The sequence below is a fragment of the Plectrocnemia conspersa genome, unplaced genomic scaffold (assembly GCF_051122295.1).
Source record: "Plectrocnemia conspersa isolate PC_06_02 unplaced genomic scaffold, ASM5112229v1 ptg000001l, whole genome shotgun sequence".
NCBI lineage: Eukaryota > Metazoa > Arthropoda > Insecta > Trichoptera > Polycentropodidae > Plectrocnemia > Plectrocnemia conspersa.
Window position 1 is genome coordinate 25675001 of NW_028277165.1, and position 120622 is coordinate 25795622.

The 120622-nt window shown below is 31.6% G+C and overlaps 12 protein-coding genes and 1 long non-coding RNA gene across 19 annotated transcripts in view; 7 read left to right on the plus strand and 6 right to left on the minus strand.

Moving 5' to 3' along the window:
- The window catches only part of Mkp3 (Mitogen-activated protein kinase phosphatase 3), a 42751-nt gene extending 31370 nt beyond the window's left edge, over nt 1-11381 (minus strand). For both annotated transcript variants that reach the window (XM_088188871.1, XM_088188879.1), the window contains exon 1: nt 10600-11381. In XM_088188871.1, coding sequence (XP_088044997.1) covers nt 10600-10987 — 388 coding nt within the window. In that variant the 5' untranslated portion in view covers nt 10988-11381. The remainder of the gene's footprint in view (nt 1-10599) is intronic.
- Nucleotides 1031-4280, plus strand: LOC148239409 (uncharacterized). Its single transcript, XR_015810271.1, has 2 exons — nt 1031-2379; nt 2420-4280. It is a non-coding gene; the product is annotated as an uncharacterized LOC148239409 (long non-coding RNA).
- Nucleotides 11382-32997: 21616 nt separating the features above from the next.
- 140up (RPII140-upstream gene protein) lies at nt 32998-35835 on the plus strand. The gene is made up of 6 exons (XM_088187591.1): nt 32998-33106; nt 33248-33424; nt 33488-33653; nt 33726-33814; nt 34267-34509; nt 35630-35835. The coding sequence occupies exons 2-6, from the start codon at nt 33258-33260 to the stop codon at nt 35748-35750; spliced, it is 786 nt and encodes a 261-aa protein (XP_088043717.1). The 5' UTR covers nt 32998-33106; nt 33248-33257; the 3' UTR covers nt 35751-35835.
- A 732-nt stretch (nt 35836-36567) lies between these two features.
- twf (twinfilin actin binding protein) lies at nt 36568-38777 on the minus strand. Its single transcript, XM_088187577.1, has 9 exons — nt 38691-38777; nt 38525-38602; nt 38330-38441; nt 38110-38272; nt 37914-38047; nt 37752-37855; nt 37536-37679; nt 37344-37462; nt 36568-36899 (listed from the first exon to the last, which is right to left on the minus strand). The coding sequence occupies exons 1-9, from the start codon at nt 38713-38715 to the stop codon at nt 36756-36758; spliced, it is 1023 nt and encodes a 340-aa protein (XP_088043703.1). The 5' UTR covers nt 38716-38777; the 3' UTR covers nt 36568-36755.
- A 1843-nt stretch (nt 38778-40620) lies between these two features.
- Nucleotides 40621-42180, plus strand: LOC148239412 (pre-mRNA-splicing factor ISY1 homolog). Its single transcript, XM_088186645.1, has 7 exons — nt 40621-40786; nt 40870-40892; nt 40971-41137; nt 41201-41404; nt 41468-41617; nt 41754-41863; nt 41942-42180. The coding sequence occupies exons 1-7, from the start codon at nt 40784-40786 to the stop codon at nt 42101-42103; spliced, it is 819 nt and encodes a 272-aa protein (XP_088042771.1). The 5' UTR covers nt 40621-40783; the 3' UTR covers nt 42104-42180.
- aux (cyclin-G-associated kinase) lies at nt 42173-60456 on the minus strand. 3 transcript variants are annotated; one of them, XM_088186629.1, is made up of 19 exons: nt 60238-60456; nt 55442-55846; nt 54567-54664; nt 54269-54494; nt 52980-53135; nt 50382-50634; nt 50200-50317; nt 46585-46803; nt 46348-46511; nt 46199-46282; nt 46023-46128; nt 45800-45957; nt 45526-45728; nt 44704-45062; nt 44316-44457; nt 44002-44161; nt 43744-43939; nt 43491-43652; nt 42173-43427 (listed from the first exon to the last, which is right to left on the minus strand). In XM_088186629.1, the coding sequence occupies exons 1-19, from the start codon at nt 60371-60373 to the stop codon at nt 43317-43319; spliced, it is 3456 nt and encodes a 1151-aa protein (XP_088042755.1). In that variant the 5' UTR covers nt 60374-60456; the 3' UTR covers nt 42173-43316. The 3 variants fall into 3 exon arrangements, with proteins under 3 accessions (XP_088042755.1, XP_088042737.1, XP_088042744.1); XM_088186611.1 differs by having other exon boundaries at nt 44002-44221; nt 44304-44457; XM_088186618.1 differs by having other exon boundaries at nt 44002-44221; nt 60238-60455.
- A 6802-nt stretch (nt 60457-67258) lies between these two features.
- On the plus strand, nt 67259-69824 carry LOC148239414 (saccharopine dehydrogenase-like oxidoreductase). 4 transcript variants are annotated; one of them, XM_088187270.1, is made up of 7 exons: nt 67259-67349; nt 67950-68133; nt 68189-68376; nt 68450-68579; nt 68655-69241; nt 69315-69409; nt 69485-69824. In XM_088187270.1, exons 2-7 carry the CDS (start codon nt 67962-67964, stop codon nt 69576-69578), a joined length of 1266 nt encoding a protein of 421 aa, XP_088043396.1. In that variant the 5' UTR covers nt 67259-67349; nt 67950-67961; the 3' UTR covers nt 69579-69824. The 4 variants fall into 4 exon arrangements, with proteins under 4 accessions (XP_088043396.1, XP_088043413.1, XP_088043405.1 ...); XM_088187287.1 differs by having other exon boundaries at nt 67326-67795; XM_088187279.1 differs by having other exon boundaries at nt 67326-67391.
- On the minus strand, nt 69814-70442 carry Chrac-14 (DNA polymerase epsilon subunit 3 Chrac-14). The gene is made up of 2 exons (XM_088187308.1): nt 70306-70442; nt 69814-70224 (listed from the first exon to the last, which is right to left on the minus strand). The coding sequence occupies exon 2, from the start codon at nt 70215-70217 to the stop codon at nt 69846-69848; it is 372 nt and encodes a 123-aa protein (XP_088043434.1). The 5' UTR covers nt 70218-70224; nt 70306-70442; the 3' UTR covers nt 69814-69845.
- Nucleotides 70443-72379: 1937 nt separating this feature from the next.
- LOC148239416 (cyclin-dependent kinase 2-like) lies at nt 72380-77740 on the plus strand. The gene is made up of 6 exons (XM_088181311.1): nt 72380-72537; nt 72603-72798; nt 72867-73139; nt 76530-76733; nt 76804-76999; nt 77119-77740. The coding sequence occupies exons 1-5, from the start codon at nt 72422-72424 to the stop codon at nt 76948-76950; spliced, it is 936 nt and encodes a 311-aa protein (XP_088037437.1). The 5' UTR covers nt 72380-72421; the 3' UTR covers nt 76951-76999; nt 77119-77740.
- A 52-nt stretch (nt 77741-77792) lies between these two features.
- On the minus strand, nt 77793-81736 carry Smu1 (Smu1 spliceosomal factor). The gene is made up of 9 exons (XM_088181189.1): nt 81623-81736; nt 81485-81551; nt 81159-81417; nt 80578-81092; nt 80387-80514; nt 80219-80320; nt 79969-80152; nt 78042-78194; nt 77793-77979 (listed from the first exon to the last, which is right to left on the minus strand). Exons 1-9 carry the CDS (start codon nt 81646-81648, stop codon nt 77881-77883), a joined length of 1533 nt encoding a protein of 510 aa, XP_088037315.1. The 5' UTR covers nt 81649-81736; the 3' UTR covers nt 77793-77880.
- A 1815-nt stretch (nt 81737-83551) lies between these two features.
- Nucleotides 83552-84796, plus strand: LOC148239418 (ATP synthase mitochondrial F1 complex assembly factor 1). The gene is made up of 6 exons (XM_088183506.1): nt 83552-83590; nt 83659-83746; nt 83813-83958; nt 84014-84335; nt 84405-84503; nt 84565-84796. The coding sequence occupies exons 2-6, from the start codon at nt 83672-83674 to the stop codon at nt 84730-84732; spliced, it is 810 nt and encodes a 269-aa protein (XP_088039632.1). The 5' UTR covers nt 83552-83590; nt 83659-83671; the 3' UTR covers nt 84733-84796.
- A 2578-nt stretch (nt 84797-87374) lies between these two features.
- On the plus strand, nt 87375-96202 carry Myo95E (Myosin 95E). The gene is made up of 23 exons (XM_088183518.1): nt 87375-87513; nt 87787-87915; nt 87985-88100; nt 88172-88242; nt 88322-88497; nt 88574-88637; nt 88714-88727; nt 88807-88891; nt 88964-89097; nt 89164-89311; nt 89379-89548; nt 89610-89843; nt 89915-90185; nt 90248-90437; nt 90508-90754; nt 90827-90976; nt 91069-91116; nt 91225-91311; nt 92693-92830; nt 92899-93005; nt 93068-93356; nt 94644-94771; nt 94871-96202. The coding sequence occupies exons 2-23, from the start codon at nt 87808-87810 to the stop codon at nt 94992-94994; spliced, it is 3099 nt and encodes a 1032-aa protein (XP_088039644.1). The 5' UTR covers nt 87375-87513; nt 87787-87807; the 3' UTR covers nt 94995-96202.
- A 2829-nt stretch (nt 96203-99031) lies between these two features.
- On the minus strand, nt 99032-101498 carry LOC148239420 (uncharacterized). Its single transcript, XM_088187693.1, has 7 exons — nt 101344-101498; nt 101214-101271; nt 101073-101144; nt 100866-100996; nt 99832-100135; nt 99634-99728; nt 99032-99576 (listed from the first exon to the last, which is right to left on the minus strand). The coding sequence occupies exons 1-7, from the start codon at nt 101485-101487 to the stop codon at nt 99487-99489; spliced, it is 894 nt and encodes a 297-aa protein (XP_088043819.1). The 5' UTR covers nt 101488-101498; the 3' UTR covers nt 99032-99486.
- Nucleotides 101499-120622: the final 19124 nt, after the last annotated feature.

Here is a 120622-nt window from a genome sequence, read left to right on the forward strand (position 1 = left end):
ACTCTTGAGAATAAATAAAATGTTATTTTAATGTTGGGAGTCCTAAAAAATTAAGTGAAGTTGAGAGTTAAAAATAAAATGTTGTAGGTGAATATTTAAAAAAAAAATACAACATAAACTCTGAAAACCAGACAGCATTGATAACCATTTTTAAAGCAAAAGTTTGAAAGAAAAATATATCCGTATATTTTTATCCAGTGAACGAAGAAAAGTCTAAATCTTACTCAACCGTTTGAATTGGGCAAGGCATAAAGGAGACCTTAAGAAAAGTTACGACCTTTCAAGGGTCTGCATAATGATTAAAAAAAGTCACTAATGTCCTATTAAAGCCACAACGTTCAAGTGCGAATGAATACCGTCATATTCTTAAGGTCGAGACATTTAATCGCCGCCCTGAATTAAAACAGCAATTCTTTTCTCCCGGTTGAGGAATCCTTGCTATAATTGCGTGAGACCGACGCTTGTTTCAACTTTTTTTCCTTCTCGTGACTCACAATAAACGTTCAGTCGTATAGTTCTGGATACTCCGTATACGCACGCGTTACATTTCCGACCTTCTACCAAGATCGAGAGGGAAAAGAGCGTTTCGAGCTTCTGCTGTCTATTAAAATTCTCGCCTCGACGCGGCTCAAAAAAGGAGCTCGCGAAATTCGCTCGTTCGATTCTCGGTAATCTGGATATCTGCATCCGCCGACGCTAACGAACCGTATCCTGTCAGAAGCCACAGACTACATACCCACCACCGCAAAGAGACACACACACCCACCGACCGACGGCGGTTGCTGCAATTGTGCATTTTGCACGCACAATCTAATCGGTGAGTTACTGGCAGTGCTCGCTATCTCCCGAGCAGCGTTCGCGCCAAAGACCGATAAGGTCAGCAACCGGTAAATGCCTGTGGCGAGACTTTTTTGGAAGATAGGCAATCATAAAGCCTTGACCTAACTTTTTGAACCAGGAATGTTCTAGTTCATGCATCAAAAACCAAGATCAAATCAATTCTCCAATTTGGCATCTTTAAATTTTCAGCTTTTTTTTATTTCTTCATATTCCATATCGTCTGGTGATAAGGGACGTCATTTTAGCGTTTTTCCAGGAGAAGGCAAAAGTTGGCCAGTCAGTGGTTATTTTTTAATATTTTTTCTGGTTTAGAGGTGTGACTTTGCAGACAGACTTTGTGACTTTGCTTTTCTCCGAGCGCTGATGGAGAAGCTGGCTGAGAAATGATGTCCTCGGAATGGGCCTCTTAGGTTTCTGGTAGCAAATGTGCCTCTGTTCCTCTCTGGCCGATCGTCCCTTGGAGACCGACCTTATGTATCGTTGGTTGGAAAACTCTCCGACGAATCAAAACAATGCAGAGATCATTCAACCAATTGTTGCACTCGTTTATACGACCAACGAAATTGCCTCTAGAGTGAAATTTGCTTGATGCGTATTTTCGAAGGTCAAATCATGCAACGGGTTGAATGTTAACGATGCTTTTTGTCGCCCGATGGCGTATTGTTTACGCAACTGTTATGCACCCAAATTAAATATTTTTCTCGAGGATAATTACGATTTATTGTTTACTTGTTGATCTATTTTTCATCTGGACAATTCGATGTCTATTGTAGTGGCTCGTTTAGTTACGCTTTTGTTTATATTATACTATTGTCACGTTCATTCCTGTAATTATCGTGGTTATGGTAATATAATGCACGAGTTTAAAAAGAAGAACCCCTACAATTTCGATTGCATGCCAGATGACATGCATTTTCCTGGTCTATAAAATTGTTTCGTCGCCGTTGTAGTGAAAACGCTCGGTTATCTAGCGTTCATATAAAGACTTTATAAGTGAGAATTGAATGAAGTACGTCTAAACCGAATTTTGACAAATAGGAGAGCGCAATAAACAATTATTCTTACTCAGAAGTCAAAAATCCACGTCAAAAGCAATAAAATCTTGCCGTCGCAGTGGCATTCTTCATGATCTATGGTCAGAATTTAAGCTGTGCGCAATAATTACCGAACCGTAACTAACGTAACAAAAGTACAAGCAATATAATGTTTATCTCATTATATTATAATGAATGCGAGTGGACTGTGGCAGTACAGGGACTTTTGAATAAGCTGTGGAAAAGCACATGCGATCTATTCATTCTGTAACTTGTTTACCAAATACTAATTTGAGAAAAAACTGAACCATCTATAGCAGCGTACGCCACAGTTTAAAACTTTTATCGAAAAAACACGCACACTAAACTAATACAATCGTATTTTAGGAGTTGACAATGAGCTACTGTGACATTATACATTATTTTTCTATTTATTTTGTGCGAAATGGGCTGAAGTATTTACATTTATAACCGGATGTGATCCAGACGAAAAACCTTGAAACGAGCATTGCCGCTTTACGAAGTATTTTAAGACGTTATACCAGGAAAATGCATTCATTGAATTATCATGCAAGTTAACTTTTAAAAATATATTTGAGAATGAATCATTTGGATCAAAATGTGGCGATAATGAGGAATAAACGGAATTGAGTAAAAGACCTATTAAAAGATTGCTGCCATTCCAAACAACCTATTTTGCGAACAAACATTTTCGAAAATGGTGTCAATAAAAACCAAAAATAGAAATCGCATTCAATTAGAGGCACCTCTTCGAATTGTATCATCAGCTATAGATTCTATATCTATAGCTAGCGCAATATAACTAAGATATATATGTAAAGGCTTATCAAGCGTCAGATTAGATTTTATTTAAATTGTAATTCTAAGTGATTAATTAAAACATGTATGCTATCTAGTGATCTAATACTGATTTAAACGTAGCCCACGAAAGTATTATAGAATTATAAAAAAAATATCAATATAATCGCGTTGGACTGTTTGTTTCAGGGGTATTTTTAATCAGCGGGTAGCATGCTTTTAAGGGAGCTTATCGAATAATCACGATACTAATCCAATCTAACATAATCTTTTTGAACCCTCGGGCCAAAAATATATGATATTTTGCTCTGGGACTGCGAGCCGTAGCTTGTCTGGATCATAAAATATTAGTCAAAAACAAGCACGAGCTCGTGTTTACTCAACCCGACATAGACTCTCAAGAGCGCAAGGAAAAGGTCAATTACGTCCGCTCTGTCCGTCTGAGTGATCCAATCTGCATCCTCGAGATTATTACACACACGTCGAATAAAAACCATGGAACTGTATCCGCAGAAAGTCAAGACGGTCCGAATGCGGACCGCCCGGCCCACGTACGATTCTCGGTCTACAATTACGAACAGAAGAACCCGTTCATGAGCCCGTAGACTTCCTGCACTTGGGTGTTCCATCGCGGAATGACTTCCTTCGAACCAAAGCCGGATTTGGATACCGACGCAAAATAACCACGTGTTCGACGAATGTGTACAGAAACGAGGGAATGAGAATTTGTGCGGCGCTTTGAACGATTACATCGAATCGAGCAGTGGGAATGGCATTGGTACTTTGTTATAAAATATGATATCCGTTGTCAATAATTGAGAATGAAACGCATGCATAGACATTAGTCGAATTAGATAGACAATACATACGTCAGTCGAGAGCGGTTGTTATTATTACTTCAACTCATATAAAGCAGCTTATTGTTCATTGTAAAAAGATAAGATTACATTATCAGTATGTATGTATTCAGTAATAAATCGTCATAAGGAATATGTAGGTAAAAAATAACACCTTGAACTTCACAAGTGTGGGTCAATGCTGAGCTATGGGGAGACAATTTCGCTGAAGGGTGACATATTTACAGCTTTGTGGCCGTAAATTTTCCGAAGACATATTGCATTGAGATACCCATTAAACCAGGAGTTATGATATTATCTTTAGATTCTACGATAGTTATGGATCACAGCATGAAGATGTGATAACTAATTATGAACAGTTGATATCAAAATCTAAACTCAAATTAAATACTTCTGAAGAATTTATGACTAAAAACCTGTGATTTTACAAATGATTTTTATTTTAATACATACAAGATATTCACTATGAACTAAAATAGTTCATTATTAGAGAATTTTCAATACCTAATATATACGATCTAATTCGATTTTAATTAATCATTACGATATTCATTTGTGAGATTAGGATCTCACGTCCTAGGAAGTACTACCTAGAAAAGCACCCATTTTCTACGTAGTACTTCCACAATAAACATTATTATTCAAAGGCACAGATTGTAGTTTTTTGACACGGCTCCATTTGTGTTAAAATTTGTTTATAAGTTATTGTTGACTTTATTGCTTTTTCAACGTTTGAAAAATATTAGATATGAAAGAAAATATTCAACGAATATAAATTAGTAGCAGTATATTTAGTTATTGGATCTGAAAATTCAGATCGAATACCTAAGAAGCAAAGAAATAACGAAAAATCAACAAAAGCACCAGCTGAATTATGTAAATTTAATGTTTTTAAAGATTTTATTATCACTAATTTGACAAAACAAATAAAAAAATACATTCAGTTTCTTGTGGTTATTTCTAAAAGAATCTATCCCGAAAATATTTTGTAAAATATGTCATTTCAGTAAAATCATATCAGAATACATTTTCACCAGTAGATATATATTTTTAACAGTGAAAATACAAATTATCTGGCAGGTGCTAGTTAAAATATATGTTTTCTACATTTCTATATGTAGCAATACATATATTTACATAAAGTTATATTTCCACAGTAGTCCAAATACATTTTCACCATTAGATATATATTTATACTAGCAATAATATAATTAAACTTATAGGCGCTAATATGCTGCTTTAAAATGTATATAAAACTCAATTTGACGGTTGCGAAATGACCATTTGCTGTTCAAACCCAAACCTAGCCTAATAAAAATTATAAAACTAATTATAGTTTTAGAACTTTCATTAGGTCAAGTTCAAAATACAAACTAAGCCAACTCATATCTCAGGGGAAAATAAGCGAAAGAATTAGTACAAACAGACATCGCATCTCACATATTGCCCCACAGTTTGTCTGCATTTCGATATTACACTATGTTTCAAAAATATGATAGCTATCCTTACCAATATTACTATGGACTTCTAATACGAGAAAGCTGATAAAAGTATTTTCAAACTGAATTTTGGTCAATAGGAGAGCGCAAAAACAATTATCACTTCTCAGAAGGCAAAAGTTTACGTAAAAAACAATAAAATCTTTAGATAGGCGGACATATTTTATTTATTTTAAATATTCCGTTGTAACATAATAGGCGTTAGCCCAATACGTTATAACGGGCGTATTGAGACACTAAATTGAAATCAAAATATGCAAATGTTTCAGTAACATTTATTTTATTAATAATAACCTATTATTACTGCCTACGATCAATATATGTCACTGTGTACAACCTGGTTCAATTTTGTGTATTAATTGTAAGATTTGAAAAATCGAAGAAAACCTAATCTGTGATGATTGATCAAAATTATATTTATATAATAATTACTAATATTCCAGACACGATAGAAATTTAAAATACTAGCTTTTAGAAATCTTTATCATAATTTCTAATTTAGTAAAACAAAGTTATGAGTTGACCTTGGGTGAAGCCGGGTGACACAACTAGTAAATGAGTATATTTTTACCTATTGTATACGATTAAAAATAGGTAGATTTGGCGAAAATTTAAAACAAGCATTTATTTTTCATGGCACCATAAAGTTTCCCGGAAGCGAACATTTATCATTCATTAATAATATTCATCAATAGCATTCAATAGAAAAAATGATTTATGAACCACAATTGTAATTTTTTGCGATAAGCTAATGAAAACGGGGAAGTACAACTCAATTGCGATTCATACAATTTATTACTGAAAATCTTGTTCTCCCGTCAAAACCGTCAAGACACGACTATTGAGAATGCTCTTAATCAGGGATAAAATATCCTCCTATTTCAGGCTGAATTTCTTTATGCTTATTATGATTTTGAGACAGTATTTAATAAAAATGTATATTTTACAACGCCTGAATGGAAGTCAAGAAAAAATATATATTTATTATAAAAAATACGTGACTTTTATTTTATTTTACAACAAAACCAATTTTACGGAACGGAGCGAATAAATTGAGTGCCTGGAATATGTAAATACAATATATTTATTTCTCTCAATCTATATGTAAAATTTAATTAGATAAATGAAAATTTTTTACGCACAATTGCATTACCTGCTTGCAGCTACACCTTCTTTCAGTCAGCTGCGACACACCTAAGTTGACTAATGGAGTACTTGTTATCGACGTCGTGTATTTTCTCGGGTACTGTGTGTCGAGTTATTACGAATGTTAACTCATTGCGTACGGTGTGCACAAATTTGTGCGTTTCAGAAACCTTCCGTTGCGTCGGTGTGCACAAATTTGTGCGTTTCGTCATTTTAACTTCATACGAAAAAAACCCACGTAAACTGCGTATTTACTGTAACGAATTTATTTAGGGATTCACCTACAGATGTTACTAATATCATATTATCTAAAAATAGTTCAAAAAAGTAGAAATTCTAAATTCCAGAGGCTCAAAACTCGGGTAAAATAAATGCGTTTCAAGATGTATGTTTACATATATATATACAATTTTTTTCTATGGAATTATCTCACATATTATTTATTAGAAATAGTGAAATCACTCAATACCAAATTGCGAATCACGTATCAATAATATATAAATATATTTAAATAATTTTTAACACTTAACGGTCGATTTACGCGGCGATATTCACAAGACACCCAACCGTCCAATTTCGAACAAATGTAACGTTTCCGTTAGGCTAAGCGCACGCTGTTATAAAAATGTTAACGAAAAACCCCACCTTATCGGTTTGATTCAGGTAAAAATGGTAATTTTTTTAGAGACATGTTTCTTGAAATTCTTATCTACAAAATTACAAAAAACCCAAAATATTCAAAGGTAACCGCATAAAAAAAAGAAATGTTGAGCTAGACCTAATATCTAATGTTATCAACCTAATATCATGTTATCAACCCGAAGCATTATAACAAAATAATCAGTGATTCTCAACTTTTAATTGTGTTAATTTATTTTACAACTTTTTGCATTATTATATTTTGTTTGGCTTACAATATATTTTTGTAATGCTTATTAATTTCGTACTCCTTCATTTATTGATACTATTTTCTAAGAAATAAATTACAGTAAATCAAATTCATATTTTTATAATATAAAATATAATGTTTTTTATTTATCATTATTTTCTGTTATATATATGTATGTAGAGGTATCGTGGGCATTTAAATGCAGATTCATCAATCCCAAATGTGATATTTTATAATATTTAGACCTGAAATGATCCCGATCTGTTCAAATTAAATAAACTGTTCTCAACATGTTTTCAATTACCAACACATTGAATACCGGGCATTATTCCTAAAAATGGAGCGTGCGGCGGGGATTATTTGCAAAAATTAGGACTTTAATTTGTGTAACTATCCAAGCACATTGGTGGTTCGAATCTTTATTGGATGCTAAGTATACAGTAAGTGCGCGTTTTTCATTATTTTAACAAATTGCGTACCGTGTGGTAAAAATACAAAAAGTGGTAAATATAATATTAAAGCAATAAAATGTTTAGAATCACTGATAATTTTTAATTATATTAAATATACTATATAAAAAAATAATACATAAATTATAACACAAATATAAAATAATAATACATAAACAATAAAAGATTACAGCCATAGAAAAACGTTACGTTTGTTCGAAATTGGACAGTTGGGTGTCGTGCAAATATCGCTGCGTAACTTGACCGTCAAGTGTTAAAAAATTTGAATTGATTGTATAGGTAACAAAATTAGATATTTTCGGTTTTTATTATATACAACAGTATTTTATCATCATTTTATTATTATCTTTATTGTTTTTATTCAAAAATATATATATTTGGTTATTCTAAACTAAGAATTATATTTTATTTTATTGGTACGCGATCCACAGTTTGACGTTTACTGATTTTATCATTGCGAATACAAAAAAACGATCATCATAAATCTGTTTTTAAAATTTGACGTTAAAACGTTGACTAATTAAAGAGTTACGATGTTTTAAAAAAAAAAAATTTGTATCCTAATTTTCGCAAATAATCCCCGCCGCACGGCTCGATTTTTAGGAATAATGCCCAGTATTCAATGTGTTAAGGCATGAATAATATATAATTTCAGGAAGCAGGATATGTCAGAACATATAAACATGCCTCACTTTGTTAATATGCTGATGACATGAGCATTACCTGGAAGCGGAACAAAATCTGTATGTAAGTAAATGATACGAACTTCCAATTTTCGAGAACAAATATGAATTCCTACAAATAAAATATAAATTAAATAAGTATTCGAATCCATAACAAAATACCAGCGGCTCAATTGGAATTCAGATGAATCAGCATGAAACAGAAGAGTCGATAAATTATGAAAAAAATAACCAGCTACCATAAATCTCACAACTCATAGGTCTGCCAATCGTAATGTATTGTAGGGTCATATACGGAACGCATGTCTCTATAATTTACAGAACGTCAAAAGACGAATTATACTAAAATTTTCTTCGGATGATATTGATTCGGCTCATGAATCAGACCAGTCAAACTTCTGGATACTATTAAACAAGTCATGACAGGTAAAAAGCTTAAGATAATACGAGTTTCGTTTCTGAGAGGATTTTGGTTCTGAGAAACCCGCCTTTCCGTCAGGCACTAGGGATCTTGAGTTGCTGACGAGTGGACAATGAACTTTTTCAGGACGAGGATCTACGTCCTCGGGCCTGACGCCAAAATTTTATTGGGTTTCATAGCAGGCCATTCACCGCCGCGATCCATCCAAGCCTTTTTCCTTAACCTGCCGCTTTTCTGTATCATAAGATTGTTAGAAAATAGCTTTTCCTTTAGACCTGGGTTTGTTTTACCAGACATTTTTTTTTCTTATTGAATCCACAGCGATATAATTTATCTATTATTTTTACCTATTATTTATATAGCATTTATTTAGGGTATAACCTGTACCCGTTCCAAATGTTGAGACCACTGCCTGAAAAAATGGCTCATATTTTTTAAGTCAGAATTTGAATATGGTTGTGGTTAGAAGTTATAATAAAAGCTCGGAATTCATGTTGGACTGGTCAGAAACATTTAATTGATTGGTCAGTATTTTGACAGAATAACCAGTATTTATATTATATGTTCTGTATTTCAACCTCAAGGTTGGTTTTCTGTTGACAGATGGTCAGCATAATATTACATGGTTTTTATCAATGTGTTTGGTTGGGATCGCAAGCGTCCTCTTCGTCGCCGCTCTGTCGTTATTCCCGCTTCGTTCGTTGCTCTCAATATCTTCCTACGTACAATTAAAGTGTCCTACGTACTAAAGAGTCCTACGTACAATTAAATAGATTCGCTGTAAGTTATTCATGGGGTGTGTCCAATGTTCTCACGCTCGCTTGCACCTAATCTGTCCCAACAGTTTTGATGTGAGCGAGATATTTTATAAGATATATATTTCTAAAATAAATAATTTACTGACCGTTTATATTTATCAATGTGTATCGTGTGCTTTAAAGCTAATGGTAGTGGCGTAAACCCAAATTTGCTAATTAGGAATAGTGGTGAGAAATGGAATAACGCAAATTTGACCATTCCAAATAAACTGATTTTTATCTGAAGTTTTTGTCAACTGTTTCTCTATAAATAGTTAGCCTAATAATCTAGACTAAAATAATAATTTTAAGAAACTGAAAATTTTCTACATTATGTACTTTAAATTATAAAAATGAATTACACTAAAAAAGTATATATCCTTATTAACAAATAAAGAACTTGTTATATTAAAAAAATAAAGGTTAATGGTTTTAAATTTCTATAATGGATGGAAGCTCGAAATTAGTGATATTTCGGATTGAACATCACAGATTAGGTTTTCCTAGATGTTTCTTATCATCACAAGTGAACATGGTGATGATTAACTAAATCAAACTAAAGTAATGCATATATGATACAAAATATATTTAATGATGAATTCAGCTTATGCGCTTTTGAGAATATCATAACAAATTGGCTATTTCTATAATTGTTAACAATTAGGTTACTTTTCGGTTTATATGTTTATTTTCATATTTTTATCAATAGTATTACTTTCATTTGTCAATCTATGTAAATAATAGTTTAAATCATTAATTTAATTTTTTTTTATATTCATTATATCCATATTAATAAGTTTCGAGGCCTGACACAAAAGAGGGCAGCACTAGACGCATAATTTTTGTGAGGTTATGTGAGCTGTCATAACCGTCTCTCAAATATAATTGTACAAAAAGTGGTTAACGCTGAACATGAACAGTTCATGACAGTATATTAACCCACTACGGGGTAAACAGCTATGCATGTATAACAATTTATCACTATATTCATCCCTAAGATTAGGAAAATCCAAGAAACCGGTTTTTCAGACATGATAGAAACGTCTTGTTACTACTTCTGTGACACTATCATAGTACTGTCAGGCCGATTAAAAAATATAAGTTCTCGGAAGCGAGGAATCGCCGTCAAAAGCAATAATAGTACCTGAGAGACAGACGACGGTGGCGCCATCTTGTCGCAGGCGGCGCAGCAGCACCTGGTGCAGGTGATGATCGGGTGGAGGCTGATGAGGCCGCTGCGACTGCTGCTGATCGCAGCACACGACGAAAAGGTCGGCGGCGGCGATGCGCTCGCGCAGCCCGTGACAGTGCGCCGCCACGGTGGCCGCGAGCGACAGCTTCCCAGCGGCTAGGCGCCTCAGCATGAGCGCGGGTACGCTGAGGTGGGCGGCGCCTCTTACGTGTCCCGCGGAGAAGGCCCGGGCGCTGCGGCAGTCCAGCACGACCGTGTCTGCTGAACGACGTAGCCGCGACACCACCCACTCCCCCGATACCGGCTCGCACCGCTCTGCATCACCCGCGTCCGCCGGCATCTCGCCGACGACTGCCGAAGTGGCGAGCGAACGCGACTACCCCCACCCACCGCCGCCGGTCGACGAGTTTCACCGAGCGGATCGGCGCGCGACGACGTCATTTCATTGATGAAAAACGCCGACCAGGGGTACGAAAATGCGGCACGCGGACCAAATTATTTATCAACATAATGAATCCATTTTTATCAATTAATCGCTAGTCAAAACATCTAATAATACTCCTTGTTATACAATTCTCCGTCATTTCAGCTTTTAACCAGAGATGAACAAAAATTGCCTAGTCTTTCATTAAAGTACATGCATTTTTCTTGCCAAATTCAAGAGGGGGAGGCAAATTACCTCACCCGTCCCCTCCCCCCTACATAATGTCCTGGCTCCCTGTGACTTATTTTTGTTTCCTTTTTGTTTGGGACTGTAAAAGAGGTAAAAGAAAAATCGCTGGAGGGATTAAAAGACATCATGTGATAATGATTATAATATCAAAGTTGTACTGTAACAACTACTTCGAATCGTTATAAATCGAAGCAATTGAATCGTACAATGTGTAATGCTCAAAATCATTTGAGCATACCGTCTGAAATTCCGAGAACTACAAGTAGCGCAAGTAACGCTTTTGTAAGGGGTATTTATTGTTGGCTTGTCACGTTTTTAAATAATTAAGTAATGCGTCGCAGAAACAGACAAAACAGGTCAGAAAACTGATTCTTCCTGAGCAGGCAACGTAACCAACAAAAAATAATCGGTGATTGTTCAAGGTAAGTGAAGAAAAGCCAAACGAAAGAATCATTGATCTCCTCCTATTTCTCCGATAATGTAGATTGTTAGTGTTACCACATACTTACTTCTTCTTCCGCATATTTTCCCCTGAATGATGAGTTGGGTTAGATTGTATTTTGGTCCTGTCATAATATAGCCAAGATAATGAATTTTTCTTGTATTGATGCTCCACAGCACTTTTCGTTTTTCTCCATACGTCTGAAGACTTCTAAAATATTGATGCAGATTTATGTTAAACCGCAAAGGCGATAAGTTGCATCTTTATTGTATACCGCGTCTAATTTGAATATCCTCACTGAATTTATTTTTAACTTTAACATTAACTGCTTAAGTTGAATGTTGATTGCAGTACTGGTGTTTAATAATGCAGATGCAAAGAATATCAACAATTCCTTTATCCTTTCGTTTTTATAAAATTTGAACTTTGTCAAAAGCTTTCTCATAATCTACAAAGCATATATCTACAGTGTACAGAAATTAGATAAATACCTAAATTTTGATTTTTTTTATATCAACAATAAAATAACACCGATTAAAAATGATTTTGATGAAGCTATTTACATAACTTTAAGAAATATTACAAGAAAAGACATTGAAAACCATGCAAAGATAAATGCAAGAAATAAATAATTTAAATAACTGTTGTATGTATTTTTATACTATAAATTTAATAAATTTTACAGAGAAATTACATTGATAATTTAATGTATATTGTAGACGCGCGTTTCGCATGTTGTATGCGTTCGCGAACACTGTCTTGCGGCGTTCGGAAATATTTGACGTTTGACAGTGAGTCGGCTCCGACCGTATTACGAAACGTCGATTACGTTCACAAAATGTGCCGATATCACGTGACAAATGATTGGAACACAAGTGCACACATTTTTAGATTCATATTTCAGTATTAACTAGTACATGTTTTCTACAATAATATTCAACTATGTATTAAGACTCTAAATATTTTTGTCAAAGTAAACAAAAATAATCTTTAATTCAAAAAACTGCAAAAATATAATGAAGATCTTGAATAATAAAAACATAAATTAATTATTTAATATAGTGGGAAATAAATGTTCAGGAGCTCTGGTATTGAAGCCAGGAAAATCAAGGAAATAAACAATGAAAAAAATGGTTTAAGCTACTTCAGCATTTTAAGAATTATAATATTTTATTAGCATATTTAAACCGAGTTATTAAGTATATTTTTTGTATACTAGAGACTACCTCTTCTGTTGAAAGGATGTTTTCGATATAGACATACGACATTTAAATACGATTAATAAGTGGATACATAACATTTGCAGACATATTTATTTTATTAGTTTAAAGACTAGACAAGAAAAAAATATTAAAATAGTTACACTACTAATAACTTTAACAACAGTTTGTATTCTGTTTATCCAAGTAGAAAAATAAATAATAACAAAGTGTAGGACAATATTACTTTGATTACCAATTTAAATGACGAGTTTGGGCGAAATTGTTAAAGCGATACCCGAGATAATCCCAGGCAAATATTTTAGGCTTAGAGACCATAAAATAATTGTTAGTACAGATTCAATAAGTACATAGGCTCAATCTAAATCACATATTATAATTTTAATATTGCGTTCAATAGCGTTAACAAGTCGCATAAATAAAATACACGCATGGTTAAGTCGAAGAGCTCCAATGGATTGTGTATTTGCCATCGCGTGTCGCAAATTTGTACACGACGCAAATATACTGAGAAAAAATATAGTTGAATATATTAAATTGATTTGTGTTACGTGTCTGATTGCATTTTAACTTGAAAGTAAACAAATTAACGCCTTCTTAGCTATATTAATACTTTAAAAATATGTATTACAAAATAAAATATTGTTCGCAGGGGTTCGAACGACAATGGCATTCGATACAAGGTCAAAAGTATTATCACTGGGGGTGTATCTTAAAATGGTTAACTAAATATGAATGTCTTTCGAATTTTTGTGGTAATTGTGCAATACCAAGTGTCCCGCACGATTTTTATATCCATTGTTGAAACCAAACACTTTGGTATATGGCAGATCTCTCTTTCATTATTTAGAATCAAAGTGGTCGTTTGCATGCTCTCTCAATTTATCCCCCATGTAAATAAAACCAACAACGCTACTAAGCTACTGTTCCAACAAAACTTTCCGAAGGTTTTGTTGGACAGTCAAGGTACAACAACATATTTATACATAATGTGCGTGATTCAAAAACTCATCTGTATGCTGTTGATTGTAATTTTTTAAATGCAATCGATCTTTCATTAAAGAAAGATTTAGATTCTTTATAGAGATGGGCTTTCGTCATTCGTCTGCTCTTTAGTATCAGCAAGTGCCATATTGTTTTATTTTCTCGATCTCATTCGCCAGTAGATTAAATCTACGATCCCGGAGGAAACGTTTTGGCTAGAGATACTTCCACTAAAAATCTTGGAATCACTTTTGAGAGCAAATGGAGGCTCTCTTTACACGTAAATATCTGCGAAAAACCAAGATGCTTAGCTTTGTTGACGTTCACAGAATCGAAATATATAATTTGGAATCCTCGAATACTAAATATTCCCTATTAATCTAAAAAGTTCAAAAAATGTTTGTAAAATACTTATATGTAAGGGTTTTTGGTTATTGTCCGTTCTTGTATCCCAGTGTCTTTTTCTTAGGAGCTTTGTAATACTGAGTTCTCGCATAAAATTGTATGTGGAAAACAGTGGCGTAGCTATGGGGGGGGGGGGCGGAGGGAGCGGTTCGCCCCGGGCGGCACTTGCTTGGGGGCGGCATATTCGCGATGGGATCGTCTAGTGTGGTTCTTAACTTATGCACTAAAACATATATAAATCCACGAATAACAAGAGCTTAATAATAACCAATTTATTATTTCAAGAAATGCTGATTTTATGACCCTCCAAAAAATGTATGGGTGGGGGGCGGCACATACCCTAGCTACCCCACTGGTGGCAAAGCATTTCTTTAAACTACTCCAGAATGCTGTTGACAGCAGGGACACCATTTTAGCTTTTTCCAGGGGGGAGGCAAAAGATTTTCAGTCAGTGGTCGTTCTTTTAATATTTCGATTTCATTAAGATTCACAGTTTGATTAAATGACGTGCATTTTTCTGGCCAAATTCAAGGGGAAACAAATGCACCTACCTACTTCCTCCCCAAATGACGTCTCTGTTGAAAATCACGTCATCGACAACAACATTATTACGACTTAAAATAAGTGAGAATCTAATGAAGCATATTAAGACTTTTTATAACAATATTACGACTTACAATAAGTGAGATCATCTCTCCCATCTCTCCCCCCCCCCCCTTTCTAATTGACGTCTCTGGTTGACAATCAACGCGTCCTATTCTGATGCCCGTTAGAGCCAAAAGGTCCCCACTAGCCGATTCACCTATGGCTGTCACCATCCGGCTGATTCCTTCGCTGGCATTGCACATTGATCCATTTAACAGCAGCTACGAGGAGCAGGTCTGATTCGTACAAATAAATTTTAATATTTCATGTTTTTTCCTTCTTACCATGTGTTGTCTTTTTAGGTCGGAATAGCGTAGTCTGTAAGGTCTCGGACTAGTAATCCAAAAGCAAAGGGCTCGAGCCACTGCAGCAGATTCGATTTTTTATTGATAAAAATGTCCAATTATTAAAAACCGACCCCAGCTGCAAAATGATATCTATTTATAAATTATATTACACATTATAATTATAATTAATTATATAGATGTCACTGATTCCCGAACTTTCAGTGTAATGGTTAATACTCACTTGTAGGTATTCATTATATCTGATTGACTTTCCAAGTTAATACATATTTATGCACCTGTCAGGTTATAACAGAAATTTAAAAAAATGTATTATTTTGTTTATTGTTATTTTCACCATGGTTACGCATTGGTATAACTTGTTAATTAACGATTGTTTTAATTTGGCTTCTTTAATTTCAAGTAAAATCTTTAATTTGTGAGGAATAAACTTCAAAATTATTGGTGAAAATGACATACTGAATCATACTGAAATTATATAACTGTCGCAAGGAAAAGGTTTGGTCCGATTGTTTGTATTACGGAAAAAGAACTTGCCTTATTTTTTAACGATAAAAATTTACATTTGTAAATTGATGGGCCGGGTTAAATGAGCTAAAAATAAAGTGTGTAGTACTTTTACTAAATTATATATTCTCCAAATTTTTCTATAATTATTCTTAACATGCCAATCAATTTTTTGATATCTGAATCGAAAGAAAAATATTTTTGCAAGCAATATATTCTTTAATGTCGTATTTTATATAATATTTTTTTCACCTACAAACTGTTGCAGGGATCAAAATAGATGATAGTCGTTTGGAGCAATGTCTGAAGAATACGGTGGGCGAGAAAGGACCAAAAAATCCAATGATTTTATCTATTCTCTTCTTGGATACACGAGGGCGAGCACTGTCTTGAGGTAAAATTACCCTTCTTTAATTTATGAGGGAAGGTCCTTTTTATGGTCAGAGAAGCTTTTAAACGAATTAGCTGAGCATACTATGTGTCTGTCGTAATTTTTTGCCTATAATCCAATAACTCATAATGAATTATGCACTTCATATCCACCAAATGAATAACATTGTCTTATTGGGGTGAAATACTGTTCCCGGGGAATTGGGGGTTGATTGCCATCCAAACACTGCCTTTTACATCGCGTGCTAAAGTAAATGATCCACTCCTCATATTCAGAAACAATTCAACTTAAAAATAAATCTGACTTTATGGTTTTGTAACCCTAAGGGGTGTGACATCGTAGCCAGTGAGACGCAGATGAAAACTAGTTAGAATTTTATTAGATTATATTACATTTTGCGACATGATGAGCAGTTGTGGAGAAGCTGGCGGAGGGATGATGTCGATGGAAGATCCTCAGAGGTCTTGTAGTTTCCTGCAACGAGAGTGTCTAGAGGCAGTTCCTCTTGCTGCGATGATCGTGTTCGGGAGACTCAGGTCGTATCTTCGCATCTGTCGGTGGGTACGTGTCTGCCAGATGAGGTGAATCTGCTAGTCTCTTCGAGTGTCTGCCGGAGTCTATGAGTGACCGATTGTGACTGCCTTTTCCTCATCAGGGTCCAGGCTGCAAAGGTTGCTGACCAATCACAATCATGCAGCGATTCTCCAGCCAATAGATGTACTCGTTACTTAGAACAGCGAAATAGCTATATACTTTTAGAAAGCATCATTTGCTTGATGGGCATTGTCCAAGGTCGTATACTGCAACAGGAATCTTGTGGATCCGATGATTTATTATAACCGTGACCGTTTCGCAACAAAGAAATATTCTTTCAATGACGGAGAATATTTACAGTAAGAACACTTGCGTGTTATTCAGCGAGGGCTTGTGTGGTCCCAATCCTTTACGCTATTGTCTTGCTTCCTTTTTGATCACAATAAATTAACGCAAGTTTTAAGAATAAGACCCCATAGAGATAATAGGGTAATTATCTTTAATTTATAAAAAATATACATTTTTGTAAATGTAAGAAAAAAATAGACACTGAAATTAAAGCCCCCCGCATGTAAATATATGTTTATTATATGTAAAAAGCAAACGTAATATTATAATTATAATATTTTGCGAATTCTATGGGTGGGATTATCATATTTGCCCTAGGCGCTCCGACCTGATGTTTCCGTTTTATTCTTAGATTTTTCCAAAGTTCACATCTCTAGTCACGGCCTACGACAGTCCGTAGTATATTCTTTACCCTATTAAGTAAATTAATATAATTTTGGCATTCTCCCCGAACGCCCGAAAGACTTGTCAGCCGGCCGAGCCGAAAAGGTTAAGGTCGCAATGTTGCGGTCTCTTTTGCCAGGGAGCGCCCTTTGTGAAGCCCCGTCCCGGTCCGCCCCTGTTCGTAGCGTGGCTTTTATTTTATACATTTATTCCCGTTTACTACCGAGCGTGGGCGGCATCGACGGGGCGCATGACGTCACCTTAAATAAACTCTGGGCCGGCTCCGGGAGATCGCAGGGCCCCCGGGCCGATCGATACGGAAAACCTTAGGGACGGGTAGATCGATGGCGGCCCGCGCGAAGGGCGCTCCTCCAAAATGGCGAAACACTTTCACTCCCTTCCATATATATATTACGCACAACTCTTCAGATATTCCCTTAATTTTGAAGGTCATAGGGTCAGGCGCGGTCCTATATCTTCCGTTTTCTTGTGAATGGAGGGACATATTCGAAGTTTTCCTTGTGTTATCATTGTGATTTTATCATACAATTACGAGAAAATAAGTTACAACCGCAAGCAAATTATATTTATAATGTGCATTTATAAAATAAACAAAGCATATATGTCATTTTCCTTCTCTTCGTTCGTTCACCGAACTCTTATTCTCAGTTAGAGATTCTTCTTCTCACTGCTGAGGATACAACTCTTTTCAACTTTAATTTTTCTGTCAGATCTGCCGCGATCTAGCAATACTCTACTTCAGAAGAACATCATATTTTTAATGAATTTTCACATTACTTTCTGCTCCCATCTACAACAAGTCTTTCAAGATTGTCTGGACATTATTTTACAATGTGGCTAAAAAATTAATCGTTGAGATATTATCCAATGTATACAAACACATTGCCTCTTTCTAGTTTTTTTCGTAAGTTCTGTTAAGCTTGATATCAATTAGTGTTTCTTTTTGAGAATTTCTCGAGACAAATTCAAAATGATAATTTCGCATTTCTCGAAAAATTTGAAAATTTTCTAAAAAATATATAAATGTTACAGAAAATTTTATTACAACCCGAACAATACAAGTTTTATGACCGACACTAGGAATTTCGATTAAAAAACATTTCTCTCTGTCTTCCTCTAACACTTACCGGTCAATACAAAATTAAGAATGCAAGGATCAATGACAATGATTCCATGTAAATGATACATAAACCATGAAATGTTAGTAATTTTATGCAAAATTTGAGAAAAAATGGCATGTTATGAAAAAAGACCGTTAATAATAATACATTAAATATTTTATTCCGAATTTTGACAATATCTCATATAAGAATTTGAAATAAAATAATAAAGTTATAATTATGTACTCATATGTTTTAATAAATGTTATGCAAATCTTCGCATACATTACATGCCGCCAAAACCATGCGATTTAACACCGTTAGATTTTTAGAGGGGCTACGCGCAAAAGTAAAAGCTCGCAGCTGTGCATCAACGGATTGTTGACACCACCCCCTAGCAACTTAGCAAAGAGTGACCAAAATATTATTTATTAGTTCAATAATAATCTGAGATACTCTTATTCCATACAGAACGTTCCATATACCATCGAAATCTTTGCGATAATTGATGAAGCATATGAACCCAACTTCTATATTAGGGATTTGCCAATCAAAAGGTGTTTTAGCCTTTTATTTAATATACAAAGAAAATTTTTACTCTCGTGTGAGGTATAAACACACTAGGAATGGAATAAATATATTTTCCATCAAATTCTTGTGTCATTCTTCTGTTTTGAAAGCCATGATGCAGATTTTTAAAGTTGTTCTCAATCAATCATTGTTTCAATTAAATAAAGACCCCAGAATCTATAACATGAACACTGTGATGTTTTATAACACCCGCCTCATTCTTTATACCGGTCTCTTTCTGATTATCACTTTTTTAATCCGTTAAATTAAATATAGATAAATTAGAAGAAACGAAATCGGCAATAGATACAAACCACCAGGTATTTAAAAGCTTACTGAAAAACTGAAAAGAGGTACAGGATCCTCTTAACAGCATTGTATGCCCTGAGCAAAGCAATGTACAAAGCCCTACCCACGCAGTAAAATATGAATAAAAATGTAAAAATAAATACAAAATCAGCCCCTAATGGAGGTAAACTTCGTTTCCAACTCAATCATATATGCTTAAGACATTTAATATATTTTTAAAGAGAATTTAAAATTGTTGTTATCTTTGCGTAATATAAGTGCAATAATCAAGGAAAAGCTTTAAATTCAACAAGTAATGAGATTAAACTAGAAACTGAAAGAAAGGCGCTCAAGTTTAATTAACACAGTATATAACTAAGCGGTGTCAAGGCGATTGTCTTATCTAATTCTCTATATAATACACTTGACACTTAAAATACATATACTGAAAAATTATATAATATGATATCGCTGTTAAAAAGAAATATCTTTTTAGTTTGCCCTTCGTAAAAAAATCTTTATGCAAATTTGCAACCGTTTTTTCTTCTTTATCTCACTCGTGAATGAAACTCTTTTAAAACACGCAAATTCTAATGCTGTATGTATGTAAATCGGCTTTCGTACATACACGGGTTTTGGTAGACAGACATGAGGCAAGGCACAAGGGGTGTTGCATTCGTACAGTATCGATTTTCACCAAGGGACTATGTGGCTTGGAGTGAATGAATTTTTTTGCTTCATTCAAAATAAACTTTATGAATCGGTCTGTCTGCACTGTGAACTGAAAAACTTATTTAGGTGTGTGCTCCTTACTGAATGAAGTCGAACATTGAGCAGGCCTACGAAACTTAAATGCATCTACAATAAATAATATCATAGATTAAATACAAATCGATTATAAACTAAAAAATGTTGTATGTATATTTTAGCAAATTTTTGAGTAAAGAATATCATATAGACAAGCAGTTAAATTTATTATAACGAATAGTTTTCTATCGTGTCTGGAAGATCGAAATGTGTGACTTATATACAGCCTTGGACATAATAATGGGGCACCCCAATAAATGTATTATATCTTTAAAAATCGTGGAAATATAAATAAAAACCGACTAAGTTGATTAAAGTGTTTATTTTAAGCTTATTTTTAATATTTAGTAGGCCCACCCTTAGCGATAATTACAGCTGCAACCATTTTTGGCAAACTGTCAACTAATGACTTATTATAAGTGGACAGAGAAAATTTTCTCTGTCCACCCGTAACAAATAATGTGTTTACTAAGTTCCAATATATTCAATCCATAATATGCAATAAAATTATATTCGCTCTTTTAACTTTACTTAATTCGCGTTTTTTGGCAATTTTTAAATGTATATTTAATATTCTAAATAAATTATTAAATAAAAAAATTATAACGACAAATAAAGGTCGAGATCACACAACTGAACACAACGATCAAATTTTTTTTAAAACTTAAGTGAGCAATAAAAAACGACAATTTTTTTTGTATATTTTTCAGAATTACGGTTAAAACTACCTAAAATATTTCGGTCAGACTATGCAGTAGTAAAGAGCTACACACCATTTTAAGGAATACTCCATTATTATGGCCATGGCTGTATAATATACCTCCGATCGTTAATCATGGATTATGTTTTTCTATATTTTCCTAATCTTACGGAAGAATTTCGTGATGAATAATTAAAATTAAATGAAGCTATGTTTTGCATAGTGATATTTATTGATTGTAAACTGTAATACAGCAGAACCTCGGATTTCGAGAAATTTGGTTTACAAGCAATTTTTTAAATCAATTTTGACTTGATGAACCAGCAATGTCTTACAATATAGGCAGTACGTATTGCGTCACTTTTCTCCCAACGACGACAGTCGCTGATTCCTCTTGCAGTGAAGATATAGAAAATAATATTCCACTCTTGTTGGTTATCGATAGCTGGCCATATACGCGCGGATATGTCCGTCGCGGGTGCCTGGCGGACAAATCCGATCGTGTATGGTGAGAAAAGACACGATTTGTCTGTCCGCCGTTAGCTAAAACGAACGGATCGGATATGGACACGCAGGCCCGAGAACCCGCAGCCGATGGTTTCTAGTATTTTTTGTTAAAATTTGTCCCTTAAGTGATTTTATAATCCGGGCCATTTTCACATGCCTTTATTAATTTGCGCTAAAGTTGCCGCTATCGGTCTAAAATAAAATAAGATTTTGATGATAAGATTTTATTACATTATGACAAGTTTTTGCTTTTTTAAAAGAAGCATCAGACAACCGTTTTAAATGAAAGCGTACAACAGAGTTCAGACAGCTTGCGTGTGTGGCGAAGCTCTGACAGATCTGTCCTGGTGTCCGACGGGCGACGGACATATCTGTGCGTGTGTGCTTAGCTAATGATCCTTCTTGATCATTAAGAGCAAGTTCTTCCTCACAACATCACTCCATTACTCCAGCCCATGGATCAGCAACGAAAAAACATTAAAAAGCTTTACACCAAATCACTATTTCAGCGATGTTTCGAAGTGAACGAAGAAACAAATCTTACCCTTAGAGACTTCTGGAAAGATAATTTCTACGTCGTAAGCTGCCTCAAGATTATCGATAAAGCGTGGGTGAGGTTACCAAGAGAACCCTCAATTCTGCTTGGATAAATATGTGCCATAATTGCGTGGACGAGTTTGCTAATGAATGGGACCAATCAATTATCGATGAAAATGTGTCCTTGAGGAAGAACATGAGACTGAAGGTGAATAAGGACGATAATCAAGAGTTGGTGAAGAAACATTGCCAGGATCTAACCACCGAAGAACTAATATATCTCACTTCAAATGGGAATAAAGATATCTGTAAAATGTGGGAAACAATGTAAAATTTTGTGGAAAAGTACACCCGAGTAAGGCTTTAGCAGTGCGAGGCATGAATCAGCAAAGGCAAGTGTCATTGGATAGGTTCCTAGTCAAATTTCCACGAAAAGAAAAATATTTCATTGAGATATCAGTGATCAACAGCAGTGATTTCGATATGAATAATTAATTAATTAAATTATTTTATAATGAATTTAAATTATTAAAAAGATATGTGTATATTGTCATTTTTATCTGAATAATTTTCGGTTTTGAACTTCGTTTTCCATTATTAATTTATTGGGTAAATTTGATTTATATACGAGTGCTTTGAAATATAAGCACTTTTCCGAAACCGAGGTTCCACAGTTATTAATAAAACAGATGTCACTGATTTACACACTTTGATTTCACTACTTATTTAATGGTTAGTGATTATGTTTAGCCCGTTGTAACACATTCGGCTAACGCCTGTCATGTTGCAACGGAAGATTACAATAAATAAATGTTAGAGATTTTTTTTTATGTGATTAAAACAATACTAAATACAGTATTAACTTAGATGGCAAAATATAAATGAGTTTGCGAATCTAAACAATTACTCAGGATATGAATATGCTTTGCAATGAAAAATAGGCTCAGCCCAGTTATTGACTCAATATTTTCTCGCAGCATCATTCACGTGTATTGTTTTAAGAACATACTGGAATGACATTTACTTTGTTAATTTGTCTTGATATTAACTAATATCATTAGAATAAAATAAAAAGTCTTAAGAAAACACTTACTAAAGCATTATAATTAAAAACATTAGAAAAATAATTTTATTAAAAATATCATAACCTAAATAATTACAAAAACTATATACATACGTCTTAAGACCACTGACCTAGCTCATAGTATTCAATCTCTATAAATAAATCAATGATGTAAAATAAGTAAATCCACATCGTATTTTTTTATAAACTTTCTTATTACTTTGTGGTTAAAATTGGATTAGTTTAGTCATGTTTTAACTTTTTTTAATGTGTTTATTTTAATAATATAAATAATTTTAAAATAATGCTATTTATATATACAGTAGACCCCCCAATAACACGGTAAACTGGGGATGTACTATTTGGGTGCGTGTAGTTGGGGTCTAGAAAAAACTCATACATTTTTTGCAATACGTACATACGAATCAGGCTCTTGTAGTGAGATATCCTCTCTTTGGCTCGCTCACCCATAAAGTAACAGCCATCCAAATAGCACGTCCCCAATTCACCGTGTTATTGGGGGGTCTACTGTGCTATACAATATAAATGCAACTGGTTTATATTCATTCTCGTGTTTACAATTTGTTATTAACTACAATTTGCTTAAAAAGATAAGAATATAAAATATTGTAAAACGTTAGTGGTTATAATATTAGGAAAAAAAAATAAAAAAACCTTTCTACAATTGAAAGATTTTCTTTCTTAATTCACTTTTAATGTTAATAAATAGTATTGTTTTTTTAATATCATATATATTTTTATAAGCCCATTAATAATTCCCTTTCATTAAAGATAAAACCATTAAACCAGACTTACATTCGTATAAATCGATTTAGTATGTACCTTTGCGGCTAGGAATGAATGGACGTTTTCACCCCATTCAAAATAGTTTAGCGTGAATCCGTATATAAACCTATTATTGGCGATAGCCATCAACTTTTTCCTACATACAAAAATATACGCCTACTCAAAAGGTGCTTTTTATAGTTATTCGATTGCGCAAATGTTTTTCAAAACTTAAAATATTTAAACCTATATAATATTTATATGTTATATAATAAAAACTTATGGTTATTTTAGGAACTGAGCGTGGTCGAAGCTTTGTTTTGAGTTTTTCTTTGATAATTCCATGTCACACACACGCTCGCGTGTCTGTATACCATTTCGAATGTGGTGTGGGTATATTACATAAGATATATAGGTAAAAAGGACAAGCAATAAATACTTGTATATATTAAATAAATGGAAATTACGAAGATAAAATGGCAATCGACCTCTGCATACATTAACAAAGAGAGATAACGTGGAAAAGGTCGTAACGCTAAAATTGGAAGTCTAAAATAGAACTATCAATTAACATAAATATTTTGCTTAAATACTATTTTCCTTGATTGAATTTTCAGGCTGAAAGATCTATTATTACGTGGCCCCTTTTACAAAATTATCCGATATTTCATTTATAATTTTGCGTGTAATATCAACACAAAATATAGTTTCAATAACAATTATTATGGCCATCAGATTATATTATTTTAATAATATACATATATTAAAAGAGGAGTAAAACATGACCGTAAAGTTATAAAAATGTATTTGTTTTGGCCAAAATATTGACATGTAAGTTTGTATTTATAACGTATATTAATTAAATCATTTTATGAGTGTATTTGTGTTTGTGTTATATAAACGGCATTTAGGTTTCGGATTAATTTCTAATACATAGGTTAATATAATTATAATAACGACGACAATGTTTCATAACAATGATTATGTAATTTAATTTATATTCATATTTTACAATAATTCGACTAGTCTGTCGTAATAATTTTGACAGCTGTAAATATAAAACGACATAATAAGATATTATTATCTGTTAGCGTGTCACGTGCCACATTTTAAATACACATTTCTGGGTATCTGTTATAACGGTCTAAAAAAAGAAATAATCGGCCATGATTGCGTAATAAATGTTTTCGGTTTTGGCCGGAATCGAAATCATTTGTATAAAATTTTAGTGTATATTTTATTATTCACTCTCGCATAAATATTACATAGTATATAATTAGAGCTTATTTTTACATTTCAATTCGTATTTAGGTAAAATCTAATACTGAAAACCCAGTATTTGGGAGCAAAATAAATAATAATAATTAAATTATATTTACATAAGTTATTTAAAATACCCTAAATTATATAGCATATATATAAATATAGTGATTATTATTTATTTAATATAAAAAATGAACGTATAAATCTTATAAATGTTACATGTCAAAGAGTAAAGGCGAAACTTAGTATTAAAAATCCAGAGAGCTCTCATTTTTTATTTTAATATTTTGATATATTATTGCGTCGTTTTTATTCTGATTCATAGTGATAAATGCTTATGGTAAAAGTGCAGACAGCTTTATAAATGTATAAAAATGTATTGATTCATACTATTCACGCTATTATTTTTAATTAAATAAAATTATATAAGCAATAAACAAATATTATGCTCAATTATGGAAAAATATTTTATTTACTTTAATGCACACTTCAAAAACTTATATCTTAAAGGCGATTGACAAATGACTTGCATATATTATACGTTCAGACAACAGTTCAATATCCCACTATATGTAAATAACCGTTATGTTTCTCCCAAAATAAGTACAGCACGTTGTCTGCAAATAATATAATAATAATCACTTAGGTTTTACTTATTAACTTTTTGCAAAAGATATTTAGTGAATATATTAATTGAAATCAAATTTTGTAATGTGTGCGTTCTCTTAATATGAATATACATATGTACATACATAGGAACTCCGGGGGGGGGGGGTAAAAATATTAGAAATATTAGATGTGCTTATAATATCATTTATAACGATTAGCAAATTTATAAGGTGCTATTTGTGTCTGGAAAAGTGTATTTAGTTATTAGTTCTATATTTTATGTGACTTTTAATACCGCTACTTGAGCGTGAGATTAAACTTGTTAAAGGCGTTATAAAACTAATTGATATGAACATTTGCGACTTGCTAAAAACAAGTGTTAGTTTTGCCGGCGTTAATTCAGCGCACGCGACAATCATATATTTGAACGGATTAGGACAACTTGCAAATGGACCTAAACAAAGAAAATGCACTATCCATCCAAAAGCCGGAAAAGTCGAAGAGATGTGTACCCGAATTACGAGTTCAGGTACCTGTATAATTCCTTGACCAGTAACAGAGTTGTCAACTCTTATAAGATAAATAATTTAGGCAGCCAGCTATTTGTATTCATACAAGTAGATAATCCAAATTGACCAATAAAACTTTATTATCAGTCCTCTAAAATGGTCAATGTGTTTGTATAGTATTGTCGACGTTTATCTAAATAATATTTACATATCGTATATGAACGTTTTAAATGTATGCGGATAGTCGTTTAGATTTTTTTTAAATTTAATTTATTGATTAATTTACTTTTAAGAAAAGACTGAAGACAAGTGGGCGAGTGTATTGATGTAAAATCTGCTCTCTCGGCTTTCTATGAGGCGCTATATTGTGCGTTCGATCAGTGCTTCACTCAAAAGCACCTTTGCTGCTTGGCGTGACATATCACAGATGGATTTCTGGTGAGTAAATTTTATTGCTAAAAATAAATCACGCCTTCCATAAGTTATGAAAGTTGCTCAAAACAAATAATGAATAGTTTCAGTAGAATTTGCTTCGATTTCTGCAGCCAGGACATCATCTATCTTTGCTGGTCTCCAATATCAAAGACTATTCTTATATTGTAATTTCCTGTCGGATTTTTTTAAACCATCTTTGACATTTATCGATATCTAGCGAATCCCCTACCATTTCTCAAATGCTTTTAGCGGCCGTAGTTTCCGATATTTTTTAGGAAATTCATATAAAATGCCATTGTAAATTTTGGGACCCATTTTTTTAAAAATCGGTATTTAAAATCTAGATGTGCACCAACATATATATGATAAAATACGTAATTAGGTATCAACGGCCAAAGCACGACTGACAATTAATGTTAAATTTTTAAATTATCAACGTCCCCAATTTGAGTTGTTCACGCGCATCGCACTTTCGTCATCTTGCTGCAAAATAGCCAGTACATGTATATTTTCATTGATATCACAAACGTGGGTAGTAAACAGACGCGCGTGTCTGCGTGGCATAAATCCAGCACCAGTAACGATTTCCTTTCGCGGCGTGCGTTCACACGCAAACGGTCCGGAGCCTCAAAACGGGGCTCAAAACTGAGGAAAGTGGGTGTCGCCTCAAAGAACGGGCGCTCGGGGATGGGAAACGGAAAAACGCTCAGCGTTGGACGTGCCGCTCAACTTGTCGCGCTGCTCAAATTTAAATTATTGCGCTATCATGGCCACATTTCTATCTTAGGGACTGAAAAGATCAAGGCGTCTTATTAATATTTAAAAAAAAATATAAATTTAAATATTCAATTTAAAAAAAAAACAACAAGTTATACTTAAAATAATGTGTTTCATGACAATGTGCGCTAATTATAAAATATTGATAAATAGGTGCGTAGTATTAGGTTTTCTTAGATTTTACTGATCTCACGGAGGAATATCCTGTTTAATTAATAAAATAAAAATGAACATATATTGATTGTAAGCGGTATTAATACTTTTTGGTGCGCACTGTACGCCGTCTCTGCGGATGCGTATTATCAATTAGAGTATCCATGGTTATTAGAATTTATACTGACCGTAAAATGGACGTAGCGCACGGTAAATTTCGCAAACTGACCCACGATTTTCGAAATAAATTTGCACAATTTGCAAGCATTGTTCTGGCGTAAGTATATTCATGGTGAAATGGCAAACCAAACTGAGCACAACAAACTATCAGCTGTCAAATTGGTTGTCGCTGGAAAAAGTGTTGGCAATTCAAAAAAAACAATCCCTTATATTACTAAGTTGAAATCATATTATTTTACTAGCACATGCCTGATATATTATATTTTCACTGGCAAAAATATATATCTACCTGTGAAAATGTATTTCAATATAATTTCACTGAAATGACACATGTTTAAAAATATTTTCGGGATAGATTCAAAATTGTTTTTTATATTTTCTTTGAGGGATAACCCGAGAATTTCTGGTTTAGAATCAGGGACGTCATTTCAACTTTTTCCAGAGGTGGAGGCAAAATTTTGGTAGTCAATGGTATTTTTTTAATGATTCGATCTCATTCAAATTCATAGCATTTTATTAAATGACATGCAATTTTCTGGCCAAATTTGAGGGGGGGGGGCAAGTGCTCTACTTGCCCCCTCAAATGACGTCCCTGCATACGTGTTTTTATAGACGATTAAATGCAAACACTTCTACTTATCGTAAGTCCTAGAATGTTTTATATTAGGTAACTGTTTATTTGCGAGGTTATTCTCAATATAAATATAATTGAGTATGCTCTCTTCGATTTTGTTGTTTTCCCAGGTTTTTGCATTTCTATTTATAATTTGGAGGATTCTGGTGGGATGATTCGAAATCCAGGAACACGTGACTCGGTGGGCAGAGGCGGCAGAGGAGGGCGAAAGCTCTCGCTCGAGGGTTGAGAGCTGGTGAGCAATATAGCCGGCCGCCCACGCCGGCCTTTGTGCACGAAGGTATTCGGGCTCGCCTTTGCCGCTTCGCTCGAGCCCGCCGACCGACGGATGAGCGCCACTGACGACGGTTAGCCCCAAGGTCGCCCTCCCCGTCCCTACCCGCAGCCATTCAACCTTCAGGTGTCTTCAATTGCCGTTTCGCGCGCGAGGACTAATAGTGAATAAAAAATAGACTATTACTCAAAAAAAGGAAAATAAATTCAAATAACAATTTTAGGAAAATTGGGAAAACAAATTAGAAATTATTTTCTATGAATCTTCCCTAAATGCATTTATTTTATAACCATAATATTTTAATTTAAAGATCAGTCTATTTGATTGATTCATCTGGGGTTTCTTTTTATAATAGGACGATTCCAAATTTTTTATCGATTCCGATTCCTACAATGTAAAAATAATAAATATAAAATAATTATTTTTACTAAATTAAATCTCAGTATAGCGAAACTCGCGGAAACGAAGAAAAAATGTTGTTTTACTGAAAATTCGTTATATTGAATGTAATGTAATTTTTATTTTATTTTTAATTACCATATTAATACAGCATCAAAATAACCTCTTACAAGATTGACAGATCGTTTTTTGCCCATTTTCGTAATAATCGTTCCCCTTCAACCGAAGAGGGTGGTACCGATGGATATTTTCTCAGTAAATATGCTAAGATGGAAAATTCATTTTTATTGGAATTTCACCAGAAAAATGGGATTTTCATACTTTTATATTTTTTAGAGCAAAAATACTCCCTTTTCAATAATTCTTTATTGTCTCTTTTTTAAATCGATGAGATATTTATCAAAACTATATTGTGGGGAGCTAATACGAAAGTACCAATAAATCCAAATAATCGTTTTCGGAATCGTAAGTAAAAAATTCTCATCTTCCGATGTTAATTCAGATATTTCTGACTTCGATTAATCGTCCCATCACTAGTAGAACTTTTCACTAAGAATGTCCAACCAACTAAGATCAAGGCTGACTGATGCCACTCAAGAATAGGTTCAACGATTAGTTTCAAATCCTAGTAGAATAAATTCACTAGTAGAAAAATAGAAGCCAGGTATGCGTTAGCAGGGACGTCATTTAGTGTGGGCAATTTCCCCCGTTGAATTTTGTCAGAAAAAGTAATTTAATGAAATATTACGAATCTTAATGAAATCGAAACATTAAAAAAACGATTACTGACTCGACAACTTTTATATCGCTGGTCTTAAAAGGCAATTACCTAACTACACTTCTGGGTGAATATTTTTCAGGATCTGCCTTTGTTTTTTGCCGCTCAAGAGTTCTTTAAGATTTCAGAAATTAATTTAGCGAAATTCTTTATATCGACTAAATTTTGTCTTATGCCGTCATTGAATTTCACTAGAATTTTGATTTATTGTAAGGGCTTTAATGTTATTGCTATACGGGTGTAACTGGGTTCAAAGTTGAAAATGTCTGGTGTGCGTTTGTGACGTAGCGATCATCGGTGGGCGTACGCCCACGCATCCCGGGGGCTCCCCAGCTACCCCGCGCGCCTTTCCCATTCTGCCAATTTTAGTTACGTCAGGCTTTCACTATAAATTCGACCGATTTTCCGAAATAAATGGATATGTAATAAACCACGCGAGGATTTAGACGTAACGCCTCTCCGCATAAAAATAATTAAAGTTAAATTTGCCCGTATTAATATTTCACTTTAAGGTCTCGTGTTGCAAAATTCTATGTTTTCATTACGCCCACGGAGGTAGCATACTTGCCTCTATTTATATCCTTTGATCCTTCGTCCCACTCACGTATGAATACACACAAACGCGAACTAAAAATATATATATACAAATTTAATGATCGTCTATGAAATTCATGTTAAAAATACATTTATAGACTCTCAATCGTTACGTAACGTAAGAGCCTTAAAATATATTTCAGCTAAGCAACAAATCCGGCGTAGAAGACAACGGGAAAACACTATACCTAATTCGTTTTCTAAGAAAACTTAAATGGTGCTGAAAGCCTTCCACAATTAATGAGAAAGAGATTTGAGTGGAACAATTAAAACTACTTTAAAGTTATAATGAAACAACCGAAACCAAATGAAATCGAATGATATAAAACTTTCTGCTACTACATAGATATTTAAACGCAATATGTCGCCAAGAAATACCAAGATTTATTCAGTGGGTAATTCGCGAGCACTGGCGAAAAGGAATCGCACCCAATTCGCTCGGACGCCATTATCAAATATATTTTTTTCTTAATTCAAATATTTTTTTATAATAAAACTAGTTAATTAAAATTTGGAAAATCTATCGAAAATGTTCGGGAGCCATAGACTTAGTGTAAATTCGCAATCATAGAGTAAAGAAAGGCTTTATTCTATTTTTACAATAGACTGCAATTTTGCTCTGCGCGGCCAAAAATATATACCTCTACGCTTAATAAAATATATGGAAAATATTACCAAAATCTTTGCCACCAATTAACGCCCGACAACTTTTATTAGCGCATTTTATAAATATAATAATAATTTTACGTTCTGCGTTGTCAATTAATTCTCGATTTACTTAAAGAAGCGTCAGCTTATTAGTAAAACCTCTCATTTTTACTCCGCATTTCGTAAATGGCTGCTTCTTTTTTTTTCATTAAAATAGTTTTGAGTTTCACTTAAATCAGTGATTGATAACATTATTTTATATTATTAATACAAAATAATACTAATAAATAATTTAGTTATTTAGAGTTCCGCCACTGGTTAACTGCCATCATTAACTAAAATTTGTTAAAATATGTTAATGGGAGGTACACTTCATTAGATTTCTAGTTATCCCATAATTATTTAAAATTATCAGCACAAAATATTAACAACATACAGCGACGAAAATTGAATATACCAGTCTTTGGTATTAAGCCATTTATCTGTTCATCATATTTTTTTGTAGTTTTAATTCCCTTTTATTTTATTAGGATATAATAAATTATTTATTATACGATTATTATTTAAATATTCTAGTAGTGCTGCTTTAATGGCGTTATTATTCGCGTGCGACTTTGATCCTCGCACAAAGGGCTTATCGATCTTCAAAAGTGCAACAAAACGCTTAATTTTTAAAAATAAATTATTCCGTCTTTTCTAAATGTTCAACAACAAACAGAGTTATTCTTGCGTTCATACTCTATGGACGCCAGCGGTATAAGAATGAGCGAGAAACTTGAACTCGAGTTGCTCCTAGCGTCTTGGCCAAAACTGCCGATAGAAAAATCGGGCCCCGGTGTTAATTGTAACTACACCCCTTCCTCTCGCATTAAAGCAAATCAAATTAGAGGTTTTTAAAAAATACACTATTTTTAAGATTACACGTACTTCTAATGATTTTTATTATTACCCTCAAACGTCTCCCAAATTCTCGGCTATCTTTTTCTTTGATGAGGCACATTTTCACCTCTTTGGGTATGTTAATAAGCAAAATTGTCGCATATGGTGCGAGGAAATCTTCAAGTGATTCACGAAAGAGCATCACATGTCCAAAAAGTGACTGTTTGGTGTGCATTATTGTCAGGCGGCGCTACTTTTTTTTAAAACGATGAAGGTCGGTCTGTAACAGTCAACAGTGAACGCCATAAGCGCATAATAACCAATTATTTTTTACACATAATCGAAGATATTGACGTGGAAGACATGTGGTTCTAACAAGATGGCGCAAATTGCCACACATCGGTGCAACGTTGGATGTTTTGCATTAAAAGTTCCCAGGTCATATTATTTCACGTTTTGGCGACTTCAACTGGCCGCCAAATCATGCGATTTAACGGCGTTGGAATTTTTGTAAGGTTACGATAAGGGTCGTGTCTACGCCGACAAACCCGAAAAATTAACATCCGCCAAAATGTACGAATAAGTCATAGAAAGGATCGGCTGCTTCAAAAGATCCAGACACAGACATTTAATTGATATTATTTTTTTATAATTACTGAAATACGTCAAATATGCGATTAATAAAAAATCTGAAGATATCCTTAAATTTGTGTGTGTTTTTTTTAAATCTAGTTTGGAAACTGAAGTTGGATCACTCTTTACTTTGTAAAAGTCTATGGTAGCTCTATAGTGCCTTAATCGATATCAAACGTCAGATTAATAAAAATAATCTGAAGATGTTCATAAATTCGTGTTTTTTTAAAAAAAGTTTAAAAACTGAAGTTGGATCACCTTTTATTATTACATGCAAATTTTAATCATAATACTTAATTATATAAATAAATTTTAACTTTATTTTGCGATTGTAACAACCCGCAGAAACGTGTTACTTTTTTGTTAACAGAACTTCACTTGCTTAAATAGAACATCACTATATAAAATAACCTATTTCTACTGACGTTTAGCTGGAGTTTTCAATTGCTTTTTATTTTACATATTAATGCATTAAAGGTATTTTTATGTGTTCTTGGATATATATATATATATATTATATTAACTTTAGTGAATTAATCAATTTATTTTATGCAATGTATGTAAATACATATCTTTCAGTTTATTTGTTTCTTATTTAATTTTAATATTTGATAATAGGAAATACAAGATGATGCGCGTTTTGAATCGGCTCGGCCCAATATCGATTAGTAGCCTTTTGCCTTTAAAACGGTTGAACGATCCAGATAAAATAGACGATATGTTGATAAAGGACTTCAATAAATACGATCAAACCCTCACCGGCGAAGAAAGAGTAAAAAGAATGTTTAAGATTAAGTAATTACACTTGAAAAAAAATGTTTTATGTGCGTTTGCTATATGATTAACTTTTTATTTTAGCGAATTGGACGAATACTCTGATGAGTTCAATTTCGTATGTCAATCTACAGTCATGGCCAGTATCATTGGAGTAGTTTACGGAGGATGCGTTAGCGGTTGGAACGCTCAGAAGAATTTTGTAGAAAGGAATCAAGCGTCTACGTTCTACAATGTACGAGAAGGGCAAGTAAGAAATAAAACTTATTTTTGGCGAATATAAAATAGTTGTTACGTTAGTTAATGCGTTTTTATTAATTAGAGACACCTTCAAGATAAAGTTATAATGGAGTTTATGAAGGGAGGTTATCGTATCGGCTGGAGAATGGCTTTATTTACTGGATGTTATACGTAAGTGAATTTTAATTTTGTAGAGTAAGTTATAATTCATATATAATTTAAGAACATAGGGTAAGAAAATGTTTAATGACAAACGTATTATTGAGATATTTCACCAGGTTTGATGAATATTGTCACTGATGGTTAAATTATTTAAGAAAAAAAAAATTTTCAATCGGAAACTCGACATGCATTAGGTGCTAAAAGCACATAAAACTTCTATGACGTTAAAATCAAGAAATTCACAAAATACATCCAATACAAATCCGAAGTACATAATATAGCAAAATATTATTAAATCTGCTCTGTATAAGATGGAAAACCTAAAAAGATAGACACATAAGTTCAAATACATACATTCCCAGTATTTTTCACCAAAGTTTCTCTATTACATATTATTCTGAATTTAATTATTATGAAGTATTTGTATGTCCCAATGAATCTAATATGTATTTTAATTTAAGGTTAATCTCTAAAGTTATACAAGTTTACCGCGGAGAACCGAGTCTAGTTGAATACATCGTCAGCGGTACAGTTGTGGGAACGTTATATAAAATTAATATGGGTTTGAAAGGCGCATTTGCTGGTGGCATAGTTGGAACCGTTTTGGGATTTGTATGCGGAGGCGTTTCCTTGATGATTCTTAAAGTCACTGATATCTCAATGGGCGATATACATCTATGGCAACATCAATACAGACAAAAGAGGTAAATATATAATAAACGTAAGCTTCTTAACCATATTTTCAAACGCTCGTTCATATTTATAAATGTATCAATATCTTGGGGTAAGTTGCCTCTAATGTTAACTGTCTTATTTTTTTAAATATGAGCCGATGATACATTCTAGTGGATGCAAACAAAAAGTCACTCTTAATTAAAAATTAAGTACGGTTATAACTGAAAATTTTAATTCACACTTTCTCTTACATAAAATATTTGATATTGTTGTTAGTGTTGAATTTTATGATATTAACTATTAATTGTAGTTAACCCTTTCATTGCGTTTGACGTCACCAGACGTCATGGCGAATAAGCCCCAGGCTCGGATGCCAGACCTAGCAGTCGTACTTTTGAATCTTATATTAGTTGTTTCATATATGTTAAGGCTTAAAATTGCTTAAACGAAATATTCAAATATTTAACTAACGACATCTCTTGTTTGCTAAAAAACATTTGTGGATATATTAAAATTTAATATTTTTCGAGGAATTATGAGTGTTTCGTATTTTCGCCATTGCGGCGCTGCTATCGATTTATCATAGAATTGTATGGAGCATGAACGTGTTTTACAATTTACACCGAATGTTCGACACATATTTTAACCTTTATGGATTAAAAAACAACTTGATATATACATTGACATGTTCATTATCTTTTATGAAGTAACAGGATAAGTTTATTTTTTATTTAGTTAATTTACAGGATGATTAGTAGTTTTCGCTTTACACGAGGCATTTAAAAAAATAAAAAAAATAAACCCAATATTATATATATACTCATTTACAAAACATTGAATATTTACAAAGTTTTTCACTTAAAATAAATAATTTAATCCACTCACTCTCGTCACAATCGAGAGGCAAAGTATCTCACCGCCCGCGCCTGGTATATATGAATATATTTTTAAATTGTAATATATTTTATACTTTTGGCAATCATGACGCATTAGGTTAACCCATCAGGTCATGATGGTCATAATTTTAATAAATAAATAAAATATGTAAATGTAAACAGGTAACTTTTGGGTTATAATTCGTTGATGTCGATTCTTTCCAGAGTAATTATTTGTCTGTATGTATCGTTAAAAACATTTAAAATGTTTCAGATTGGCTGCTATCAACAAAGGCGGTAAAAATACAGAACACTTGGAAAATCCGATGCAAATAGCGCATGATGCAAACTTGAAAATAGAAGGGAGGGTAGATGAAATTTTTACTGAAAAGTAATTTGACAGTAATAATTTAGAATTTTTAGTTTTTAAATTTATGTATTTATACAGTTATGTAAAATAAAAAAATGATCATATAAAAATGTTGACTATGATTTATTATTATATAAAATTACACGATTGTTCACAACGTTCAATGAGGAAGGAAGCACTATTTATTTTTATAATTTACCGAGAGTAAAAAAATAAACATTGACAAAAAACTATTATTGTCGAAACATTTGTCAAAAAATTAAACAGATTTTGAGCAATTTGATAATCTTATTACACCTAAGTATGCATTACATCTTATAAATAAGTTATCGTGTTTATGAGTGCCTTTACCTAAATTCTAAAATCAAATTAAAAGCCTCAAATATGCTTTAAAAATATATAAAGTCAGAGCATAATTTTAATACGAATAATTCTGTAAACTTAATAATTAATAAATAATTAGGCCAATATACAAACACACATTGAAATTTAGATATGATATTCATTCTTAATTACAATTTGATAGATTTTTAAACAAATACATAAAATATTATATGTATGATTATTTATAATGTATATATGTATGTAATGTATGTAAATAAATACAATTTGTGGCAAAACTCTTAAAAACACTTTCCCTGATATCTCCTTGAGATCGTTTTGTAAACACATATAATTAACTAAACATATTCAATAAGGTTATTTTTCATATATTATTATTGCACTGTAAAATCAAACACATTAGGCAAGATTATGACAATTTTGTAGATTTTTAAAATTTATACAAATTGACGTATACATACATATGGTGATTCATACTGTTATTAACTGTTATATTATAGTTTTTCTTTCATATTTTAATCATAATTTGGATTATTATATTCCATTAACAAAATCAATATATACATAAATTAAATTTTAAGGAAACATACGACAATAAAATGTCATCGACGGACAATAATAATCCATAATGGATTTGCACTGTGATACCGTTAAAAAATGTAAATATATAAAACGTGCATTTAATATTTTATTGCGGCTTGGTGATTCGTTTGGCTCCTCGGTTCGGAGGTCCCTTTGGTTTGGCGAATGCGGGCCGGTGAAGATTTCTCTTTGGGTGAATCTCTTCGTGCAGAAACTCATCAGTCAGTTCTTTTCCGTCATCTATTTCAATCTAAAAAAAAGAATAAGATTTATTTTATAAATATATTTTAGCTGCACATTCTGAGACAATCAATAAAAACTATTTAAAAAATTAAGAAACGAATAACGTTTCTTGTGATTTCTACAATTGAACGATTCATATACAGTACACCCCCCAATAACACGGTAAATTGGTGACGTGCTATTTGAGTGCCTGTTACTATATGTGTGAGCGAGCCAAATGTAGTATATCTCACCACATACACTTGATTCGTACGTATCTATTGCAAAAAAATTATGAGTATTTTCTAGTCCCCAACTACACGAACACAAATATCTCATTCTCAATTTACCGTGTTATTGGGGGGTCTACTGTATGGTATTTTTTTTATTCTTAATTCATTTTAGGCAAAATTATTACAATATGATATTCAAAATGCAGTGAATTTAATATACGATAATTATTTATAATTACCTTCTTAACGACTTGTATACCTATTTGTTGGATACTTTCTAAAAATGGACCTTTACAACTAGAATACACCATCTTCTCCTTAATTGAGCAATCGTAGCCAGGAATCGAGTAAATGAACACTAAAAAATAACATTTATATAACAAAAATCAACACTGAGATATTGAGATGTTTTGAGCTTTCTATTATAATACCTATAGTCTCCAGATGGTCTCCTTCGTGCGTATGCTTGAACGTGAACAAATGATATCTTGCAGCATCGACCGGTATCTGAGAAGGTAACTCCTTGGTAGTTATGTTATCGGATTTGGAGAGATGAATCTTTTCTTCTTGAAAATCTAAAGATAAATAAAACTTTATATGAAATTTATACCTAAAATCAATTAATATGTTATTGATTAAAATAATACCTATTCTAAACTGAAGGTAATTGAAACGATTGTGTATCATTTCGACCAAAGCATCGTGAGCCGCTTTAGTCATAGGAAATGATACGCCGCCTAAAGTCTGCTGTCTAAAACATAAATATAAATGAATATTTGATACGGAACATTATATTACATGATTTATACCTAGAATCTGGACTATAAACGTCAGTACTATCGTGAATAGTCAAAGCTCGGAGAGCTTCTTCTCTATCGGTCAACGGAGCTGGTGTACGTTCACCTTTCTGATGACGTATATAACCCGACAATGATGCATCTTCCTAAAAAACAAAAATAATCATTTAAAACATTCATAAGACACAACATACAATTTATTTATTACTTTTGTAGAGCAAAACAGTTCGTCTTTCAAGTGAGTAGTGCCAAATTCTTGTTTCAACGTAGCTTTTGTAGAAGCGTATAGCATTTTTTGTCTGACCGGAGCAGTATCAGGTGACCAAGTGATAAACAACCAATCGTATCCGAGCGAGTTCTTTGTGTCTAGCCTGAAAAATGCACATAGTTTGCCATCATGAACGATGATAATTGAATTAGATCCATACCTGAATAGAATATAGCATGGTTGGTCTTCGACGACTAAATTTGGCACAACTTTGTCAAAGTCCTTATCCCATGCACCGATCGCGTTACATTCTCTGTCGAGGGTCAGCTCCTCTGATGTGTAAAAATAGCATTTCATTCAATCGTCTCGCTCCAATAATAGAGGTCAATGTGATAAAATGATAAATAGAACGAACCGTTATTGATAATTATCTTGAGTGCTCTTATGTTGCTGTCATGACATTTTCCGAACGACTTTTTCAGCAAATTGTTAGCTGAAAATGATATCAATCAAATAAACACCGTTTCTAGTGAGAGATAAAGTGCATTGCGCATAATACGATAACTGAATTAGCGAAATACCTCGAATTCCGGTTTGGTGAGACATCGCCCAAGTCTACGTTTCAATGGCGGAAACATATGATTTTTATCGTTTGGCCGTAACACAACAAATTTTGTCTTTCAGCTAGATAATATTTAAAACAAATATAATAAAAATTATATTATTTATATTGCTATGCTTGTGTACAATGATGGAAAAATAATACATTGTATATATTAAAACAAAATCATACAACATAAATATGAAACGATACAATTGAACCTGCTTTTTATAGCTGACATTAAATACATAAATGTGCAATGCCAGCGTATTAAGAAACTAAACGAAGCTTATGAATTGTAAACGCCCCTAGGCCATGGGTAACGTTAACATTAAACGGCTCTCTCTCCCAGGAAAAGTTGAAGCAAATTTCAAAAAAATATTGCTATATAAGCGTTTTTAACCTTGATTATTAATTGCAGCTATGTTTAACTTTACTAAAATTACATTACAAATACATAAACTCTATAATATCAAATGAGAGCTCGTCTGAAATATGAATTTCTTAGTATATTTATAATCTTAATGTTATTAAATATTTACAAGGTTCTTTAGGTCTAGGATAAACAAAACCATATTTTCTGTAAAATTCAAATCGATATTATATTTGAAAAAGCAATACGCTAATATATTTAGTACATGCGTGCCGCGCGAGCCTGGCTCGCGGCGGTCGGTTCACAGAAATTTTCATAATAGAAATGCGCTGGAATACAAGAACAGACAATAAACAAATATCCTAGTATAAAGGTATCTCAATAATATTTTCTGAACTTTTTCCATTAAGTGGGAATATATAGTCACGTAGAAATTTAAGAATGCTGCAAAGTAAACTGTCATAGAGAATATTAATAACTGGCGGAAGTATAACATGCAATATGATAAACTACGAACATTGCTGAAAATATTTGATAACATTTAGTCTTATTAAAATGAAAAAATATTTTAAGTTATATCATGCATTCCTTTCAAAAAATATCGTTAGCTATGTGTTTTACTTTAATTTAATTATTCAAGAGTCTTTATTTACAATTTTAATTATTTATTTATTTTTTTACTTTTAATACATATAAATATACAATATTTATCCCTTGCAATTCTCATATATGCTACCATTTTTTTCAAATATTAAAAATTTAATGATGTATGAAATGTAATTTGTCGGTTCCCATAAATGATCATCCATAGCTGGGTGGCAAAAATAAAAGCAATAAAGGGTCGCGAGCGCACATAATTGTGCTGCATTCATTCGATTAAGTTATGACTAAGTATTGCATACTTCTAGTTATACAAAGACATCTATGATACCTTCTATAAATTATGTCACAGATATAGGGGGGGGGGGGTAAGCGAAATTTCAACGGGGTAAAACAAACAGGTCTCACTCAATGAAATATCGTAGAATAAAGAAGGGGGTGAAAAATTTACGATAAACCTTTGACATAATTTATGAAAGTCGCCTTAAATAAAATATTTTATTCTCTAATGGCATAACTATGCAGAAATATTTTAAAAGTCGTAAAACAGAGGGCTGAGAGTAGTTTAAAATAAAAAACACAAGTTTAAGAAGCATGACAGAGAAATTATGGTAAATTTTGTTGGCAAAATTTAGTAGCTATATATGATTTTTCATAAATATAATTTAAAAACTATGAATTTGCATTGGTATACTAGAAAAAAAAGAGTACGAATTAGTGTATTATTATAAAAAATCAATAATAAACTAAAATTCAATTAAAAAATTAGATAATAATGATATTGAGTTGAAATGTAATATAAATTCGTTTGCTTAATAATAATAATAATGATTAATTCTCACCTTTGTAAAAATTGTACTCAATAAGGTATTGCGATTATATTGTAAACATTAATTTCAATAAAATTAGTGGGAAATGTCAAGAAACTATTTTTATCATGGCAACATTTTCGTAGGTTATGCGTCGTGACAGTTTAACTAACGCTCGTACTGTCAACGTTGGCTTTTTAAAGTAGTTTTATCAATAAATACCACAATAAATAATTAAAACCTATTACAGGTTAATTGCTTATTGTATAGTTAATATTATAAACTACAAAAATGGTGAGTTAACTCAATTTCACAATATTTATTTCAAAAGTTATGTTTATAACCATAAAATCATTAATAAATGTTTATTTTTTCAGGCGCGAAACGCAGAAAAGGCAATGTGAGTTCATTTTTATTTGTAAATTTTGTTTAAGCTCTCTCTGAATTACTTATTTTATAATAAATTTTGCATTTAAAGGACGACACTAGCGAGATGGCGCGCCGCTCAAGTCCAAGAAGCTGGTGGTGTAAATAAAGAAAGACGGCCTTACTTAGCTTCAGAATGCAACGATTTATCTCAAGCAGAGAAGTGGAGACTGCAGATCATTGGCGAAATAGCGAAAAAAGTTGCGCAAATACAAAACGGTACTATTGGATTCAAAATATTATTATATGAATATATGTAACATTTTATTTTTAATTTTTTAGCTGGTCTTGGTGAATTCCGTATAAGAGATCTCAACGATGAGATTAATAAATTGTTAAGAGAGAAACGACATTGGGAAGATCAAATCATAGAGTTAGGAGGTCCGAATTATAAAAGGACCGGACCTCGGATGTTGGATCACGAGGGGAGAGAAGTTCCAGGAAATAGGGGATATAGATACTTCGGAGCTGCGAAAGATTTACCTGGTGGGTGTTATATTAATTGTTTAATTTTAAATGAGTTTTATTTTTTTATCAATTACTTTTTAGGTGTACGAGAATTGTTTGATCAGGCTCCACCACTACCGCCTAAAAAATCACGTACGGAATTGATGAGAGATATAGATGCTGATTATTATGGATACAGAGATGATGATGATGGATTGTTATTGCCACTGGAGAAAAAAGCTGAAAAAGAAGGTATTTTTATATATTTTAATATAACACGGAAATTTAAATTTGACAGTCAATTTCGATATAGTAAAACCAAACTTGGTTTGGGAAAACAGAACTTAAATTTTATGTATGTATGTGTACTTTTTTTTTGTGATTAAAGCAAGAACAAAAGCGATCGATGAATGGAAACAGAAGAAAGAGAAGGGTATTACCGATCCGGACGTCCAAGATCCTGAAGTCGATACCATATACAGTGGTTATGGAACAATTGTAAATATTTTTTTGATTTATATATGAGACACAATGTTAACTTGAAATCTAATCTAACACTTACATAATCTTAAACAGCGCATCGACGATAACGAAGACGACGAGGAGATGAACACTTCAAAATATACTTCGCACGTTCCAGTTCCGACTCAAAAAGATATCGAAGAGGCTTTGCTCAAAAAACGAAAGCAAGAACTCCTCGAAAAGTATGGATGCATGGAGATGAAGATAGAAACGTAATACTATACATTAAATAGGATAATTATATAATTAATAATTTTGTATCATTGTAAATAATAAAAAACAATATCTTTTTTATATTATCGTTATTTATTGCCAGGCAACCTTAACACAGGCCTTTCAACAATCATTTACATTTTTTTTAAATTACATATTATCGAGCTTCGCTGAAGCTCTTTAAATATCACTCGCCCATTATCTATATAAGTATAGATTTTTTTGTGTGTATATTTTTAGTGTATAATACAAGGAATGTTTTAGCTCATAATTTCCAAAATCAAACTACAGTATAATCTCAACAATTGTAGCAGAGTGATTCAATAATACATTTGATATTTGAAATTATCAATAATCTCTCAAGTGCACAATTTTTTTATTAAATATATATAATTTTATTTATATAACCATGGAATACTATAACTCGGCGATACCGAGAGACGCAACATAGCTAATTCAATTTATATTCAACCGTCGAATATCACATTCGACTTTCATAGCCGTTTTATACTAAGCGTTTGTGAGATTCGTATAATAAATTTTAGATAACATACGGAGTGAGCCGAGAAAGACGTAAACATTTTTTAAAATATATTTTATGCCGGTTGATAAAATATATATATTTTATAATATAACAAAATTCAGTCTTTCTTGGCCCATTCCGTACCACCTTCAAAAGTATGTGAATATCTTCATCGATTGAGTCACACTTGCGTCAAAAAAGTTGTACTGGCCAAACTGTATTTAATACATTAAAATAAATCAAGGCATTCACATACGAATATATGTATATATATAATTTACAATTGTATATTCTATAATACTTTTAAAAGTTCATTATTGATATAGTAATTGATTCAAAAATTGTGTAAAACATTAATTAAAAAAAAGTTGTAGGCTCGATGTAAGGATTATAAATAAACAAAGTAGGAACTATTATATCAACATTGGAAGAACTTAATAAACAGAAACTATTCTAAAGAGCAAAAAGCAATATAAAAAAATTACTGATTAATTAATTTATATATAAATATATATTTTAAGCGCTCGTTTTCATATATTTCTCTTATTTGTCAATATTTAATTTGTTTCGAGCTAATTAATGAGTCATGTTATGAGGAAGTAAAACGTTAAAGTATACAAATTAAACTATCGAGTATTAACGAATCGAATCCGACGGCACAAATGAATTATGTTTAAATTTGCCTAATGCCAGTTATGATTGAAACAAGTTTTGCTGCTTCTCGTCTCCTTCGAAGTCCGTCCAGGCATTGTTCAGCTCCATGAATATCATCTTAGCCAAGTTTTCGTTTTCGGTGCCGACTTGCTGTATATAAAAAACAGATAATTTGTAAATATCGTATGATTTAATTATTGCCGTTTTACTAACCTTGTCTGGATGAATGGCTAGACAAGCTCGTCTGTATGCCTTTTTTACGTCCGTCGGATCAACTAATGCTCCCATATCGCACCGTGTCCATCTACAGTTCTCCCAAACGATCGTATGAAGAGAGCATAGGAGCGCCCTTATGTTAGATTTTTTACCATCAGTCTATAATATAAAATATATGTGCTATAGTACCATTTTAAAATAAGTCGATGAACCAATATTTTTTGTTATTCTCGACTTGTCACAAGCATACCCAATCGTGTATGAGAAGCCTTTCTGGATCCATTTCTTTAACTAGTTCTCCTTTCCTCATCTGATTGATGGTGCGCGGACCCTGATCCTTACGAGCCGCAAATTCATATCCCTGACTACCCAACAGATCACCAAAAACATCACCAGGCTTCTTAATTTTCTCCGCGGGTGGTTTGGGAGGTTCGAAATGCGATCGACTAATCATCAAATCCAATTAGAATAAATATACACAGTTTAATTATTGTGTGTAAACAATAACCTGTAGTCTGGTTGATGAGACGGACTAGGAGTGGCCAGGGGACGATGCACCGGGCTCGATATTCTAGAGCCTGTGGCGGAATTTTCGCCGCTGTTCCACCCGGAAGTTTGTCCAATTGGCTGTTGATTGGGAGGCGGAGGTTGACTAGTGGAATTCGAACCTAAATTACACAAGTCTATAAATGGATCGCGCTTAACAGGTATTTCGGTTTTCGGTTTGCCTGTAAAGTTATAAATAATAATAAAAAATAAACAAAATGAACAAAATAAATACAGCACAAAAGTTTGGAGACGGATTGTTACAAAATTTAGTACCGTTCGTGGCTTTGTTGTTGTTCTTCATAACGTTCGGAGTCAGCAACGAGTTGTCTTCTATTTTTGGTGTTGCGAGACCGAACGGATCGAAGGCGTCGGTGGAGGTTGTTCCACTGCTTATGAAATCTCCAAAGGAGTTGTCCTAGAAAAATATTATTATGATTATGATTCGAGGAAAATCACTAAATCAATATTGTATTTAAAAAAAATATTTTTCACTTTTACTGAAAACTCTGTCAATATGAAATTTTCATAGGACTTCTCGATTCATGAGCAGGGATGTCACTTGGGGGAGGGGGGGCAAGTGAGGGCATTTGTGAATGGAGGAATGGTGGCAGATGGCAATTTTTAGAATGAGGTTAAAAGCACAAAAAACGTATGTAATTACAGTAGCTGTAGTTGCAGTGTTGCTACTAGCGCCGCTCAGAAAATCTCCAAAGGTGTCATCTTCCGGAAACAGCAAATTTACGTTTTGGTTCGTCGTTGTCGGTTCAGGACCGAAATGTTTGCTAGGCGGTGGCGGGAAATTGGCAAACAAGCTGAATGCATCATTTGAACTATTTCCGTCGCTATCGCCCGAGCCTTCGGCAGCTTGAACATTCAATATTTCAGCGCTCTCTTTGCCGCTGCTTTCTAAATTTACGCCCTTCATATGCTCAGCCAATTCTGGTGGCGGAGGCCTGCGCGGAGGTTGCGGAGAAGGCGGCGCTGGCCTCGCAGGTCGCGGTCTGCTCCTCACCACTGTAACTATAATTTAAACTATTAATATATTGTTTATTTTCTACACTCTTCGATTAACTTTTTAAGCGGTATCGCCGTACATGTACGCTAATTGATCTTTCACTGTTTTGATACAGCCCAGATAGTAATATATTTACATATATAACTGAAGAAATAATAAATAAAAAATATTATATTTGTATACTATTTTTTTAATTTGATTTAATATAAATGATTTTTATAGAAAATAATAGCAATAAGTTAAAGAGTACGAAATAAATGAATATAACAAAAAATATTTTGTATTAATTTTATAAAAAATATTGAGAGCTTCTGAGTTGATTTAAAAAAATCCAGTAAATTATTAAAACACACCAATACAAAAAATTAGTTAAAAATCAATAAAATAATAATAAATAAAATTAGACATTAACAAACGTGTATAAATTAACTCACTACTCAAAGGGTTAAAATAAAAACACACACATACCATAATTATCAACGGTCTCGTCTCGCTCTAATGCAGTCGTGAAAATCACTTGACTAGATCTGTTGTGGAACGTGTCGTCTTGAGTCCACGGCTCTGCTTCTAACGGAGCTCTCGCCTCCGATGATCCGACTATGATTCCGACGCTAACGTTAATGCCACTAGGATAATGATAGTTGCCTTCGCTTATATCGTCTAGCTCTGATCTAAAATAATAATTTTACAAGTCATATTTCGATAAAATTATTTTGAAATATTAGTAGTGAGATCAGCTTACTTATTAAATCGCAACACCAGTTGATCTTGTGGAACATAACCAGTGTTGAATTGTAGCTGTAGCATTTTTATTCCAGTCGGCCGACCGAGTTGATGCCTCGCATGATATACTACTATTAAAACATCACCACTCACTGTTGTGTTCAGTTGTAGTGTGCACTAAAATAAATGTATTATTAATATTTATATTAATGTGTTTAAAAAAAAATTATAAGACAGTATACCTTTCCTTCCGTAATGTTGAATAAATGCAATTTTTCATAATCCTGCATCGTGGATAATACACAACGATCATTATTATATACTTCTATATACGGCCGACATCCATCCCTGAATATAAATAAATAAATTTATAATGAACATATTTTACAAATCGACTTAATACGTAGACAAACAATACCTGACTTTCGTGAAAAGTGGAACAGGCTGTATCATAATGGACATAACTGTAACGGGTTTATAATGCGGTAGAATAGGTTCAGATCTAAAAAAGTATGACTATAATATATGTAGAATATAACATATAACAACAAAAGTAATAATTAATACCTTATAATATTAGTTAAATAATATAGATAGCGCAGTTGACTAGGATGCATGTTAGGAGAACATCGGCGTATAGCGAAAATTTGAAGACCGTCTTCTGGCACTGTGATTAAGCGACAGTATAGCATCAAAGCCGTCACTAATATGCAAGACATAGATTTTCCATCCTAGAGTGTGATGAAAGGCATTAGTTTGTAATGGTCGTTGTATTGTAATTGATCGATGTATCGAAATATTTACCGGACATGTGACTACACAAACGTTCTTCTCGTCTTTTTCCAGATGTTTGTAAACATTGCATAGAACTGTAAATAGGGGCCGTAGTGGCGGCGCTCGGTATGGGATTGGAATAAAAACATCCAATACTTTAGCCGGCGATGGAAACATAACTGATGAATGTTTTCCGGACGCGTTCAATATCAGACAACGACCTAACGGATGACGACTCTCAAGAAAAGCCTGAAAAAGTTATGATATTGAGTGATTAATATTTATTTTATTAATTTATCACGTGGTATTTTAAGAGGAGTTGGAGTCATTGTATTTTAAAATAAGTCAGAGTCGTAAAAAATCGACTGACTCAGACTCCTTTTCATAATTTTCTTTAACACGTTGCGTGCGGTTAAAAGTGTTTATTTTCCGCGCTTAAAATAATCAAATCTGATTGGAGTTTCCATAAATGCTGACTTATTAGAAGCAATTATTTTTTTAAGATCTAATTCAGTTTAAATCACGAATGGAATAGATTAAATTTAGATTAGAATTATTTAATATTTTTAATTTCCATTTCTATCACCTCATATCAGCCAATCATTTGTATCACCTCATAATGCAATCTCAATGGAATGTTTTTCTCTGAATCCCAATTGTTGTACACATAGAATGTTTTTAGAAATAATGAAATCCTCTAATTGTTTGATTACTACTTCTTCCATTACCTTTTCTATACAAGGCAACATTTTAATTGGTATCATTTCCACAACCATTTTACTATTTTTTATTTTAGACATAGGTATAATAGTAGCAATCTTAAAATTATCAGGTATTTCTGCTTTGGAGAGTGCTTTCTTTAATTATATTTACATCCAACTCATTAGAACTGGCTCCTGTTTTTAATTTACCAATTATGTTGTAATTTTTTTCTAAAGATACTGATTTATATTCTCCAAATTTAACATTAAATGTTTCATTCTTGTATTTTACTAATTTATTAAACTGAGGTATTGAATTCACAATCTATGTATGTATTTTTTTTTCTGTGTTTATATATATTTTTATCAATCTCCATATTTATTATGTCGTTTCTCCGAGTAGGATTAAATATTTTTTTTATTTTTTTCATATCTTATTTATATCCATCAAAATTTCATGCCATTTTTTAGCTATTCTTAATGCTTTGACTGCTATTTTTCTACATTATAGCTATGTTTTCCATTTTTCATTTAAGACTTTATATTCTTCTCGTTTTCTTTTTATTACTTGAAATATTTTATATGATTCATCTCTTCTCTTTAAAGCATTATTACCATCAGCATTAAATAACGGTGATGGGTTGAATCGATATTCTGTTTTAAAATTATATTGACATTTTATTTTACTATCCATAATATTCTTATAAATATTGTTCCATATCATATTAACACATTGAATACTGGGCATTATTCCTAAAAATGGAGCCGTGCGGCGGGGATTATTTGCGAAAATTAGGATACAAACTTATTTTTTTTAAAACATCGTAACTCTTTAATTAGTCAACGTTTTAACGTCAAATTTTAAAAACAGATTTATGATGATCGTTTTTTTGTATTCGCAATGATAAAATCAGTAAACGTCAAACTGTGGATCGCGTACCAATAAAATAAAATATAATTTTTAGTTTAGAATAACCAAATATATATATTTTTGAATAAAAACAATAAAGATAATAATAAAATGATGATAAAATACTGTTGTATATAATAAAAACCGAAAATATCTAATTTTGTGACCTATACAATCAATTCAAAATTTTTAACACTTAACGGTCAAGTTACGCAGCGATATTTGCACGACACCCAACTGTCCAATTTCGAACAAACGTAACGTTTGCCTATGGCTAAATGTAATCTTTTATTGTTTATGTATTATTATTTTATATTTCTGTTATAATTTATGTATTATTATTTTATATAGTATATTTAATATAATTAAAAATTATCAGTGATTCTAAACATTTTATTACTTTAATATTATATATTTACCACTTTTTGTATTTTTACCACACGGTACGCAATGTGTTAAAATAATGAAAAACGCGCACTTACTGTATACTTCGCATCCAATAAAGACTCGAACCACCAATGTGCTTGGATAGTTACACAAATTAAAGTCCTAATTTTTGCAAATAATCCCCGCCGCACGCTCCATTTTTAGGAATAATGCCCGGTATTCAATATGTTGGTAATTGAAAACATGTTGAGAACAGTTTATTTACTTTGACCAGATCGGGATCATTTCAGGTCTAAATATTATAAAATATCACATTTGGGATTGATGAATCTGCATTTAAATGCCCACATACATATATATAACAGAAAATAATGATAAATAAAAAACATTATATTTTATATTATAAAAATATGAATTTGATTTACTGTAATTTATTTCTTAGAAAATAGTATCAATAAATGAAGGAGTACGAAATAAATAAGCATTACAAAAATATATTGTAAACCTAACAAAATATAATAATGCAAAAAGTTGTAAAATAAATTAACGCAATTAAAAGTTGAGAATCACTGATTATTTTGTTATAATGCTTCGGGTTGATAATATGTACTTAGATATTAGGTCTAGCTCAACATTTCTTTTTTTTATGCGGTTACCTTTGAATATTTTGGGTTTTTTGTAATTTTGTTGATAAGAATTTCAAGAAACATATCTCTAAAAAAATTACCATCTTTACCTGAATCAAACCGATAAGGTGGGGTTTTTCGTTAACATTACGGAAACGTTACATTTGTTCGAAATTGGACGGTTGGGTGTCTTGCGAATATCGCCGCGTAAATCGACCGTTAAGTGTTAAAAATGAATTAAATATATTTATATATTATTGATATGTGATTTGCAATTTGGTATTGAGTGATTTCACTATTTCTAATAAATAATATGTGAGATAATTCCATAGAAAAAAATTGTATATATAATATATATGTAAACATACATCTTGAAACGAATTTATTTTACCCCGAGTTTTGAGCCTCTAGAATTTAGAATTTCTACTTTTTTGAACTATTTTTAGTTAATATGATATTAGTAACATCTGTAGGTAAATCCCTAAATAAATACGTTACAGTAAATACGCAGTTTACGTGGTTTTTTTTCATATGAAGTTAAAATGACGAAACGCACAAATTTGTGCACACCAACGCAACGGAAGGTTTCTGAAACGCACAAATTTGTGCACACCGTACGCAATGAGTTAACATCCATGATATTTGTATTTCTGTTCTTTATTTGGTAAAATATGTTTTTTAATTATACCATTATTTTTTTACCTTACTTAGATTATGTTTTTCTATATAAATAAATATAATTAAATGATCAGTAATTCTTGGGGTTGTTTTCACTTTACTATTAGTTTAAATACATTTGTCTTTTTTTTTCTATTTTTGAAGTATAAAAATCCATAATTTTATCAGAACTCCATTCTGAAACATTATTTATGAATTCCAAGAATGGATTTGGATCACTAGTGATAGTTATAGATTTGTCACATATGATTTTATTTAAATTTAGAAAGTTATTACGGATATGATACCAGAAGTACCGAGATAAACTGAATAATGTCAATATTACGAAGAAGTAAAAAACTACCTTCACGTCGTCTATATGATTAGTCTTATAGGCACTCTCAATGCCTTCAGACGGATACGGCATAACAGCAATCCTGCTCGTGATGTAATTAATGTCCAAATCGTTGCGAGCAATCGTTCTAAAAATAAGTTCAGTATTAATTTATCTTTAAAAATTCTCAAATAATAAATAAAAAGACTGACTGTTGAACGGTTTGCATGACTTTCGAAGAGGTATCTTTGAGATTTTTAAGAAAGCTTCCGGCGCCTCCTTTTATGGACGAAAACAATCCGGCCGATGACTGCGGAGGTAGCTGCTGTTGACTAGGCGGCGGGGGCCTCGACGGGGGTCCTTCGTTGTTCATCAGAGGTGTGTGCACCGGCGGAGGACGGGTGGGCTCTTGGGGTTTGACGACGTTGACAGTAGACCTATTATCTCGAGGCTGATTAATCGGACCTGGTTTAAATCAAAAGCAAATGCTTAATCACGAATCGTTCGATTAGAATAAACCTTATATTTTGTGATGCATACATAAATTCGTGTCCATAAAAAGCGTACATATTAAACAAATGGAAATTTAAAAAAAAGTATATATATATATAAATAACATTAAAAGAACGACACTTTACAACGCCCGTAATGAGATAAGATAAGATATACTCATTTCACGCTTACAACAAAAGTGATATGTTTATAGATAAAGAAAAACACTTACTATAGTATAAACGTCCGAATTGTCGTGTTATTCAATCATTATACTCATCGTAGGATTGTAATATATAAAAATAAAATATTTAATTTCTTATCGTATATAATTTATTTAAAGAAATATATTAATTTGTATTTACATTTCACTAAATATATAAATATAATTCACAAACTCTCGATGAAAATGCAAAACTATTAGAGTTACTGATGCAGTTATTATACTTTAAGAAACAATAAGACGTTCTCTCTTTTTATATCTCAGTATTACACCATGCTTTTCAAACAATAAATTCCAATAAAATATTATATAAAAATCGTATTTTTAAAGAGAAGATGCCTCATTTAGTCAATAACTGAATCAGTCACCCTATTATATTATTCAACAAATAACAGTGTCACAAGTACATTATTATAATCATTAAAAATAATAAGCGGTGAGAAGTTGAAGGACGACATTTAAAATTAAATAATACTTTTTCTATAAGAACAATGTTACAAATGCGTTACAAATTTACAGTTACAATTAATGGTAACTTTCAATACAACATTTAGAACATTATTAAAATACTGGAAATATATTAAGACACTTTTAAAAGCATTTTTATAGTCATATATAAATACATAATGTATCGTTAATAGCACTTTGATTAAAATAAACAATAAATAACATTTCGATAAAAAAATGGAATACATGAGTCATTGGAATGCATCACTTTTCGATATATTATAAATTTAATAAAGAATAAATAATTATACTAAAGTATATTGCACATAAGCTATACTGCGATTCGAGCCCGTATTACCGCCCACGCTTGCAATACGATATCACGCAGATATTTTTTTTAAATATGTTTTATAATAACAATATATAGTTCTGGACTAGTTAGATAGATTAATTTAAGCACCTCGAAACGTTTATTGTCTTATATTGTTTGAAAAGGCATAAGTACATACATGATATATTATAATTTAGATTAGATATATATACTTATTTATACGAAAAGAACACAGGACAGCCGAAAATTCTCAAGAAACCACCTGTCGAATAATGCAAGAAAAAAATAATGAAAAATAAAAACTTTTCATTAAAACTAAAAATAAAGGAATTGGTCCAAAAGTAGATTAGTATAATATAAATGAGAAATTTACTATTCCGATAAGGCACATAAAAATACATAGATAATGATATCTATAAACAGAACGACACATTTTTAAAAGAGTAGTAATCAAATTTGTACTTTAATACACAGTGGAATACGAAAATGTGAACGTAGAAAAACTATTTGGGTGCTATTTAAATTCAATATATTTTTTGTACAACAATAAGTGATTTCTTATTATTATATATACGTAAGAATTTAAACACTTTCAACAAGATTTCATATATGATAATATATTTATAATAGAATATCGATCCATAAATTCAATTGATCTATCGACAAATTTTCATTGTGACATAAGCACCAAACGAATTGTTTAAATTAATAAATAATAATAAAAAAAACATATAATCTGGCATCCACCTAGATTAAAAATTTGTATAAATGTGTATTGATAAAAAAAATCAATATACGTTTAATTGATCAAATACATTAAAAATAATATAACATAAAAATCAAATAATAACAATATAATATTTAATGAAAAAATTCAGTCAAATAAATATTTAACTACCTTCAATTTAAAAACCGTCAACATTTCACAATCCTCTCAGTGTATCAAAAAAATACATAGTGGCACTATAACATTTTTGTCATCGATAACAAAACATGTAATGTTTCTTCAAAAAACACACATGCGTGAATACTTTCATATGTAATATTAAATAAAATAAAAGCTGAGTGTAAAAATATTTGAATAACCTTGACCATGTAAAGCTCGAAAATAAATATAATAAAAATAAAATATATAATATTAACGTGTATGTATATTATTGTAATAATGGATATTGAGAAAAATATATATAGATAATGTATAAATATAATAATAAAGATATGTGGCATGTATTTTAATATCGAACGCTTGGAAAAAGATTAAAAAATTGTTTCTAGTTCACGAAATGGTAGTGTAATATTTACTTGATTTTTTATTACCTGGCGAGCTTGTGGCCACAGATTGTTCAACTTTTTTACGCTCAAATTTCAACGGTTGCTTCAAATTGACGTTGTTCGATTCGGCAATGGCGGCCAGCCGCTCCAGCAACCCGCTGATGGTAAACCTTAGCTCGGGATTCACGGTGAGACACCCGCCTAGAATTAAAAAAAATTACAGTTTTAAAAAAAAGACTACCAACATATTTACTTTACACCTAACCAAATTTCACATAATAATAAAACTACAGATGTGCCAATATAAAAAAAAATAGGGAAGACTAGACAAAAAGTTTTTTATACTATTAAAATCAGTCTTCAAAATATGCATTTAGTTTAGTGATATTTTCATTCTAGTAAACCAAACAAATTAATGGTTGGAATTATAGCTTTCACTTATGGTATACCGACGATTTATTTAGTACTGAAATATTAAGCATGACTCATTGAATATACTAGTCAGATAAGTAATTTAATCTTTTTTTAATATAATATGAGTAATTTCCTTGTATTACTTTACATGGTAATTTCTGCCTTTTTAGTATTAAAATATTTACTTTATTTATTGTTAGATATGATTTGTGGACTATATGCCACTTGTTTTGAAAAGTAAATAGCAAAAGTGACACATTTATAAATAGTAGGATATTGAAGATCGAAATAACAACTGAAAATCTGGAAGCTATATGGCAATAAACAAAGTGTACACGCAATCTCGGGTGATATATCAAAAACACAGCAAAATATGTTTTATCTAGTTAATTGTAATGAACTGATTATTCTGTTCTTATAAAAAAGTGTTATTAAATCATTTTTTAGATTAATAGAGCAGAGATAATTTCTGTATGACTTTGCCTTATACATTCATAAATATAAATCAGAAGTAATACAAAACAAGAAAATGCTGAAAAGTTCAGAGTTCTGAACCAAAAAGTTTGAGATTTAAAGGTTTTTCATACTGAGTTTCACCTTTACTCATAGATGGAATTTTGAATATGATTATATTTTATAATACGTAAATATTATTAACTTTATTTTTTATGCAATTCTTTTATATTTTTAAATTTGATTATAGTTAAAAAAATCCATGACTGATATTGAAAGCTTTAGTTGCAATATATGAAAAAATGAATTGTGATATCTACTACACTAGGTTTTAATAATGCGAGCACATTCGCATTGCTCGAAATGACTAGAAGATGCAAAACCAACATGTTACGCTTATGAAGAGCAATTTGAAAATACCTAAATATCTGAATGTTTATATTAGTCAACATGTTTCAATTACTTACGAATAATTTCATGAAAACACTTATATTGCTGATCGTTTTGGTTCAGATTGTAATTGCCGTTGAGTATCGCCAACTTCGCCGAGTCCTCAAACGGGTGCTGCATGTAGCACAGTGTGTACAGAATGCAACCCAACGCCCAAATGTCTACAGAATGATCGATCTGGTGGTTGTTCCAAGTGTCCAGCATTTCGGGCGCTCTGTACATCGGAGTAGTGAACATCGCAAGCTGAAAAGAACAGTTTATTTATTAAGATTACTTAGCCAATCAATCAATCAAGATAAAGATGATGTTTCTCACGTTTTCTTCTAACATATTTCTTTGGTTGGCACTCCACGAAGGATCGGGTGAGTAAACTTCAGTCGTAGCCGATCCAAAATCACACAATTTTATTGTACCTACAAAAATCAGTTTAAGTTAAATAATAGTTTTAATAAATAAAATCACTTTATATTTGAATAAAATTCTTATCGCTTTATTTAAAAAAAAACCTTTCATTGATCTTAACTTTATGTGTCATAGTTTCTCTTAACATTATGTAAATTTAGTACGCAGTTTATTATTTTAAAGAAATATCAGATTATAAATATGGTCCTTATCTAAAAACCGCGTATGTTTTTTTTTATCAATAATTAACGGAAACATAAAATTGCTGCTAAATTTTAACTATACAAACACTTTAACATATACAGTGGAACCTCGAATTATGAGTGACTTGACATTGAGCAAAAAAATGTATTGCGTAACTTAAAAAAACTTTTTCATTTATGTATTTACAATTTCAATTGCCATTATTCCATTTCAATTTTCCCCCATTGAAATGAATTAATGGCATTTCAATTAATTTAAATGGTAAAAATTGATTTGAGTTACGAGTTGTTATGGAATGAATTAAACTTGTAGTGAAGGCACCATCGTATTTATGAATAATTAAAATCGTGGCTATATAATAAAATATTGTATAAAAACTTAATACTGTTAATAATACATAAAAAAAAATACAATTTTATTACAATGATAGTTTGAAATTGTTTTAAATTTTTATGGAACTGATCAGAAATCTCCTGAATGGTCACACAAATCTGTTACTTTAAGAGTTAAAAATCATCCCAAATATGCTTCATTGATATTTTGATATTTTACAATTCTAATGAGTATGTATTAAACTATACTACCTTCACTAGTAATGAGGAAGTTTTCCAGTTTGAGATCCCTATGAGCAATAGGTGGCACTTGAGCATGCATGTGCTGCACTGCCTTACAAGCCTGGTAGAACACCCTCAGAATGGTCGATATCGGAAAAGCGGTCCCCCTGTTAACCAGGGCCTCCATCAACGAACCCCCGCTGCACAGGTCCGTCAACAGTAAATACTCGGCCATGCCATGCGACGTCTTCGAGTTTTCGATGAACGACGCGGCTATGTATTTGATGATATTCGGATGGCCCGACAGCTTCTTTAACAAGCTGATCTCTTGGATTATGTTCTTATTGGCCTCCTTGTCGGCGGCCATCAGACGCTTCAGGGCATACTCGGTACCCGTCGCTGTGTCTTGAGCAACGAAAACGAAGGCAAAACCACCTGAAAACACAATACATGTTGATTTTAATAAATATTATCATCGGGCAAAACGGTGTTGTCGAAAGAGTTAATACAATAATCAAAGGCGACACAATAGCAGACGTTGAAAAGCCATTATTCAATGAATGGAGATACTCTAGTTAGTGTGACGTTATATATACCAAAAGTAATTTTGATCAGATTGTGAAAAATGTTAATAGAAAAGGTATTAACAATTTTGATGAATAACAACTCTTCGAACTTCGGTTCTCGTATATAAAATATGGTGACCGGATTATTGCGCAAACGAAAATTCCACACAGCGAAAATTCGTTTGATTGTGAAATATATTTTACATTTAATTCCAATTGCTTTATATTCCTCACTATTTTTAAATAAAATTTTGTGTAAAATTAGAAAATATAAGTGTATTATATTAATGTAAATTACTAATATAATTGTAAAATATTTTTAAAACATATTTTTTAATAAAATCATATTGTTATATGTGATATCAACAGACATTTTTTTATGTATATTAACGTATTTTTAAATATACATATGTCTATTGATCATCTATAATCGGAATTTTCGCTGTGCGCAAAATTTAATTTGCGCAATAACCACCAAATAATAAAATATATATTATATCTCGTACAGTAGACCCCCTAATAACACGGTAAATTGGGGATGTGCTATTTGGGTGCCCATTAATTTATATGTGAGCGAGCCAAAGGGAGAATATGTCACCACACGCGCCTGATTCGTACGTATGTATTGCAAAAATTGTATAAGTATTTTCTAGTTCCCCAAATAGCACGTCCCCAATTTACCGTGTTATTGGGGGTCTACTGTATATAAATGTGCCACTTAAAATAAAGTTCTGCATAATAAATGGTGTAGCTTACTAACTAAAATATGGCTAGTGGGATATTATTTTGTGATTGTATTTAACACAGCATTAACTCATAAGGTTTTTAATTTTATAAGTAAAAAATATTTCTTATATCAATGATTATAATTCAAATTATTTAATTTAATTCATACTAATGCATTCATAAATAATGAAACAAAAAATTAAAAGAAAAAATTATGGTCACTTTTTAATTAAAAAGAATGATAATAAAAAATTATCAAAAGTTTTGATTCGTATTGATTATTTTATCAATGTTTTTTAGTCTGAGAGTCGCGTAAAATCAAAATTGAAACCCAATTTAATTTTATTTAAAAAAAATATTTACAGATAAATTTAATAATTAAACTTTAGTTGTCGGCAAATTAGAATAGAGCTAATGTGGGTTAAGTTGAATTTGGCCAGAAAAATGCGTGTCATGTAATGAAATACTATGAATCTCAATAAAATCAAAATATTAAAAAAACAACCAGATTTTTGCCCCACCCTAGAAAAAGCTGAAAGGACGTCCCTGATTCTAAGCCGAAAATTCTCGGGTTATTCCTCAAAGAAAATCTAAAAAAAGTCTCGAATCTATCCCGAAAATATTTTTTAAAATATGTAATTTCAGTGAAATGATATTCACCGGTAGATATATATTTTTACTAGTGAAAATATAATTTATCTGGCAAGTGCTAGTAAAATGACATGATTTCAACTTTTCCATATGTAGTATTATATACATTTAAATACCTATCATTATTTATTTACATGCGATGTACAAATATTACAGTGCATGTGTATTTTTCAGTTCAAGTTATATTTTCACTAGTGAAGTCCAAATACATTTTCTACTAGCTAAAATATAATTTAACTAATAGGCGCTAGTGAAATTATATGCTGCTCTAAAGTGTCTATGAGACTATTTGACAGTTGCGAAACGTTCATTTTCTGTTCAAAACCAAACCTAACTAATTATAGTTTTAGAACTTTCATTAGTTTAACTTCAAAATACAAACTAAGCCTACTCATCTCTCATGGGAAATACTCTAAAGAAGAAATATAGCATATTACTCCATAGTATATTGGCACTTTGATATTACACTATGTTTTAAAAATATGATAACTATCCTTACTGATATTACTACGGACTTCAGATATGAGAGTATTGGTTAAAGTGTATTTAAACCGAATTTTGGTCAATAGGAAGGCGCAAAAATAATTATCACTTCTCAGAAGGCAAAAATTCACGTCAAAAGCAATAAAAGCGCTGACACGATTTTATTGCTTTTGATATTTCGCGTTTTCCTATTGGTCAAAATTCGGTTTAGGTAAGCTTCAATCGATTATCTCTCATTGTAAGTCGTAATTTTGCTATAAAGTCTTTATAAATGCTAAATAACAGCATTTCCACTGCAATAGCACGATCTAATTGCTTTTGACATAGATTTGTTCCTCCCTGAATTTGGCCAGAAAAATGCATGTAATTTAATGAAATACTATGAATCTCAATGAAATCGAAATATTAAAAAAACGACTACCGAATGGCTAACTTTTGCCCTCTCCTGGTCCCTGTGCATAGGTCAATAAAGTATATTCTACTCGTCCCGTGGATTACCGTCAACGAACATGACGGGTATTTACTACCTCTTCAGTCAGTTAAGTGTAAAGATATTCAATGCAGTTAACATATCTCTATGTGAATTATATGCTATGGCCTTATCCTTGTAATCAATGATAATAGTCAGCTGTTTTGCTTATTTCGACTGTGAATTAAGATGCTCAAGGAGAAACAAATTTAAGCTTAGTGTCATAGATACGAATACGAAAAGTATATTTGGGTCAAATGCAAAATCAGTATTATCCAAAAGCAAAAATAAATTGTATTAAGAATAAATATTTTTAAACACTAAAGAAAAATTAAATGAACACATTATGGACCATTCCCTTTCTACTAGAGCTACTCAAGCTTATAAAAATATTGTGCGAACGTAATAAAGATTTAAATTTTTTTCTAGAGATGGCAATATATACTTTTTAGCTATATTAGCTAAATAAATTCACCTGTTGTAAAAACATAGAAATATGTATATATATTTAAAATTGTGCGAAAATATCGAATGTAGTGTGTTAAATTATAAAAGCATTAAATTAATATTTAAAATAAATTATAATTATTTTGGTATTTCCGTAAAATAATGTTATTATGTAAATCCAAAGTTATTATGGCAAAAAAATGTATACTAAATATGAAAATGTGTTATTTAATTTATTATTATAGTATTATAATGATATAAGTGATTTTGCGAATGTCAAATATCTCAAAATGTTTTATTATCTCATTGGGAAATTTATAAAAAAATCTACATAATTTCTTCGATTATCACTAGGAGACTTAAATTTAACTTGAGTTAAAATGTTTATCTATCTATGATATATATTTATACAGATGGCTTAATTTTTTAAGCAAACTGGCTAAAAAAATTAAATTTGTAACTCGAAAGAAATGTATATTTGAAAATTATCTAAGATGATTTTTATTTCAAGCAATTTTTATCACATCTCAAAAATTCAACATTATAAAAATATGTGGATGAAATTCATACTCGTTATTAGTATCCAAAGCTCATTAATTTTGAACATTCGAAAAATTGAGAAAAGGCTGCATAATTATTTTACATTGGGCTTTTATTATAAGAATATTCTCAATCCCATTAACAAATAAATAAAATCGAGAAATAATTTTTATATAAGAGGAAAATAAATATATGGCAATTTGCAAATTCTTTGTTTATTGAAGTACCACAATTTTAAAATTTTCATTATTCAATTTTATTCTTACCAATTCTGTCACATCTGGAATCAATATTTAATAGTATAAAACATAGCTTATATTAGTTTAAGCTATTGATTTTTAATAATAAAGAAGATTTTATAATTATTTTTGCATAATGCAGCGAATTTCAATATGTTACATAGAAACATTAGACTTTTTCATATTAATATTCTCAATTTAATTAGGAAATAAACAATGATTCATTGGTAATTTAAAAAAAATATGTATACAATTTATTTTGGCCTGTAGCCAAATATGTTCATTGATAATTTAAAAAAAATCATTAGCAATTTTGGCATTAATAACAAATAAAAATCGATTTATTTGCAATAAAAATATAAATTACTGGCCTATGGCCAAGTTTGGTCATAAACATATTTGAAAAATAGAGCACTGAAATGCCATTGTATAGTAGTTCTGATATCCTCCAACATATAAACAAAGAAACACAATCTTAAATCAAGTTTTCCAGTCGATCAAATGCACTAGTTTAACAAGTTTGATCAACCTAATCTAAAAGTGATATTGTATTGTAACATTCGAAAGCTGTTATAAAAATCGCTCTCTATTTGCGAAACGACGATCGTACGAACGATAATAAAAAAAAGTGAACATCAGAGGCAGTCAAGGGCGGAGAGAGGGGCGGGGGGTGAGGCTCGGGGAAAGGGGGAAGGGGGGGTCAACCTTCGGCGATGACTTTCTTGACGCGGAGCTTCAGCCCCCCGATGTCGAGCATTTGTCCGACGAGCTCGTTGTCTCCGCCGCCGTTATTAGTGGCGGCGGAGCTGAAGTAGCCCATTGCCGACCGGAACACGCTCATGCCGCCCCGCCAGCGGCCGTCGAGGCCCTCCGTCGACTGTCACCGGCCTGTGTTGCCAGCGCGCGGCTCCACATATGCCGCGACTGAGGCAACATTGTAGGGCGCACGTCATCGCCGAATTATTGACAATTGAGTTTTGCGCAATCGTTGTCTATGTCGCGCGAGGAAATGGTTTAAATCGAGAAAACGATCGATTACTAACTTCCAATTTCATTTAAAATTTAATAATCTTTAATTTATTTAATTGTAAAATAAACAAAATAATTTAGCTCCTTAACTCCCCGAACTGTTTCATAAAATTATGACAAAAAGAGAAACCGCAAAGCTTGATTGATTTATATTTAGTAGAGATAATGGCTTATCATTTTATTTTTATTATTTGGATAATTTTGTAATCGTCCTCAACAGATTGCAGGTTTTCTAACTGGAAAAAATTGAATGCTATAATTTCTGAAAATGAAAATTCTTAGATGCGCAGAAATTCACACGTCTGTTGAAAACAACTTCAGTGGTCAAAAGAGCCACACTTTGAACTATTTTACTCAGAAATTAAAACACATTCAGACAGAAAATTAATGGCGAGATAATATTTAAGACAGTAATTAACGTCTTTGTTTATTGTGCGAAGAAAAAAATCCATTAACCCTTTTAGAAATAAGTTGATTTATACACATTTGTTAATTTGTAAGTATACATCTGGGAGTGAGTTAATATTACGTATTTTTCCATAATTATTTCTGTTTTTATTTATTAAATATTATTTTATATCTCATTTATAATAAAATATAGAAAAAAATGGTATTACTGTTTTGATTTATTTTACTACTTTTTCGTATTAGTATTCTATAATAACTTATTTTAACGTTTTTCTATATCTATTTTACATATTTTTATATATTATCCGGCTTTTCTGGACTTTCTTTTATATCAATTCAAAGGCTCTCAATATTTTTTTATAGAATTAATATAAAACATTTTTTGTTATGTTAATTCATTAATTTAACTAATTAAAAAAAATATTATATAAATATGATGTTTTTTATTTATTATTTCTTCAGTTATATATGTAAATATATAACTATCTGGGGTACCAAGTACCAGTGAAAGATCGACCACCGTACATGTACGGCAATACCGCTCAAAGGGTTAGTCTAGTGATTCCCAAAGTGGGCGCTGTCACTCCCTAGGGGGTGCTGGAGCTATCCAGTAAATGGCACTAGTAAATTTAGTTATTTTTAAGTAATAATATATAGTCAGTATAAAAACTCCACTACATGTAGACATTCAATTTCCGTGCATTTTGAACAATAACGAAAGCTGTCTAAAACACAGATAACATAATATAATCTATTCTTTGCTCAAATGTCAACCGGCAGATATAAGGTATACAACAAAAAACTGGAGCTCTTCTCATTATACACGATTCAGAAATCACAATCAATATTCATAAGTATATAATTTAATCTATAATTTACCTCTTAAGTCAATACAATTATATACAATCGATATGATCGTCAAAACTCTAATAGGTACATTTTTATAAATCAGTACACATTTAATAAATAAAAAAATAATAGTCATTTTCAGTTCCACACATATTACAATTATTCTGTAATAAATTACATCTATTGCATTTTATACTTTTTAGAAAGCAGCACACAACAATAAAAATACATCTTACAAAAAATGATTGATCAATCAAAACATTCAATATTTTCAAATATGCATATTTTTTAAATAATTAAAAAGTGTATAACAAATAAATTATTTTGGTATATGCTATCTACTGATTGCGATCTCTTGACATAGTATGTATGGTTTAAGTATTTTTTAACGCGCATTATTATCTTGATTGAAATTATCACTTATAAGAACAGTCATAGAATGTTTCACTGAGCTGCTAAGATTAAAATAAAATGTAAGGTTATGATGAAATTTTGTAAAATTTCTCGCTGCGCGATTTGACAAATGTTATTTTTTCATTTCACCATAGTATATTCGAATGAAAAACCTAAAATATCTCACTACGCGAAAGTAAATCAACACATACACCAAATATTAAATAATAATAAAAAAATTACCTATGAAAATATTTTTGAACATGTCCACATTAAAGTTTTAGAAATTTGTTCAACCTAATATGGAAAATTTATATGCATTTTTCATTATTTACTTCTTAACGGTTATAAACTTTGTAGTTAAATACTAATGTAGCTATTTCTTATCTAAAAACTCACCTAAATTGTTTTAGAGAAAGCAATTGAAATGTTATTTTTATCATACAATAAACTGAAATTGATTGTTAGGTATAATTAGAATTTATTTCTACAAAATTTTCATGCTATATTTTGTCACGCTCAAATTGCTAATCGTATGAATCAAATTTAATCCATTTGGTGAATGAACACCTGTATTTGTGATTGCATTTTATTATAAAATTGTTATATTAAATGCAATAATTAAAAAAACTACTCATAGGCGTTGATTGATAATACATAATATCTACCAATTTATTTTATATAAAATTATGACAACACATTAGCTGTTAGTAATTTATAATGCTAAATGTCATTAATGTCAATGACAATAAAACAGTTATAATTACTGATATCTTCTCTTTAGAATACGGCTTTAAAATAGTTCTTTTCGTTATACAATGAAGGTTTTTGAACTGAAACAGTGCAGTCAAGGACAACCAGAACCGGACAGCGAGGGTCATGATCAAGATTCACATAGTTGTATCAAACTATTGAAAGTTAATTTTCTAAAATATACAAAGAAGAGTATCTTAAGATTATTAAAACTAATTAAATTTTTAATAACCAGCTTACTAATAATATATATATAGATATCTGATCAAGCGGTTTATAGAAAAGTCACTGACTAATTATTAGATAAATAATCACCATTTTCGATATTTTGTATAAGGAAATAGTACATTGTAAGTGACTCCCGTTGTTTCGTTCGTCGTTCACAATAGCATAATTTTAAATTTTATATATGCATATTTATGTCAAATTGGTCTAAATATGCACATACAAAACTGTAGTGACAACCCATAATCACGTTGCAATTAACTGGTACAATATTCGTTAAGTAAATCAAGAAACTAATTGCTTTTTGTTCTATATACGTGCAAAAAAGGGCAATTTAGTGGCTTAGCTAAAATTAACAATAAGGACAATGGACTATCATTTAACGTTATTAATACTAAAATGGATACTATTGTGAACGGCGCATATATCGAATAAATGTGCTGCGTTTATGATAACCCACAGCTTTGCAAATTTATAAAAAAAAAATCAGGTAGAAAAACCTACAAATTGCATTATTGTTGTCTAAGTCAAATAATAAATTATTAGGTAAAACAGACTTTGTTTCACCAAAACTCACTCATGGTTGGTCAAGGAGTAGTTGGTCTCCTCTTTTTTCCCTAATCATAAATAAGCTGGAACGTTACCATAAAAAAATCATTACATCAGAATTCAAATATAATCTCGCATCCAGCTGAGCATACACCAAATTGATACAGACGACACTATTAAAGTCCATAAAAAAAGTAGTATGCCGAGCACCGGATGTGCATAAAACGATAATTATATATTTATTGTTTCAGTCTAAGCTGTCGATTTTTTTGCTGTGCAGCCAAATGTATCTTGTTATTAACTATAATTAATACGATGAGTATAATATACCCAAATATAATACATATCCACAATATGTAGTTTGCTTTTCAATATTGTATATTTTGTGCAACTCAACTCGAAATAAAAGACAAAAAAAATCATACTAATTTATTTTTTAAACGAGTCGAGGCAGAATTTTTTCACAATCTTATAAAACACCAAGATGTAATTTTTCAATAATAATATGTATAAAAAACTGAAACACAGAAATATGTGTTAAAGATTGAGATTATTAAATGTATTACATAAAAATTTTTATTTAATATATATAATAATTATGTTTACATAATTATTTTACTTATAATAATCTACAAAAAGTAGCATTACAGTTTAAGTATGGAAATAACGTACTTGAATTTATCATTAATTTTTATTTTATTATATGAGCCGTTGATTTTGAAAGTGGGGCAAGTCCGTATTATGTTATTGTTGGATTAATAATGGTTTACGTTTGAACTGATTTAAAAATATTAGTAATCAATAATAGACTTATTTTATATTGTTTACGATCTTTATTCATAAAAATTTCATATACAATAATTATATCCGCGTTATTTAAACAAAAAACATGTTTTTAATAGGACCTAATGGACTTACCTCACTTTCAAAAGCAATGATTTTATGAAAATGTTGATTTCCTGTTTTCGATCATTCAATTGTAATAAGAAAAAATAAAATAATTTATTTCTTTACTTTTCTATTTTATTTCAACACATTCATACTTTTTTTAATAGGTGCATTAAACATAAAACTTAATATTATTTTACATAAAAGAGAGAACAACAAAAATGAAAAATATAATAATTATGTACATAACACACAACAACATAAATACAACATAGTAAAATACCTAAAAGAATATTACTACTAAATTTTTTTAATTAAGTTGGTGAAAATTTTTGAAGTACCCATGATGTATGGGTGGTATATAAAACAATAAATCCATCATATCTTTATATTTCTCTTTAGTAATAGGCCTAGTTCTTCCATTTAAAGATGCCTATGTTATTTTGTCAAAAATCTTTGGTCTTAGGCGATAAATAAATAGTTTTAAATTGTGAATCACTTTCGATTGATGTTTTATAATACATTTTATAGATTTTCAACCAGTTGACAATTTCGCCACCAACATTTTAGGTTCTTTTCAAAATTGCCTCCTCCAGAGTTTTGGTTGAATAAAAGTCTTCACTTTTCATTTCGTGTAGTAAAAATGGATTTTGTTTACATGTTTGTATTAATTGTCAATATTCCTCGGGAATGTACAGAAAATTGGTTTTTCTACAACTCTAAAATCGCGATCATTTGGCAAGAACGAATGTCCAGATAATAAGAATTTATGGTCAATAATATCTATATTGTTATCGCTAGACTGAATAATTTTCATCCACACTAAGGTCAACTAAGACAAATACACATTTCTCAGAATCTGAAAAATATTTATTAGCAAGTAATCAAATTTCAGATAATATACGAAAAGTAATTCCAAATTTATATTATTTTAATAAACATTTAGAAGAATCCGTAAAAAAGGAATCTTGAATTTGCTATAAACATAGTACTTTTATTTTTATACACTTTTAGAATTGACAATTAACAATTTTATACAAGTTCTTGCAAAAAACTTTATACAAAGTTCAATTTGACTTTATGAATGAAATAATGTTTTTATATAATTTTTTTTTATAATACATTTAAAATATGGAGTTATTAATATAGTAGTAATACAAAAAATAACCTTATTGCTTTTTACAATGTTAGCATGTTCACATGAACATGTTAACAGTACCGTGTTTATTATCACTGATGATGTTAATTCGTCTTTGATCTTTGAACATGCATAAACGCTGTTATTTTAAAATACCTACCTATGAACATAATAATCTATTCTTGAATTTATGTCAGTCACTGTGATTATGATTTCGGATAACGATACTTTACAAAATTGTCGGTGACAAGAAACTTGTGGTGTGGTTTTTGTTCATACAACAAATATCATGTATCTAACTGCATAAAAAATGTGGGAGTATACTAAATGTGTATTTTATGTTTCAAATTGGAAATCCACCCACATTAAAATCGATGAACTGAATGCCGTTCTATTTTTATTTTAAGAGTAAACAGACACCATACGTTAAGCAAAGTCTATGCAGATATCTCATAATATACTACTGAATTAATTTTTTGAACACGTAATCGTGATATGAATCATCAGCAGCGTCATTTTTATTGTTATCTTATTAACAATATACTTTGACTTACATAATATTTGGTATAATACAAAGTATAAATTTGATAAGAACGCGGATAGTGATTTAAGTTTTCGTGTGCGTTATATTGTATTCGAAATTGAATCCAATTAAGGATTAATCCAGAACCGGAACCGATTTTACTCTTTCAGCTCACGTCATTTTGCGCGCTAAGTGCAATGCACTCTCTGGTTCAATGAGTTTTCAGAATAAAATTAAGCAACCACTAAAAATGTGGAATTAGTTTTTAACGATTTTTAAGCGTTACAAGTTTTTCAAAATGGCGCATTTAGTCATTTGCATATATAATCTAAAATGTACCACAATCATGGCTAGAAAGAACACAAGCAATATTTTATTATTAATATATAGTATATTATTAACATTAGAAACAATGCCAAATAATAAATAGCATTATAATATATTTTTATTTATATCTACATAACACGACTATATTTTGGCATTGTTTTTAGCAATTAATGTTTACCACAAACCGCACATAATGCGATCATAACTAAAAGCTCAAAATTTTGTTGTTTTGCTGGAGTTCCTCAGGGCAATTAAGTACTTAATAAAAGTAAACAAGGAAGAGCAAGCATTAAATGGTTGGGTATAGTATATACTCAGATATAAAAGGCTTGCCGTAATTGCGCTCCTAAGATTATCAAATAAAAATAAAATTGTGATGTTTAAACGGGTAATTAATTAGTATATAACATAGCTTTTATACTACTATTTAAAAAATCATTATATATTATTAGTGATTAATAAAAATATTTTTGACATTTCAAACATAGACGAAGAAGAAGTCTCACCATAATATTATTTTCTATTTTTATGAACATAACACGCTTATAGCTAGGCATTGTTTTTAAATATTTTCTCAAGCAAATATCGATTTCATTGTTAATTCATGATTAATATTTTATTATTATGAAATTGATAAATCGACCGCGAACAGCAGATATATAACGTCTGTCCAAATTATATTGTTACGGCGCTTGGTACGGTATTGCTGCCAGTCGACGTTCGTGCTTTGTACTGGTAGGTCGCGTTTCTCTATGGTCTCGTCTCAAATATATAAGTGTAATAAAATGCATTATTAGATCAATTGTAACCATATCGTATCACAAAGGGGATGAAATAGTTAATATTTAGTAAGGTTAATTTATACATTATTTCATTGCGAATGACGCATATTTTTATCCATCAACTTCTAGAATTTATTTTCGAGTATTTGTATTATATTATTTTGGTCAAAGGTCACAATTCCAGAATGCATATTCAACAATAATCTGAACCGGCATGTTGCAACGTCGCACGCGCCGCCATGCACATCTTTGATAATTATAATCTTAAAAACGCCGATATTGACCATGACCGTGAACTTCAATCGAAAGAAAAAGTCAATCTTATCGTAATCTGAGCGTTTTATAAGCATTCATGTAAAAAAATACATTGCATTCGTCCATATAGTATAAAAAAATGATGTAGGTATATATTTTTATTTTATTGAAAAATTTCATCTCTCCCTTCTTTATATTTTTAGTAAAAACAGTATTACTACACGTTTTATATCAGATTAGGAAACGATTAAAATAATGTTTATCACTAAGCCCGAGATAACTATAAATATTTTTTCAGACTGAATACATAATGACTGAAAGATTAAATTTGGTCGTTTTCGGCGCCACCGGCTTCACCGGTAAATATACAGTCGAAGAACTTCACCGCGTCGCTAAGGAAGATAAAAATATAACATGGGGAATCGCCGGACGTTCCCAAGCAAAGTTGCAGAAGATCATCAAGGATCTCGAAACTAAAACTGGTTAGTCGAATTTGTTAATATCTATTTTAATAAATTATTAATGATCATTTTTTAGGCGACGATTTAAAATCGATCAAGTTGATCATCGCCGATGTTAGTGACGAATCTTCTCTGACGGAAATGACCAAGCAAGCGAATGTAATCATAAGTTGCTGCGGTCCGTATCGATTTTACGGAGAACCCGTCGTCAAGGCTTGCATCGAAACCAAGACGCATTACGTGGACGTCAGCGGAGAACCTGCAGTAAGATAAACAACGATTCTTATTGATTCAACTGCTCGCAATTTCTGTGTTGCAAAACGTGTTCAATTTTCAGTTCATGGAAAACATGCAGCTGTTGTATAACGAGGCTGCAGAAAAGGCCGGCGTTTACATTGTGAGCGCTTGCGGATTCGACAGCATTCCGACAGATTTAGGAGTCTCGTTCTTGGAAAGCAAATTTAAAGGTATATGTTATGATCATCCAAGTCATCTACAAATTACCACTACTAACCGTAACGCATTCTTTTCGTTTTCCACAGGCAGGGTGAATACTGCAGAATCGTATCTAAATACAACAGCCGGCAAAAAACAATTTGGCGAATGTGTCATTCACTATGGAACTTGGGAATCTTTAATATACGGCATGGCAAATTATAAAGATTTGGGACCGATTCGCAGACAATTATTTCCCGAAAGGTTGCCACAGTTCCTTCCCAAATTAAAGACCAGGTGGGCTATCCACAAGAGCGATATCGATGGTAAATGGTACTTGCCTTTCCTCGGCTCGGACAAACCTTGCGTGTATCGCTCGCAACGATTCTTCTACGAGCAAGATAAAAAACGCCCAGTACAGATGAACGCTTTCGTGGGTTTTCCATCTTTATTCGCAGCGATCATGACGATATTAGCCATGGCAATCTATTGGTTTATGTCTCAGTACAAATTGGGAAGAAAAATCTTGTTAGACTACCCTAAAATAGTGACATTAGGCCTCGTATCGCATGAAGGACCTCGCGAGGAAGTAATGAAGAACACCAAATTTAACTTTGTGATCAAAGGCGAAGGTTGGGATGAAAGCGAAGAGAAAACAGATGGCAAACCAACCACGAAGACAATGAAAGTGAAGGTATAAATATTAATCAATAGAATGATTCCCTCCTATTGTTTTGATTTACAATGTCTACGATGTTCTATTGCAGGTTTCTGGCGTTAATCCTGGTTATGGAGCAACTTGCACCGCTCTCGTTTACGCCGCTTATACAATTTTGAAAGAAGAAAACAAGATGCCGAAAACGTAATAAATACTATTTATACATTTTCATACCATAACATATGTACATATATGCTAATGATTTTTTTTCAATATTAGTGGAGGCGTACTTGCACCTGCCGCTGCATTCTCAAAGACCAGTATCATTGAAAAATTGAACGCTCACGACTTAACATTCGAAGTGATCGAATGAGAAACAGAAATCATCATAATAGTATACTAACGCACATGCGTACTTATGTTTAAGAATTCTTAATATAAAAAAAAACATATTTTTTATAATGTTTTTTCCATATAAAGCATTTTTATATTTAATACTAAGTATATTTTTTAAATAATTTCCTATAAACATTTTTTATAATTTCATGTACGCTTTTTATAATTTCATACAATACTCGTAATGTGTATTAATTAAAGAATAAAAAATATTATTAATAAATATTTTATTTAAAAAAGTACACTATTCGCTCTCCGCTGATTCCTGAATTTCAATCGGTCCCTCACTATCCTTTTTTTTAGCCATAGTCTGTTCTTTCTTCAGTTTTATACTAGTTTTATAAGCATCCAGAGCATCTTTGAGGGGTTCGACGAACTTTTCAAATTCAATATCTTCCATCGCATCCAAGACGTCCTGTCCCGTGAGCGTCCTTCTTCCTCCTTTCTTGGCGACATTCGTAGAAGCCGAAGTAACATATAGCACGAATACCGACGCTACCTTTGCGAGACCAGTCCTAGCTTCTTTTGTCACCAAAACGCCGGGAGGCAAGGCTTCTTTGATAATCCTAGACACCACCGACAGGGGCAAATTTAAATCTTCTAACTTCTCAGCCATTTTACTTCTGAATGTATCAATAAAAACATCATATAATTAACCTCAATTATGTACAAAACTGCAATAATAAACGGTGTTATTAACTTACAAATGTTAAAGTATATGTTAATAGCACTATTGAGGTAAGCACAATTAAAATTAATGTCAGCCGAAATCAAGTAATAATCAAGAGCGGTACAAAACGGCGCGAAAGATGCAACTGTCAACTCATTTTTAGATAATAACAACGCAAAAACCGACCATGAACCTGATTTTTATTCTTGTTGTGCATATTGAAATAATTTATTCATTTACTAAGATTTCAGTTAAATTATTATATTAAGAAATATAAAGGTAAAGTGCATAAGTATATTTAATAAGTGGAATTTTTTCAAAAACAACAGTCACACACTAAAATAAAAAAAACTCTCTCGACTTACACTGCATTATAATAAGACTCGTAAACAACACGTATTATTTATTTAATATAACGAGTAAATACATTGGATGTATTGTTACAGGTTTGGCGGATGAATGGCAATTAGACACAGATTTAACCGCTTCAGTAGTATTTATTAAAGTTTATATGGTTTAGTTACATGTCAAGATATTAACGAGAAGAGCGATCGGTGGACAAGGCCTTGCTGGTCGTCCTCTTCTCGTTGAGGTCCGGCAAAACGTGTCTTGCCATCCGCCGTTGTCACGTCAGTGCTACCAGAGTGCCGTCTAGTTTATTTGGTCATAGTAAATAAATACATAAGCCACATAGGCACACATGATACTTCCCGACTGCTCTATAAATACAAATTCACTCGCGTAGGACCCCGCGCTCTAAGTAAAAATTTGAGAAAAACAGATGTTAATATTCTTTTTATCACAAAATGGGAAATTATAATTCATATTGCAATATTTCATTCTCCTAAAAAACACGGTAAAATCAAAATTTAGTAAATTCTAGGGTCGATTTTGCCCGCTCAAACTCAATGTATCTTTGTTAAATACGTATACCTAGACAGAGATGGCTTTGCGCTCCACCAAAACTCCATCGTCAATTTGCGGGGGGCTTGGAACCGGAAGCCCTCCTACAAAATCGGGCAAGAACAACTTGAATGTGTTGTTTCGATAAACCATTTCTTACCTTCGATAACACTACATATAGCTAATTAAGACGCACATATTCGATCCTATGTTTTCTTCTGCCATTTTGTACGTGCTAGTACATACCCATATGAACAATTGTTTTTTTTCTTAAATACTAATAAGGCTTCACAAAGATCGAGATTAACAAAAAAACGTTTAAAATCAGCATGGAAGACAACATTATCTCAATATATTACACTTTGATATTGATAAAATAAGTTTTTAGTAAAAATATATAATTTCTTTGATTTAAAATTTTACGACGGGTGGCAATTACACACAGATTGGGCCGTTGCATTTTTATTTATTTAAATATAGCTTTGGTACATACTGGAATATAAAATATATGCTAGTGAACGTTGGACAATGCAGCACCGGGCGATGTCTTCCCGTCGAGGGTTATCAAAAGAATGTTCTGCCCTCCACTGCCGTCACGTCATTGTTACCAGAGTGCCGCATAATAAGCTTTGGACATATTGAAGGAATGAATAAATAGATACATAGGCCCCACACTGCTGTTTTTTAATAAAAGTAAAATACATTTTTTACTCGATGCGGGTTTTTTTGGCTACGACCCGCAGACTCTCTAAAAATGAATTCGGCACCCCGTTCTTGTATTATTTTTTTTAGTAAAATGGGTGGTGATTATAGAAGTAAGAAGTGAGACACATGGGCGAAAAGAAATACAAATCGACGTTACTGTTACAATTTTTACCTACTTCTATAATTGAACAAAATATTTGCTATTTTTCAAAGCGTATTTGTTATAATTAAACATAGGGCGCCATGGAAAAAAGTAAATTTATCAAGGGCACTGAGAATCTGAAAAATATGATATACAACTAGTTGTGTATTTAATATATATATTTGTGAATGTCTAAAAAATCAATAAAGCTATTTTTGGAACCGGTCTCAAGGGTATTGTTTGAAAAAAGGTAGAAGGTGTGCTGCGAATATCATACAATATAATAATTTGGGAATGATAATATTTATCGCTCGCTACAATATTCTAAGTAACGAGCATAACATCCCGAAGTAACGGCAGTCAGTAAGAGCGGGAAAGACACTTGCCGGACGGTTTAGTGATGGACAGGTTTGGCTGTAGGCGCAAGGTGGGCGAAGGCACGTATGGCGTGGTTTACAGAGCGAGGAACGAGGTGACGGGTCAGCTCATCGCCCTCAAGAGAATCAAGCTTGAACAGTGAGTTCGTTATCTTCATTTTACCTTTCAACGTCCGAAATATTATGCTTACTCTGCACTTTTAGTGAAACCGAAGGAATACCCTCGACGACGATAAGAGAAATTGCTCTATTGAAGGAACTGAAACACCCTGCTATAGTGCAGCTCTTAGACGTGGAATATTCGAATAACAAACTGTTCTTGGTGTTCGAATACATGACGATGGATCTGAAAAAGTTGATGGAAGTGAACGAGACCGGTTTAAACCGAGAACTAGTCAAAGTATGTATCGTTATGTTCGTACAATGAGTATTTAAATGTATATTTACATTACCTATTGTATTTATTAGAGTTACATGAGTCAACTGTTGACTGGTTTGGCTTTCTGCCATTCTCTCTGTATCTTCCATCGAGATTTGAAGCCTGAAAACTTATTGGTGGACAGCGCCGGCAATATTAAGCTCGCGGATTTTGGTTTGGCTCGCGTCTTCGAACTTCCCATCGGAGTATATACGCACGAAGTCGTAACTCTGTGGTACAGGGCCCCCGAGATACTATTAGGCACTAAAATATACTCGACAGCCGTCGACGTGTGGAGTTTAGCTTGTATTTTCGCCGAAATGGTAACGTATTGAACCCTTTGGTTACGGTGCACAAATATCTCTCTTCAAATTTTTAGGAGCGATTCATACTTTAAAAACCATTTTTATCATCAAACTGAACATCATTTTCAAAACTTAAAATAAGCTTTAAACATATATTATGGAACATATTTTAATTATAATTAACTCTGCTAACCAAATGGAAGCATTATGTTGACAAGAAATGTATTTAATTTATCTTCCACCGTTCGATTCTAATAATTGTGGAATGATCATATCAAATGCTCCCGAATATTTAAAAGTAAAATATCCATAATCCTACAACAAATATCTTGAAAAATTCTTTATTTCTGTTCTAATAGTAAGACATATTTAATAGTATTGAATTTCCATATTCTATGCAAAGAAGTAATGTCATAAACTACATTGTTGAGATGCCTCATATTTCACATCACAAACCCTAGCATTTTTGATTAAAATATTGCTTGTATGAGAGTTCACTAAACAAAATTCTAAGACTAGATTTTTCTGTTTTAAGAAGAATTCCATCAACATCGTAGGAAAATGTCACAACATGAGATTTATCAAAGCTGAACAAAAGTCTATCTCAACAATCAATACATATCATCTTGTAAAGGTGACGAATCTGTAATCGTATCTAGTGGGTTAGCATATTTTTAGATCATCATCATATACAAAATATTTTAAATGAACAATTGCTCCAATTATGTCATTCATAAACAAGAAACACCTTTGGACCAAAATTTAATCCTTGCAGCCTTTCAGGGCATGTTAACACTTGGCCGACAGGTCGTTTTTTTCCCACATGATCTGCGAAAATGGGTTGTTTCGCGAGAACTTTGCGCAATACATTTGTAACAAAAAGATATGATAACTTTTGAATTAAACGGAATTAAAAAACAAAAAATTATCAAATGTTCTGCATTGTATTGGTTCATATGTTAAAATTATTTTATCAGTGGTTTTCAATCTGGGTTGCATAAAATAATAATTAATATCATAAAATTTGCTTAATTCTACTTTATTAAATCTCTAGTTTAAAAATAGAGATAATAATTAATTATATGAGTAAAATGAACTATGTGAATTATCATATATAAATTATATTTCGGTCTTTCGTGTGTTAAAATTTTTATGCTTATAGCTGTCAGCTTTAAAAATAATTTACGATCAAATTGTATTATCATCTCTCATTTATACAAAGAGCTCTTTGATTGTCCCTCACATGGGAAGTCAGCCAGGGCAATATAAATAAGTATGCATTGAAATATTTTTTTCTTAAAGTACAAACATTCATTCATAGATTGCAGCACGAAACGCTTTAGTTTTTGCAAGTATATACTACTGGACCCATCGTTAAAAGTCAGAAATCATAAAAGGTAGTCACTACCCATCCTGTCGCTTAACATCAGAGGAGGAAGCCAGTAGATACTACCCGGTCTGTTGGGAAAGTGTTAACAATATATCGGTTAGGTAATTTCTACCTGATGGTAATTCACGGGTCGGGTAGAATCTACCTTTTTTGACCTCTGATGTTAAGCGACGGGTTCTGTAGTATCTACCCACAAAAACTCAAGCTTGTTGTGCTGCCATCTATGAAATGAATGTTAAATAACATTACGACTTTAATTTTTCCCTTGAATTAATCTGTCTTTTTGTACACTTAGAGATTGTAAAATATTACCGTATTTTTTTGCATGACAAAACCATAAATTAATTTGCCACACCAACAAGTTTTACACTGAATGTACCACAACTCCCATTAAAAACGGTTACTTGCATAGCTGGCAAATTTGTGCACGATAGATGACAAATAATTTGTGATAATCATTAAAATTATTATGAGCACAGACCAAATACTATTCTTCTTAATTATTTTATTCAGAAGTTGTCAGTATTTTTAATGTTGCACAAAAAAATAAGAAACATTTTTTATGAAAAATTGCCCAAAAATATGAGTAATATATTTAACTTCAGTCAGTAATTAATATTTACATCAGTCGTTATACTGGGAATTTCGTTATTTCAGTATTCATTACAAAGAGATTTCACTGTACTAATAAAATTTAACAATATAAATAATGGCTCATAATACCTTATTCCATCTTTGAAAATGGAAAATCTCGCACTTGTGCAGGACCTATACTTGAGCGGTAATAAATGTGCAGTATGATATGATAAGAATATCGAACGTATATCCGTATTGTGTACTTTAGAACTAATAGTAAGGGGGTAAACTCAAACTTGCCATCTCTTTCTCAATTATGAATAATGATGAAATGGATAGCTCTCGAACTGACTGGGTTAACGCAAATAGGGTATAGATTGGAATGGTTAGGTAAACGAGTGCGGCCAGGGGAATATTGTACAGTTGTGTGAATTTGTATAATAATATTCCTAGGACAATATAGCAGACTTCCTAAATGGAATATTGAAATGCATTCGTACATTAAGAAATAAATTATAATGTTATTTTTTACATTATGTATAGATTAAATTTGCTTAGTGTATAAACAATTAGCTAAATAAATAATTATCAAGGTAATTTTGGGCTAAATTGTTTGGTTGAGCACGCAACATTGTCAGATTTCGACATATGAACCCAAGCGTGCTCTTCGCTGCTGTTCTGTCGTTATTCCCGCTTCGTTCGTAGCTCTGAATACCTTCGCGTCCTACATACAATTAAATAGATTCGTTGAGTCATTCATGAGGTGTACAATGTTCTGACCAACGCACCTAACTTATCCAACAATTCTAGTGTGAGCGAAATATTTTATTAGATATTTCTAAAATAAATAATTTATTTCCCATTTATATTTATAAACGTTATATTTTTTAATTCCCATGATCGTCATATATTTTTATTCTAACCATTTGATATTTATTCTCATCGTATGCTATTTTTATTTTAATCATTTGATATATAGTTTGACCTTAAATAATATAATTATGACCATTATTTTAATTCTGATCATCCTATGTTTTTATTCTAACCATTTGATATTTTTTCTGACCCTGAATAATATATTTATGACCGTTCATAATTTTAATTCTGATCTTATATTTTTATTCTAACCATTTGACATTTATTCTGACCCTGAATAATATAATTAAGACCTTAGTGTTAATAAAATTCCGACAAAAATTTGGTTTTTATTCTAACCTAAAGTTGATTTAAATTTGACCATTTAATTTATCGCCATTCTTAAGGTGGAGAGAAAAGGACTTAACATTAAAATTTACTCAAAAGTGATTTTGTGATAATTCCTATAAAAAAAAACAAAAGTGCTTCCATATTTTCCGCAAATACCCATAAAATCGGCGCCGTAACCAAAGGCTAATTTAAATTTAACCATCGAAAATCAGATGTTTAATTGTTTAGTTTTGTAGCTTTCGAAGCGTACACTCTTCAGAGGCGATAGTGAGATAAATCAGCTATTTAAAATTTTCCAAGCTTTTGGAACGCCCGACGAAAAGTGTTGGCCTGGTATCTCTCAATTGGAGGAATTCAAGCCGAAGTTTCCAAAGTGGAATCGTATGCCGCTTTGCAAAATAGTACCCGAGCTAACGGATTTGGCTGCTGATTTATTTTTGGTATTATTATTTTAAAGTTATATATATATCGTGATAGTGTTTAATGTTTTTTTTTATTTTTTATTTACAGAAAATGACTGTTTACGCCCCTTCAAATAGAATTGCTGCTAAATTTGCTGTGAATCACAAATTCTTTGCAGACGTAGTGAAAGTAACTCCGATTGTTCCTGAAAAATATACAGAAGATGCTATCTTTGGTGAAAAAATTGAAAATTAAGATCTGTTACTGCAAAATATTGCAAGATGCACAGGATTAAGATATACAGGTTAAACCAATATAGACTGAAGGATGTTGATCAATTATATAAAATGTTAAAATATTTTTTTTGTCTCTTATGTGTTATATGATCTTATTTTATCCTAAATGTTTTTGAAAAACATTTAGATCACACGTGTTAAGTGACTATCCTGCTGGAAAAATACAAATCAAGATTGTCGTTGACCGCCAAAGTGAAAAATAATAATGTGAACATATTTGAAGAATATGTTCCATGACTATATAAAAATCAAGATTTTTTTATTGATGAATAATAATTTCATTTACAAATCTCAAAGTTTTAATTGGCATACCTTGTATTATATAAATGGTAATTATATAAATATTCAGTACAAATTACTAAATATATAATTGTGCCTTTATTTATTTTTTGCATTAGCTTTCAAAAACAATCGCTTTTTTATATCATTGCAAAGCAAGCAAATGTGTTTTTTAGAAATTAGATTGGATCAGATTTGCTGTTTGTAAAATCGACTGTAAAGTAAATTCTACTAAAAATGTACTTTTATATATATACATATTTTTGCTTACAAAATAAAGTATATAAAATATTGTTAAGTATTATTATATTGATAAATCTGAGACAAAGTAAGCATTTAATTGTATTAAAAAATGATTGCTCATCTCATTTTATAATAACTGTGATTTGTGACTAATTATTATAAATCGATATATTTTGAGCACATAATAATGTATGTTATGTAAGCATGTAAATATATTTTTATTACTATCTGTTTCTTTTTATTAATCATATTTTTTAAGGTAACAAATTTAAGTAATACTTTTTCTGAATTAATTCACACTTAACTTTAATAGTAATTTAGAAAAGAACACATGACACGTCAATTGATACATAAGACAATATTAAGATTATGGTTTCCATAATTTTAGAAAACCATCTTCGCTATATGTGGCCAAGAGATTCTGGTGGGGATGATGCGAGAGACCGATGACAGATTTTTCATGCACCTAAAAATAACATGGATTATTAAGTACAATAATATTAATAATATGTGTATTTGAATATTTACATTTAAAGTTCTTTCTAATTTTCCGGAACTTGTCGAGAAGCAGTAGAGCACGAGATCTTCTCCTGCACAATAGATAAACTCCCCTCTGGGCGATAAGCAAGCACACATTAATGCTCCACCTTCTCTTTTACCAGTTGAAAATGAACGTACAATCTAAAAATAAATATAATATATTATTAGTAGAAAGAATAGAAAAATAAACATTAGTAATATATTTAAACTGAGTATAATTTTTACCCACGGAAAGTATAGTTTGTGATATATAATTAAATTTAAAAAGTGTAAATCTAATTCTGTCTCAAACAAAAACACAAGAGAAATGGTCATTTAGGGACATCAAAGAATTTGAAGGGAATCAAAACTTCAAAAACCATTAGCATTATTCACTAATAAAAACTAAATGGCACGAAACTGGCCGCCCGTCATATGGGCTGCAGCCCTCCCAATATAAAGTTAATGTTTTCGTTCCATAATCATTCTTAAATTTGCCTTAAACAGATGTACAAATGCAATACATCGTCATTTGTTGCCTAAGTGTCGAGGCAAAGAACTGCGGCTATATACTTGGTTAACTCAAAATCGTGCTCTTTGCACAAATGAATTTTGCAATCCAAGGATCCGTCAACGTGTTGTAAATGTATAATATTTTTTTGGACACTGGCACAAAATGTACAATATTGTTTTGTACAACGCCACTGACACAAAGTACCTTTATTTATCTATGATCCTCGAAACAATTCTAGAAAATAATTGGCATTGTCTCGTGCACCGAATAGTATTGTTATATATGTATACAGTAAACCCTCCTATAGCGTATGCGGCAGTCCCTCCTATAGCGTAGTTTTTGTTACTCTTTGCCTCTTGACTTTGCTAGACGTATTGTGACAGGCGAAACGCCACAGTACCATAACATTCCAGAGATATTCATCACAATACAGTAAGAAAATATTTATTTTTGTATAGCTATGGAAATATTATGATCAAGCAAATCAATGCACACGTTTTTTAATACATTATGTATACATTTTCCAGGGGGTTTCAACCATTCTAATTTAAAAAAAAATATATTTAATTATTTAATACATATCAATTACAAATCTAAAAAAGTATTAATAAATCATAAAATATATTTAGATATATGATATGACACTTTATATCCAACATTCAAATTTTAGTGCATTTAAAATAATAAAAACTTTTATAAATATCAAAAGTAAACGTAATTATCGTAATCAACTAATCTATTTTAAAGGTCAGTAATTTTCGAAGGACAATTATTGTATATTAGATATTTACATGTAGTGTATAAATCATATCAATACTGATAAAAATCACTAACTACAGTGTTTCTAAAATTGACACTTGCAAAAAATATAATTGTTGTCAGACAAGAATCTTGATCTACTACATACAAGCAACTTGCTTTTGAAAAATCACTTATATAGATATTTAACAAAATTTTTTACAAAGACTTTTTTAAAATTGGTATATCTCAGTAATGAGTTTTGCAATTTGTGACGTTTGTCAGTACATAGACGGTATATTGTATATTTTGGCAGTTTTCTTTGCAGTTCTTTCTGTCAATACTAATATAACTTGCAGATTTTAATATTCAATATTATAGCAGAAATGAATAAATTTTAAATTATATTTTATTCTTTTATTTAAATAAAATAAACCTAATTGACGTTCTCAAATGAAATACGATGGCATCGGAAACGAGTGTATGTGAATAAATCTACAATAATATATAATTATATTTTGTTTTTGAAATTCAATATTATTATGTAAGTTACATTTGTTTATTTTATTTTTAAAATAATTATAATAATGGCAGCTCTTATTTAAAATATTTTCATTCATTTAAAATATAAAATAGGATAGGGTATGTTGAAAGGAATAAAAATTAAGAATAGTTTAACTTTACCTGTCCTTGCATGTTCATAATGACCACTGTGTTACTGCGATTACAGACGGCAAAATGATCTGGATTTTTAGGGACTAAATGCAAAGAATTGACTGCTAAGTCTACGGCTCCCAGCGGTCTAAAGGTGTTTGTACATTCGGTGGATTTTACGGACCACACTTTAACTGTTCCGTCAGATGATGCGCTACAAAAATATTAAAATGAATAAATTTGGCCATCTCTTCCTTAAATTATAAAAGGCGGAGTTTACCTTAATAAATTATGTCCATCTGGTGAAAATGTTACTTCATTTACAAATGAAGAATGTCCTCTGAATTCTTTAAGCGTCTTACCAGATTTTAAGCCGTGGATTCTAGTCATATAAAATAGCATTAAAAATAAATATATAATGAATATTAAATAAATATTGAGGCAATACCTTATTGTGTGATCAAACGATGCCGATAATACTTGTGAACTATCTCTGCTGAATTGTAGACACGTCACGCCTTTTACATGCGCTCTTTCAAATTTACGCTGACACTGACCAGAAGCAACTTTCCAAACCTGTAAAAAGCCAACGTAATCAATCAACACACTTTAATTATAAACTAATAAAAATGCAATAACCTTTATCTTTCCATCGTTAGAGCCGCTAGCTAACAAATCCGAATCTCCGCTGAAGCTGACACTCAGCACCGCCGTTTCCATCATCATGTAATTATCGTTCGCTTGGTATTTTAAATCTTTACGTATTTTACCAGTCGTAAAATTCCAAACTTCTATGAAACCGTCTACAGAACCAGTCACCAAATATTGGCCGTCGGGCGAAAATCGAGCGCATTCCACGTGAGATTTTTGACCGAATTTGATCAGCTTCGACAGCTGTGTCGGATACTGTTCATCCTCTTGATCTCTGATTGCAGCCTTGCCTCTGAACAAATCTATAGTAGTGCCCGGAGGCAATAAACCCTGATGCTGCTGCCATTTGAGAGCTTGTCCGAGCAATGCCAGCAATCTGCTCGATGGCACCACTGAAACTTCTCCGGCTAAAGCGGATGCGATAGCTGCTCTTCTTCGTTCTTTGCTTCCGCCTTCCGGATACGCTTCTCTGGGATCCCAATAAGATCTCGCCAGCAAGTTTTCTAAAATAAACTAAACTTAAAATCTAATACTTAATTAAAAATATTTAAATCCATATAAATCATTACCCAGATGTATATAACGTTCGGCTTCCTGTTGCTTCAACATAATCATTGGATCAGTTTGCCTCAATAGCGATCGTGCCGCACCCAACTCTCGAAGCTCGATCAATTCCAAAACTACTTGTTCGTACAAATCGATTAGCTTCTTATCGGGCAAATTAAGCGATTGAGTGGCTTTTAAAACAGTATCCCAATGTCCGTTATTAATGTCGGCGCAAAAACCTTCGACACTATCCACCGTATTGAGCGATACGCCTGATTCTTCCTATAAATATTACAAATACCCTTTACCGAACTTCTCTTAATCACCTTAATAAAAAAAATCAATTTACTTGTAAAGTTTGTAGTGTTTTTGAAAGGTTAGATTCTTTCAAATATTGTTGAATGAGACGAATAACGCTATAAAACAATCAATATTGTCAGTTTGTGATCAGATTTAAATATATCATTGTGTGAAAAAGACGCCGTACTCTGCCGATTCTATTTCTATTGACATTTTCTTGATAAAATGCTAAGATAACGTAGTTATAAAACGTGAGAAGCGAACTCGCAATGTCTCTTTTGACAGTAGACTTTTGGGGCTTGCTTTTATTAGCGATGTTCACATAGTAACCTTATAAAAATATGATTCTAAAATATTAAAATTATTAATTTAAATACAAATTGATTGTATATATTTTTATCATATTCGAATTAAAATATAAAGTTTAACAATATGTTCAATTTTACCCCGCATTTTACCGGTTTGTTTCGCTCAATATATTTTATTAGTTATATTATGAAACGCATAGATGTAATAGTTTATTGTCCTATATACGGCATTTGTTAATATGATAATACCTATGTAAAGCAGTGTTACGCAACATTTTTGTTTCATGACCCAAGCAAAGATTGTCTATATATTTATTCATTCATTATGGCCAAAACTAGCGTCACTCTGGTAACACTGAGGTGACGGCGGCAGAGAACAGTGCTTTTTTGGTGGACCTTAATGGAAAGACAACGGTCAGTAGTGCTACTTCCACCGTTCACTCGCATATACTTCATAACCGAAACATTTGACCAATTAAAAACTTTTAATAAAAATATTACTACAGCGGCTCAATCTATGTGTAATTGTAAAGTAAATGTAATTAAGCGTTTATTTTTATACTGAAACTGAAAAAACAATAAATTCGGAATGGCGAATTTAGTTTTTGGTAAACATCACATATCCAAGGTAAAATAAATGATTTTATGAAATATTTTTAGAAGTTAAAGCATTGCAAAAATGAAAGTTAAATTAATAAAAATAAGTTTTGAAAATAGATTGCTCGCTAAAATGTATTATAAAATATGCATTTTTGTAATACATTGGATAACCACAAACGTTTATAAACATTCGAAAAATCACACTTTTGCCGGAGAGATGGTGTTGAGTGGCAATTACGCACAAATTGAGCCGCTGTAGATTTATTTAAATATACTTAAGTTACATGTTGGTATATGAAATATATTAAAGTGAACGGTAAACGAAGCACCATCGGCCGTTGTTCTCCCGTCTAGGTCCACCAAAATAATGTACTGCCCTCCGCCGCCGTCATGTTAGTGTTTTGACTATGGCCAATAATTAATACATAAATAAGCCATCACACTATTGAAAAAATTGCTTTAATTATTTATTAATTGATAACGAAATAATATATTCTTAGTATATTTAACTTTTTGCTTTAAATTTGTTATAATATTTAGAATAATAATTGCAAATTTTAGTCTTAATAATTATTTTTAATATATATGAGAAAACAATTACCACATAGCTTATATTTTTAATTTAGAATTTTAATACGGTTGTAGTCAGAATTTATATTACATCGCAACATTGTCAGATATATCTCTGTCGTTATCCGATTACCTTCGCGTCCTACATACTATTTAATAAATCAGTTGAGATTTATTCATTGATTGTTTGATATATTTTATAGGATATTTCTAAAATAAATAAATTATTGCAGATTTATATTCATAAATGCTATAATATTTTTTTTATTTCACACGGTCGTCCAGTATTTTAATTTTATCTTATATCTTTATTCTGACCGTATTCAAATTTAATTCTATGCATTTCTTAATTATTCTGACCCTGAATAATATAATTATGATCATTCAGTATTTTAATTCTGATTGTCCTATATTTTTATACTGACCGTATGCCATTTTTAATACCTTTTGACATTTATTCTGACCCTAATTAATATAATTATCCCATTTAATTTGTTGCCTTACTATGTTCGATTCAAAAATATATTTCAGGGTTATATTGAACATAATTTAGTAGTACTTTTTCTGTTAACCTAAACAAATTTTATAAAAAGAATACTAATTTTTATTTTAGTTATAAATAATAGAAAATAATTGTTACGTCACTTTTGACAGTTGTATGCGACAGTGTCAAAGAGGTTAGTATGCCATTATTTTTCATCGTAAAAACGCTATTTTTCCATTAAAATATTTTATAATTTACCAGTTTCGATCATCTGATGGCCTTTGTATTAAAAAAGTTTCATACTATCAGTTTATATCGCTCTTTTATGACCACAATTAAAAACGTACAGGTTAGGATCAATATAATTATCTTTAATGATATTCTCAGAATCAAATAGTAACTTTCTCATTATCAGGTCATGGATGACTTACAAAAGAACCCCTACTTTGATAAATATGCCCAAAAGATCACTAAGCTGCAAAAGACTGCACCGGAAGAGTTTGTCACTCGGATCGAAGAAAAAGTAAAATCAAAGACGAAGCCACTGAAGGACGCTGAACGGTAATGTTTAACATATGTGTAATGTTGAATTTGTGTTTAATTTTTTTTTTATTAGTCGGTATGCTTCCGTGTTGAATCCCAAAGAACCGCTCAAAGCTGCTGTATCTCCCAAGGATAAAAAATTGGAAGATATTTTCAAAATCGAGTTGGTCAAAGATAAGAGCGCTGAAGAGATAACGAAAATATGGGTCAAATATCACACCCAAAAAGATGCCATTGCTGCTACTATACCTAAAGATATTTTCTTGAGAATGGAAGAATTAATCAAGAAGTATCCTACGTTTATATTCGCATTGCCTAGATCGCAAGGATACGAGTTTATAATGAGCCAAGGAATGGGAAACACAATACATTTTACAACTCTACTGTGTTATCAAGTAATTGTATATAAATAGTTGTATAATATTATAAATAATATTTTATATTATAAATATTGTTATTTCAAGGTTCATAAAGAGAACGCTCCGGAATGTTTAGCGGTTGCTCATTATAAAGAATTGATGGACAGCAAAGGCATTGTTTTAATGAAAGGGGAATTTGATAAGGTATTTGGTTTTTGAAAATTTTGTACTGATAATATTATACTAATTAATTAATAATTTACAGAATGTAATTGACGCAAAAGAAGCCCAATGTCTGGCAAATCAATTCCAGATGTATTATAGTCTCGATGAACAAAATAAGCTCAAACTGCTGGACACTTTTACAAACAAACCTGATAAATTCAAGCACATGGATCTAATCACCGAATTAGAAAACATTAAACTGTCATAAATTATGCTATCGAAGCTTGCATTGAATAAAATATAGATCAATATTAATGATTTATTCAATTAAATAATTTATTTGATTTACAATTGTATTAGGAATTCATTCGTCTAGGGAAAAAAGTTGGCTCGGGCGGTTCAAAATCGAACAAATCACAGAAGACCGACGAACTCGCAGAATCGCAAGAATTAGAGTCTTCTCGCAACTTCTCATTACTCGTTTTACATTTTACAACGGCTTGACATATTTCAGGCGAATCGCAAAACTTGTCGTCTTTTTCAATAATTTTATTTTTCTTTAGCTTATTATTTTTATATACTTTCTTTTCAGTCGTGCGTCCTTTATTTATAGTACTCAAGTACTTCAATGGATTTAAGGTGATCATTTTCTTACCTTCACCTTCGATAGGTTCAGTATTTATTTTACTCGAACTCAAAACAGGCTTATTTGTTAAGTTTGAGTCTTCGCTTTGTTTAATTGTTTCTTGGTATATGCCTTTTAAGTACTTTTTCAATTTATTAATATGCTCCTCTTCCTCTTTATTTGTTAAATATTTCCTCAATTTGTTAGCAATAGCTATTTCAGTTTTTTTGAATATTTTTCTATAAGCCGGGTCGTTAATTACTGCATCCAATTCTTCATCAGTTCTTGTATTTGATTTGATTTTATTCTCTTTGAAAGAGCTCGGTTTATCCTTTTCAATATTTGCTCTAACTTCTTCCTGAATAACATTATTAAAAACTGGAAGAATATCTCGATCATCTTCTAAAACTTCTTGTGTCAACTTCTGCTTTTCAGTTTTTTGGTCATTTTTTTCTCGGTCGATTATCACACCGTTTGCCAAATCGATTAATTTGTTTAAATCGCTATCGCGACGAGCTTTGAATTCTTTCGAGACACAATTCCTTGATAATGTTTCACTTCTAATTCCTTTGGCAAATATACCATGCTTCAGTGTGAGTCTCGAACTCGTTATATTGTGAAGGTTGTTAATGTTTTCTTTGTATTTTTCAGCTTTCTTTTTATTCAACACATTTTTTCTAAGCCCATTGAGACATTTTTTAGTCCTTTTTTTCTTTCTAGGGCACAGTGTTTGATCTTCCATTTTAAGCGAAATAATGACTTTTATTCACATGACTATAACAATTTAACAAAATTGTTTTGGCCATAACAACTTTTTTTTAATTAAAAATTGTAAAAAAATATTTTGTTAACGATTTATTAACAGTAGAGTTTTATGAATCGATTATCTATTATTAATTATCATATTCCGCAACTAATTAGATTAGAATTTGATGTTGTTTTACATATTAAGCTAATAATTTAGCTCTTTACCCTTTTTATGCTGTAGATTTATTTTCTATTCGTGTAATAAAAAAGATTTAATATAAAAATTCAAATTTGGTTAATATACATCTCTTTAATCGACATATTTTTATTTATATGTATTTGATGTACACTAATTATACAAGTGGATTAAAAGGCATTTATTCCGCTTTAAAAGAAGTTGATAAATTGAAAAAGAGTAATTTTCAATTGCATAAAATTTTAACAATTGTGAATTTATTTGTTGAATGAAATACTATACTATATTTGCGTTAAAATGGTCAGCTCGAGAGTTATCCATTTTATCATTATTCATAATTGAGAAAGGGATTGCGAGTTTAGGTAAACTATTAGCTCAAAAGCAAACGATACGGATATACGTTCGATATACTTATCATTTGCAAAAATATATAGCTTTGTATAAATAAATGATAATTTCACTATTCTTTCGGTGCTTATTAACAGAAGTCGTATCAGTGTTGCTATTTAGTTTAACGATATATTTATTTTTAGATATTTTAACCCAAACTCAATAATGGCAGTGGATATATAATATAATAATTTTAGTTAAGCTTTATTATGATTCATAAATTTTAAACTCAATCACAATGCGACAATAGCAATTAAAAATATACGTAATGCGATGGGCCAAATGTGGTTATAAAATTTCGTTCCGAGAATTTTGACATTGAATATCTACGTACGGGCGATAATCCTTTGTTGGTGTTTTTAGTGAGAATATAAGGGCTGCGAAAAAGATTAACGATACGGAGGCTAGCACAAATACTCGAATAGCCTACGTCAGTTCACAGACGGTTAAAAAGTTAGTAAATGTGTTAATTTGCAGCATATGGGCATCTCATAAATTGAATTTATAATAATATAATAATAAATGATTCTAAAACAGAACGATTTATTTTTGAGTCGAATTGTTACTGAAGATGAGAAGTGTGTCGTTTACTTTAACACACGACGTAAAAGGTAGTGGTTGGAAGCCAATCAACCCCCAATTCCTAATAAGATAATATTATGCATTTGGTGGGATATAAAAGGATAATTCATTATTAGTTTTTTGATTATGGGTGGACAATTACGACAGACACGTAGTGTGCTCGGCCAATTCGTTTAAAAGCGTTAGTAAATAAATTTATTTACTTATTTTTATACAGTTCATTAATGGTGATAAAGTATTTAATTATAAATATATCAAAAGTATAAGTGAAACATTGTTTATTATAAGATAAGAAATATTAATATCCACTAATTATTCAATGGGCATATTTACAACTTTTACGACCAACAAATACATTAAAAATAAATACACAAAACTGTCAAATGCCGCCGAGGACCGCGATCGGATCGGATTTCTCCTAATTGTTGAATTAAAAGAACCCCGTTTCGCTATGTAAATACATTTCATTGAAATGAGATGTAAAACGTAGCATAGGGTTCTTTGGCGAGGTTAGCTAAACGAATTTTTACTTAGCCTTTAATCTTTAAACGCTTTCGAATTATCACAAATCGGTCGTTCGACTTATATCGGATTACCGTAACGCTACTACGATAAAAATACGACTCAACTAAACGTTGAATGATTAGGACGAACATGAGATCTCGCAAAATCTCACTCGTGCAATCCATATTGTGTTAAATAATAAATGTTCACTGAAAACCTACAGATGCACCTACGAATACTTTTTTCCAATGCGATCTTTTGATTTGGTATACTTTCAGGTATGGGTTAAGATTACCACAATGCTGGAACCGGAAGTAGGTCAGTGCGATTCGGTGCTCTTGAGTCCTCTTTCAGAGGATGCCTTTATACACAATCTACACATCCGTTTTAAAAGAGATATTATATATGTAAGTTATAGTTTTAAATCAATTTGTAATACTCGCTCTCTTATGATATTAATTTATGATAATTTACAGACGTACATTGGTAATGTATTAATATCGGTGAATCCTTATAGACAGCTTTCGTTATATTCCGCTGAATTAGTCCGTGCGTATATTGCAAGAGCACCATTTCAACTACCGCCGCATGTGTAAGTCGTTAATTATTCTGATAATTTCATAAATACATGTGTTATATTTTTTTTATATATGTTCATTTCAGATATGCAGTTGCAGGAACTGCTTTTCGTTGGTTACGCGACAGAAACGAGAGTCAATGTATCGTCGTCTCTGGTATTTTTATTTTATTATTTTATATTGTTTATTTATTTTAAATATGGTGTAATGGATACATTGATCATTTAAATTTTAGGCGAAAGTGGTTCAGGAAAGACTGAAGCTGCTAGAATCTCGCTACAGTGTGTCGTGTTAGCTGGCGAAGGAAGCGCCGGCACCGCTGCTGTGAGAGAACGCTTAACCCAAGCTGGTACATTATTAGAAGCTTTCGGAAATGCCAAAACTATCAGAAACGATAATGCAAGTCGCTTTGTGAGTATTTACTAGTATGATTTTAAAATAAAAACACATTTTCCATAAGAAGATCTAATGATTTATTGTTATTTAGGGTAAATATTTGGACATTGAGTTTGATTATAAAGGAGATCCGATCGGCGGCCATATAACACATTGTAAGTAATTTATATTAATTTTCTTATTATAAATAGTCGTATAATCATTCATAAAATTTGTGTTAATGCAACTCAGATTTATTGGAAAAGGTAAATTAAGTAATTAATTTATCTTCTATCTAACTAAATTTATAACCATGATGCTAATATATTTTGGGATTTTTTATAGACCCGTATCACTTATCTCCAACGAGGTGATAGGAATTTTCACGTATTTTATCAGTTATTGGCCGGTGCAGATGTACACCTTTTGAGTTAATATTTTTAATGGTTTAATAAATATATTTATGCTTAAACAATTTTGCTAACTCTACAAATGCTTGTAGAATGTTTGAAGCTTCAAAGGAGCATCGAAGCTTATCGCATACTGAGAAGAATGAGAGATTCCGACGCATCTGTGCCTCCAGAAGTTCCGCCCCGAAACACCACCGATGATAGACCTCATTTTGCATTCACCAGAGTCAGTTTTATTGCTTAAATTATAATAATAATAATGAAGTTTTACTTATATAATTTTCCTATATAGACTGCCTTGGAAACTCTCGGCTTTTCAAATGAAGAGGTCATTGATTTATTTAAAATTGTCGCTGTAGTCTTAAAGCTGGGTAATATTGAATTCGTACCTTCGACCAATATTGACGGTACGGTTGGTTGTTCGATTAGTCAAGAGTATGGTTAGTATGATATATTAAATTCTATTTTTTTAATTTTTCGAAACAATTTAATATTTTTAAATTTCAGAGATTGTTGAATGTGCAAGTTTACTAGAATGTCCCAGCTTAGATCTTACAGCTGCACTTTGCGGAGAATTAGGAACGTCGGAAGCTAACGTTAGACGCAATCAGTTGATCACGGCTTTGTATTCACGTTTATTTACCTGGCTCGTCGGACGTGTTAATACTTCAATAAAGGTACTGCTTTGATGCGAGTTAAATCTTCGATAAACGCAATAACGTTTGATACATTTTCTAGGTTAAAAACTACAGTAAGAGAAGTTCTCTAAGCATCCTCGATTTATACGGCTATGAATGCTTACACACAAACTCTCTCGAGCAACTTTTAATCAATTACGCCAACGAAAAGCTGCATCACATCATCATCGATACAACTTTAGGCTCGGAACAAGAAGAATACATTAGAGAAGGTTTAGAATGGCAAAGAATATCATATTTCGAAAATGAGCCAATTTGTCACCTAATAGAATCGGTAAATTAGTTGTTAATGCCTCATTTATTTTCCTTAGAATTGATGTGACATGTTTTTAATATACTTAATAGAGTGCTCACGGCTTATTATCTGTACTGGAAGAATCTTATGTAGCTGAAGGCGGAGCTGGAGAGCTTTTGGGACGACTCCAACAGTGTTGGGCGGGTCATTCTCATTTGTTACCCCAACCGCCATCAAATTTTCAATTAAGACATTATGCTGGCACTGTATCATACGATGCAACAGATTTTGTCGAGAAGAATTCAGATTTACTTCCGCGAGATATCACTAATGTCATGTATAGATGTCGGCATACTCTTTGTAAAGAGTTATTTCCAGAAGGTACACAATTTAAATCTATATTATAATTTTGATTATTAATTTCACACACTGTAATACTTTAGGTAATCCATCGAGGGGACCGCTAAGACGACCGAGCCCGCTAGGTTCTCAACAGCGCGTCTCTCTTGGAGCTCTACATCGCTCTTTACGATCTCGACGCTTACACCACGTACGCTGCATCCGTCCCAATGAAACAATGACACCTCGAATCTTTGAAACGCCTCTCGTGCAACATCAAGTCCGATACAATGGGTAAATATTATACTGTATCATTTATTGTCTATATTTTATTCATACACACTACAATCGTTCATAATTAAAGGTTGATGGAATCAGTGTTGCTGTGGAGATCGGGCCATTGTTCCTCAATGGCCTTTTCAATGTTTGCGTCTCGGTTTGCGTTGCTGTTGCCCAGATCTTTACATACATATTCTCTTCAACGCACAAACAAGAGCTCTTCCGGAGCCGAGAACTTGAAAGCTTGCCGGATTTTAATAAGATCGTTACCAATTCCGCAAGCCGAATTCGCATTCGGTAAAACAAAGATATTCATCAGGAGCCCAAGAACGGTATTTAATTTCTATTTTAAGTTTTTAATAATATTTTATTTCATAATAATGTTATTTTTTTTAATGTAAAAGGTATTTGAATTGGAAGAAATGAGAAATTTGCGTCTCGGCGGGCTTGCTATTACAATTCAAAAGATATGGAGAGGATACAGGGTACGAAGGTTGTTGACGAAGAAAACGCAGGCTCAGGTTATAATAGCAAAGGCGTGGCGGCGATGGACGGTATGTATTATAATTTTTTTTTTATTCTATGCTCTGTCGTTTTTATTGTTTTTATTGTTATTTTGTTTATTTTTCATTCCACATATCGGTAGGAAACTCACAATTCGGAGGAAAGAAAGACAATTTGTAGAAGACTTTCGGTGTGTTTTTATATTTTTGTATTATTTTTTATCTCTCTTTTTTATTTCTTCTATTATAAAAAAAGCTTATTATGTATTTAAAAGTATAATGTGATGCTTTTATTTTAGACACGGAAAAAAGTTCAGTCTTTGAAATTGGAGAAGAAAGTTTTGTGGGCCGTCCAGACTATTCAACGCCATTATGTTCAGTGGAAGGTGAGTTATAATAACTTTTTTAAGAAATAAGCACATTATTTGTAAGTCACTACTTATAAGGCGCTCTTTTTTAGAATATTAATTACCATTATAAGTTCGTTTACAACCAAATTGTTATTTTTCTTTTTAAATATATAATTTTATCGAATTTATTCTATATACAATAGCTAATAATGTTTGGAACGAATTGATATATATAAATATCGAATCTGTATCAGTGTTTATTTTGTGTGAATTTGCATATAAATTAAATAACTAGAAATAAATTAACTGCGATCAAATTATTCAACTGTTTGAAATAAAATCTTTGCATCTTGAAACAACAAATAAAAAAACGTAACACGAACTTCACAAAAATTTACGACGTACACCTGTTATGATAATAAAGGGTGAACTTTTCTAAGATTTTGTTTCTTTCAACGAAAAATTTCTGCGAATTTCGGTCATAATAGATACCACCAATAAACATTATATTCACAAATGTTTTTCGAATGTGTGAAAGCATTTTTTTTATTTAGAGGAAGTGTCTCATTGTCTCGCATTTCTATTCAAAATTAAGGCGCATAAAGGACCATAGGTTTTGGAGCAGCACAGCTGTTTTTAAAATAAGTGTTAAACGATAATAATGGGTAGGCTTTTCCAACATTTTGTTTCGTTCAACGAATGAATTCTGCGAATTTTGGTCATAGTAGACACACGATAAAGATATTTACAAATGTTTTTCGAATGCGTAAATGCATTTTTTCATTAAGAAGCGTCTCATTGTTGTGCATTTCGAAACAAAATAAAGGCACATAAAGGACCATAGATTTTGGAGCGGCACTAGTCACTCAGGTGTATTGAGAGAAAAAACGACTACCTGTGTTGCTGAAGTATACAAATTGTTTCATTCTAAGATTTTTTCAAATTTCATCTAATGTTCATATAGTTGAAAATCAGGCGAATAATTCAAATATGCGAATGAGAACACTAGTTACAACCATGTAAACACAATCAACAGCTACTAAGTACTGGGTCACCAGACTGAATGTCTGTAAATCAGTGACTTATATTTTAATAATTATGAACTATCATTATTGCTTATAATAAATAGATGTCATTATGCATGACTAAGCTTATTTTTATTTTATTTATTCATCCGTGAGATAAGGAAAATATAGGAAAACCTAATCTGCGACGATCAATTGGAATTATAATTATATAATAATCACTAATTCCAATCTCCTAGAGTCAAAAAACTATCTTTCGGCAACCAAAGGATTGAGGTCTAGAATTAACCATCCGAGAAGCATAATTAATGTTTCACTCTTTATTTGAATTAAAATATAATCGGAAACGATGGTTGTTTATAAAATACAATGGTTATTTTGTATAATTATAGAGACGAAGATACTTGTTGAATCTAATGTCTCAACTACCGCTCGCACACCAATCGCCGCTTTGTGGCGGCTGGCCACGTCCGCCTTCTCGTCTCACACAAACTCATCATCTATTAAGGCAAATACATCACCGATGGAGGGTAATAATCATTATTTACTACTGTACAGCTCTCATACATCACAAATAACACTTATTGCGAAATTACAGTGTCACAAGTACAGATTAAAGTTCGACCAAACAGCTAGAAACAGGATGCGCGAGAAAGTGACAGCTAGTATAATATTCAAAGATAGAAAGCAGAGTTACGCGAGAAGGTATTTTTAAATTGTAGTATTAAAAATATGATATGTTTTTAACCATATATATTTTATTAAAGTGTGTCTCATCCATTTGTCGGCGATTATGTGAGACTGAGACAAAATTCCGTTTGGAAACGAGTGTGCATCGACACCGACGATCAATACGTAGTGTTTGCCGATATTGTTAATAAGGTCACGAGATCTAGTGGCAAATTGGTGCCAACGTTAGCCGTGGTTTCCACGTCGGCAATGTTGTTATTAGATCAGCGAACTTTGGGTGTAAAGTATCGTATACCGGCTGCGGAAATATATAGAATATCGCTCAGTCCGCTTCCCGATGATATTGCAGTGTTTCACGTCAGAGCTGTGAGTATGCAAAAAATTAAACATCACGTATTTATATATATTCTATTTCATTAATTTATGGTAAAGTGTACTTATACACGAGTAGTTAAAGTCTTCTAATTCAAAGTATGTATCGTACATTTACACAAGAGCTTTTATTCCTATTTACTTGAACTAGAAGAACTTCATTGCTCTTTCACCGTCGTTTAGTGATGATGTATTTTATTATTCCTTTGCATCAGTTGTTGAGTGGCTTTGTAATTTGATTTCCTGTAATGATTGTTTTTTAAGTAGAAGTTTGTTTTGTCTGAAAAGTGTTCGTTGGAGAATGACTGTTACGAACTCGAGTCTCAATTGTCTTCGAGGACGAGCAGCGATACCACCGGATGTCTGTTTGGAGTGAGTAACGAATTATACAGTTTTGCTAATACGCATCAAAATAACCTTTTTAGAACTTAATTTTCAGAACGCACCTGCGTTAAATTAATATATTTAGCATATTTTAACATATACATACTTCAAAAATCAAGTCTAAAGAAACGCTTCTTTGATCTGTTCTTTTTTGATATACTTGACTTGTATAGAACAATATATCAGTGGAGATGTGTGAGTTGTGAAACTGTGGTAAAATATTGTAGTAACTTTAAGACAATAGGAAATCGATACAAATAGAAAGCACCAATAGTAGTAGATGCAATCAGGAATATATGGGTAATTAACATGCACAGTATAACATGTAGCGGTGATAACCGAACCCATTAATTTACACAATTATAAAGGACAGATAGAACTATAAAATATTTTGCCGCAAGGATAGTGCGAGGTGATGTTACTAATATAGTAGCCAATGGATATTTTTATTCTATGTAAATGCAAACAAAATATTTTTAATAGTTATTTAATTATTTATTTGAGAAATTAAATATCGTCAATTCCACAGCTCATCACCACCACTGGTACATTTATATATTCATACATGTCTAGCCAAATATAGATGTTATACATTTTGCTAAATGTTGAGAGTGGCATCATTGCGCTGCATAGTTAAACACGAGCAATAAAATAAATATTTGTGTGATTATGCTTTTTAAAAAAAAATAATAGCAATGAAGAAGTTGTTTCATAATGAAAAAAACATGCTAATGTTCATTACTTGATTTTAGTTATAATATGAAAAGTAAAATATTACATAGACGTGATTAGTATTGATAATAGCTCTTTTTGTATGGAAATATACACACATACATATACGTCTAAGCAAATATAGATATTATTGCAGTTATATATTTATTTATTGAATTTTTTCAGAGTGACATCAGTAAGAAAAAGGGAGATTTTGTGTTTCAAACATGTCATATTATCGAAATGGTTACAAAGCTGTTTCTAGTCGTACAAAATGCTGTTGGGAAAGCTCCAGAGATTAACATCAATACTGAGTGAGTATTGAATACTATGGTCTATTCTCAATTGCATTTATACATTATATGAAAAATCTCCCGAATATCTCCTAATAATATGTATGTTGAAAATTTCAGATTCGAAGCAAACTTTGGCCAACAGATCGTAACATTCAGCTTCAAATGTTATGGTTTGCCCGAGCTGCATCCTGACGCGGTGCGAGTGATCCGCAAAGGCAACAAGATGGAAGTGCACATTTGATACACGTATAACGATAATGTTATCACATTCGTAGTAATACCCCAGTATCGTGCTCACCGACTAGACGCCAATTACGGTCTTATTAAAGTTGTAACGTAAAACATGTGTTCATCGTTCTCGTCGATACCCCGTGAGCATTGAGAAGTGCCTAATTTTAGAAAAGAGATTTTTTAATTTACAGCAACTCTAATAATCTATATTATGTATATGATGAATAATATAAATATTACGTTATATGAAACAATGTATTTTATACTGTTATTGTTAGGAAGACGGTTAAACTGAGAGTGTGTGCGTGTAAGATTTCTAGCGAATTTTAGGGTCGTTAACTCAATTACTATATTCGGTGGTCCAAAGTGATGATTCTTTGTAAAATGTGGCCAATTTTTTTATTTTTTTGGATTACTGTAAACTGATAATTATTTATGCTAAGCTCAATTTTTTTACAAATTAATTTATAATCTAATCTAATTTCGACAAGTGCACAAAATACAATATTATAAATTAAATATCGAGTTGTGCATTGCGTTTTACGTAAATAATTAAAAATTTACAGTAATCTTTAGTTTGAAATGTTTTTTTTGAAAAGAATCTTCCTTCGTAAAAATTTAGCATTCTTAAATAAATCTTACGTTTGAAGAACAGAGAGACGAATATACCTATGTCCATGGCAAAACAAGAATTTAGTTAATATGTACGGTTTAATTTGTGTTTATAATCCCATATAAGTGTTACAATATATGTATTTTACAATCAGTTACTTTAAATAAATGTATTGTATTGTTAATAAATTTATTAGTCTATTTACTTTTAACAATCAATACTAAAAATCTTTTAACGCATTCACATGTTCTTAAATTTCCGCCTTGTAATTAGTCGGTCGCCTTGAGGGGTGTTACCGGTATGTGTAGGTACACAGAGCGGTATTGTTTTTTTGTTCTCGAGATTATATCTTGCCACTCTTTATTCATTTTATTTTACATTAACCCTTTTATACCGTATAAATATTGATGTATAATGTTCGAAAAATGTGTTATTTGCCCCTGAAGAAAATACCCTACAACTCATTAAAAATGTGTTTCTTCAGTGATGATGTCAGATCTGTCAATCTTTACTAAAGTAACAAACGCCAATATCGGATTTTGGCAACCAAAGGGTTATAAATTTATTAGTCTATTTTCTTTCAACTGTCAATACACAAAAAAAAATTTTTAACGCATTCACATGCTCTTGTATTTCTGCCTTGTGATTGGTCAGTCTCCCTGAGGGGCGGTACCGGTATATTTAAGAACACAAGGTTGTATTGCTTTTTTGTTCTTAAGGTAGATGTCAAGATCATCGTTTTTTACTACTCCTCGATCACGTGCATTTTGCGTGTATTTGTTTTTGTGCTGACTCTTGAAAATGTATAGAGTATAGATTAAAAATATTAGTTATTTGATTGACTTGCTATGGACATAGATGATCTTGCATTTAATTTCACTTTTCATAGTTGCAAATATTGTATATTTATTTTATTTACAATCGAAGTCAATATATATTTTGGAATAATATAATAATATTTCAATGTTTTTGATTTAAACTACAATTTTGAAATATAAAAAAGTAAGTATTGTCTGAACTTTTACATAATTGCATTACTTTCAAGGAGAGAAACTGTATCAATTATTAAAATCTTAAGAAATTTATTATTGTTAAAAATATAAATAAATATTGTTTTGTCTTGAATAGAGTTTTAGAAGTGATAATTGAAAAAAAATAGTTACGATGCAATAATATTTTAATTTTATTATAAAAGGTTTTAAACCAAAATATGACATTATTTTCAATAAAATAAATTTAACTCATTTCTTTATTATTGTATCATTAATAAAATAAACAATTTGTTATAGCAAAATTAAAATAAAGTGCTCTTCTTTATGAAAAAAGTTATAAAAAATATAAGGCATATTGTCTTTGAGGATTATCTATAAAATAAAATGTTAGTAATATTCAATAAAGTATTATAATACACTATGTGACTGTTTAATCGATATTGTGTTTACACAATATGAATTTACGACCGCTTAGTATCGTTTTTAAAATTATCTTTAAAAAGGCCAAAGAAGTACAGTTTTATAAGAGTTTAACGTTTAAAACGTGTTTGCTGAGAGGTTAATTAATTAATTTGGGGTCCACGTACGTCGATAAGTTTCTTAGTCTCATTTGTAAATAATATTGATAACTCAATTATTGTTTATTTATATAAATTAACAACGTTATGACTGTTAATCAATTACAATAAAATTGGTAAAACATGTCTTATAATATATATATATATTGATAGTTCAATTAGATAGATTGAGTAAAAGTGTTATTTTAAGTTATTTCTGTTTCACCTTTTGTGTGTCAAATTATTTTAGAAAAAAGTTTTGAGTGGTACTCGAAAGTATCTCATGAATATATTTATGAAATATATAATCCATTATATTTTTTTTTTATTATGCTGAATCTTTTTTATGAGATACATTTTATTGTACCGCTCTATAATAATAAAATATATATAAACGGTATGATTGTGTGTAATGTTTTAGTTTAGCGTTAAACGACAGCGATATTTTGTAACAAATTTAGATCATATATGATTAAATGTAATAGTTAATGATTATGAAATATTTCTACACAGATAATCGATCGTGCCAACAAAATTTAAATTACCTGTATTTATTTATAATTAATTAAATATGTAATAGGACGATATACGTAATATATGTATGAACTTATATTTAATTTACGGGACGAATCTTATTTTATACTTTACAGATTTTGTGCAAATACCCGAGAGAAAAACGTAATTTCATAATAAATATAATACAAAATATTATAATCTTGTCTTTTATTATAATGCATGGATTATTATTATAGGATCACAATAAATTAAATCATCATTTGCTTTTAATTCACATTTATTAATATACAAGTAAATACATTATTAAGAAATTATCTTTGTATAATATATATATTAATTATATTTAATACACAATACACTTTAGAATTATAACATATAGTTCAAGATATACACACACTAACAGATATAACGGATATCGTTTTTAGGGTGAATATTTTCATTATAAAATAACCCAATTTCACTATCGCACTCATTCCAAAATAATCAACAAAATAAAACGGTACAAACTTATTCAACTTTTGATACAAAAATATCATTTCTAAAAACATTTCTTATATATTTTTGAGAGAAAAATTCAGAATTAACAAGGACATATTTTTTTATTTCACCAATCGTTTAAGGCACTATCGAGTCTAAAGAAATTATTGAGTTTTATTTTTTTGTGTTGTATACGAGTTTGATTTTAATTGCAAAACGGCTAAAGAACAAATCAATGAATAAAAAATAATAATATAAATATCATACAAACTAGTCCGCTCAATATTATGTAAAATGTTTATATATTATATATTTATCCAAAAAACACATTCAATCCAAAAATTGATATGTCCAAAACTGGGGATAATATACAATATTATAAAGGTATCAAATTAATTTTCAAAGCCCACCATGTACAATACACACATGTATTAAAATAATAACATAAAAAATATTTTGTAGAAAGCAATGCTTAGTAAAGAAGCTGATACATACCCTTGTTCTATATAGTAATTTAATTTTAGTAAATCATTCAATATTTTAGACCTCACATTTCATTTAATCATAATAACTAATACTAAAACTAATTTACGGTATATAAACAAATATAATCTATATATTTCATAATATAATACTACAAATTAATCTTCAGTCATTTATATGTATTTAATTCATTTTTAATGTACTGTTATATTTTTAAATATTTTACAATTAAATGTATATTTATTATATAAAAGAACTAAGAGTATTTATATAGAGACATTTAGAACATTGTTTTTTACTCATACAGAAGCAAAGCAGCTAATATATAAATTATAAATATTTTATTAGTTTATCAATAGAGAACATGTAGGAAAAAGTGAGAAAATTTGATTACATTGTACAACAAAGATCTTTATTGTTTTTGTGTTACAACATACAACAGTACAAATATGAAATGAAATAAAATACAATACTCTTTTATACTTTAAAAATTCTAAATTAATAATCAATAATAAAAATGCAATTAAAAATGTTTTTTTATTATCATCGATAAATCGAGACTTTTCAGAAGAAATGATAAATATAATTTAATAATAGTATATATTTTATATAATAGAATATTTAAATCTATGTTCAAATTGTTTATTTATAAGTAAAAGTGTTTTACTCACATATTTTCCAGGAATTTTCCCAAGTTCACGTCTCTATTATTCATCAATAATAATAATTTATAATTTAAAAAGCCACAAATAAAAACTATTTAATCAAGAGTTGGTCATAGATTTTTTGTTTATGTTTGCTCAAACTATAATATTACATTAGAACGTTGATATGAAAGTATTAATTATACATTAGGTTCTCTTCTTAATTTGTAGCTTGTATAAACTTCATTCGCAACATTTCCACCGTCTGCTGAGTCACAGGATCGGTCGGAGATTCAGAATCAGAGCTCATCTAAAACAGTTGTTAAATTGCAATAAATTTCATTACTTAAACTTTAAAAAGGCAAACCTGAAATATAGTACTGTTTCCTTCCATTGTGTTCTTGTTTTTATCTTTCCGCTTTGTGAACCAGTTGAAGCTCGTATCGATTCCATCTGTCGATACTGAATTTAAGATCTCATGTATAATATATGAATTTAGATTATAAACATATAACTTATTTATTTAGATCATAAAAATATATTAATATAAATAAAGCAAAGTTACCAATGGATGTAGGATAAATGGTGTTTCCGTTTGTGTCGTCTATCAGACTATTGTGCACTACAACTTCTTCCAAGATGTTATCATCTCTAGCAACTTCCTCGTCTTCTAAGCTCGAATAACTGTTTGTAGTGCCGTCTGAGTCCATCCTTGGACTCAGACTCTTGCTCGAATTATTGTCTATCTCTGGCAACTTGTCTAATCCGACTGAATTGTCCATCTCGACTGAATTATCCATTCCCGTTGACGAATCCATACCGTTCAAGTTCTCCTCTAAAGACTGCTCAAGCGATATCTGTTCCAGATCCTGAAATAAATTAAATGTATATAGTTTTATATTGTCGGGTTCTTCGATTGGACCACTCGGCAATTCAGCAGAATACATCGGCGACAAAACAATGCACTTTGTGAAAAAGATTTTAACCAAATTTACGCAGCAACGTGAGAATATTACGCTATTAAGTCATAAACATCGGCAGGTTTGATCTCTTTTGTCATACCGGCACGATGAAGGGATTGATTTTTTTATATGCCGTCCAGCACGATTCGGCCATAATTCAGAAAAATACAGGTGTCACTCGGAATGCATTACAATAGCGTTCCAAATCAATATGATTAAAAAAAGCAATGAATTATTGTACCCTGTACAAACGCATCGATTATAAATAGGTCAGTAATTGGTCGTTACAGCAAAAGTAGGAATCTCCCTCTAGATGGGCCATGTGTATAAATACTGATTAACAGAGCCCGACGATCCCTTTCACTTAAAACATCCACTTTCAAATTCAAGACATGAATAACTTTAAAAGCTCTTCAACTTTGAACCAATAAGTTCGTACGAACTTCGGCCAAGAGGAGCCGCTAATCATTTCAGACGGAGAATACGAATAAACAGCCGCTTCTCTCTTCACATCGACTGAGACGACTGGATTCTTCGGACGCAGACATCGAAAGAGATCTCAATTGTTGCACAATAATTATTAATGTCAAATACACACTGACACGAAGGCATGATTTATTTATAGAATAGTCAATACCTTATCACTTTCGCTATTTTCTTCGTCTTCATCCTCACTATCAGTTTCGCTATCTGAATGCGAGGAATGCGGCTCTGGATCATCATCGCTACTTGTATTAGGACCGTTGCTTAGTTCATCTTCAGATATAACTAATTTAAAAGCATATTTTAAAAATATTATATAAATAAATCTATGTATAATACATATGTTGTTTTAAAGCTATACCTTTAGATAATTTTTCGATGATCAAAGGATAAAATTCCTTGGCCGTTGCATTGTTAGGCTCATAATGTAAAACTTACGGAACAAAAATGATTAAAATTAATATAAAGAATACTATTGCTAGTTTACAAAAATTATACTCACTCAATTTACAATATTTTAGGGCTGTGGTGTAGTCTTTCAGCATTAGTGAAGATAAAAACTATAATAAATAATCAAATATATGTATTTATATATCATAGTTAATAAAAACATATTATAAATATTTATATACCTCTGAAAGAAATTCAGTAGGTGCCGAAACTGACTCATCAGCATCAGTGTACTCTGATAGATCTTCATTGCTACTACCGTGAGGCCGATGCCCTACACCCAAAAGGTTCGGCTTCACTTTATTTCCATTAGGTTCTACAGCCATCTTTGTTTTTTTCTATCTATACGACTTTTAGTTTTTCTTACATTGTCTTTTCACATCTCTATGACTCTCAAAATGGCTCGAATGATTCTTCTGAATGCTCTTTCTCAACGTCTCCGATAGTTCCAGCAAATTATTGGTATTCAATCCTCTGCTTTTAGACTTAAGCTTTTCGTTTTCGGGCGATTCGTCACTTTCGTAATGGACGTAATTGCTAACTGAGGGTATCCTGACGTTCAATGGTATCTTGATTGTCTTTTTAGGCAAAGGATCGTCTGAAAGTTCCGATTTTTTATCCTCCTTCAGCACGTCTGAATCGTTAATACATTTGGTAACGATCGGCGGTAGGACTACGCTAGAATCTTCGGCTTTCCCTTTGCCCTTTGTGGTCGTTACACGCTTATCGATATCTTTCCTTGCCTCGGAAATCTTTTTCAATTTGCTCTTCTCTCTCTTTCGCTTCAGAGGGTTGTTATCGAATTTTTTGTTGAGTGATCTGGGGCTCTGGAGCCTCCTCTTGACACAATTGGATTTCTTAACCTCTTTAGTTTCTTTGCTGCTAGAGCTCTCGGTGACCTTAAAATTCTTAATTTGCTCAGTCAGCGAGTCGATTATCTCCCTGGCCAGAAATGTCCTATAGCTGAAGTCTTGAGTGTGATGAAAGTTTAATGTCGATGGTTTGCTCTGCGGCAGTTCAGACAGGGCCAGTTTGATATTTGTGCTCGAATGGCTCAATTCAAATAACTTGCATGAACATTATCGCTCAATGTTCAACGAAGCACGAATAAAAATATCTTTAGCACGTAGCATCAAGATCCTGAAAATAGTATTTTTTAAATAATAAAGCAAATATAATTATATAACTAATCAAATTTTCCATAAATATATAAACACTTGAGGCTTGTCGATACCACCCATCGTTAAAATTAATTGATTTGTATCCTTTTAATTTTCCTTTGAGTATTGAAACAGATGCCATTAAAACAGTATTAATTATAATTTTCAGAAAGTGCACTAAATGATCGGTGCTAATTGCAAACGATGCAGTGCGAAACCCTGGATCATACATTCCATAGAATGACTGATAATAAATTTAATAAAATATGTATTAGATAATAATAAATAGTCTCTTTCCGCCCCGAATCATTGACATTGATCAGAAGATCGAAGACTGCAAGAGACCTTTGACTACCCCCAATTATCAAGGATATATAAGCCAGAATGATGTCGTACTGAATCACTACCTTCAGGCACTTTAGTCAGTATTAGACACAAAATCATTTCGCTCCCGACATGTTTTATACAAGAGATCAGCCCAGTGGCGTAGTGGCGTAGATGGGGTGGGCCGCCCCGGGCGGCACTTTTTTATGGGCGGCATATTCGCGATGGGATCGTCTAGTGTGGTTCTTAACCCTGAATGCACTAAAACCTATATAAACCAATTTATTATTTTGGAAAATGCTGATTTTATGACCCTTCAAAAAATGTATGGGGGGAGGCGGCAATTTTAAGGATCGCCCTGGGCGGCACATACCCTAGCTACGCCACTGGATCAGCCGAACTTGGAATAAGCTGAATTACGACGAATCAATCAAAACAACCGAAGAAAGCACTCGCTTTACTTCGACCGTCTGATCTGGTCCAGTTAAGGCAGTTATCTGAAACCTTAGAATTCAACCAGTTCTTCAATACGCCTTGAATACTATGGGAAGCAGTATACGTATATTCATTATTGTACTATAAATTAAAAAATATTTTCTTAATATCCGTCCGGTTTCATTTTAATTGTTGAAAGCTTATAAATTATTATAGAGATTTCTAGCAAAAGCTTAACATTGATACAAATTCATTACAAATTATTGTAAAATTAGACACAAGAAATATATACATTTCTACCGAAATACAACGGCTTCAAGATTACGACGAATCTAATGCGCGTGAGGTTAAAAAAATAGGTTAGCGTGTTAGGTAAAAATCTTTTTTTTCTTGTTGTTTTAATCTAACACTCGAACTTTGCACTATTCGCACCAAGTTTGCCATTTAATTTGGGAAAATCACGAGGGTGGAAATGCTGCGACGGCAAAGTTTGACGTTAGCATGCAATGTTTTGACTTGTGCCGTTAAATGTGGGACAAAATCGAATTATGTTGCTAAAACATGAGTTTCGAGTTTTGCTAACACATTCGCAATTGAGTTGAATTGTTTATGAAACGTGTAATCTAAATGAGGAATATAAAATCATTTTGAGATAATGAAGTTTATTGTAAGAAAGAATGTAATTACAGTAATATAAACGACGAGTCACATCATTTTTTTATAATTTGATTTAAAATTATATTTGCAGTACTATGACAAACAAACACACCGTTTCAGCCCGCCGACGATTGACGTCAGATATACAGGGCATCATTTGAAGAGGCCAGGGGGGAAGCATATGCCCCCCTTAAATTTGGCTAGAAATATTCATGTTATTTAATGAAATAATATGAATGTTAATGAAATCGAAATATTAAAAAGAGACCAGTATTAAATTAAAAATATACTCTTATTATCACCAATTCACCATTTTATAACACGTTTCTGGCTCTGATCGCCGGAAAACATAAGAAAACGTTAAATCAGGTCAAGGACGCTGAAGAAAATCCATTCCGGTATTTATGCGAAACGTTAATGTCACTTGACCTTAACCATAATGACCTTTTCCTTTACATCTGCGATCGATTTTGCATAAATTATCAAATCACAATATATTATATATAATACTTACGAGTGTGCTATTAATTAAGGCAAAACATGGAACGAACAGAAATATGTTATAATAACACGCGACGGGATATGCAGTTAATGGTTTACAATTACACGAAATACCCTTCAAGAATCGCCATAAGCTATTAATTTATTATTGCTGGTCGTTAATATAACACAGGGTGTATCAGACAAATATATATAATACATCATATTTACTTATGTGTTTCTCATTGTTCGTCCATTATTAAAACTAATAAAAATACAATATCTTGGATATTTCATATGAATCCTTTCTAACAACACTGAGTACTCTCGCTAGGATTCCTGAGTCATATCATAAACTTTAGGATAAGATATGAACATACTTTGGGAACTAAAGTATCGCATAGAATAGCGGTCGCCAACCGGCGGTACTCGGACCACTGATGGTCCCTGAGGGAATTGTGGTGAACCGCGGAGTAATTTGAATATACTTGAAATTTGTTTATTTAAATGTTTTACAATATTCTGAATTGACTTTCTTTTAATTTTCGCCTCATTGGATTGTGCGTTATTTAAAGACTGATCAATATCCAGTAAAAACGATGCAAACATCAAAGTAAAGTTGTCAGATCTCACACGGTCTCAAAACTGTTTAGTAAACTAAAAAACTATCGCATAGGTCATAAAAGTCCGGTAAAAAAAACAGGCTAATCATTACTGGCAATGGTGACAATAATATGGCGAGCACTAAATCCCCCTTGCGGAAAAACAAGTATATTTCATATTTACAATGTTAATTTAATGAAAAAATCATGGTTGTGGTCCAAAGAATTCATCATTTTGAGTTTAGTGGTCCGTGAAATCGGAAAGGTTAGTGTCCGCTGGTATAGAACATGAATCGCTAATATATTTTTAAAGTGACACGCGCTTCGCATATCGAAGCCGAGCATATTCGATGCTGTATCGCAAATAAATATACAAAATACGCATACTAGACCTTTATTCGATAATAGAACATGATCAGCGGTCACTGCGCTACTCAAAAACGAGTTAAGTACTCGTAGGAGCGATGAATATCATAGTCACATATTAACAAATATAAAAGCTAACAATGAGATTCAAGAAAGCAAAGTTACTTATTTCCGAAGAAGTTCAATATAAACACTATAAGATGCTTTTTAAGTCTGTATAGGTTGCATGGTCATGGTTTTAGAATCATCTGCTTTTGTCATAGCATTCAAGAATGATTAGAGGTAAGTGACATTGAATTAAAGCGGATGAAAACCATGCTGCTGGTCCATTAAAGATAGTGATTGAATATATATTTTTAAAGAATTATATAAAACAATTTAGCAGGTGTCGAAGGTAAGGCGATGCATGATTTGTCACCATTTTTTGAGGATTGAGCTAACGTTCAGAGATCTCCACGAATCGGGAAACAAAGTTTAAAGTAATTAAAAAATACTTTTAAAAATACAGTTTCCGAAATTAATAAAAAAACACATCAATTTAAGGTTATTTTCTGATTCATGGTATCTGGGCTTCAGTTTTCTTGTTATCTGAATTTGATACGGGTGTAGGTGCAAGTTTAGATGCAAAATACGCCATAGGGAGCCATTAAAGAGCCCCAAAGCTATGAACGCCGACTTTAAATTTTTTCACTACGTTTCGAATTGTTTGCTCAAAACGATAAAATTGCCCATAATTTTTCCATAAATTTTGAAACACAGTTCATACGAAATTGTTATTTTTGTAGAACAATTGAACAATGATAACGCGTTAAGCAGTGGTTAAGCGATCCATTTTGTAAATGTGTTGTTGAAAACTAACATTTAACACTAAAACACGCGTGATTCTTGACAGTTGTCTGATTTACAGTGTTGTCAACATAAAAAACTCGAGTTGGATCAGCCTGTATAATTATAAAATACATCACAACCAAAAAGTACGTTTTTCATCATCCCTTGCCTCCTACTGCTTCTCCTATTTTCGACAATAAATAAAAATAATTAAAACTAAAGCAACTTTCGTGCTATGAGAAAAGTTTGACGGCGAATATACGCTATTACCCCAAATTCTCGTCACGTCTCTATTCCAATACTTGCGTTTCGCTCAAAATACAATATTTATGTTATGCATTTTTACGAAATGAAAACAAAGATCTAAAATAAAAACGCGCATTTAATATTTGATTATAGAGCAAGTTTTTATATATTAATTCGTTCTCGGCGCTCCTCCGCGAGTATGGTCGTAAAGTATGAAAATTACGACGGAAAAGCCGCTAAACGCTGGAATATTCAAATTAAATTTCTAGTCTCGCCACCTTAGCGCTCCCTTTTCGACTTTAATTTACGATTGCGGCTCACCGGGACGGATGTTAACGCATTTGGGCCAACGCTCTTTAAAAAGTAAACCGTCATTAGCGAGACGTCAAATTAAGTGTTAATAATTAAAAAGGGTGTATTTTATTAAATCGCATTTTTTGTCGCTAATGTACACACAGAAGTAAATTAGGGTTGCCATGCTACAATTAATAATAATAAAATGAATTGGATTGCCATTCTTCAATTTTGTTAAAATTAAATAAATTAAAAAAACTGTATCGGTAAACATCAACTTATTTAACATTAAATATCTATTATATTTATATATATTTTTAGTCACGCTGTAAATATTTTGTGCTAGAACTTTTCGCATTTCCCAGCTACTTTTCTTTCATTCGTTCTTTGTTTTCATTCATTTTACAAAAAAAGTACCCAACTGTGCGTGCGTAGTAATTTATAGCTGGGAGTGTTCGCAGAGTGTTTATTGCCTGATTACAATTATTTTCAATACTCGTATCGAGTTTTATCACAAGTAAATTATATATTATCATTCATGAACTTAAAACAAAAATAAAGTTTGTCAAACTATTTGTTTTTACTTCCCACGCAATTTACTGTCAAAAGTTCTAAAAATAATTGCCTGATATTTCCGGCTACGTTAATACTTTATTCATTCAAATTGTCTTTTGTTGGTTAAAAATAGACTTGCGGTATATTTACATTGTCGTACAGTTTGATTGTCTACAATACGATACTTGAAAAAACTAAAATAATAAACTGTCAACGAAACTAGTTCAAATTATAATTACTTCAGTTAAAAGTGTGTTTTTTAATATTTCACTGCAAACTTGAAATTGGTCGAAAAAGCACGCTTTGCGGGCAATTGCCTTGCGACATTGCTCCATTATACGCGCCTTGGGACGAAAATGGGAGTATTTTCGAGTGGCAAAAGGGCGTCAAAATTTGCCGGCGACCTTTTATATTGTATAAAATTTTAAATGGCAAAGGAACACACCGGCGCAAACTCAAACATACATGTACAAACATTTAGAATTACACAAATGGTGTTTATAGAATACGCACATAGGTTTGATATTTTCCCTTTTAATTAAACCACATATTGTTCACTAAAGAGTAATATAATAAAATCTATATTATTATATATATATATATATATATATATATATATATATATATATATATATATATATATATATATATATATATATATATATATATATATAAGTTTTAAATGAAGGTCCCTCGCTCTTAGATTAAAAAATGGAAATGAACGCTGCATAGTTATTTTTAAGCAGTAAAAATTGGACTGCTGTCTCTTTTATTTCTTTAGATTTTAAAATTAACATAATGTTAAGAATAGGCGAATCTCGCTTGTTGTGTGGGGCATTATTATTTAGCGTTCCGTACCATACGGTATGTCAAGACACAGATAATATCGATTAATGTTAATAAGTTTGTCGATAATCCTGGAAGCTAAAGAGAGCAAGAGTTTAATTAAAATATCTATTGAGATATTTTAATTCAAAAGCAGTCACTTAGTTGTATCGAAGGCTTCATAGGTTCACATCAACAGAATTCATCAACAACACGCAAAAAACAACATCAATTTTGTGGCATCAATGAGTATATTAGAAACTCGAGAATTTATAACAATAATATAATTTTCGCTACTTTAAAAAAACGCGCAGGACAAAACCGCGCCGTAAAAAGAGCGCACCGACAAAATTGTGCAAAAAAATTCAAATCCCTAATATATTTAAAAAAAAAATATTTCAGCGTTAAATAAAATAATCACAATCAAAATTTGTCTTTAATATCTCTATCTAACTATTAAAATGTGGTAATAATACAATTATTTAAAAAATTGCTTTTAATATTATTATGTGAATAATGGCCATCATGACGCTTTGGATCATGATGGCCATTATAAAATTAAATTTGTATTAATAAAAAATATTGTCTATTATAAAGAGTTGTGCTAAGTTAGGTTATGCTTACATTTTATACTCAAATTTATAAATTTAGGTTCACGTGTACTTACATTTATATAAATTCATAAAAACTATACTTATATAAATACAAACATATTATCTTTTAGAGAAAATGTACTCATATAAAAAAATAAGGCTAAGTTAGGCTACGGCATATTGTACCCTAACCTAGCCTAACTCAAAATATTTTTATTAATAAATATAAAGAATTATTTTAAATTAAGGTACACACAGAGTTAATTTTATAAATTGAAATACACACAAAGGCGATCAAATGGTAATACAGCGGGTGCAAGACACCCAAGCTCCAGATTATGCAAGGCGTCAAAAAAAAATTTGAAGAAGAGAAATTTTTCAAAATGAATGAACTACAATTTAGATAATATGAATTGTGTATTACAACTCCTGTATTGTTTATTAAAAACTGTATAATAATATATTTAGTACTGAAAGGAATCTATGCGCTATATAATTTAGTGATTTATATACTTAATCTCAACCCCCACGCTTATCATAAAAAATACCATTAGTTTATTTTATGTATATAAATAATTATCTTAAATATAAATTATAATTATGTTTATAATTAGTTTAATTTAATAATCGTTGCTGTGTATACAAAATTGTATTTTCACATTTTCCGAAAAGAAAATAGAAAGATATAATTTTCTACGCTGGGTGAAAATTTGGAATATTTAACTAATATAGTACCTTAAAGAAAATACCGAGACTTAATTAACCTCGCTTCGCGTAAGCTTGCGATGTGTAACTTAATACACTGTTGTTTTCTTATATAAATGTCAAATGTCAATTGGTCGCGTAGATTTATATTGGAGCATCAATTTTCTTAAAAAGAGGGGTCAAAGGGACATATGACAGCGCACAACATTTATTGTATATTTATTCATTTAAAGCCCAACTCCTTCTTCGCTACAATGACTTCTTCAGCCTCGCCTCCTGTTTGAGCAACCAAGATACCCTCAAGTTTCGACAAATTTTAGAAGAACCTACTGACAATGGTTCTCAATCGAATATTCGAATTTTTCTACTATATGAATATTCGAATAATTGATCGAATATTCGTGAAATATTAGTTTATACTATTTCGAATGTAATTTGAGAAACTTCTGTAACATGTAGTCATTTTTTTTCTCAAAATCCTTCACGCGCCTTTATTTTGTTTCTAACTACGAGACAATGAGAGATTTCTCTCATCAAAAAATTGATTTTATGCCTTTGAAAAACATTTGTGAATAGAACGTCTATCGGTGGTATCTACTATGACCAAAATTCACAGAATTCGTTTGTTGAACGAAACAAAATATTGGATAGGCTTACTCTGTATTATCGTTTAACGCTTATCTCAAAATTTGTTTGTGAAGTTGTTGTTGCAAGACGCAAAGATTTTATTTTAATCAATTCAGTTATTCAACTTATATGCAAATCCGCGCAAAACAAAATCCGATACGGATCCGATCTTTATGTATATAAAATTTGTTCCAAACATTATTAGCTCTCGTATATACAATAAATAAACGATTTATTAATGATTTTCATTACACATATAAAAATATAAATTTCAGTAAAATATTACACATTTATTATACTATTTAAAAAATAATTAAAATATGATTTAATATATAATTTAAGGATCTACATATAGAAATTTTTATTTTTAAAAGGCAACGCTTCGCCCCATCTGATCCGTCGATATTAGTTGCTCTTGGTTTTTGGCAGTCTTCATGACATACCATGCCAAATTACGGCAGTAAAAGCCAACATCCATATGTACATTTATACAGTTAGGGGTACGATTTACGTACCTTCAAAGGGGATTTGTTCGATACGACACTGAAAAAAGCGCAGACTGTGTACATTTTTTGCTGTTTCACTATACATACACATTTGCATACTTAAACTTTTTAAATGGAGATAAAAATCAACGTCAAGCAGCAGCAGAAACGGATCGTAAAGCATTAATTTTATTAACGCAAACCTTACGGATAAATAAAAATAATAAATTATTCTCACACGCACAAATTAAATAATTCTCGCTTTATATACAAAAATGAGAAACCTTTGCTACATTATACATACATATATATTTTTAATTAGATCTGTCTCAAAAGAGACAAATGATGAAGATGGAAGAGTTCAATCTATAGTAATACGGTTTTAATAATTAAGGTTTAACGTTCTTTCGACGCAAAAGAAAATAAGATTCGATTTTCAATAAGAGCGTTCATTGCTAATAATAGTAAATAAATATCTACCTGTGCTGTTTTATTGAAAAACAATTTATATATGTATCATGCAATATACGGGCTTTACGTATATTGCATGATACATATATATTACATGAAACGAATATAAATTCAAGTAGACGTCGTAAATACGTATTTTGAGAAGGCCTTTGACAGGAATTGTCATGGGTTACTATTTAAAAAATTGTCGGACCTCGGTTGCTTGGATGATTTAACTCGGTTATTCTCGAGTTATGTGAGACAGAAATTGATGTTCTCTCTACATAAAAAAACCTTTGCATTAGTCTTTCAAAATTCTCAGCTTTATTATGAGGAACGCATTTCACTGGCATTACACATTGATATGTTTAATGTCAGCTACGAGGAGCTGGTCCAGTTCGTATCATTTAATTTTTTTCTTACTAGATATGTATTATTTTTTATCTTACTGTATTCTAATTTTTTGTCTATTGTATATTTAGCCATCGTGGCGCATTGGGGTAACTAGTTAGATTATCATAGTATTAATTTAATTTAAATAAATAAAAATAACGATTGTATTGAATCTATATTTTACTCTAAAAAGTAAATTGTTTTTTACACGACCTTTCGTTAAGAGTTTTCGAAATTTACTTATGTACTTTACTGTGATATACAATAATCGTTTTTATTATGTATTTGCTACGTTATATGTATATCTTTAAAACTTATAAGACATCTTAGAACTTTCAGTCTCCTCTTGAGACCACATCTGTTCAACTCTGTTAGGTTTACTGTGGCTTTGTTCATAAATAAAATTTTCATTTAAGTAATACAAACAACAAGGTGTACTAAATTATATTATTTACATTTGTGCATTTTTTCTAGCTAAATTTATTTTTATATATACGTGAATATTGCAAATGTAATACAAATTGCCTCATAACACGAATAGTAAAATTACAATCTCCATGAATAGGATACGACGAGCAATTTTTATTATTTATGATATTTTTTCTCTGTTCCTATTTCCGTTCTTAGAAAAAAATTAATGTTACATATATATTGAAAAGCAACAAGTAGCCACCGTTCGTTCAGTTATGTTCAAATTGCTTTTATATACATGTATATAAAAAATATACAATATTTTTACACGACGAGAGTGAAATGCCGTCACAAAGGGTCCTCGAACACATAAAAGTTACAATTCAGACGTTATCTAGCGAACCGAAACTTTGAGGAGCTTTCCAAAAGTTCGTAATAATATTTAGGTATACAGAATGACATTTGTTACGTAAGACGCGAAATTAATATTAATTCAGATGCTTCAATCGCGTGCAAGTTTACTTTTCCGAAAGGGTTCCAAGAACTATTTTGAGTTTAAAGTTTAACTGTTTGCGGTTTAAGAATTTAAATATAGTAAATGAACAAGTATGGAAGAAAAAAGTATCCGATTCCAGAAAGTTGATTCGATTAGCGTGAGCAGTTTAGATGCGCAGGTGGAGACAAAATGGAAAAATAATTGTGGCGGAAATTTCACTGCAACACGAAAACGTTTGTGTAGAAACTAGTTAAAACAAAATTTTTAATGCGCATTGTTAGAGAAATTCTATACAAATTATTACCCCAAAACATGTAAGAAAATATTAGTATTTTTAATAATTACACTATACAAATAAGTAAGACTGCAGCTGTAACATTAGTTTTTACTCACAAGGTTTCGTTTTTAAATTAATAATTTAGTAATTAAAGTTTTGCTTGAGCTATTACAGTTCACAAGCAGTAATAATCGTAAATAAATAGTATATTGACCACAATGGTAACTTTTAAGCAGTTTCAGAAAAAAATTCGGTGTAGAGAGTTATTCATGGGGTGTTCACTTTTTTAATCAATGCTTGCCCATTGCTATTTTATGGAACACATATTTTATATACAGCTCATTTAAATTGTCCTCTTATAAATCAATGCACAATTTTGTAAATAATATCGAGACCCTAATACGTTATAGATAGTGAAACGCGTTCCTCATAACAAAGCCGAGCTTGTTAAAAGATTTTTCGCAGACGTCGTTTACGTGTAGAGAGAATCTCTACTTGCTCTCAAAAGTGATTCCGAGATATTTTGTGAAAGTTTCTCTAGCCAAAACGTTCCCACCGGGATCTTAGGAATAATCTGATGCAGAATGAGACCAAGAAAATAACACAATATGGTACTTTTTTACACTAAAGGGCAGACAGTTGACGGAAACCCATCTCCATAGATAATCTGTAGAGAGGGAGAGAGTTTTTAACTGATTGAATGCATCTAAACAATTTTAAATTAGGGGTATTGTCCAACAAACTATTTATCAATCAGTTCTTCAAGCATTTAACCACTAACTCAAACTAAAAAACTAGCTTGATTTCTAGGTCGCATCTGCGCTTTGTTCTAAGAAGGCAAAGCAAATGTGCCAACTTTTCCTTCAATATTTGGTAAATACTTTCACTAGGAACCGCATTTTATGCTATAGCTACAGTGGTCCTACAGTTATGCTATAGCTACAGTGGTCTTATTAAGTATTACTAACAGAGGCGTCATTTGGGGTGAGGGGTATTTGAATTTTAACAGAAAAAGGTATGTAATTTAAAAAAATATTGTAAAACTTAAAAAAATCTAAAAAAAAACTCTCGAATCTATCCCAAAAATATTTTTTTTAATATGTAATTTCAGGGAAATCATATCATATTCTAAACAGGGACTCCCTTACATTTGGCCAGAAAAAATCATGTAATTTATTAAGCAATTTAAAAAACAGATTGCCTGATGCCTGATTTTCTAGCCTAGTTTCATCGCGATTGAGACTTACTATTCGATATTTCGACAGTGATGGACCTGCCATGATCATGCATTCGAGTAATATGTAGCATAAGATATTCATATCAAAGGAAATTTCAACTTAAATACAACTGTTAAATAGTGGAAGCTAAAAGTTTATTTCATTGATTTCATAATAATTAGACGTGGACTGTGTATCGACACTTAAATTATGATTTTCAGAGTGACTGGCCAACTTTTGCTCCCACCGCCTCCTGAATAAAGCTGAAATTGCGTCCCTGCAGATATATATGTTTTCGACCATCATGGCGCATTGGGGTAACCTGTTAGGCCACGATGGTCTTAATTTATTCTAAAAATAAATAAATATAGTATATTTAAAAATATATTATTTTATTCTATATGCCCGATTTTCTAGCCAAGTTTCATCGCGATTGAGACTTACTATTCGATATTTCGACAGTGACGGACCTGCCATTATCACGCATTCTAGTATATATATATAGCATAATTTATTTGTATCATCGGAAAGAATAACTTATTTGCTTGAAAAATACATCTGTTAAACAGTAGAGGTTAAAATTTTATTTTATTGCTTTCATAATAATTGCACGTCGACTGTACATCGACACTTAACTTTTGAAAAAACTACACCTGACTGGCCAACTTTTACCCCCCTGAAAAACGCTGAAATTACGTCCCTAATTACTGGATTCTGTAATAAATATTGCTTTTGATCCTTAGCAAGTTATTAGTGAGACAGATAAGCAGAGATACAAACTTTGAGAATAAAGTGTATTATAGATAGTCCAAGTTCTAAGTGATTATATATATATATACACATATGTATTTATACTGTATTTGCTGTATCCTACGGCGGCTTTACGCTTTACTAACTGTCGTCTAACTAATTAATTTCTCGATTTGTTCAATAAGCCAAAAATGGAATTAAACGTTTGTATCGAATGGGCACGTCGGAACGTTTCCTGTGTTAAATGTAGCGGAAATGCGTATTAGCCCAGCGGCTCCCTGTTCTCTCTGTGTGTGTGTGTATGGTGGGTGTATTTATTCCTGAATGAAAACGTTGATATTGAAATTCATTTCGGCGGAAAGCACCAAAGGGGAGTAATTTCCTCTCGTGAGGCCCGAGGCGTGCATCTACGTGCAAATTTTCCGATCTACATGTACCTATCGCTGCTACCTTTCTCCGCGAACAAAATGAAACGGAAAATTTAGTTTTCAAGCGGAAAACGTTGACACTCTATGGCGATAGGTATTATGTACTACGACTGCATATATGTACATACAAATAAAAAATGCATTGTATTAATTTACTTGGTATATAACATGCATATTCGTGCAATATACAACAATCATCTAGGCTTGCCAACAGTTGTCTAGCACCAAGCGCTTAAATTATTTATTTAGTTGGCTTTAATCGTTCACTAGATATACTTCTGCAAAGTTTTAATAATTTTGGAGTCATGGGAGCAAGAGCTAAAGGGAGTTTAAGAATGGCAGTTCGACTATGTGCCAGAGTAGTTAGAGTTTGAAAAATAATTTCTTTTAATATTCTTGATATCCAGTCCTAAACTCACTAAAAATGCTTTGAATATGCTTAATGCGGATCAACTCAACTTAAGCATATAATAACACTGCAACTATGGTCGAAATTCATGTGGAGTTCAACGAAGATTAAGAAAATTAATTCAAAAGCTTTGTTACTTCAATGTTCAAAACATTCGCTTAATCTATGCGAAGTTTATTCGTTCCTAAAGGGGTTACATTCATTACTTTCAGCAGCGGAACACTCATGAAATATGCTAATGAAAAAGTAGATCTGTAAAAATCCCTGTAAAGACAATATGGGGCACTATAAAAATAGTAAAGGAAAATTATAAGATTAATACTTAAACTTCAGTTTCCGAACTTTTAAAAAAAAAACACAAATTTAATAATATTTTCTGATTATTTTGGTTAATTTACCATTTGAAATATTTCATTAATTATGAAAAATAATATCAATAAAATATCCGCCTCTGGATACTTTGCAGCATCCGATCCTTTTGATGTCTTTTTCATACATTTAGTATTTCACCTTTAACTTAGCGGATGTTGGTTTTTAGGCTCTGAATTTGTCTGCGTCAACACGATTATTAGCGTAGCCCTACAAAAAATACAACGGCGTAAAATCGCATGATCTTGGCGGCCAGTTGGCGTCACCAAAACGTAAAGTAATACAACCTAGGAACTTTTCATACAAAGCATCCATCTATGCACCCGATGTGTAAAAAGTTGCGCCATCTTGTTAGAACCACATGTATTCCACATCAATATTTTAGATTTCGTGCTAAAAATAATCGATTATCATGCGCATATAGCGCTCATCATTGACTCCGACAGTTCAAAAAGTAAAGCCCAATGACGCCGCCTGACCACAATGCGCACCAAACAGTCACTTTTTTTGCATGTAATGGTCTCTCGTGAATCACGTTAAGACGTTCCTCTCTTCAATGTTGCTTATTAACATACCCAGAGAGGGGAAAATGAGTCTCATCAGAAAAAAAAATCTTTTAAAAATCAGCATCAACTTCCTACTGATCTAACACCCAATCTGCGTCATTTATTTGCCACCCATGGTCTCTTGGCTTATCAGAATTTAATACGTATGTGCAAGTTCAGATGCAAAATGGACCAAAGAGGGCAATAAAAGAAGCGCAAAAGCCATGAACGACAATTCTGGGTCTTCGACCACACTTTTTCAGCAACAATATTCTCGGCCGAACGGGTACCACGATGCTACACAGGCCTGACTTTTTAAATTTTTTCACTAAGTTGCGAATCTTTCTGTAAATTTCGGTTCACAGTTCGCACAGAATTGTTATTTCTGTAAAACAATTTAAACAATTTAAACAAAGTTATAAATTAACATTTGACACTTTGAACACGCGTAATTATTGACAGCTGTCTGATTTACAGTGCTGCCAACATAGGAAACTTGAATCGTATCATCCTGTAATATACAAGGAGGAAACCAAGACTTCTAAGAAGCTTCTTTTTCATTTTATTTTTAAATTATGCCGGTAGCATTATTAATGCGCACTAGGTGATTATACAGTGCCTTCGAACCTCCTAAATTATTGCACATATCGCAAAAAAAATCAAAACATCTTAGAGGCATGCGTTTCTATATGCTCATATAATCTGAGGTCATTGTTAAATAGAACGCCCAATAAATTAAAAGCGTTTAAAGAGTTTTTATAGCTTTCAATTGTGCGATTTTAGGTGTTCTAAAAGAGCAATGCATAATGGTTATTGCTAAGCCAAACTACTGCCATTATGTAGTCATTGCTGAAACCCTCGCTAAATTCACATTTAACATCATATTCCAAGCATTCAAAATATGTATTAACACTATACAGGCCGAGTGGTTACACGGTTAAACTCTACGTGATGACGGCAATTTGTTTTAAGTATTAATAAAAAATATTTGTTTCGTTAAAAAGTTGAGTATTCCTCTTTTCAAATAAAAAATAAATGATCAATGGGTTATTCTATATTGCTTGTAATTGTTAGCGGAAACATAGCACAGATGCTGTGTCATCGGCCTGTATAGTGTTAATAACGAACAAAGTCTTGACCTTATTTCATCAGAAATTTGCGTATCAAGGACATTCCTTTATACAAAAGAATAACTTGAACATGGAAGCATACTTTTCGGTTAAAAATTTCGTTGGTTTAGGTAACAAAAAATACCCTAGAATAGGCAGATATATAGACGAATTTGCAAATGTTAAGGTTCATTGTGAAACATGACATTTTGAGTCACTGCCAAACCTCTCTTTGTGCTTGTGATTTTTTTACTATTTATGTATCAGTCGCGGCTTTCGAAATAAAGTTCTCGAAGCTAGAATTGATCAAGTACAATTTGAGGTCAACGTTCGGTAAGAGCGAACAAGCCGGACTTTTCGCCGAATAGAGAAACATTCCAAAAACCTTTTAACGGTGTAATTAAATAGTTTAAAAGATACATTTTGTAGTTTGATTTAATATTAATTATTTATAATAGGGGGGGTCGTCGTATAGCGTTTCGCCCGGACCTTTCTCAATCCATATATAAACGATTAATAATATATAGGGAGCTTATCGAGCGTAGTCCGTAAGGTCTGAAATGGATCTAATGGCCACGGGTTCGGGTGTCCGCAGCAGACTCAAATTTTTATTTTTAAAAAATGCAATTAATAAAATCTGTCCCTAGTTGAAAAGTAACATCTTTTAATTGTAAATTATAATAATACATAACAGCTAATAATTAATTATATACATACTTGTAAGTATTCTTTGTGTCTGATTGACATACTCAGTTGCTACTAATTTATCCTGTTGTAACGCATTAGGCTTACGCCTGTCAGCTTACAGCAGAAGATTAAAAAAAACTACAAATTTTGCAGGTTGATTTTAATAAGTTGTTGAATCCATATTATATAAAAAAATAACCAGCACGATAAACGAGTGGTATAAGTCTCTGACTATTAACCTGAAAGACCTGGGTTCAAATCGCATATGGACTTTAGTGAATTTTTCATTTCTATCGTGTCTGAGAGATCGAAATCAGTGATTATTATATAATTACGATTGTAATCGATCACCACAGATTAATTTACCTAGATTTTCTCGATCAGCTCATAGAGAATATATACGAATTGCAAATAATAAAACGAGCTTAACGACAATGTTTACAATAGAGAGAAACACTCAATAAACAAAATATTGCTGCTAATAATCTAATTGTAGGGCATCTAATGAGTATTATGAATAAAACAATATTTCATAGTTAAACGGTTTGACAATGTATGGTGGCGCATTGTCGTGCAAGAGAATTAAACCATTATGGTTGAGCAATGCGTGTACTAGACATCTCACTGTATTTTATAGTTCGAAATTTTAGGGTTCGAAAATTTTTGGTAAATTATATCAAAAGAAGACCACCAAACAGTAACCTTAATTTATTTTTTTATGTAATTTCGGTTACATGAAATGCTTAGCCATTGTGAAGACCGCTTTCTATTGTCTCAAAAAACGCATTTTACAATACGATCAATAAAGTTTATGTTGCGTGATAAAACGCAGAACAAACTTCGTAACTGTGATTTTTCAGCTTTTCGTTATATTCGTGCGGCACCCATTTGTCAAGCAATTTTGTGTTTTTAGCTATTACGAACTTTTTTTGTGGTAGCTTTTGAATTCTTGTGAGTGACTGATTTAATTAACGCATTAATTAATATCATTGCTCCTTACACTCCTTGAATTTAATTTTAATTTAAATAGTTATAAAATAAATCCATTGACTAATTTATTTTGTATATATAATTTAATAGCGCAAAAACAGGCTAAAAATATTGAATCTATTTTGAGCATTGCTTGTTATTAGGTTGTCGAATATAAAATATATTAATTTGTAAGTATCATATACTATTGTAGTTAAATTTCCTAAAAAAGTAGTATTAGTTGTTACTATATCAAACCATAAAACATCAATCAAATAAATTGTATTTCATTCATGCAAAAATAATTGGGAAGTTCTTATTAAAATTTTTACCGATGAAATAAATTTATTATTTTACGTGCTATAGTCAAATATTTTAAAAATTTTCGCCCCCAAAATTATCACTAAAAGGTGAGAGTTATTAGCGTAGCAAATGGTTCCCTGGAGTACGCGTGTCGTCACCTCCCCTTTTTTAATGCCCTTCATTTATATTTAAAGGTAAAGGTTTTCTTTACGATCGATAATATATTTATAGCTTAAAAATTCCATAAATTCCAAGTTTTCAAATATAAGTTTTTGCTTAAATAAACTATTCAAACACAAAACTAAGGTTGTCAACTTTTGATACTAAAGAACTGAATCTTTACGGAAAATAAAAAATCGTAACCTGAGTTCTTAAAAAAAATATTCAATTTTTTTGTGTATCTATCAGTTTATTTGTCGCGGATGTTAAAAAAACGACTAGCATGGAATTGCGACATTTCATAATTGCTAAATCAAGCAATGCCAAAAGTCAATATAAAATAAATATTGTTCATAAACTATATAGCAGTCGTCAAGAAATGTTACAAAAGCACAAAGCTTTGAAAAAACAATGGTATGAAAATATAAGCTTTTTTCATCTATAATTGAAATAAGCATCACACGCCTCTTCACCATGACGATGCACCAGCTCACACCGCAGCATGCGTGAAGGATTTTTGCATCTAACTTTAGCCCTATCCTATATAATTTCAACTAGTTTATTCTAAAAATATTATTTTGTACAATGTACGGTATACAAAATTGAATTGTTGCGTTGCGCGATTCCCAGTCATCTGCAAATCCAATTTCTGCTTTGTTTTTCTACAGACAAATCAATTACGCGAGAACTAATTTGGCAATTTATGAAATTGGTTCGTTTATCCGATCGGTGTACAATGTCGTTTGCCTGAGCTCATTATCCGTGGCCGGAAAGCGTAACGGCGATTCTCAATCATGCAAGGAAATTGGGGTAAAAATATGTATATGCATCATGCGAAGTGTGAGCATAAAATATTTTAGTGGAAAATCTGCTACAAGGGCATCGAAAGACATTCCGTTAAATAAGGCTCTTGTAGCAGATATTAAATTGGGACATTACTTCACTTGGAAACGATTTATCTACCGTGAAGAATAAATATTTTAAATTTGAGAATATACGCCACATCGTGTCTGTCGCTCGCTGTACATATTTATTTTTATGGCACAATATTTCAGTCACTAACAATTCGAAATAACCGATAAAAAACCATATGTTACAGTGAACGTGTATTTTTCAGTAAAGCTATATTTTAATCAGTATAAATAATTTTTTACTAACAAGGCCAGTTAAAATGTATCAAGCTATTGATTTACAATTTCACTGGTCAGTGTCAGTGAAACTGTATTTAATCATTGTGCGGTTGAACATAGCCTTAACAGCTGATGTGTCGTCCAACAACTATATTCTGCTCTAAATTGTCATTGAAA

Coding starts and splice junctions, on each gene's coding strand:
- 140up (XM_088187591.1), top strand. CDS start 33,258: ATGATGCGCGTTTTGAATCGGCTCGGCCCAATATCGATTAGTAGCCTT. Junction 33,425..33,487: donor AAAAGAATGTTTAAGATTAA/GTAATTACACTT, acceptor TTTTTATTTTAG/CGAATTGGACGAATACTCTG. Junction 33,654..33,725: donor ACAATGTACGAGAAGGGCAA/GTAAGAAATAAA, acceptor TTTATTAATTAG/AGACACCTTCAAGATAAAGT.
- twf (XM_088187577.1), bottom strand. CDS start 38,715: ATGTCTCACCAAACCGGAATTCGAG. Junction 38,603..38,690: donor TCACCAAACCGGAATTCGAG/GTATTTCGCTAA, acceptor TATCATTTTCAG/CTAACAATTTGCTGAAAAAG. Junction 37,856..37,913: donor GTTTATAGTCCAGATTCTAG/GTATAAATCATG, acceptor TTTATGTTTTAG/ACAGCAGACTTTAGGCGGCG.
- LOC148239412 (XM_088186645.1), top strand. Junction 40,893..40,970: donor CGAAACGCAGAAAAGGCAAT/GTGAGTTCATTT, acceptor TTGCATTTAAAG/GACGACACTAGCGAGATGGC. Junction 41,864..41,941: donor ACAGTGGTTATGGAACAATT/GTAAATATTTTT, acceptor AATCTTAAACAG/CGCATCGACGATAACGAAGA.
- aux (XM_088186611.1), bottom strand. CDS start 60,373: ATGAGCGTGTTCCGGTCGGCAATGGGCTACTTCAGCTCCGCCGCCACT. Junction 53,136..54,268: donor GTGTTTTCATGAAATTATTC/GTAAGTAATTGA, acceptor TTTTAATTCTAG/GCGGGTGTCTCACCGTGAAT. Junction 43,940..44,001: donor TCTCATCAACCAGACTACAG/GTTATTGTTTAC, acceptor TTTGATGATTAG/TCGATCGCATTTCGAACCTC.
- LOC148239414 (XM_088187270.1), top strand. CDS start 67,962: ATGACTGAAAGATTAAATTTGGTCGTTTTCGGCGCCACCGGCTTCACC. Junction 68,134..68,188: donor GGATCTCGAAACTAAAACTG/GTTAGTCGAATT, acceptor ATCATTTTTTAG/GCGACGATTTAAAATCGATC. Junction 68,377..68,449: donor ACGTCAGCGGAGAACCTGCA/GTAAGATAAACA, acceptor TTCAATTTTCAG/TTCATGGAAAACATGCAGCT.
- Chrac-14 (XM_088187308.1), bottom strand. CDS start 70,217: ATGGCTGAGAAGTTAGAAGATTTAAATTTGCCCCTGTCGGTGGTGTCT.
- LOC148239416 (XM_088181311.1), top strand. CDS start 72,422: ATGGACAGGTTTGGCTGTAGGCGCAAGGTGGGCGAAGGCACGTATGGC. Junction 73,140..76,529: donor CTTGTATTTTCGCCGAAATG/GTAACGTATTGA, acceptor TTAGTTTTGTAG/CTTTCGAAGCGTACACTCTT. Junction 76,734..76,803: donor TGGCTGCTGATTTATTTTTG/GTATTATTATTT, acceptor TTTTATTTACAG/AAAATGACTGTTTACGCCCC.
- Smu1 (XM_088181189.1), bottom strand. CDS start 81,648: ATGTCAATAGAAATAGAATCGGCAGA. Junction 80,515..80,577: donor CTAACGATGGAAAGATAAAG/GTTATTGCATTT, acceptor GGCTTTTTACAG/GTTTGGAAAGTTGCTTCTGG. Junction 80,321..80,386: donor TCGTTTGATCACACAATAAG/GTATTGCCTCAA, acceptor TTATATGACTAG/AATCCACGGCTTAAAATCTG.
- LOC148239418 (XM_088183506.1), top strand. CDS start 83,672: ATGGCCTTTGTATTAAAAAAGTTTCATACTATCAGTTTATATCGCTCT. Junction 84,336..84,404: donor CAACTCTACTGTGTTATCAA/GTAATTGTATAT, acceptor TGTTATTTCAAG/GTTCATAAAGAGAACGCTCC. Junction 84,504..84,564: donor TGAAAGGGGAATTTGATAAG/GTATTTGGTTTT, acceptor AATAATTTACAG/AATGTAATTGACGCAAAAGA.
- Myo95E (XM_088183518.1), top strand. CDS start 87,808: ATGCTGGAACCGGAAGTAGGTCAGTGCGATTCGGTGCTCTTGAGTCCT. Junction 88,498..88,573: donor ACGATAATGCAAGTCGCTTT/GTGAGTATTTAC, acceptor ATTGTTATTTAG/GGTAAATATTTGGACATTGA. Junction 93,006..93,067: donor AAGCAGAGTTACGCGAGAAG/GTATTTTTAAAT, acceptor ATTTTATTAAAG/TGTGTCTCATCCATTTGTCG.
- LOC148239420 (XM_088187693.1), bottom strand. CDS start 101,487: ATGGCTGTAGAACCTAATGGAAATAAAGTGAAGCCGAACCTTTTGGGT. Junction 100,136..100,865: donor AAAATAGCGAAAGTGATAAG/GTATTGACTATT, acceptor AATTTATTTCAG/GATCTGGAACAGATATCGCT. Junction 99,729..99,831: donor CATTTATCCTACATCCATTG/GTAACTTTGCTT, acceptor TCTTAAATTCAG/TATCGACAGATGGAATCGAT.